At 39.3% G+C, this 144,179-nt stretch overlaps 8 protein-coding genes, 1 long non-coding RNA gene and 5 other non-coding genes across 26 annotated transcripts; 9 read left to right on the top strand and 5 right to left on the bottom strand.

Annotated features, from left to right (window-relative positions):
• Window positions 1–24,658: 24,658 nt before the first annotated feature.
• Window positions 24,659–65,841, bottom strand: LOC116246667 (ATPase family AAA domain-containing protein FIGL1). 7 transcript variants are annotated; one of them, XR_007572610.1, is made up of 16 exons: window positions 58,725–59,052; window positions 57,847–57,985; window positions 57,290–57,763; window positions 56,311–56,576; window positions 53,631–53,758; window positions 53,401–53,519; window positions 53,238–53,330; window positions 36,711–36,812; window positions 36,527–36,629; window positions 35,647–35,730; window positions 35,474–35,569; window positions 35,224–35,351; window positions 29,444–29,546; window positions 26,377–26,518; window positions 25,981–26,249; window positions 24,659–25,166 (listed from the first exon to the last, which is right to left on the bottom strand). XR_007572610.1 is itself a non-coding variant. In XM_031618486.2 (14 exons), exons 2-13 carry the CDS (start codon window positions 57,907–57,909, stop codon window positions 29,445–29,447), a joined length of 1,758 nt encoding a protein of 585 aa, XP_031474346.1. In that variant the 5' UTR covers window positions 57,910–57,985; window positions 65,664–65,841; the 3' UTR covers window positions 24,659–25,166; window position 29,444. The 7 variants fall into 7 exon arrangements, 5 of the variants coding, with proteins under 5 accessions (XP_031474346.1, XP_031474341.1, XP_049932250.1 ...); XR_007572611.1 differs by lacking the exon at window positions 26,377–26,518; XM_031618486.2 differs by lacking the exons at window positions 25,981–26,249; window positions 26,377–26,518; window positions 58,725–59,052 and adding an exon at window positions 65,664–65,841.
• LOC116246669 (cytochrome P450 94B3-like) lies at window positions 26,256–27,790 on the top strand. The gene has a single exon (XM_031618487.2). It carries the CDS (start codon window positions 26,287–26,289, stop codon window positions 27,730–27,732), a length of 1,446 nt encoding a protein of 481 aa, XP_031474347.2. The 5' UTR covers window positions 26,256–26,286; the 3' UTR covers window positions 27,733–27,790.
• On the top strand, window positions 39,947–41,229 carry LOC126409821 (uncharacterized). The gene is made up of 2 exons (XM_050076294.1): window positions 39,947–40,634; window positions 40,931–41,229. The coding sequence occupies exons 1-2, from the start codon at window positions 39,989–39,991 to the stop codon at window positions 40,966–40,968; spliced, it is 684 nt and encodes a 227-aa protein (XP_049932251.1). The 5' UTR covers window positions 39,947–39,988; the 3' UTR covers window positions 40,969–41,229.
• Window positions 65,842–67,304: 1,463 nt separating the features above from the next.
• Window positions 67,305–69,604, top strand: LOC116246686 (uncharacterized). The gene is made up of 3 exons (XR_004170743.1): window positions 67,305–67,517; window positions 69,331–69,401; window positions 69,511–69,604. It is a non-coding gene; the product is annotated as an uncharacterized LOC116246686 (long non-coding RNA).
• A 9,133-nt stretch (window positions 69,605–78,737) lies between these two features.
• LOC116248935 (probable arabinosyltransferase ARAD1) lies at window positions 78,738–84,141 on the bottom strand. The gene is made up of 4 exons (XM_031621974.2): window positions 83,479–84,141; window positions 80,700–80,996; window positions 80,514–80,609; window positions 78,738–79,419 (listed from the first exon to the last, which is right to left on the bottom strand). Exons 1-4 carry the CDS (start codon window positions 83,998–84,000, stop codon window positions 79,000–79,002), a joined length of 1,335 nt encoding a protein of 444 aa, XP_031477834.1. The 5' UTR covers window positions 84,001–84,141; the 3' UTR covers window positions 78,738–78,999.
• A 10,421-nt stretch (window positions 84,142–94,562) lies between these two features.
• TRNAI-AAU (transfer RNA isoleucine (anticodon AAU)) lies at window positions 94,563–94,636 on the bottom strand. Its single transcript has one exon. It is a non-coding gene; the product is annotated as a tRNA-Ile (tRNA).
• A 1,881-nt stretch (window positions 94,637–96,517) lies between these two features.
• On the top strand, window positions 96,518–100,245 carry LOC116248815 (60S ribosomal protein L17). The gene is made up of 7 exons (XM_031621798.2): window positions 96,518–96,605; window positions 96,711–96,747; window positions 96,858–96,898; window positions 98,226–98,456; window positions 98,544–98,646; window positions 98,734–98,801; window positions 100,047–100,245. The coding sequence occupies exons 1-7, from the start codon at window positions 96,603–96,605 to the stop codon at window positions 100,113–100,115; spliced, it is 552 nt and encodes a 183-aa protein (XP_031477658.1). The 5' UTR covers window positions 96,518–96,602; the 3' UTR covers window positions 100,116–100,245.
• On the top strand, window positions 97,514–97,644 carry LOC116249374 (small nucleolar RNA snoR74). The gene has a single exon (XR_004171144.1). It is a non-coding gene; the product is annotated as a small nucleolar RNA snoR74 (small nucleolar RNA).
• On the top strand, window positions 99,168–99,284 carry LOC116249365 (small nucleolar RNA snoR86). Its single transcript, XR_004171135.1, has one exon. It is a non-coding gene; the product is annotated as a small nucleolar RNA snoR86 (small nucleolar RNA).
• LOC116249366 (small nucleolar RNA snoR86) lies at window positions 99,379–99,499 on the top strand. Its single transcript, XR_004171136.1, has one exon. It is a non-coding gene; the product is annotated as a small nucleolar RNA snoR86 (small nucleolar RNA).
• LOC116249364 (small nucleolar RNA snoR86) lies at window positions 99,602–99,722 on the top strand. Its single transcript, XR_004171134.1, has one exon. It is a non-coding gene; the product is annotated as a small nucleolar RNA snoR86 (small nucleolar RNA).
• A 15,886-nt stretch (window positions 100,246–116,131) lies between the features above and the next one.
• On the bottom strand, window positions 116,132–119,209 carry LOC116247130 (F-box/kelch-repeat protein At3g27150). Of its 7 annotated transcripts, none has more exons than XM_031619109.2 (3): window positions 118,918–119,209; window positions 118,699–118,809; window positions 116,132–117,645 (listed from the first exon to the last, which is right to left on the bottom strand). In XM_031619109.2, exons 2-3 carry the CDS (start codon window positions 118,725–118,727, stop codon window positions 116,388–116,390), a joined length of 1,287 nt encoding a protein of 428 aa, XP_031474969.1. In that variant the 5' UTR covers window positions 118,728–118,809; window positions 118,918–119,209; the 3' UTR covers window positions 116,132–116,387. The 7 variants fall into 7 exon arrangements, with proteins under 7 accessions (XP_031474969.1, XP_049931764.1, XP_049931762.1 ...); XM_050075807.1 differs by having other exon boundaries at window positions 118,932–119,209; XM_050075805.1 differs by having other exon boundaries at window positions 116,132–117,756; window positions 118,918–119,207.
• A 6,902-nt stretch (window positions 119,210–126,111) lies between these two features.
• On the bottom strand, window positions 126,112–131,287 carry LOC116247379 (small ribosomal subunit biogenesis GTPase RsgA 1, mitochondrial). Its single transcript, XM_031619552.2, has 5 exons — window positions 130,161–131,287; window positions 129,073–129,279; window positions 127,302–127,496; window positions 126,979–127,172; window positions 126,112–126,568 (listed from the first exon to the last, which is right to left on the bottom strand). Exons 1-5 carry the CDS (start codon window positions 131,028–131,030, stop codon window positions 126,409–126,411), a joined length of 1,626 nt encoding a protein of 541 aa, XP_031475412.1. The 5' UTR covers window positions 131,031–131,287; the 3' UTR covers window positions 126,112–126,408.
• Window positions 131,288–131,364: 77 nt separating this feature from the next.
• On the top strand, window positions 131,365–133,251 carry LOC116247380 (proteasome subunit alpha type-4). The gene is made up of 2 exons (XM_031619554.2): window positions 131,365–131,516; window positions 132,248–133,251. The coding sequence occupies exon 2, from the start codon at window positions 132,260–132,262 to the stop codon at window positions 133,010–133,012; it is 753 nt and encodes a 250-aa protein (XP_031475414.1). The 5' UTR covers window positions 131,365–131,516; window positions 132,248–132,259; the 3' UTR covers window positions 133,013–133,251.
• Window positions 133,252–144,179: the final 10,928 nt, after the last annotated feature.

Below are 144,179 nucleotides of genomic sequence, written 5' to 3'. Positions count from 1 at the left end.
ATGGTGTCATCCTTGGCTTTTTTCTCCTCTAATTTTTCTAAGCTAGATTTAAACTACCTGATAATAAAGTAGCATGTGCCACTCATATTGGTACCTTTCAAATTTCCTATTCATCCATCTTTGTTCATGATTTTCAATTCAATTTATTATCCATTAGTAAAATGCTCAACTCATCCAGTTATGTAGTTAGTTTTTATGCTACAGATTGTTCATTTAGGATTAGATCTCCAAACAATTATTAGAGTGGGTGTGCTCAAGGATGGACTATACTTTCTTTGAAGTCCTTACAGTTTTTCTAATGCTTATGTCATGACCTCTACAAACCTACAAGCTGATGTGTGGCATATGACACATGATCACCCTTCTAGCTTTAGAAATAAGTTGCTTGAATCATATGAGTGCGATATTGAGGATGAATGCCTGTGGCTTGCTTAAAACATGCAAGTTGGATGGGAAATGGTGTTTTCATTGGTGGACGGGTGAGTAATACATAATAGCATGCCCCTGGAAGAGGGACAACAACTGGAAACGGCTGATAATACCTTGTAGGTTAACAAACAAAAGGAGGAATCCGCCCAATGAGGAGCTCAGATTTGATTATCTAGTTGGTGAGACAATAGCTTACTAAGGTGTTGATCAGTAGCTGGTCCAAGCATATGATCAGCCCTACTGGGACTGAGACATGGCTCAAACTCCTACTGGAGGCAGCAATGGAGAATTTTCTGCAATGGACGAAAGCTTGGCGAAACAATGATGTTTGCTTGATGTGCAAGCAAATGTGTTTGCCATTTGAATTGTTTGAAATCTCTTCTCCCCAAACTTTTTAACTGATTCATTCAATTTTTTGGGACCGTATTCCAAATCCAATTTTTCTGAAGCAGATTATTTTTTTATTATAGTTGATGATTTCTCACTACATGGTTATACTTAATGGGACATGAAGATCAAACAAAAGAAATTATAACAATTTTTTGCCTATGCCCAAATTTAATCTATTTTAAAATTCTAAATTGATAATGGAGAAGAGTTTATTTCACACAAGATATCTTGCTAAATCGGGGAATCATTCATGAACATAGTTGTCATCGAACTCTACAACAGAATGGTGTCATAGAGCATAAGCATTGATGCCTTCTCTGTGTTGCTAGGTTTTTGAGATTTCAATTTCATCTTCCACTTAGTTTTTAGGGAGACTATATGTCAACAACATACTTAATAAACGAAATCCCCACTGAACATCATCAAAGTAAATCTCCGTATGAATGTTTATTTAGAAATAGCCCAACTACTCACATCATTGAGTTTTTGGGTGTCTATGTTATGCTTTCAATTTTGAGACTAAACACAAATTTGACAATAAAGACAAGTTTTGTGTGTTTCTTGGATATTCTTATGGTTAAAAGCACATAAATTTTATGATTTGGAAAACCGCTAATTCTTTTCTAGTAGGGATGTCAAATGTTTTGAAGATGTACTTCCAAAAAACAATCATGAAAAAACATCAATTTCAGCCTTTCTATGGCCAATTGTAAACAATATAGTTGAAGACAATGATGTCCTAAGAATTGTGGAGCCAAACGATGTCTCAGACCATTTCAAAACAGAACCAAATTCGCTCTTGAATACAATCAATTCATTATCAACAGTACAATATTGACTAATATTACACACACCCACGTTGCACCCAAATGATTTAGGTGACCCGCAATAAAACGTTGCACCTCAGCCAATTTCAACCTCACAAGAGTCTGAACTGGCAACTGAACCCATGCTTGAACTCAGAAGATCCACTTGGTTGAGGAAATCCTCACTCTTTTTCAAGGATCTCTATTTTGGTGGTAGTCCCTTAATTCTCTCACTTCATTACCATCGGAGACGAAGAGAAGCAGTTGGTATCTTCATCTCAATATGTGTTATTTTCCAAATTTTCCCTCTCACATAAATCTTTTCTCCTAAATATCTCCAGAGAACCAGAACCTACATATTATTTTGAAGCAGAGAAATTTCCTCATTTGCAACAAATTATGGTAGCGAAGTTGGAAGTGTTGGAGCAAAATCAAACATGGTTATTGACACCTCTTCCTCCAAGCATGCAGCTGATAGACTTCAGATGGGTTTTCAGAACTAAATACAGGTCCGATGGTTCAATTAAAAGGCACAATGCATGCCTTCTTGCCAAACATTATAAACAAATAGAGGGTCTAGACTATTACAAGACTTTCACACCAGTAATCAAGCTAGTTATTGTCAGATGTCTGCTTACTCTTGCAACTAAATTCAATCGGTGTTCGCAGCAGATGGATGTGCATAGTGTGTTTACAGCTGAATGCCATTGGTGTATGCAATGTTTTGAGCAGATTTAATGAATAATATATTTGTAATTACCTAACATGTATTTTCCTTTTTACTTTTAGTTAAGACCTCGGCCCTTCATGTCATGGGAACTCCACTTGGTCAGTATGAACTCAAAACTGTTATTAACCTAGTCCTTCCATAAGTTCATCATGAAGCTGCTCAGGGATTCGGGGTCTATCTTGATATGTTCAGTCCATTGTGGTAGACTCTGATATTAAAGAGGTGTTTGGCAATAGGAAACACGGTGTTAATGTCCTATGGATCTGTCCCAATCTTAGGAGTAGATTCATGGGCCACTAGAACACAGTATTTGATGAATCTGCCCCAAAAACATTCATGGAATACTAATGCAGTGTTTCTGTAACCAAATGACCCCCAATTGTCATGGTGCATTCCCAATAGAACTGTACTGACATTGGATAAGAATTAATCGTATTCACATATATATGGTAGCTATGTTGTGGCTGCCATGGCCTCGTTTTCAGGTTTGCACCATATATTTTTGCCATCCACAAATATGCAAGAGTTGGAGTAGTTCTTCTTTCTTGTTTCATTTCCCAATCAGCATTAGAGTGACCCTCTTGACTTCTCCGCCAAAGTCTGGGTCCCAGATTTTTCTTGATATGTCAGCTTGCACATGACATGATGGCCAGATAGGTAATATCTGGCCTCATAGAGTTTAAGCAAATTAATTTTCCGATGATATTTTGATACAGTTTCCATCTCAAGTAGAGCATCTTCATCAGTGCAGTTGAACTTATTGTAGGCTTTGATCGTCCTAAACAAAGACTTCCGATCAAAAGGCAAATTTGAATTTCTCTTCTTCAGTTTCATCATCTACCAACTTTTTCAACTGAAATTGAAGTGATGCTTCATTTTAGATGGTAAAGAATCACAGTAGTTTGGTTGTGTTTCCCAAGAAACTAATTAAATTGTGGCCCAGCGGGAGAGAGAGAGAGAGAGAGAGAGAGAAAGAGAAAGAGAAAGAATGAGAGGTGATTCATCTCTTCTTCCTATGCAATGATGCACGCGGGTATGTGCAGTCTCCTTCATTGAAGCAGTCTACTTCGTTCAAATATGGAGTCTTATCTATAACGAGGAAACTCGAAACTTCAGTGTATTTTGGGATAGAATTCTACATTGACAAGAGCATATTTCCACCACAAGACTCAAACTCACGGCTAGGACTGACAACCTGTTTGATTCCAATTTTCTTTCGATGAATTGGAAAGATTTCGAAAAAGTTTCAAGTCTTATTTTTCTTCTTCCATTCTTCATCTCCTTTTCAGCTTCTTTCAGTATCTTAATAATAGTGCCCGCTTGTATTCTTTCTAAATGGCATACACATGTGTGAGACTCTGTTATCTACTGCAGAGTCTTAAAGATTTAGGAAATATGTTCTCCACCTACCGTATGTTAACATCTGACTCATGAGTTCCAGGCACCAACTTCACTTTTTGTATTCGTAGTTAACTTTACTAAATCATTTCCGTGCAATATCATTGTGAGTTCGGAGAGACCTATGCCTGCTCCTAAATTCTTCCGCCACATGCCAAGATTCCTATCACTGACGTACTTAACCCGGCTTGTTGTATGCCAGCTACAAGTATTCTGTTTATTCATGAAAAGGTGACACCCGCTCATTCTTTCTTTGAATATTTGTCTAGAATAAATTTCTAATGAACATTCTGTAACTTTATATGTAACATCGTGTTATGTCATGCTTCCACGTGATTATGAACCAGAACATGCAGCATTTTTCATGTGATCATTGATTCAAATGAGTGTTTCCCCTTCTAGCTAGGACGTATACGCATGAATTACGCCACTATATATATATATATATATATATATATATATGTATATATATATCGGTAAAACATTATACTCAAGTAGTTGAATTTAGGGTACAGCTGCAACACATGGGGATGTGTTATTGTGAGTTAAGAACTTTAAAGGCGGAGATAACGCCAACAATGTAATATTTCTTGAAAACGCAACTTGTTTTTTAAAGTAACTAGTCCACATTACGCGAACCTAACATGATAGAAACTTTTTGATTGTTATATATGTTGTTGATCGTATGAGTACATGTACTTATTAATTAGGCATCTCATATGTGCATATCCCCAGCTTTGGTGAGCTTCTCCTTTTTTTTCTTGATGAAACCAATAATATTAGAAAACCAAGCAATTTTTCATCAATTTGTGATTATAATTTCGTGGTACTTAACTAGACAATTGGCTAGCTGCTTACAAATTCCCATACATGTCCAGTTACTTAGTCGGGTGCCTAAGATCAGGAAATCCTCGGCTGTGATGAAAAGGATGCTTACCTTTGTGCCTGAACAAGATCCACCATCAGATCTAAAATCAATAGCTTAGCCCTGAATTTGGTGTGAACGAATATCAGTTTCTGGTCATCTGATTGCGACAAGTTGTAAACATTACAAGCCGATTAAATATATACACTGAGTTTGAAGCTTATGATTTTTATCCTTTGCTTCAAGTGGATCGAAACCATGTACTATGCATTGGAGAGGAAGATATTCCAAGGGCTTTGCCAACTAATTAAACCCTGCTAATGTGCAACTAGCGATGGGAACTTTTGCTGGCCTATGCAAAAGGTGGAGAAGTGACAAAATCCAGAAACAAACCCATTTCAAACCAAAAAAAACATTTAAAACATGAATATTTTACAAACAACCTGCTTAAGATTTTTGAAGGAATAACGAGTCCATGTCATCTCTCAATATTGTACATTTTTATAGTTTCTTGAAATCTAGACACAGAAAAAAAGTAGTTAGCCAAAAAAAAATCAACTTCCATGACCGACTTATAGGACATCTTGTAAAATTTTTGAAATATGTATTTTCCTCATAGGTAACTACGTACTTTGACATTAAGATAGAATCACATGAGGTACAAAAAGTCACCGCTCAAACCAAGCACAATTCGGTCTATACAAGTTCAGCCCGAAGCCAGAGGCGGAGGCAAGTGTAGGCACCGTGTGGGTAATTGCCAACACATGCCTATTAAAAAAAAAATCATATTTTCATATTTAATATTTCAATGAAATTTTATTTGTTTACATGGTGGTGCCCTTTAGAAATTTAAAATTTCATTTAGTGCCCCATAGATAAGCCCTACTTCGGCCGTTCAGAACTTCTGGCACGCCTTGTCATAAATTTTTCCAACAAAGAAAATGAAATCTGAAGCTATGAATGATCCACCTAGCTATGAGTTTCATGAAGATGCCGCTTTACTTAAGCATGAAAATTGGGCTGGTTTGTGTCTTACATAGGATCAAAGGAAGATAAACCCTGGAAATATTTCCCTGGCAGGTCACAAATTAAAAATTTTGCAAAATACGACACTCTTCAAAGGGGTAGTGGCTCATCTGGTAGGGTTTCCATATTAACTTCATAAAAACAAAGTAAAACGATGACTTTCTCTTAATGTCAGCATAGTCAAGCTGAGGTTAGGCAGACGCATACATTATTACACAATTAATGGAGATATATAGGGTTGCACTGATGACATGTTTTCAGTTTGATTTTTATGAGTGTTATTCTTTTGGACTGTAAATGATGGTTGTATGATACTTGAGTTGAATGGCGTGCTATAGACTACTCAAGTCCCAAAACAGCCCTATTTGTCTGGGGCTGAAGGAATGGGAAGTGGTCTTGCCTCTTGTGAACTCCTACTCGACCTTTGTTAAATTGAAGATTTAAGTTGAACTCTCTTAGCTAGCCAAGCGGAACGAACTAGTTTTACTGATTTGGAAGGCGTCATAGAAAACACGAACAGGCGTGCGTCCTTAATAATCAATTCTGCAAAGGCAAGTTCAAGTGTGCTCTAATTAACGTCCCTTAAATATTTACTAACCCTACTAATTAAGTGTTTGAAGACGGCCTTACCAGATCGGGCATCTACTGTTTTGAGTTCTCGTGGTACACGTTTTATACAATGCAAAGTTAAGATACAACGTGGGGATCAAGATATAGTCAGCTAAAGATTTTTATGCCAGCAAACGGACCAACCTGGCTGTTGACATGCTCAAAAGGAGGACCAATCTCAAGCTTATAATAAAGAAATTAACTGAGCCAGATTGTTCACATCTGAAACCGTGAGTTTGAATGTCAAGAAGTTGAAGTTTGTTGAGCTCAATATCAAACCGATTATTCACAACAAAACTAGCAAGTTGAGCTGAGAATTACATTCATCGACAGCTCGCTAAACCAATTTATACTTTTATTAGTGCTGTTTGAGCTCTTTTGGAAGAGAGATAGGAGCCCAACCATGGCAACTCGCCTTCATTTCATCTTACTTTCCTGGCAACTGTATGGAAGAGATAAGTATTTGATATCTATGGAATGCTTTACCAAGTCTAACCTAATGATCAGATTTTACATTCAGATTGAAGATCAAACTTCACAGTTGGATAGGATCTTCAAACTTCACAGTTGGATAGAGTTCTTTCAAAACTAAACCCGTATATAACTGGCATCTGATCTGACTTTTACATGTAATTATGTTTTAGTTTTAGTAAGATCTGTGCTTCAACAATTTCATGCCAAGGAAAGACCCGGCACTTTATTAATATGATAATCCTTCTTTTGGTTCTTAAACATGGAGAAGCAAACACCCGTAATCCTGATTTATGTGAGCTAGCACAAACGGGAAAACTGCTAGGTACTGTTTTCTTAAGAAAACTGATCCAGCTCATCCTTCCAGATGACGCATTTTAAAACTAGGGAAGGTGTTATCGCCAAGGCCCCGTTTGTTTCGGCATAAATTAAGTCATGGGTAGATTCTGATTTCAAAGGAAATTTCAATATTTTCCTATATACCGCTGAATGTAGCAAACGTATATGTAAAACCGGGGTAAGAAAACGCGGGGCCCACATTTTCCTTTTCACTTTTACCCACTTTGGAATTCAATCAACTTGTTCTTTGCCTGAAAAGTTGGCAGGTTATAGGACCTAGTGGAGGAAAAATGGATTTCCTAACTCCCACTTAATGAAGCAGACAAGGCTGCTTTTCACAAGAAAGGCAGCAAGCCCACTTGTGTGACAGAGCACAGTCCATAACAGGTGAAGAGTTTTCAAGAGGAAAAAGGAGGTATGATCACACCTTCTGTGCTGCGAACGAGAAGTCGCTCTGGGTCTGTTATTCATCAGAAGAGGAAAAAAAGGTATCCCTTTATACAAAAAAGTTTCCCTCAAATGGCAGCTTTTTTCAAACCCAGAAAAGATCTTATGAGATATCCAAATCAAATCCGCTGGAGGACAGGCCTCCGACCATTTTATTAAGAAAAATAAGAGGTACAAAAATTGCTATACAAAGGAAAGAAGCGCACCCGCTTCAACCATCAAATCTTTCCAAAGAAAGAGCATAGCAACAGTGTTAAGACAGATTGATTCGGGGAAAGAGAATTCTACCACGGACTGCCCACAGATTAAAGATAACCAGCACGGCCTTCCAAAATTCTACGCAACCAACCAAGCCAAAAAAATGTGGTTGGAAGCCAAAAAGATGTTCATTTCAATCTTATCAATAGTCTTGTCAACATAAGGACGTAAGATTTTGTCTATCAGGTCAAAACCAGCTTTACGAGCATCCCTCCAAATCATTCTATCAGTGAAAACAACTTCATCATTACTGCCCTAGCTGTTTAACAGCAAAAACCACCACCGCTAAGAAGAAAAGGCTGGACCAACATCTCCAGCAGCGATATATGCCGGGATGACTTTTGCTAGTAATGAAGTTGGTGGCGTCATATTCGACTATGTCACAGGAGATGAGATTTGAAACGTTAACTCAGTGGATTAGATTGATAATTGCTTTCCAACAAACGCTTGGGCTGGTTAAGTTGGCCATTCTTTTCTAATGACGGCGGGGCTGGTAAATCAGCTGAGCTAGCTGCCGGTAACATTGCTTGAGCATGGTTAGGCCTGTTCCCTATATTTAGTATGAGCAAAGCTAAAACAGGAGTTGATCTTGGCTTGGCCCATATAGAATCTTGTAAGGTATATTACACATGCCATGCCAGTAGCAGAGCTACGTCGTTGCAGGTGTGAGCAATTGCCCACAACTAGGGCTGCACAAGGAGCTGAGCCAACTTGGGCTCGACTCAAACTCACTTGAAAAAACTCGACTCGTGCTCAACTCATTTATAAACAAGTCAAGTTTGAGCTTACAAGATACTCAAAATGATAAACGAGTCAAGTTCGAGTTTTAGGAACTCAACTCGGTTATACTTGACTCGACTCACAAACCGGTACTCTATGTAAGCCAAAACCGGTTCATTGGTTTTAACTTTTAGGGTAAAAATAAATTTTCACAACTTACACGAGTTAAAACGAGTTACATGAGTTAACACTTACTCAAGTTAAAACTTACACGAGTTAATGCCAAACGACTTTAACGCCTAAATGAGTAAAATAAGTTAAACGAGTCGAGTTCGAGCTCGATTTTGTGCAGTCGAGTCGAACTCGCTTTTGCTATAAGGAGCTCGACTTGAGTTCCAGCCGAGTTCGAACTCGAGTTTTTTGAGCCGAGTCGAGCTTGAGCTGGCCAAGCTCGGGCTCGACTCAGCTCGCGTGCAGCCTTACCCACAATGGCATACTAAATTTATATTATTTATATATAAAAAACTTCATTAGTTTTTACTTTTCACATATGAGTACCCTTTAAAATTTAAACTTAAGAGTGTCCCTTAGCCACAAATGTCTCTGACTCCACCACTGTACATGCCCACTTTATGCGGATATTGTATATTATATGTACAGTAGGCCTGCCTTTTAACTACTACCATGAACCGGTAAGCTTTTTTGCAGGAGTCAGAACAAGGACTATTCAGTTGATTTGGCGTACTTCTACATAAACATAAATATTGTTAGTATAAAACAGGGTTTATGTCTAATCATGCATGCAGTGGAAGGAAGCATTTTTCTTTTTGGTGCTTTGTGGTCAAACATATTTTTTGTTCTGCATGTTCCATGAGCAAATTGTGGGGTTGGAAAATTTGGTCTTTTTTTTTTCTGTTTTCTTGTTATATGAAAATCTGTCTAGGTTGTCAAATCATTCTAGAATCTCCATCTCATGATTCCAATAGAAAATCTTCCTCGATTTTGAAGTACTATTCTAAGCAGGCCAGACTCCTAGTATCTTCCTGTGGTTGGGCAATTCGGAACTCTTAATGGATTTACCAAACAAAATGAATTATTGGTTGGTCTGCTAAACTAATTAAACAAACACCGACAGCCCAAGGCTTTTCTGTTTCATATTCCCATCATTGATCATCGATTAATTAGTGCATGTATGAGCTGATAATTGTATTGGCACATCCAGGGCCCATATGAAATCCAATCAAGATCTTACCAGGCTAATTAATGCATAAGATACATTAGCATAGGACAGAACCGCGTCAAAGTCATAGATTTCTGGCCGGGGGACGGTAGTACTTAAATTCTAGATTTTTATGGGACAGCAACATGTAAATGAAGAAAATGGCTATGAGATATTGTGGGTCTGTGCCGGCAGTTGCCGGCACCCGCCTCCGCCCCTGAACATGCATGGCGTGCCTGATCACATATTCCGGCTAATACAGTGGAGTACCTCAACATGCACTGACTACCGCCTCTGCTTATTCCCGAAAGGCAAAATACCAAGTCCCCTACTGACGTTTTCGGAGCAATTAATTCATGGGAGATTAGTTGGTGAAAGTTAATCATCAATATTTACAGCACTAGTATTAGCAGCTAGCTAGCATTTGAGCTGACGCCCGACCAAACAAATTAAGCCTCCACAAATCATGCCTTATGTCAAATCATTCGCAAGTAAATCTCGTTAAGATAATTCCATGATAAAAAGGGCGGGAGCTAAAGAAGCCAAACCGACCATGCCACTGCACAAACAGTTTAACTCTACGTCGGGTTACATGTCGTTTACCGCACAAACCTGGACCCTAAAAGCAAGTGTCTGAGCAGACGTCCCTGGACGTCAATATTCGGTCACCCATTTCAGAAATAATTTACAGACAATTTGTTCCGACGTCCGTCGACATCAGTAAATTACTCTTCTACTGTTGTTCCAATTAAATGTTAAGTTGCCTCATAACGAACCTTCTCTGACTTCAATGTCACCAACGTTTTTCGACTGCCAGTTTCTTAATGTTGGTGAACGTTAACTTTTACTGGCACCTCTAAAAAAACGTCAATGAAATTCAACCTCTACTGACGTGTAGGAAGACACGGTCCAAAGGTATGTTCTTCTGTAGAGCAAGATGGCACCTGTGAGAAGAGGACTGAACTCTTCCTTCTAAGAAAATTTTGGTGTAGGCGACAGCATTTGGCCTAAAGCCAAAACGTAGGCCTCAAATTTTTGGATTTTTCTGTTGCTGCTGCAGCTATCAAAGGAGGCATGGTTTCACTAGTCTTGGAAATGTGGTTAAAAAGCTCAGCTGTGTTGATTGAATGGTAATTAATGAATCAGTAAGACTGGGCATTAGGCCGAGTATCCAACAAGTACTGGGTACTCGTTTGGACTCAATCCCTAGCTCAAGCCCAAAAATTAGGCATAGGGTCGGTTCCCCTAGTTGTCAGGCCAGCCCAGGTTGACCCGACTAGGCCCAATTCGACCCAATACCAGCTTTTAACCTTAGGTTCGGACTTCACAATTATGAAGAAAACATAGTATCTGAGCTTGTATTAAGAAATTTTGAAAGCATTGAGCTAGTTGTTCTAAATCTATAGTTGAGGTATGAAGTAAATGGAAATTTCTCTTTTCTTCTAATTCAAGGTAATCAAGATTATGAAAAATTATAAAAAGGTGTTCAATTTTTTAGCAACAAGTACTGCTCAATTTTTAAAAGTTAGTAAATAAGAACTCCATTTTTCATAGGAATTTCCAAAACCACTGCCTATTAGGAGGTCATATTATAATAAAAAAATAAAAAAATAAAAAACTGAGAAACATAGTACAACAGACTCTCATGATCTGGCTTTCGTTCTTGCATTTTTTGTGGCCATAACATGGAATGCGGCAGGGCGGAAGCTGGCGGCCGCAGGGGCCATGGTCCCCTTCAAATTTTGAGAAACCAAAATTTTATACTTATAATTTAAAAAAAAATCATTTAGCCCTTATAAAATTTTGAAAAAAAGCATTTTGACCCCTGTAAAAAATTGAGAAGATATAAGTTGGCCTCCCCCAAGCAAAATGGAATGAGGCCTCTATTTTTGTCTTCAAGAGATGTAATAAGATAACTCTTCGAGAACTACTTTCAAAATTTGAGCACTTACAATTTACTAACTGTTATAAATTTCAAGCAGTACTGATACCTAATTATTTGATAAAATATTAGATACCTTTTGGTGAGTTTTTGCCAAAAAAATCTTCCCTCGCTGGTCTCTTCTTTTTCAAAACAAAAGGAACAAATTATAAAGCACAACATGGGCTGCTACGAGAAGTCACTAACAAACACGAAGCTAAAACATTATATGACAAGGGGATGTGCTGGAAAGTAAGGATTATGGAACCCAACCATGCACCATGTGCTGAAGAAATGGGTCCTGCTGTCCTTCTCACCATTAAAGAATTATTAAAGACTTCAATAGCTTTTTAAGCATCTGGTCCTTCGTTTTAGAAACTCGAGTCCCACAATTTAAGCTCTTTTGTCGTGATGCTTAGATATTCCTGACACAATGCCACGTTTGTTCAATAAATATTGGGGCCTACCGAGATACCAGGCAAAGGTGCCACCAACGTCCATATCTATATTTCGCAGAGTAGAAATATATATAGTGACGTCACACTCCCCTCTATTTTTGGACGCACGTTAGAGATGAAAGTCATTTTATCAAGCTATTTGCTTAATTACATAACTTAAATGCAGTAACACAAAGTAAAAACTAGAAGAGACAAAAACACAAATTCAAATGACCAAATCATATAGCCCTTAAGAGGGTAGTGCAATTGGGCAGTAAGGCGGCCCACTTAAAAAAGAGGTCTATGTTACAAAACATGTAGTTGTTGTTGCGACTCGATGTGCTACTCTTGTAAGCCACAAAAGGTTTGAGCAATGCTACAGCTTATCCAGAAAAAAAAAAAAAAAAAATGAGTAATTAGAGGAGGCATATATACATATATTTTAGAGAGTCGGTGTCTATAACCAACGACTTAGTGTGAGATGAGCAAATAAGAGAGAGAACTCAAAATAGTAACGTACCCTAAATTAACTATCTTAGGCAGCCTTAAAAATACATCTGCACGTTTTGATCTAGGCAAGCTTGACCACCGAATATTAACACGTATATGCCTGATCAGATGCCTCGGATATACAACTTAGTGCCATAACTTTCGATTAAAAAATTGTAAGACAGAACCTAAAGCCGGATGAAACTAGATTATTAAGTCCTACGAATATATTAATCCTTTCTCTCTGTGAAGAAGATATCAATGTCGGCCTCATACAAGATTCAGTTCAAGATCACTATGCACTTTATTATTTCGTGTTCGTGAGAAAAACCTTTACGTGCATCTTCAAAAAGCGTGCAGGAGGATTCCTCAAGAAAAAAAAAAAATACGTGCGTTTGGAAGCTGCCAAATCAGGATTTCATTGTCAAATGCCAAGAAGTAGGGCCGGGAAACGAGCGGAAACAGTTATGGTTCCTGCTTCTCATTTTATGATAATAAAGATCAAGAGAGAAGAAGAAAAGACAAACTAGACTTGACTTGCATGGTTCAGAGAAAAGACTCCTATGTCCACCAGAGATACCTCACCACACCATGATCATCCTTGGTGAGGGTTCCATTAAAAGAGATTATCATTACACTCAATGGCGAAGACAGGATTTTCTGGCCAAAGGGCACTTGAGTCGTCGTCCAGGAGGCACCAACGTAAGATTTTGATGAGTCATCACTTTAAGTTTTTCAATTAAAATTTTAATGGATCCACACCAGCCCCCATGTAGTTCCGTCATTGTTTACACTCAATTATCATGACATATATTTTATCCTTTATAGCATCAAGATTTCAACGTTCAGGATTTCCTCCCTTACTGGGTGAAATAACAGCTCCTTGGATCCTGCTGAAAGCAAGGGGAGCAGTTGTGGTGGAGTTGGTGCAAACCTTCTTCTTTCGGCATGTTTATCTTATCAAGACTTGCCTTATTCATGATACTGGATATGCTAGATCTGGATCCCATGGATCCTGCTGGATTTGATATGGTAAGACATTTATTTCAAAAAACCAGATCTAACTCATTTCATGGCTCATGTTGAGAAAGCCACAAACTGAACCAAGCCGACTTTCATTAAATCTTTTGCAGCTGGTTTTCCAATTTTATATAGACCAAAAGAGACAAAGTGAATAATACCTATTACCCCATGCCAGACTTATGCCAATCATGTATAATTACAAAAAAAGAAAAGGTGGAATAAGGAAATTATCAAGAGAGGGTGAATCTCATTGTCAATTTCCAAATCATGCTTTTGTCATTCGCCAAATCTTGCTTAGCAGATTTTTCAATGTTTGTTTACAAACACGATGTATCTACTATGCTCCTTCTACTTTATGTTGATTATACCAGCGCGCCTGGGATCTATAAACAATTTTTAGCGTCCTTCTGATAGCAAGTTCACAATGAGTTCATGATCAAACAAGGTTAGGGATCCCATTGTTTTCTTGAAATTCAAGGGCACCTGACTACTTCATGTTCATTTTTTAGCCAACACAGATGACGTTATTGCAACATTATAAAGTCATGGTGATGCCTATGGTGGTAAATGTCAAAACTTCATATATAGCATACAAGCAATTTTCTATTGCTACTCTCTGCCAAAGATTAGTTGGAGCACTATAATATCTAACAATCACTTGGCCAAACATATCATATGTTGTTACTCCGTTCACCAATTTATATATAATCTGACTGTGAAACATTTACAAATGATGAAGTGCATATTTCAATAGTTTCATGGAACAGCAGCATCTAAAACGTACTTCTTCAAGCTTAAATTCACGTGTATATATGCTAGTGCAAATTGGGTAGGATGTGCCTTGATACCAACATATCCATTATTGACCGCTGCACCTGCTTCAGTCCAAATTGTATTTCTTGATGTGCAAAAAAATAAACTTTAGTGCATAATCTTCACACAAAACTGAATATATATATCAAGCCTTAGTAGCTGCCACCACGACATTTCTTATTTGGAGACATTTGAATTTACATTTCAAAGCCACCCCTCTACTTATGTGATAAATTATCATAAGTTCCAACATATAACCCATGGTAGAAACATGCTAAATTACACTTGCATTTCTTGCAATTTCACTTAGAGCTTTTGCATAAATCAGTCAACATCTCTCTAGCCATAACCAGCTTGCAAATCGATTCAGCAAACCATTGTTACAGAACTGATTATTTTTTCCCATGCACAAACTCTGTTGGTGGCTTCCTTCCAACCCTAGCTTGAAGAGGATTGATTAGAATAAAGATCTCACACCACATGATGAGCATGAGATCTCATAATTCAGGAAAAGCTAGCATCTCCTCATACTAATCATGCATGAATTCCACAATAAGTTGTCAAATAAACAAGGTAACACAATATAAAATCACATGCAAATAAGGGTGATAAGCTAGAAGTGGACAATCAATCGGCTCTTGGAGTACTAGATAGAAAAATAAAAATGCAAGACAACATATTATAGAAGATAACTCATGCTAACTAGGAAATCATATTCAAACATGAAATTTGAAAAAATAGAAAGGTAGTAAAAGGTGTTATAACTGAATATCTCTTGTATAAAGTTTCATGAAAGTATAATGGAAACACATTAGTGACCTTTGAGATAAGATACCTTATCTAAACCTCGTAAAACATCCTTCTCCTTAAAAATTTCTTTTTCAAAAAAATGTCCCTTGCCAGTCTTATGATTTCCCCATCTCTCTGTCTCTCTCTCTCTAAATTTTATTTAGGTGGTCATAAGAAGAGGAAAGAAAACACACTTTAGTTTGCGAAAAAGATATATCTACGTCCTCTTTTTGTTTCCATAAACAAATGGCTCATAGTCTTCATGTGCATGCCGAAAATATTTGCATGCCGAAAATATTTAGCATAGATACACACATCTTATCTTTGTTGATATGCATGTGGTTTTAGAAAACTTTGTTGGTTTTTATGTATATCATATATCTCTTGTTTTCATATGATTTTCTTGTTTGATCTTGCAAGTGCTTGTTCCATGAATTGCTTCTTTGATCGCATATTTTGTCATATAATATTGTTTGGGTAAGTTCCTCAAATACATTTGTTGAGGAAACTGGTTGAGGGTTTGAAGTTTTATGTATTTTGAAATTTTAGTATTAGGTAGCTTTCTGAATTTAAATTTTTTGTTGGAATCTTTATGTAAAGGGTTAATCATAACCCTAATCATTGTTTATTCTACAGGAAGGGGAGCAGCCATAATAAGTGAGATTGCTTCTTACTCTCTTTCTTCCTCACGTTCTCTTCTTCTCCTTCTTACCTACCTCTCTAAACAACATAGTATCAGAGCCACAGACCCTGACATCTAGGGTTTCACACTATTTCCCTCATTTCTCGTATCTTCCTCCAAGCTAAGATTTCACGTCTAAAGTTCCTACTGTTTATAAAAAAAAAAAATAGATTGTTTGGTAAAAAGAGGCTAATCACATTTAACATGTAGAAATGTGATTAGCACCCTTGTGTTGCTGTTGAAGTTGTGAAGTTGTTGAAAAACTAGATCTGATGTCATAGTTTAGATCTAAATGTTGGGGTGTATCAGATCTAACTCAATTGCTGTTGTTGAAGAAGTTCAGGCTAGATCATGTCGCTGAGTGGTGGATCAGATCAGAACTCGCTGCAAGATCAAATATGACTTAGTTGCTGATTTTGAAGAAGTTCAGGCCAGAGAACTTCTCATCTGCTAGGGCATTCTGATCTGCTTGGTCGTATGGTGCCTGGTGGATCCTCACAGTTAAAGCATCATTAAAGTTGAATGGAGTAGGCAGGTTTGTGTTAAAGTCTGTTGTCAAACCTGTGCATGTTAGCTGCCTGCTATCTACATCTAGAAATTTTTTTGTGTAATATTGTTGTAGCAGTGGGTCTGTCGTGGAGCTGCAAAAACAAAAACTGTAGGGATATTCTTTCATGTTAGAGATTAGTTTGATACCTTATTAGTCAATATTCAGTCTGCCATGGACTTTCATATTCTCCTGTCTTCGAGGTTTTATCATGGCTGCCAATAAATCTTTACAACATGATAGAACTGAACCTAGAAATCAGTAAAAAGAGGCTGGTGTAGAGTACAAAACTTTCTCAAATCCATTTCCTTTTGGATCTACTATCAAACTAGATGAAGCCAACTATGATGTATGGGCTAGAACTTTCATGTTATCAATCGTTGGACATAGGAAGAAATATATATTGAAAGAAGATGAACCAGTTGAAAGGATTGGTAAATATGCACAGTGGAAGGAAGAAAACAGCATAATCAGTGCTTGGCTCATGAATAGCACACAGCCCCACATTGCTGCAGGGCTATGTTATTATAATACAGCTAAAGATATCTGGAATTCTCTCCAGCAGACGTACTCTCAAGATAAGAACATCAGCAAAATTATACATGTTCAGCAAGAATTATCACAAATGCAGAAAAGTGACATGGATTTAACTGAATACTTTACAAAGTTGAAGTTCACTTATGAAAAAATGAACTCCTGAACCGCCCTATAAGCATTGTCTCAAATCTCACATGGAGCAAATGATTGTTGTTAAATTTCTTGATGGACTGTCATCAGATTATTCTATAGCCAAGAATCAAATGCTTACAGGATCATATTTTCTTTATCTTAATGAGGTCTCCAACAAGCTAAACAGATTGTTTGTTACTCTTCCTTCATCCTCAAACAACTCACAGCCATTTGCCCTTGCCTCATTTGGAGGAGGATGAAGTGGACTATACTCTTCCTGTGGTAGAGGAAAAGGCCGAGGTCCAGAAGGATATGGAAGACTTTAATGCACATATTATGGTTGTCTTGGCCACTTAGAGAATAGGTGTTGGAACAAAGTGGGTAAACCTAACTCATTCGCATCATCGACTATGACATCCTCATCCATTTCTATTCCAAACACACAGTCTATCAATATAATTCCTAAGGTGAATCCCACTACTGCTTCTATAGACGCTACATCTCTTAATTTAAGTTTGATCGAACTTGATTTAATTATGGAGCATTGATCAAATACTACACCTTCTACCTCATCAGCATCTGCTGCTATCACAAATTTAGCATATTCTGCAGGTAGAACTTCTTATAATGGTTGTTGGAAAATTGATTTTGGAGCATCTAAACACTTTTGTGGAGATGCTAGTATTTCAAACCTGCAGAAATTTAATCCCTCACGGCATGTTCGATTGGCGGATGGAAGGCTATCTCTAGTAAAAGAGCATGGAGATGTTCATATATCTCTATCTTTGCATATTCATGATGTGTTATATACTCTCTGAATTCCCAAAGAATTTGTTATCTGTAAGTAAACTAACTAAAGAGATGAATTGCCGAGTTATTTTTTACCCAGATACTTATGTATTTCAGGACCTATCGACTGAGAGGAAGATCGGTGGAGGCCATGAGAGAAATGAAATCTACTTCTTGGATACATTTGTTAAAGAGACATCATTCTTAGGTGATTCATCTTCAAGTGCGTTCTAATAGCATCTCAGACTAGGTCATCTATCCTTTCCTAAACTTTGGTAGCTATGTCCTCAGATTTCTTCCACAACTTCTATCGAGTGTGAAGCTTGTCAACTGGGCAACCATAGTCGTACTTCCTTTCCATTGAGTCAGAGTTAGCAGCCAAAATCTATTTGATTTAGTTCATGTTGATGTTTGGGGGCCTAGTTGGGTTTCGAGTCGATTGTCGTTTCGTTATTATCTGTCCATTGTTGATGATTTCTCTCGTGTCACTTAGGTTTTTTTTATGAAAAGCAGAACTGAAGCTCCTTGTATCTTGAAATCTTTCATATTGAAAATAAAAACTCAATTTAGTTATTGTGTTAAGGTTGTTCGCATTAACAATGCTCTCAAGTTCAAATCTACTTCTCTAATTAAATTCTATAAATCCTATGGTATTGTGTCACATTTTACCTGTCAACACACATCTTAACAAAAAGGTGTAGTTGAAAGAAAACATCACCATTTGTTAGATGTAGCCCGCACGATCATGATTCATTCTCATATGCCTTTCAAATTTAAGGAGATACAACCTTAACTGCATGTTACCTAATAAATAGAACGTTATCCTCTTTCATAGACAACAAGATTCTAATTCAAATTCTCTACCCAAACAGAGTTATTCTCTTTATCTCCACATATATTTGGATGCACATGATTTGTACATAAACATGGACCTAATTGAGATAAACTAGCTGCGCAAGCAAGTAAATGTGTATTTGTGGGATACTCTAGAAATCAAAAAGGGTATCGATGCCTAGATCCTATATCTAATTGAGAGTTTGTCAGTGTCGATGTAACCTTCCTCGAGTCTTCTCCATTCTTTCCTGCAAGCCCCTCATATCCACAGTCTGAAATGTCCCCTTCTGTTCCACTTCCTATTCCTCCTATTCCACTTGAGTACATTCCTTTTTTATCATCATCCACCTGTCCCAATCCCTCCATTCCACAGTTTAAAGACTCTCCTCTCATATATTCAATAAGGAATCCATAATCTAATAACCTTACATTGTCTTGCTCTCGGGAGGTAAGTAGTTCTGAATTACATGACATGCCTGAGTGTTCTCTCGACACTTCTCATCCTCATGAACTACCAATTATACTACGTAAAGGGATCAGCACAATTCATCCTCTTTTTAAATTTGTTAGTACATCTCATTTGGGAGATCATATGTGCAAATCTATTGATGTCTCAGCTACTTCAGTTCCTATTTTACATGAACAAACTATTTTGGACTCTAAATGGTACCAAGCAATGAAGAAGGAGATGGATTCTCTAATATCTCGCCACACTTGGGATCTTGTTGAACCTCCTTCTGAGGCAGATATTGTCAGCTCAAGATAGGTATTTACTATTAAGTATAAACTCAGATGGTATAGTCGAGCAATACAAGGCATGATTGTAGCAAAAGGTTACACACAGACATATGGTATTGACTTCTTTGAAACTTTCTCTCTTGTGGCATGTCTGGGTACTATACGACTCATTATATCTGTTGCAACTCAGTATGGATAGAATATGTACCAACTAGATGTTAAAAATGCTTTTCTGCATGAGGATTTATCTGAAATTGTTTATATGTAGCAACCACTGGGCTTTGAGAAATAAGGGGAGTGTACCAAGGTATGTTTGTTAAAGTAGGCTATATATAGTTTAAAACAGAGTCCCAAAGCATGGTTTCAGAAATCGTGTGATGTTGTATCCAAGTTTAACTTTCATACACCTCATTTAGATCATTCATTGTTCATAAAAAGGACCTCAAGAGGTATGGTTGTTATGGTGATATATGTGAATGACATATTTTAACTGGTGACAAATGACAAGAAATACAAGACACAAAAAAGTGTCTCCAACAAGAAGTAAAGAAGGTTTAATCATTTTTCAAAGAAAATATGTTCTTGATTTGCTACAAGAGACAGGTATGATTGGAACTAAACTACATCTATTTCTATGAATTCTCGTATTCACTTATATGATGATAAAACTTAACCTGTTGATAGCAAATCATATCGGTCTTTGATTGGAAAGCTACTATATGTAATCATTACTAGACTTGCTGTATCCTTTGCTATGAAAAAACTAAGCCAGTTTATGGATAAACCAAGAAAATCCCATTATGATGCAGCTATGTTATTATTAAAATTTCTAAAAGGTTCCCCTGAAAATGGTTTATTATTTAGAAAAAGTTCTTCACTCTAGTTAGAATCATATTCTGATGCAGACTATACAAGCTTTATTGATGACCAAAAGTCTGTTATGGGATTTTTTATCTTTGTCGATGGTAACTTAGTATCTTGGAGAAGTAAAAAGCAAGTTGTTGTTGTTCGGTCTAGTACAGAGTCGGAATATAGAGCCTTGACCCAAACTGCCACTGAAATCACCTGGGTGAGAGGCATCCTAAAAGTTTTTGGAATTTAGATAGAATTGCATATAAAAATGCAATGTGATAATAAAGTGGCTACTTATGTAGCGAATAATTCAGTCTTCCGTGAACAGACCAAGCATATCAAAGTTGTTGTCATTACATTAGGGACTTGGTTCAAGCAAGAATTATTTCTACTGAATATGTTGCTTCAGAAGATCAAACTGTGGATATATTTACCAAAGCTCTCCCTATATCTGATTTCATGAAGTGTTGTAGCAAGCTGAGCATGATAGACATCTATGCCCCAGCTTGAGGGGGAGTGTTGAGGAAACGGGTTGGGGGTTTGAGGTTTTCTATATTTTAGAATTTTAGTATTAAGTAGCTTTCTGAATTTTAATTTTTTGTTGGACTCTTTATGTAAATGGTTAATCACAACCCTAATCATTATTTATTTTAACGAAAGAAGAGCAGTGGTAATAAGTGAGACTACTTCTTACTCTATTTCTTCCTCACGTTCTCTTCTTATCCTTCTTCTCTACCTCTCTAAACAACAGCATCAATGAATAGTGACTCAACATTTTATAATGTATAACAAAAGAGCAAGAAAATAGATGAATTGATATGTAGAGGAGTCTTTCATTATTTATAATCAAGCAATTATACTACTCATCCTTCCATTTGAATTAAGAATTACTTGATTTCACAACATGCTCAGATAACCATACATATGTTTCTCTATCACTTTTATATTGTTTTCCTATTTGCATTTGGAATGTATTATATTATGATGTGGCTATTACTTGTTGATGTGGTTATAAGAGGTTGATAGAGAAACTTTATTATGATTACATGTGAATAGTGTCTTCTAACTAATTATATATAACGATGCACATGTGATTTCTTGATGGATCATATTCATATTTATGATGTCACTCATGGTCAAATATCTGTAAATCAAGCTTGTAAGAATTTAATGCATTTAAGAAGATATGAAGTTTTTTAAACATCATATATAAATGAATGTATTGCCATTAAAGAACTAGTATAAGTTTGTAGAGAGCAGATAATACTAGCTATTCAACACTTTATGGAGCTCTAATAATCAAACGTTTTTTATATGATTTATATTTCTCATCACCGAGGTATGGTCAACGAATTCGAAAATCTTAATATGATTTTCAGCACTATGAATAAACCATTAACAAGCATTTTTATTTTGTATTGAATGCAACAAACATGGATATGTATCGCATTGAAATGATGACATCTTAGCAAAAATTAGAATAGATCTACAAATTTTCAAATTTTTCAAGATAGACATTATGCCTATATTGGTACATTTGTTTGACACTAATAATAATATAAATATTTATCACTAGAATTGATTGAGTGGGTCAAACTATTTTGATGGTTTCTTAACTATTGAAGCTTATTTTGTGATAGTCAATCAGTCTACCCTTTAACCAAGCAAAGTTCTAACACTTTTTTTGTGATTTTTTTTTGTTTGTTTGTATTTCACGTTTCATAACGGGCTTCTTTTCTTGCAATTATGACAAGAGATAGCTGAAATCAACATCAGAATAAAAAAGTCCTTAAACACATAATCTTCTTGTTATAGTAAGGTTCCACGTGTTTTCGCTGCGTACTTTCAAGTTGGGAAGGAAGCAAAATTGATTATAAAGTATTACATAATGCTATAGATGGCATTAATGATCCTCTATATGTATTCCAAAAAAAAGCTCTATATTAACATTGTTGAAGAAGAGATAATTAAAAGCATAATAATTAAAGAGTGTTTTGTATTTTATATAAGCATTATCTTGCACATGCAAGACACGCAAATATCAAGCAGGCTTCCTAACTCCACATAGAAACTCTTATTTGTAAAAATTTAAGATTGTTGAGTCTAAGCCAATTTAAACAAAGAAAAGTTGTACGACTATGAACACTCATTGGTGCACATGAAAGTCGAATGTCTACTTTATTTAAGACCAATTTTGTATTTTTAATGGTCACATGCAATGGCACACAAGTCAAGAAAGTTTAGTATATGTGTACTACATAACTTCATAATGCACCAAACCATAATAACAATGACTAGCACACAAATCAAGAAAGTTTGTTATATGTGTCCTACATAACTTTAGAATGCACCGACCATAATAACAATGACCAAAAAAAAGTCGATAATGTCATCTACGTGAAATAATTGTTAAGTCAAAATTATACTCATTGTTATGCTTTGCTCACATGCACCCCAACTTGAAAGAAAGCCTGCATTATATTATTTTTGAAACTATATTATTGTACTTAATTTTGTACCATATTTTGACACTTCATTTGTCGAGATATATATGTTAACATAATTATTTGACACTAAATCATATATTATATATTCCAAAGTGCCACGAAGATGATGCCTCGATGAAAGTATTTGTTGTCATGGGTACCTTTCTTGCAATCTTACTTTTATTTTTTGTGTGGGTTTGAGGATGTTATGAAAACTTTATTTTTGTTATATTGCCTCATTAGGGTATTCACATGCATATTTTTCAACATTCCATAGTTGAATATAATAAGCATATGAAAAAGCAAGTTAAATTTGTTATTATCAATGATTGTGATTTTGGTTGGGTTTCCAAAATCGATTATGTCTCCTAAATGTCAAAAATATTATGGATGTAAAACGTAAAATAAAATATATGATGTGAATATAAAACAAGTTATGTGATATAAAATGTGAAACATTGCATGATGTTGCACAATGTGAAGGAAGAATAAATAAATCTCAAAAAAGTTGTGTAAATTTTAAACATATTATGAATAAATATAAAACAAACTATAGAATGTAAACAATTATATTTTATATAATACGTAATGTAAAACAGGTCACATGATGTGAATAAAGCATGTTATGAATGAATGTGAAACAGGTTTATGTTTTAAGAATATATTATAAAAAATGTCATTTAAGTTAGTAGGTTATGTACATAGTAGGAACCAAGTTACAATCCAATTTATAACATCTGGACTGCTTAACCAGGCTTAGATATCATTTTACGAAACTGATGCTGGAATATCTTATTCATCTCAACAGCGGCACATAAGGAAGTGCATATATGTATGCAAACAGGTGTAATATACTGCTGGTTAAAATAGACAAGACATTCCAAGGCCAATCTCGGAAACAGGCTATCCATCCTATTTGCTCTCTCATTCAATCAAATGTTAACAGTCATTCGCTCACAAACCATGGAACACCTCTCCCTATTGCGGGAACAAAAGAACAAAACCTTTTGAACTGGTAGGCCCCATCGTTCCAAAGCACAATCTCTTTTCTAATAAGCAATCTTCTGTCATCGAATCTGCCAAGATCAAATGGTCGAAATTGCTAAAATCTTGACAAGCCCATACAAGAAACATGCCTTGTGTTGCATGTTTATGAACACAGAATGAGCCATGTTCGGCTTATTTTCTTATCAAGCCAGAAAAATAAGTTTTGACAAGCTGAACCAGTCCAAACGCAAGGTACTTCTTCCATTTACTAGTCTAATCTGTGAGTCGCCATTACAGTAGTGCTTACTGTCTTGTTCTTTCAAAGGTGGATGCTCAGCATCCCACTTTTATGTAAATATTATTTTTGGTAATAAATGCAGGGAGCCTAGCTCCCAACAATCCTTCACTGGAGAAATCATGCGCTGCGGTAATGCAGAACCTGTACCCCGGCTTCCAAATATTGGTTAATACAGGGCTGATCCAATTATTAAGAACCTGATATAACCAGATGCTTACAAATACATAGTTGCCAAACAGCACTCTCATCAGGCTTCGGGTACGAAGCGGAAACTGATATTTAAAACATTGAGAACCGGCGCTTTATTTGAAAGGACCTATCTTGGCTGTCTTTAAGCATATATAAACAACGACAAGAGTTCATTTCATGACTTAGTTTATAAAAGTCTACTTTCCAAAGAGAAACAAACAGCGGGCGCATGGTCCTGGAACCCTAAGCTTATTTTATTGCTAAAGGAACTGATCACCATCTTGATGGTGGATTTTATTTTAATTACCGAATAAGTGCCTTTCCTTTTACCGTAAATTTTTTGTAAAAAATTGGAAAAAAGTTGCCAACCAAGAACCTTTCGCTTTAGAAAGTGAAGAATAGAACTCATTTGATATCAAGATATGTTATTTTCCTCACTAAGCCAACGCACTTGAACAAGAACCTCTTGGTTATTCAGATGCTTCAACTCACCAAGTTCGAAAGATGAAAGTAAATGGACTTGGAGAAAACAAGATCTCATTAGACCTATAAGCCTATCCACAGTTTTACTTTGGGATATGAAACGCACCAACCTCTAAATTCTAAAGGGGTTATCAGTGCACTCGAGCTGAAAATGGTTTTCTCTTCCGATAGTCAGTTGGGCCGAAATGGCTGTCAAACTGGCCCACACAGTTCATCTCCCACCATCATCACTCCTGGTACAGTTACAGATGTACAACTTAAGGGAGAGATGGTGAAGGAAGTTTGTGAAGCGAGTTAAGGCTAGGACTTTCTAGGTCTAACCATGCCCTCCCTTTCCAAGCTGCTGTGATCATGCCACCAAGAGGCTGTGTAGATAGAAGTCCATCTAGTGCCGGTTTACATCAGCAACGATGAGAAGGTGCAGTAACCCGACCTGCGTTCAGAAGACAATATATTTAAAAAATCTCGCTGCATCCAAATGCATGAACAGATTTACAAGGCCATTTTTACGATGGAAACAACTATCTGTCTAACAGTACATGTTGAGAAGATTAGTAATTATATGGCCATTTCTTCAAGCTGATTCATGGTCACATAAACTGCTTCTCCCTCTCCTAGACATTACTGGTCACATGAGATGAAACCAATGCTTTTTTTACTAGAAATTCACAGGAATTCCGTCGGAGGAATCTAGCACTGGCGATGCTTATCACCACCTAATCACTCCACTGCACCAAAACTCGTTACTTAAATCCGAAGTGAAGTTGAAAAGATGGTTTCCATATCATGTCGGAGGCCGTGAGAAATGATGCTTATCGCCAATATGCATCGCACCGTGTCTGGCGATTTCCTTTTCCTATTTCAACATTAATCACTAAATATTTTAAAATATTAAATACAACAAAATAACCAATTTTCAGACCCTCGTGTCGGGTTAGCATAGTATCTGCGGGGGTATGCCCGTGGCCGGTTCTGAGAGCACTGCTAAGAACAGGCATTCGCTTGCGGTCGGTAGGATATGCCTGTGGCCGGTTCTGACAGCACTGTTGAGAACAGGCAGGCGCTCCAAATAGAATTGAACGGACAAAAACATCAAGGGACATTTGCCAGCTTGCCACGTTACCGTTTTACCAAAGTTTGAGTCAGGGACTTGTGTCAAGGTTGACCATGAAGACACGAGAAGGAAAGGTTGTGGAACATGCAGGCAAGGATGTAAACAGTGGATTTTGTTTTCACATTTTCCCAACCTGAAGTCACAATTCATGCGCATGGCTACGCGAGTTGGGCCCACCAACTGAACCAATACCACCGTTCGGCGGGCCGAATCAAGGACGATGGCGCAAATTACCACCGGCCACCTTCATCCAACTTATATACCTGCTGTGACTTGAGGAATGCACAATCGGAAAACTATAAACGCACGAGCTATGGAAAGAAAGAAGAAGCTTCACCACAGAGCCACAGCGAGAGAGAGAGAGGCTGCCAACTTCAACTTCATCAAGCACACCACCTTTACCTGGACCAGAGAGAGAGAGAGAGAGAGAGAGAGAGAGATGTTAGTCGTGGTGGTTATATTCTTCGCACTTCTGTTATACTTTTCTACCTTACGTCCTAGAAGGTCTGTTTATGGACCACCATCTTACCCCATCGTCGGTTGCTTGATCTCTTTTTACAAGAACCAAAATCGTCTCCTTGATTGGTATACTGAGCTTCTTTCTCGATCACCATCTCAGACAATACTGATAGATCGAGTTGGCTCCACTCCAACTATAATCACAGCTAACCCTGCCAACGTTGAACACATAGTCAAGACACAGTTCCATAACTACCCAAAAGGCAGACCCTTCACTGACACCCTAGGAGATCTCTTGGGCAGAGGAATATTCAATGTTGATGGGGAGTTGTGGCATCAACAGAGGAAGGCAGTGAGCCATGAATTCACGACGAGATCGTTGAGAGACTTGGTGCTAAGAACAATGGAGACAGAAGCTGAACGGCGGCTTTTGCCTCTGCTGCAGACTGCTTGCACAAACAAGAGGAGCATCGACCTGCAAGAGGTGTTGAACAGGTTTGCCTTCGACATTGTCTGCAAGGTCTCCTTTGACATGGATCCACAGTCCCTTCTTCCATCAATGCCGCCTTGCCATCTTGCACGTGCATTTGACATAGCAACAGCGATTAGTGCCAGGAGAGCAGCAGAGCCATTGCAGATGATATGGAAGGCCAAGCGAGCCCTTCGCATAGGTTCTGAGCAGAGGCTCAGAGAAGCAGTCGACTCACTGCACAAGTCAGTTATGGAGATGGTCCAAACAAAGAAAAGTTTGGGTAGTGAGGATCTCCTGTCAAGGTTGTTGTCTATCTACAATAAAGATGAAAACTTGGCTAGGGATATGGTGATAAACTTTCTCCTAGCAGGAAGGGACACAATATCAGCAGCTCTTACATGGTTCTTCTGGCTCCTAACTCATCATCCACATGTACAGAAAACAATAACAGATGAAATTAGCAGACTTCAAATTCTTAGTTTTGACACGTTGCATGAATTGAAATTCCTAAAGGCCAGCCTCTGTGAAAGCATGAGACTTTACCCCCCAATAGTATGGGATTCAAAACATGCAGAAAATGATGACGTCCTCCCAGATGGCACATTTGTCCCCCAAGGAAGTAGAGTAACCTACTTTCCCTATGGGATGGGAAGAATGGAGACTTTGTGGGGAAAAGACTGTTTGGAGTTCCGACCGTGGAGATGGCTCGACCCTTGTTCTGGCAATGAAGAGGAAGTACCAGTATCAACATACAAGTTCCCGATTTTCCATGGCGGGCCAAGGCAGTGCCTAGGGAAGGATATGGCATTCATGGAGATGAAATACATTGTTGCTGTCATACTGAGCAGGTTTGAACTCAAGCCTATAAACACTAGCAAGCCACAGCTCATTCCATTTCTGACCACTCACATGGCCGGTGGCTTCCATGTATTAGTTAAAGGAAAGAAGGTCTAATCTTGACTTTGAAGCTTATTAGTATAACACATTCAAGAGCTTTCCCCATTATTCAGATAATTTCTGCTTCACAACCAGAAAGATATGAGCAGCAAAAAATTAAAATAAAAAAGTGGTTTTCTCAAAAGTCCAACTTGCATGCTTGTACTAGCTGTATTCCATGTGTAAAGAAAACAGGAGATGTAGTCTTTAAGGAAATGGGTGCTCTCAGCTGGACACCTGTTGAGAATACACACTTGATCTCCAGATCAAAATAAAATTTACAGCGTTCCTGACTAAGTTAGAGTTCCTCAAGTCCAAGGCTTATTTATCCCCTCAAGCAACTAATTGATTAATGGACCACACTTGCTGAAAGGAAAGGAATTGCCACACCAATCTCCATCAGCCAGCCGGTACTCCCCAAGAATTCAAGAAAGAAACCTGAGCCATTTTTAGCTTAGATAACTAGCCCAAGCCTATGAATTAAAAGCATCTCAATTTCTGGTTCAAAAATCTAAATCTCAAGACGTAATGCCTTTAACCTTGACAAGTGACAACCACTTCAAAAATGTCCACTTGCTACATGTTGCTCTTATTCAAGTTTGCTATCATCATCATTTGCAAGAACTTTCTCCATGCCCAGCTAATAAAAGATAATTCCTATTATACTGACACGTAATCTATGATATTAGATCTTTTCTTGCCTATCTGTGACCTATGTAACAGAGACAACAAGAAATTAGCTACCATGTTCCCAAAAGATGCAGAAGCCAGAACCCAAAGGTTCAAAACATACAAGCCTCAAAAGATGTAGAAACCTAAGGGGGTGTGTTACTATTCCATGAATCTGCCCCAAAAATGGAGACTCTCTGAGCAGATTCATGGAACACTTTGTTACGTGGTTTCATGTGAATTTGCCACAATTTTTAAAGTAAATTCACGGAACAGTAACAAACCGTTCTCTTTGCCAAATAGCCCCTAAGATTCATAGTGTATTAGGGGTTTCATCATAGTGAGCAGACCACTTCTGTATCTTTTCTCCTCATAGAAACAATTGCTTTACCTTGACAGCCAGTTCAAAATGCAGCATCAGCCATTACGATGCAGTTGCTAAGATGCCACAGTATAATCAGTTGGAACAGTCCCAGAGAGTTAAGATTTCCATTTGTATGCCATCTCCCTCGACCAAATGATCCAATGAATTAACCGACCCTATCACGTCTGATGTACTCAGTCCCTTCACAACATTTTTGCAACTTTGTGGTACTAATAGGTGAAGCAGAATCTGACCCATGAAATGATATCCTTTGCCAACTGGAACATATTGAAGTACAGGTGAGGTGAAGCAGCACACAAGGTGACATCTCTATTTCTACAAAAACAGATTTACCACCGAGCATATACTGTTCCATCTTCACATCCAATTCACAAGCAGCAATAACATGCCAACTGACACACAAAGAAGTGCAGACTCCTGTCGCATGGCTCAAGCTGATTAGTGTCTGCTGTCCATCCTTGGGGAGTGTATATAGCATTTTTCCAGAAGAATTATCATCATAAATGAAAAATCAAAATAATTAAAGTATTATGACCTTCACAAATGTTATTCAGAAGAGGTGCTAAATGGCAGAAAAGACAAAAATCTTCTTGGAAACCCATCTGCAGCAATAAATATAGTATTGAATGCTTCAAAGTTCAAACAAAAAAGAGGGATTTTTGTCCAGAAAGTCACCTTAGATTGAGAGGCTGCCAAACTGTCTGTTCCACTCATCATAACTTCCCAGTTCATTCTGTGAAACAGATGGCCTCACCTCTTGCAGTGCCTTCTCAAAATCCTATCAATAATTGTAGAACAGGGGCTTTAGTGGCTCAAAATAGAACTAAGGAAAGCATTGCAGATAGCCAGCAAATGAGGCCAAGTTAGCTTGATTATCAACTATTTGCCTTGGGACTTGCTCAGACCACTCATAACACCTGACAAAAGTCTATTCAGTTTGCACTAATTGATTGCTCTAGTCTATGACTGAGTAAGAACAACATTGCAAGCCCCATTTTGCTCTTGACAAATTTACAAGACATACAAGTGGCAAGAACAAGATGCAGTTCTGGTTAAATTAGATAAATATGTGCCTTGGACCAGAATGCAGTCTCATATGAGAAAGATACTCAAAACCTGATCAAATTGTCATCCAAGTATGTTGGCCCCCACTACGGAAAATAAAAACAAAAACTTCATGACAATAGAAATGAAGAAACAAACTAATAGGCATCATATATAATTCCACAACTAGATTATGGTGAAACATGTTGAATCAAGATATACTCAAGTCAACCCAACAGTCACATGGCTAATTTTTTTGTTTGAGTGCAGCCTAAGTCTCCCAAACCCGAAGGAGGCTTAGCTTCCTGCTTGCTATATTTAGCAGGGCCCAAATTTTAACCGAACAGCCAAATGCAAGGGCAAGTTAAGCAAAAGCTTGAACGGGCAAGGGACACCACAAAACTGTTTAAAGCTGAAGCCCATGTCCTTACTCAAGTCTGCTACAGCCGGCAGTCTTTTGAGAGAGAAAACTTGTTTATTCACAAACCCTAATCTCCATAATAAAGAGATTAGGGTAGAAAAGGGATTTACAAATTACATCAACCAAAAATAGAGAAATGTTAAAAGAGACCTTGTAACTATTAAATATTACAAAGAACCACCTAGAAACATAAACTCTTTTAATTCAACACTCCCCCTCAAGCTGGAGCATATATATTAAACATGCTAAGCTTGTCACAACATCTAGAGAAATCACCAATAGGAAGAGCTTTAGTGAAGACATCTGCAGCTTGATCTTCTGATGGTACATGAATAGTGGCAATGGTTCCTCCTTGAACGAGATCTCGAATATAATGGCAGTCCACTTCAATATGTTTAGTTCTCTCATGGAAAACTGGATTGTTTGCAATGTACGTGGCTGTTCGATTGTCACAATACATCTTCATGGGAAGTGGAATCGACACACTTAGTCTAGATAGCATGGATTTAGCCCAAGTCATTTCAACGGCAGTTTGAGCCATAGCTCTGTACTCGGATTCTGCACTAGATCTTGATACCACACCTTACTTTTGCTTCTCCAAGATATAAGGTTGTCTCCCACAAATACACAGAATCCTGTAGTAGATTTCATGTCTTCGACTAAGCCATCATAATCAGCATCACTATAGGCTTCCACTTCCAGGGTCTTGCCTTTTGTGAACAAAAGCCCTTTGTCAGGGGACGATTTCAGATATTTGACAACCATTAAAGTTGCATCCCAATGAACTTTCTTGAGTTTTTCCATAAATTGACATAGCTTCCTCACTGCAAAGCTAATGTCTGGTCTTGTCACAGTAACATAGAGGAGCTTTCCAATAAGGGATCTATATGATCGAGAAGCTACTAATTCTAATTGATCACCATGAAGATATATGCGTGGATTCACAGGTAGATTAGCCGGTTTAGCTCCTAGCATCCCGGTGTTCTGCAATAAATCAAGAACATACTTCCGTTGAGAGAAAACTACACCTTCCCTGTTGTGAGCAACTTCTATTCCCAAGAAATATCGTAGTGGACCAAGATCTTTCGTCACAAAGTGTTTTTGAAGAAACAACGTTGTATCAAAAATTTCTTGATCGGAATCACCTATTAGGATAATATCATCAACATAAACCACTAGAATGGTCATAACCCTAGAACTCTTCTTGATAAACAAAGAATGATCAAGAGGGAATCTCGCAAAGCCACACTTTGAGACTACTTCAGAGAACTTGTGAAACCACGCACAAGGGCTCTGTTTGAGTCCATAAATAGCTTTCTTCACTTTGCACACTTTTCCACACTCCTCCTATCGTTCAAACCCTGGTGGTTGTTGCATATAGACAGTCTCATCAAGATCACCGTACAAAAAGGCATTTTTGACATCAAGCTGATACATGTGCCAGTCATTGTGCACAACCACAGGGATGATAAGCCAAATGGCAAGAGAGAAAGTCTCAAAGAAATCAACCCTGTAAGTATGCGTGTAGCCCTTAACAACCAACCGAGCTTTGTATCTTTCCATAGAACCATCAGAATTATATTTCATTATGAATACTCACTTGGAGCCAACAATGTCACAATCAGAAGGAGGATCAACAAGTTCCCAGGTGCCTCGCTGAACTAATGCATCTATCTCATCTTGCATAGCCCGTCTCCACTGAGTATCTAACAAAGTCTGTTGGTGACAAATAGAAACTGCATGGGCAGTTAGAGCTTGAATAAACTATTACATACTTGATTGTGACATTCGCACTGATATACTCTTTTTGAGTCAAGGGATCAAAGCATTTATAGCCTTTATGGTTTCTGGAGTAGCCAATAAAGATATATTTAATGGCTTGGGCCCCTAATTTATCACGTGTGGGTCCAAGTATGTAAACAAAGCATGTGCAACCAAATACTTTGGGAGCTACTGGAAACAAGGGTTTTTGTGGGTGCACAAATTTAATGGGAACCTGGTTGTCAATGGAAGATGAGGGTAAACGGTTGGTCAAGTAACAGGCAGTGAGAATGACATCTCCCCAAAAATATGCAGGTAGATTAGTATGAAGCATAAGGGAACGAGCCACATTTAAAAGTTGGCGATGTTTTCGCTCAGCTACTCCATTTTGCTGGGAGGTATGGGGACAAGTAAACTGAGGAGAAATGCCATTATCAGAGTAAAACTTCATTAAGGTAGATGCCTTGAACTCAAGAGCGTTATCAGTGTGAATGCTTTTAACAAGAATACTAAACCGGGTCTTTATTTCAATAATAAGGTCCTTGAGAGTACATATGACTTCAAACCTTTCTTTCAAAAGGAAAGCCTAAGTGACTCGAGAATAATCATCAACTATGACAAGGAAATAACGAAATCAAGGCCTACTAACAACTCTGCTAGGACCCCACACATCAACATGAAGAAGATCAAATAGTCCACAACTGGACGGACTAAGACTCGATGGGTAACTGTTTCGGGTGTGGTTGCCAAGGTGACAGGCTTCACACTGGAACGACTTTGGTACTGATAGATGAGGAAGCAAGTGACGGAGCTTGGAGACAGATGGATGACCAAGTCTGAGATGCCACTGGAAGGAGGAGGACAATGAAAAAGTCGATGAGGCTGCAATACCCACAGAATCAGACAGGATATAGATTGCCCCTTTTTCATAATCTCCACTAATCGTCTTTTCAGTTTGCAAGTCCTGAAATGAACATAAATCAGATTCAAATGTAACACGACAATGTAAGTCTTTAGTCAATTGTCCAACTGATAAAAGATTAGTGGGAAACTTAGGAGCATATAACACATTAGGAATTGTCATAGACTGGGAAATCTTAATATCTCCATAACCCATAACAAGAGACCATCTGTCATATGCAAGTTTCACATGATGAGTATGAGGTAATGTGTTGAGCAAGGTAGATAATGATGGTCTACGATAAAAGTAGTCTTGATGCTCCTGAATCAATAATCCAAATAGTACATGTATCATGTAGGGCAGTATTGACAGACATAGCATTGTCTATTATAACTGTGGAGGCCGACGGCTGAATAGATCTGTGCCCTAAGAACTGCTCATACTCTGACTTGTTGATATTCACTGTCACAGTCTCAGGATGGGAAGAAGACCAAGACCCCTCTACTACTGATGAAGATGCTTGGACAGATCCAATAGGAGACTGTAATGAATTCTTGTTCTGCTTAGATGCAACACCTCTTTCTACAGATGTAGCGGAAGGACGACCATGTTTATCCCAACATTTGTCTTCCAAATGCCCTATTTTCCCACAGTAGGTGCACTAAAATCTCCCACGAGCTCCTACTAACCCTCGACCTATGCCCCTCCCCTTGGAGAAACTACCACCACGGCCTCCTGAAGCCACCAAGGTAGAGGCAGATGCATCACTAGAAGGCGGATGGCATGTGCAGATTGTTACTATTCTTGTGCATGTAGTTTAGTGTTTGAGTGTGATAATTCTGCTTGCCTATGCTTTGGCCCTCGAAATATGCCTTAATTTATTTTAAAGCAGATTTATGGTTTTGGAATTCATATCTCCTATAATAACACTTTATCTGCATAATGTAGTTTGAAACTTCGAGGTTTCCACTAAGCACTTCCTTTGTACTTACTCCTTGTGTCTTTGAAGTGCTGCTGCCGGGGTAATAACTACTAATGCAGTTCATCTAGTGAAGTATATATGGCAGCCCATTATGTGCCTTTAAGCCCATTTTTATGGCTTTCCGGCTTGGCTTGTCTACCAGTTCTACATGTCTAGGAAAATGTAGTTTTGAACTATCTCTTGCAAACATGTATTGTACGTCTAGCCTCACATTCCTAGGTTTGGATTTATATTTTGAGGGTCCTGTGTCCTAATCTTGGAAGGACATATGCGTTTGATATGAAATTCTAGTTCTCTTTGTTTGTGGTTGCATTTTGTAACTTCTATTTTTTTTACACTTTTGTGATGCTTTCACTGCTCATGTTTTATAAGTACGCGATTTCCAAATTGTATGGTTAGAAAACCATTTGAGGTGTTATTATGGGTCCTCATGCAAAGGCCCTTCTCAGTTTGCTGAAGGCATGATAGGTTCCCACCTTCCACTTCTATAGTTGACCCATCCACAACATGTATGTTAAAGTTGCAGCAATTTGGGGGTAACCTTACATGAACCACTGATACTAGCTGGCCAAACTAGAGAATGATCTTAACCCCATCACCTTTTCTCGCATAGGCCAAACTACCACAATCTAAACCTCTTGACAATACATCATTGTATTCCTTCTTTTTTCATGAAATGGCTTGAAAATGGTGCTTGATCTTCTGTAAAAGATGTACTCAGCTGTCTCCATGAACAGCTTATGTCCAGCTTATGTTCCCTTATTTTCTTGAACACAAGTCGAAGGTGTTTGTAGTGTTTTCCAAAAGACCCATTGTAGCATCAAGTATACAAGAACAAAATCTGATTGTCCGTTAAGGAACAGATGGTTGTTGAGCCATTTGGTAAACCCTAACAAGGTTACGAGGAATTAAACAATCCCATAGCAAGTCCTGCAAGCAGTATCTACTGCCTGTGAAGTGTGAAGGCTGGATAAAGCCAGCCTCAAGCAACTTGCTTAGTTGCCGATGGAGCTCAGCAAAATTCTATCTCCTTACCATATGGAAGCCCTTTGGCTCTAGCACCTCACAATGGGGCTCAGTCCCACTGCCAATGCCAACAGCTGGGAGAGCTATGTCCTCATGCAGGCCTTTGAGTTCCTCTTGGAGGGTCTGCACTGTGCCCAACAATGAGTGTTGGTCGTAGACAAAATTTAGATAGACCGACTATCAATAATTAAGGACTCCAGCATGTCAGCAGCAAAAATAGAAGTTCAATTTGATAAACACAAAAGGTAAAACCATAAACAATATAGAATGCTAGAAACTTGAAAAGGTCAACAAGCTGTTAATAAATTTAATTAATATACCTGAAGAGCAACAGGTCGCATGTCATCTTTTTCTAACTTTGTAATGTCAAGGCCCTCTCTGAGTGCATCCCTAAGCGGACCCATGGAAGCATCCTTGACCAAATTCTTCATATCTGATCCTGAATATCCTGTGAGACGCAGGCAGAAGTCATAAATGAACAGCATCACTTATCAAAAAGGTGACTAAATCTGGTCATTTATGACAAAAAACATAACAAGGAAGATTGAGGATGGACAGCGAATGTGAAACCTTCAGTAAGCCTGCAGACAGAATTGATATCTTCATCTGAGAGGCTAAATAAACCATCCTTCGCTAAAAGATTACGCACTATCCAGGCTCTTGCTTCTTCATGAGCAACATAAACTGTTGTCAAATTCACTTACTCAAATGCATTAAAACTATCAAGAAGGAACAATATACACCTGGGGAAGGAAGAGGGATATAAAGACGTTTAGTGAGACGCCTCCGTGCTGCTTCATCAAGTTCCTGAGGTCTATTTGTTGCTCCTGGTTCACAGTGCCAACATCAAAAAACAAAATGCATATATCTTCTTTGATCATTCACTAAAAGCTACATACAATGTCCAGAGATTTGGCCAGCATTTCTAATCACTTGTGACGGGATTGAGCAACTTGGCAAGTTATATTGTTACAATGAGATGAAAAGAATTGGTCATATCATTACCATAATACCATTTTAACAATGAAAATCAAATTTAGGTTGCATTAACCACATGAAGTAGCATTTTCTTTTCCATCATAAAATTTCTTCATATATTCACTGGGAATCTGCTACATTGAAAAGGAATTTATTTTCCTAAAATTAATAAATATGCAAAAGAAAAAATAACATGCTATATTCAGCAACATCAAACTCAGAATCAGAAATTTCCCAATGAGTCGATAGAAACATTGCTGAAAGCCTGCAACTTTTACTAAGAAAGATTCACCAAAACACAGAAAAAACAAAAAGGAGCAAAAAGATTTGGTCATTCACAATATCACAAACAGAAGGATTGAAATATCACACTCATGCTCCAAATTTTGAAGAAATCAAAAAAATGAAATTGCTGACGTCCAAATGGATAGTAACTAATACACTGTCTTATGATCTTGAGAAAACCAATGTCTCCTAAACTAGCTGAAATACACATACATTTGCATGTTTAGTTTTTAACTGCAGCTACTTGTTCATCCACAAATAGGACACTGACAACCTTCCGATTGAATTGTCAAACATCACTTTCCATGCAGGAATGCACCCAAAGACAAAGGAAAAAGGAATAAAACCGAGGCCAATTACCTATAAGCAAAATTTGTTCACTGCCAGTGTCAAAACCTTCCATCTCTATCAAAAATTGGGTCTTAAGCCTTCTGCTAGATTCATGCTCTCCTTCAGATTTTCTCTAAAATAAGTTGTGCGCAGACAATCATGAGAGAACTTATAGCTGACACTCAATTTTCATGGGGGATGTTGTAAAACATACTTGAGATAGGAGAGAATCAATTTCATCCACAAAAATAACTGCAGGTTGACGACAGCTTGCAACTGCAAATAAAGCCCTGACAAGTTTTTCGCCTTCTCCAATCTAACAGAAATTGTAATCTATTAACAGAAAAACATTATAACAATAAAAGCTGGAGGCTTGTCTAGCCACATCATTAACAAGAATTACAAAAAGAAGAATCATGAATTAATTATTCTTCCAGCTGGAGACTTGTTGCCAGCGACCGATCTTCCTTGCCGCAATTAAGAAACCACAGTCAAGAATAGAAAGACAAAATCAATGAACCAGTATTAAGAAACCAGATTAGTATTCTCTTCTCCCAGGAAGAGAAGACAGACACAATCTTCATGATGAAGAAAATGAGAAACAGCACATACCCTAATACCAAGGTGGCCCTCTTATATGCATACTGTTATATAACAGGTCGTTACTCCTGTAGACCCAAACCAATTGGATAGCCTACAAAGGTTGCTTGCTGTTATTCTCATAATGTATGGAGAAAAACAAACAGACATGGATTTCCCTCCTTAAGAAGACACCTCGTCCTCAAGGTGTGAAGTTGAGAAAATGTTTTTGTATTTCTTCAGCATCTTCCCATGTTGCTTGGAATTTTTAGATTTGGTATGTGCACCTCAATAAAATCCCTGCAAGAAGAACAAACAGAAAGGAGAAAAGAAAGGCCCAAAGATCACATCCTTGAACAACCTGGACGTGACCTAATTCCTTCATTATATAGCTTACGCAATCTTTTAATATATCCATAAACACCCCCACACTTTTTAATATCATACAATAGGGGCCTAGGGCTCATCTTATGACATAATACACACTAGATAGGACTTGGATCTGATTCAGATTGAATATACATCTCCTTAACAAACCAAGTCATAACACCTTCCCTCAATCTGTGCATGGTCTTGAACTATGGAGAACTTAAACATCAAAACTCTTGTTCTATTAAGTTTTTGGCAAAGAGGTCACCAACTTTATGCTCAGTTCAAAGAAACTGTGTTCAAGCTCCTTATCTTCTACTTTTTCGTTTTACAAACTACAAAGTTTTCATCTATTTTAATGTGTTTTGTACCACTATGACCTACAGGACTAGGGGATATACTGATAGCACTTCGATGCTGCACAGCAGAAACAATCTCAAGATCCTTCCCCTCAGCTACGTCAACATATATCTAACTCTTGTCACCTCAACAGTTGAACCAGCTGTAGATATATATTCAGCTTTAATACTCAACTGTGCAACAGCCCTTCGTCTTATACTGCCACAAGACACCAAATTTTCCCCAAGGAATATATAATAACTTGAGATTAGCTTCTGCCGCATCAAGACCACGTGCCCAATTTACATCTGTACAAGTAACCACTACATCTGTGTCTATGCAACATCAATTTCTATTGTAGAGAAGCCCATCTACAAGTGTTTTCTTAAATATCTGAAATTTTGTTTTACAGCATCCATATGACCAAGCCTTGGGTTATGCATAAACTGGGAATTCCTAATTTATAAATAAACAATATCAGGTTTACTAAAAGAAGAAACTAAAGAATGCTTACTATGTTATGATACCATATGGGATCATCATGCAAGTCTCGATAGTTTGGGCTGCTAACTCTAATATTTAACACACTTGAAGTAGATAACGGTTCACAGTCCTTTATTCCTGCCCTGTCCAGTGAGTATACTTATGTCACATTAGTGTGTAAGTGTCATCTTTCCTATCAACTGTAATTCTAAGAAAACATCTTAGATTTCCAAGATGTTTCAGTTTGAACTTTGATTTCAAACAACTTTCACCACCTGAATATGCACTCTGAATCCCCAGCAACAATTATATCATTCACATAGTGTAATCATGTGTTGACTTTAGAAAACAATTAAAGGGTGATCTAATAATCGCCAAAAAATGCCATGCCTTGTGAATTTCTTCTAAAAATTTGTCAAAAGACCAGGAGACTTGTTTTGTTTCAACTCATACACGGCTCTTTCTTATTTGCACACTTCGGTCTTGGAATCCCCTTCAGCATATCCAAGTGACTACTCCATGTATACCTCCTCTTTCAAATGTGTTAAGATGTGTTTATATTCAGTTTTAGGTTTAAGAGGGTACTTTTGTAATAACTTTTCCTTTAGATGTTTCTCTTGTAACTTCTCTCTCTCCTCTAGTCTATATAAAGAGGAGTTAGGGCAGATTTCGAGGTTAATCAAAGATTATTCTTTCTAATCTTATCATGGTATCAGAGCAGCAGCCGTCTCCTCCTCCTTGGCGCGCCGATTGAGCGGCGCCGCCCGCCGCCTGACCGCGCCCATCGCTGCGCTTCCTCCACCCGCTCGTGTCCACCCATCTCCGCCCGTCGCTGACCTCTCCGCCCGACGCCTCCGCCCAGTCGCTGTCCTGACCTCTCCGCCCGACGCCTCCGCCCGTCGCTGACCTCTCCACCCGACGCCTCCGCCCGTCGCTGACCTCTCCGCCTGACGCCTCTGCCCGTTGCTGTCTTCTCCGCCCGACGCCTCCGTCAGCTGTTGCAGTCATCTTCGCCGCTGCCCGCCGTGGCTGTCACCTCCGCCCGCCGCCGCCGTCCGTCGCTGTTGCTTCTCCGCTGCCGCTGAATCGCCGCTGCACGCTGCATCGCCTCTGCTGTCTCCACCACTCTCCTCTGCTCCGCCGCTGCTCTGCACGCTGATTTTCCTCTCAGCGTCTTCGCTGTCGCCTCTGGTAATCTGTCTTCGTTCAGTTCTGTTGTTGCCTCTTCCAGCCGATCAGACTTATGGATTGCTGCCTGTGTTAACTGCTTCATGATCAGCATGTTGTCTTTCGATATGTGATTGTCTTCTTTTTGCCTGCACTTCCTATTCCGTGGCTCGGTTTCCTCCATTGTGTTGAGCGATGTCTGAAATTAGCAGCGGCGCTAATACCTCTTCCTTTGTGTCGTCGGGAGAGATGAAGAGTTCCCCATTTTCCAGCTTTATCACCAAAATGGATGGGGGTAATTACGAGATGTGGGCCATGCAAGTAAAAAGAACCCTGATCGCTCATGAGAAGGAACATCTTATATTGGAGCCCGAGCCCGTACAGAAGGTAGGAAAATATACTACTTGGTTTAAAGATAATTCGTTGGTTATGGTATGGATTGTTGGTACTCTTACTCAAGACATTGCCAATGAAGTCCTGCATAAGGAAAGTGCCAAGGATATGTGGGATTCCCTTGCAGCCACCTATTCACAAGCAAGGAATGAAACAAGAATTATGCAGCTTCATCATGATATTCATCAGATGCGCCAAGATGGTCGCCCTCTACATACTTATTATTCTAGTCTCAAGTCCATGTTTGAGAGACTAAACAGCTACTTTCCTGCATGTAAGTGTGAACAACAGAAGGCATACAGAGATATGCTTATGGTCGGAGTATTTCTGTCTGGATTAGACTCTGTTTATGAATCAGCAAAGAATCAGATGCTCACTAGTCCCTCGATTCCTCCTATTGATGAAGCTTATAGTAGGCTAAGCAGAATTCCAATCCCTTCATCGACTGTTCTTGATACCACTTCTGCTATGCTTGCTACTCGTGGCAGAGGTGGGTCCCTCTTTGCCAGAGGACGAGGATACCGTGGCCGTGGCAATACCCCTTCGCGCCCAGTATGTCAGTTTTGTCATCGCATTGGTCACACTGTGGATAAGTGTTGGCAGAAACATGGTCGTCCAGCTGTTGCCAATCAGACTGTTTTTACTGATTCTCCAGAGCAGCCTAAGACTCAGCATCCTGTTTCCTCCAGTGAGTTACGTGCAGATGATATTATCTCTCAGTTGAGACACTTGATTGGAGATAGACCTCAACAAGCTCCTGATCCGACCACCTCTACTATCACTACTGCTGCCAGTGCATCTTCATCTGGTATGTATTCTGACACTACAGATTGGCTCATTGATTCGGGTGCATCGACACATCTCTGTGGAGACAAGGCACAGTTTACTTCTTATGTCCCTACTCCACCTGGTCGCTCGGTTATTCTAGCAGATGGCAAATATTCTCCAGTTGTTGGACTTGGAGAGGTCCAACTTACTTCATCATTACCATTGCAACATGTTCTTCATGCACCAGAATTCCCACATAGCCTACTATCTATCAGTCAGATTACCAGAGATTTAAACTGTCGTGCGATATTTGACTCCTCTTCTCTTGTGTTTCAGGATATACTGACGGGCAGGGTGATTGGCAGTGGCCGTGAACAGGGAGGTCTTTACAGGCTAGTGCATCCCTTTCCCTTTGCTGGGTCTACCTCTGCAGGGTCGTCCTCATCCTCGGCTTATACTTGGCATTTACGTTTTGGACATCTACCGTTTCAGAAACTGCTGCATGTTCTTCCTCAGCTGTCTCCTAAGTCTTCTTTTCAATGCGAGTCTTGTCAGTTGGGCAAACACCATCGGTCATCCTTTCCTCCGCGGCCCAGTCGAAGTAGCCATTCTGTGTTTGAGTTACTTCATTTTGATGTTTGGGGTCCAAGTCGTACACCTGCTCTTCAAGGTCATCGATATTATCTTGTTGCTATCGATGACTATAGTCGTGTTAGTTGGGTTTTTCTTATGAAGCATAAATCTGAAGTGGGTCATGTAATCAAAAATTTTATCAATGAAATTCTGACTCAGTTTGATACTTGTGTCAAAATTGTGCGCTCTGACAATGCTCTTGAGTTCTGTGCTTCCTCTTTGGAACAATTTTTCAGGGATAAGGGTATCATCCACCAAACTTCTTGTGCCTATACCTCCCAACAAAATGGGGTTGCTGAACGGAAACACCGTCATATTCTTGATGTTGCCAGAACCATTATCATACATAGCCATGTTCCCCATTCTTACTGGGGCGATGCTGTTCTCACAGCCTGCTATCTTATTAATCGTATGCCGTCATCTGTGTTGGGAGACCTTATTCCTATCTCTGTCCTCTTTCCTGACAGAGACTTGTTTTCTGTTCCACCTCGTGTTTTTGGATGTGTTGCCTTTGTTCAGTTGCTTGGTCCTGGGCGAGATAAGTTGTCTCCTCGGGCCATCAAAACGATCTTTGTTGGTTATTCCCGCACTCAAAAGGGATATCGATGTTATGATCCTTCTACTCGTCGGTATTATGTGAGTGCTGATGTTACATTTTTTGAATCAACCTCTTTCTTCTCCCCAAATGGAACTCAATTAAGGGCGCCTGAATTAAATGATGAAGTCCAATTTCCTCTACCTCTCATGAGTTGTCCAAACCCAGTTGATCCACGTTTTGGGGCTGTCTACCAACGTCGTACTAAGCCTGCTGCGCCTGTTCAATGTGCACCTGTGCCTTCACCCAGCACGCCCAAGGTAATTCCTGACACAAACTCAACTGACAATGTTTTATGTAATGATGACATAGGAGTATGTCACGAGCATGTTCCTGCTCCTAATGAACTTGATATGCCCATTGCTCAAAGGAAAGGCAAACGCAGTTGCACTTTGCATCCTATCTCTGGTCATTTATCCATGGATAGACTCACCCCTATGTACCGACAGTTTGTCAAGGGGCTGTCGGCTATTGCTCTTCCACAGAATCCCATGGATGCTCTCTCTGATCCCAAATGGGCAGCAGCTATGCAAGAAGAGATGGATGCTCTTCAGTCTAGAGGCACCTGGACACTTGTTACTCCTTCAGCTGATGCAGCCATTGTTGGTTGCAGATGGGTCTTTACTATCAAATACAGAGCAGATGGCAGTATTGACAGATATAAGGCTCGTCTGGTTGCAAAAGGCTATACCCAAACTTATGGAGTTGATTATTATGATACCTTCTCTCCTGTGGCACGACATGCTTCTTTACGGATTCTCCTTGCTGTGGCTGTCAGCAAGAATTGGTCCCTCTCCCAGCTTGATGTCAAAAATGCCTTTCTCTATGGTGACTTACATGAAGAAGTGTATATGCAGCAACCACCAGGGTTTGTTGCTGAGGGGGAGTGTCAGAAAGTGTGCAGATTGAGAAAGGCGATTTATGGTCTGAAACAGAGTCCTCGAGCTTGGTTTCAGAAATTGTCAGAGAATATTGAGAATGAGGGCTTCAGACGTTCTTCGGCCGACCATTCCCTCTTTGTCAAGAAGACTTCTACAGGTACGGTGATAGTTCTTGTCTATGTTGATGATATCATTGTTACAGGGGATGATGATCAGGGGATTTCCAACATCAAGGATGTCCTTGGACAACACTTTGTCACCAAGGACCTTGGTGAACTACGTTATTTCCTTGGTATTGAGTTTGCCAGAAATCAAAAGGGCCTTATCATGTGCCAGAGGAAATACGTTACTGATGTTTTGCAAGAGACAGGGATGCTTGGGTGTCGGCCTGCATCCACGCCTATGGATATCAATACCCGCTTGTATGATGATGATACTGAAGATGTTGATGCGAGACAGTATAGAGGGATTGTTGGGAAGCTCCTATACATCACTGTTACTCGACCTGACATTGCCTATGCTGTTAGCAGAGTGAGTCAATTTATGGATAAGCCCAAGAAAGTTCATTGGGATGCTGCTATGATGATTCTTAGGTATCTAAAGAATTCACCAGGAACGGGACTCTTCTTTCAGAATGGTACCTCACTCACTATATCTGTGTATGTTGATGCCGACTATGCAGGATGCCCCTCGGACAGAAAATCCACTACTGGATTTTGTGTGTTTATTGGATCCAACTTGGTTACATGGAAGAGTAAGAAGCAAACTGTGGTTGCCAGATCAAGTGCAGAATCTGAGTATAGAGCTATGGCTCAGGGTACTGCTGAAGTTATGTGGGTTAGATCCCTGATGTTGGATCTTACTGTCGAAGTGCCTCTTCCTATGCAACTGTTATGTGATAACAAAGCTGCACTGTTTATTGCTAATAATCCGGCTTTTCATGAAAGAACCAAGCATGTTGAAGTAGATTGTCACTATACTAGAGACATGATTCAAAAGGGGTTTGTAAGTACCTCACACATTTCAACTACAGGGCAAACGGCTGATATCTTTACTAAGGCTCTTGCAAGGGGACCATTCCAAAGCTGCTGTTCCAAGTTGAGCCTATTTGACATATACGCTCCAACTTGAGGGGGAGTGTTAAGATGTGTTTATATTCAGTTTTAGGTTTAAGAGGGTACTTTTGTAATAACTTTTCCTTTAGATGTTTCTCTTGTAACTTCTCTCTCTCCTCTAGTCTATATAAAGAGGAGTTAGGGCAGATTTCGAGGTTAATCAAAGATTATTCTTTCTAATCTTATCAAAATGATAATAAAAGACTAATTTTTCATGTTAATCTAATTCAATGTCCTACCATGTTGAATTACGAAGATGAAAGTAATACAGATTGTCCCATCTTGACCACAAGGCTGACAGCCCCATCATACCCATTCGTATGTATAAACCAAGCTGTTCTCCAAACCTTTCCTTGGTACTGTTTAATGCTTAGAATGAATTTATATTTTATTTTGAATATCCATTTGGAGCCAAAAACTTCTTCGTGAGGTTTAGGAACAAATTCCTATGTTTGACATTCATGTAGGCCATAAGGCCTCCATCTCATCTATTGTTTTGACCACTTGTCTACATTGATGGTTTGCTATGTCACATGGATGAGCCAAAACAGCTGCCACACCCCTGTCGACATTGATGCTAGTACTGGGGATTCCCAGGCATAGCATGTCTGGTGCGGTAAGCCGAACCAGGCCAAAACTGGCCATCTTAAATGTGCATTTGGCTAAACTAGCCCTGATACAAAAAAGTTTATAATGACTTAAATGTAGATATAAAAAAAACTGGAAAAAGATGAAAACGGAACAGAAAAGGACAAACAAAATACAACAATACACCTATGCACATTGTACATCTACTTAGTATATAGTATATAGTATATACTATATACACACAAACATAATCATATACTAAAGAGTGTATGTGCATAGGCAAATAATATGTGATAATACATGAATTAAGTGACATGCATAACATTTCATTCATGGATTTGGACTAAACATCGGCATAAAATATTTATATCCATATGTGTTCGCATGATGGATGCTCTATGAGCACTTCAAGAGCAATTTGATGGTTATTGGAGAAATTCTAAGCAGAAGTAGGCCATGAGATCCAAATATAGGACTATGGAACGCGAATTCACGAGAAGTGTTGACATATGTGGTATTTGGGTCTCCTATATGGGTCTGGATCTGGACCCGATCCAGTGTGTGGTTATGACCCTACCTAACCTATGTAAACCCTAATTTCAGAAAGTTTATGAGAGAGAGTCTGGTCGCTAGTGGGCACCAGTCCTCCTCACCTGTGGTTTTTTCCCTCTAGTTGAAGGGTTTTCCACGTTACAGCCGTGTGTGTTCATCGTTTTACTCGCTTTTACCGTTTCTACATGGTATCAGAGCCAAAGTGGTTCTGAATTTACTGTTCATCTTTGGATTGGATCTCATCGCTGTCAAGATTGCCTGATCTTGGTTCCGATGAGCCCGTGGAACTCTAGTGTTGGCCACCTGCCGTGGGGTTCCCGTGCGTCAACAGTGGAGCGACGTTGCCTGACTCCGCTGCTCTCTGTCGTTGGCTCGAGTGTTGCCAGTACTCCCTGCGTCACCGCCCAGCATCGTCGTCCGACATAGCCTCCCAGCGTCAACGCTCTGCTGCCTCTCCCCTCTTCTGTCTGTCGTGGGACCCTGCTGCTGTCACCTGCTCCGCCCAGCGCCGCCTGACCTACCCACTGTCGCTCATTGTCGCCCAGCTCCAGTGCCGCCAAACACGTCACTCTGCCCTTGACCTCCACCCAACGTCGCCAGTGCCAGCTGGCCGCTCCCTGCTGCCAGCGGGGCTCGTTTGCCCCATTTGTTTCTGCCGCGAAGTTATGGCGTTGCCCAACTCTGTTGTTGTTGCTGTGGGTTCCGGTGGAGGTTCTGCCCTCGAGCGTCTGCCTCTGCCTCACTCTCTGCTGCCCATGCGTCGCTCCCAGCTGCTCGTCGGATGCCTTCTGCCTCGCTCTCTGCTGCCCGTGCATCACTCGACACTTGCTTGCCTGTTGCCCGACCTCTCTGCTGTCGCCCGAGACGTCGCCTGTGACTTCCCTTGCTGTCCTCTCGGTGGTCGACGGATAAAGCGCAGCGGTAGGAAGGTCAGGCGACTGGGCTCAGGATTCCGGTAGTGAGCTCTCCCGTCTCCATCCTTGGTTGGCTTGGGCTGGATTTTGGTCGTGGAGGAGCTCTTACCTGCGTGATCCTGTCTGAGTATTCGTTGGAATGAGATCTACCACAAAGTCTTTCATATTTGAGCTGTAACTTTCGCCCATTTTTGGGTTTTTTCGACAGGTGTGAGAACTCTGCCGTCCGCAGCTCTATCAGGTCGAGACTTGGCGTGAGAACAATTCTTTTTTTGGGTGATTCTACAGCTCATCGCCTGGCTGTGCTTGTTTTGTCACGGAGCTCCCTGTCGGCCGCTACTCTGTCGTCGCCGCTCACTCCACTGTGTTGCTAGCTCCCTGTCCTTGTTCAGCAGTAACTAGCCATTGTTGCGCCTGTTCAGCTGCTCTTTCGCTGCTTTGGTGGACCTCTGTGATGGCGGATTCTCATATGGGAGAGTGGATTATTGACAATGGTGCTACCCACCACATGACTAGCGATCCTAAGGTCTTTCATGGGTATAAGCTTTCACCAAGAAAAGAACGTGTGTCTCTTGCCGATGGTTCCTCTATTTCTGTGGCTGGAAAAGGGAGTCTTTCATTTTTGAACAAGTTTTTAGTTCACAATGCTCTACATGTTCCTCATCTTCCCTTGAACCTCTTGTCGGTTAGCAAGATTACGAAAGAGTTGAATTGCAAACTTATTTTTTCTGCTGATCGATGTGTTTTGCAGGACTTGGTGACAGGGAAGAGCATTGGGATTGGTTTGGTTTCTGAGGGGTTATATTGTTTACCCATACATACTGCTAGAGCTCTCATGACGGCTGCCAGCAAGACAAAGAAGAGTAGAGACTAGAGAGGACTCCCTTCAGTTGGTTATGCGGCATGAGCGCCTTGAACACCTTCCTTTTGGAATTCTTAGACAGTTGTTTCCTGATTTATCTTTCAGGTTAGATATGACTATGGTGTCTTGTGATGTCTGTCACGGGCTTCATACTTTGTTTCTATCCATCGTTCTAATGAGGTGTTTGCCTTGATTCACTCTAATGTGTGGGGGCCTTCGGGAATTCCTTCTTGTCATGGTTTTCAGTATTTTATCACCTTTATAGATGATTGTTCTCGTACCACCGTTGTTTACTTGCTGAAAGACCGTAGTGAAGTCTCTACTGTCATAGAGACTTTCATTGCTTATGTGGAAACTCAATATGAAGCATCTGTTAAGTCCTTTCGGACTGACAATGCTCGTGAATATACATGACAGTCTATTGATAGCTTCTTTCGAAAAAAGAGAATTGTTCATGAGACTTCATGTAGTTATACTCAATGTTGTAAAACGTGTATCGTAAGCCGTATCGGTCAGGCTTTAAGATACGCTGTATCGTAACGTATCATAACCATATCGTAAATTTTAAAAAAATAATAATAATAAATCAGAAAAAATTAAAAAAAAAATAGGAAAATTCATAAAAAAAATCAGAAAAAATTGAAAATAATAAATTCTTCATAGAAAACATGTTTTAGTCTTTTAGATAATGATAGACTTATTATTACTAAATGCTATAAACTTATGTGTTTACGGTTCATCATTCATACTTCATAGACATCAAAATTCATAACAATATCATTCAATTTCAATCAACAAAGCATAAGCCATAAAGTGATAAAACATTCAAGTGTTCAACAACCATAGATTCATAACTCTTAAGTCGTTCGATACATATAATGATTCATCATTCATAATCTACATCATCTCCATCTTCTTCTTCATCTTCATTGTCAAGAATGGGAAGATCCTCACCAACATATTCAGCACTAGCAGTAGCACTAGCAGACTCTCCTTCATCAACAAAGCCTTCTGTTGCTTCAGCTTCAAGGTTGAAGCATTTAAGATCTTTATCATCAAATATAGTAGTTGGTTCTTCCTCAATCCATGGCTCCAGATCGTCATTCTTTGCTACCGCCGTCAGTGATTTGTCCGTCGTTCTCTGCTGACGCCATCAGTGCTCTGCCACCCGACGCTGTTGCTTCCGCTGCGTCTTGCCGCTCCTGTTGCTCACACCGCTTCTGCCGTTGATCCACAACACTCTACCCCGTGGCAGCCGCTTCTGATTTGTGATCATGGCTGACTCGTCTTCCTCTTCAGTCAATACCAACCTACCTGATGTTGTGTCTGCGTGGACTGATCATGTACCGGTTCAAGTTACCACCATCCAACTTACCAAGGAGAATTATTCACGATGGTCTGCAGCAATTACTATGGGGATTGCAGGGCGAGGACGCATTGCCTATGTGAATGGGAGAAAGGTTGAACCTGCTGCAGATAGTATGGCTTGGGATACATGGTTTCTTGAAGACAACCAGGTAAAAACCTAGATTGTTAATTCAGTGTCCCCTGATATCCAACCCCTCATTCTTCGCAAGAAGACTGCAAGGGATATGTGGATTATTTTGGAGCAGATGTATGGTCAAAAGAAACGGAAAGTTCGGGTGTATCAACTTATGAAAGATGTATATTCCCTGCGACAAGGTGCTCTCTCGGTTGCAGACTTTTATGCAGCACTGAAATCGAAGTGGGAGGACCTTGACTATCATTCTGATATTACATGGAGGTGTCCTCATCACCAGATGCAGTATATGACTGATAAATGGGAGAACAGGGTATTCCTTTTCTTATCCGGACTGAATGATGAATTTGAAAATATAAGGAGTCAGATTCTTAACTCTGACGAATCATTTAGTATTGAAGATGTCTATTCCCGAGTTGAAGCTGAAGAACAGAGGAGGCTGCTCTCTAGTGGACGAAAAGGGGAAGAACAGTCTGCCTATGTTAGCCGTGCCCCTGTGGGAACTCCTCGTTCTTCCCGAAAATGTACACATTGCAAAAAACTTGGTCATACTAGGGATTTTTGTTGGGACCTGTATCCAGAGAAGAAGGATAGTAGGGGAGGTCTTCTAGTGGGAAGAAGCCTGTATCGTCTGCAACAAGTCTGAGTGATGGGAAAGGTTCTATTTCTGCATAACAGATTCGTGAGCTAAGAGCATATTTGAGCAAGATTGATGTTGGTCAGGCAGATACACCAGATGAGGTGAAGATCAATCAGGCATTGGTTGTTTCAGGGGGAGAAGGTACTTCTTCTATGGGTGAATGGATTGTTGACAGCGGTGCCACTCATCACATGACTGGCAACCCTAAGCTTTTCCATGACTACAAGCTATCCTCGGGAAAGGAACGTGTGTCCCTTGCCGATGGTTCCTTTACTTCTGTGGCAGGGAAAGGGAGTCTTTCCTTGTTAAATAATTTTTTAGTTCATGATGCCTTGCATGTTCCCCATCTTCCCTTAAATTTGTTATCTGTTAGTAAGATTACCAAGGAACTGAAGTGTGAGCTTATATTTTCTGAAAAACGTTGTGTTTTGCAGGACTTGGTGATAGGGAAGAGGATTGGGATTGGTTTGGTGTCTGATGGGCTGTATCGGCTTCCTATACGCGTTGTCACAGCTCTTATGTCAGCAGTCAGCAGGACAGAGAAGAAGGAGGAAGAGTGTCGTCAGTTATTTTTGTTTTGGCATGAACGCCTTGGTCATCTCCCATTTGGGATTTTGAAACATTTGTTCCCTAAACTATGTTCTAGTTTAAACATTTCCATGTTATCATGTGATGTGTGTCAGTTTGCGAAGCATGTTAGAGCTTCTTATCCAATTTCAAATAGTCGTTCTAATAAAGCTTTCTCCTTGGTTCATTCTGATGTGTGGGGGCCTTCGGGCATTCATTCTCGTGGTGGTTTTCAATACTTTATAACTTTTATAGATGATTATTCAAGGTGTACCTTTGTGTATTTGTTGAAAGATCGTAGTGAGGTGCCTCACATTATTGAAACTTTCATCCTCCTAGTGGAAAACCAGTATGGAAATTCTGTCAAGACTTTTCGGTCTGATAATGCTCGTGAATATATGTGTCTCACTGTTGAAGAATTCTTTCGAAAGAGGGGGATTGTTCATGAGACATCCTGTAGTTATACCCCCCCTCAAAATGGGGTTGCTGAGAGGAAAAATCGTCAGTTGCTCAATGTCACCCGAGCCATATTGTTCCAAAGAAATCTCCCAAAATACTATTGGGGTGATGCAATCCTTACTAGTGTCTACTTGATTAATCGCATGCCTAGTCGTGTGCTAAAGGGTCGTACTCCCAACTCTATGCTTCCAGGGAGAAGTCAACCTTTTCACCTTCCTCCTCGAGTCTTTGGATGTGTGTGTTTCATACATAACCACAGCCCCAATGTGAAAAAACTTGATCCCAAATCTATTAAGGGCATCTTTCTTGGGTATTCTTCCACTAAAAAAGGTTATAAATGTCTAGATCCCACCACTGGTCGTCTTCACATTACCAAAGATGTCACATTCTTGGAACATGTCTCCTATTTTGGTGAAAATACTCTTCAGGGGGAGAAGTTAATGTCTAAGGAAGAGTATTCTCCCACATAGGAAATTCAGTTTACAGACTTTATGGATTACAGGCGTGAAGAGAATCCTGTTGCCAAGGTGCTTGGCAAAGATGAAGTGGGGGTGCTTGGCAAAGATGAAGAGGGGACGACTACTGATGTACATGAACAAGAGAAGGAGGGAGAGCATCCTATGGTGACAGAACAAGAGGGTAATCGTATGTTTGGACAGGTGTATTCCGGGAGAAGAGCTTGTACTAACAAGGTGATTGATGATGAGGAGGTTACACCGAATCCCAATCCTACTTCTTCCTTGGATGATCCAAGTCGTGTTCAGAAGCAAGATGTTGGAAGAGAAATTCAGACTGGAAAAGAAAATGAGGATCTTCCTATTGCCTTGAGAAAGGGTGTCAGGTCATGTACCCAGCACCCTATTGGTAACTTCGTATCTTACTCTAGATTGAGCACTGACTATAAATGTTTTGTATCCTCCTTGGCTGTGGTTGTGATTCCCAGGAATGCTACAGAAGCTCAGGGTGACACTAAGTGGTCTCATGCAATGAAAGAAGAGATGGAAGCTTTAGACAGAAATCAGACATGAGAGGTGGTTGATATTCCTGAAGCAGCCCACTTGGTTGGGTCGAAGTGGGTCTACACTGCAGATGGGAACATTGAGAGGTACAAAGCACGATTGGTGGCCAAGGGGTTCAGTCAGAAATATGGGATCGACTACTTAGAGATGTTTGCTCCAGTTGCAAAGATGAAGACTGTTAGAGTTATTATTTCATTGGCGGTGCTGAAGGGTTGGGAGATGTGCCAACTTGATGTGAAAAATGTCTTTCTCAATGGAGATCTCGAAGAGGAGGTGTACATGTGCATGCCACCAGGTTTTGAGAAGCCTGGAAAATGCTGTAAATTGAATAAAGCTTTGTATGGGCTGAAATAGTCTCCCCGAGCATGGTTTGAACGGCTCAGACTTGTTATGAAAAAACATGGCTACAAACAAGGAAATGGAGATCATACCCTGTTTGTAAAGAGAAGAGAGAGTAAAGTTACTCTACTATTGGTTTATGTTGATGATATGATTGTTACAGGTGATGATAAGGAAGAGATAGCAAGATTAAAGGGTTTACTATCTACTGAATTTGATCTAAAAGATCTTGGTAAGCTGAAGTATTTCCTGGGTATTGAAATTGCTAGATCAAGTACAACTCTTGTACTTAGTCAAAGGAAGTATACCCTGGATCTACTGAAGGAGACAGGAAAACTGGGGTGCAGACCAGCCTCTACTCCTATAGATGTTGGGCATAAACTTGGTAGCAAAGATGGAGAACTGTTGTGTGAAGAAGCTAAAGGGAGATATCAACGTCTAGTTGGCAAACTGATTTATCTCACTCTGACTAGACCTGATATCACATTTGCTGTAAATGTGATGAGCCAGTTCATGCATGCACCTACAGATATGCACTTGAAGGCTGTAGATAGAATTTTGTGCTACTTGAAGAAGAATCCCGGAAAGGGACTTCTATATGTGCAACAAAGATCTATTGAAGTTGAAGGGTATTCTGATGCAGACTGGGCAGGCTATGTTGACACCAGAAGATCTACTTTAGGGTACTGCGTCTACTTGGGGGGAAATTTAGTTGTTTGGAGAAGTAAGAGACAAGATGTGTGTTCCCGCTCGAGTGCAGAGGCTGAATATAGGGCTGCGGCTACTGGGGTATCAGAATTGTTATGGCTGAAGATCTTACTGACAGATATTGGAATAGAGATTGAAGGGCCTATGAGGATGTATTGTGATAACAAATCTGCAATTAACTTGGCTAACAACCCGGTTCTTCATGATCGAACAAAGCATGTGGAGATCGACCGTCACTTCATCAGAGAAAGAATTGATGCTAAGGAATTAACGCTACCATACATGAAGTCTGAAGACCAAACTGCTGATATCCTAACCAAGGCCTTAAGTGTAACTCCATTTGAGAGAAATGTATCCAAGTTGGGCATGTTTGATATGTATGCCCAACTTGAGGGGGAGTGTTGACGGGTTTTGTTGTCCGGGTCCGGATCCTTACCCGATCCGGTTTGTCTTAATTAGGACTACTTATATCTCTGTAAACCCTAATCTTTGAGTTAATGAAGTTTCTAAGAGAGAGAGTGTCTGGCTGCTAGTGGGCGTCAGACCTCCTCACCCGTGGTTTTTCTTCCCTCGTGTTGAGGGTTTTCCACGTTACCTTGGTGTGCTTTCTTCTACTCTCGGGCATGCTTTATTTCTACAATCCCAAACTTCTTGAATACATGTAGATTAAAGTCCTTTTTTGGTTTGATGGAAATATATTGAATAGGGCCCTAACTTAGATGCGTTACAGGAAACAGTTAAAACAGAAGGTTTCTGCTCTCTGTTACAGAGCAGCAATTAGGAAGCGTTGTTTCAAGGGGTTACATTTCCAGTCTGCCTCTAATTTTTGGTTTGGTGAGTAAGGAACAAGAACCAAATTTGGAGACTTTTATTTTTAGATTAGAACTTGAACATACATGGATTCTTGAAGATCTTTGAGATTCTACTCTGCAGAATTCAGAGAGGTCCTGTACCCCAACTTTGGCCTGTGCCTGCCAATTTTTTATTTCCTCTAAAACTAGGTTTTTGCATACTTCTTTTTTTGTTGTTTTCTTTGTTAACTCTAGTTTAGGCTGGTGTTCTTTACTTGATTTCTGAATCCTCTTTTCGCGTTTAAATTCTAGAACCTTCTCTGAAAGGTTTGATACATCAACTGGAATTTACAAGAATTCATCTCTAGTAATGTCGCTGATAAGATGATAGTTTTAGCATTTGAAAGCAAGAAAGGTTGACAAATATGAACTACAACTTGTAGAGAAAGAAGCAGAAATGATAAATAACATGGGCCTACCCATTTGCTTGTCAATGAACTGGCAGATATGTAGAAAAAGGTTGCTTTGGCCTCTCCAGCTATAGCTTTCCCTATCATTGTTTTCCCTGTACCCTAAGAAAAAAGAAGTATATAGTATATAGCTCAAGGATGAAAACGTCAAATGTTTACTAAAAAGACTTACAGGAGGACCAAATAGGAGAAGGCCTCTTCCTGGTGAACGGCAACCCCGAAATATATCAGGACGTAATAAAGGCCATATGACCATCTCAGTCACACACTTTTTTGCGTGCTCTAGGCCAGCTTCATAATGAGAAAACTGTTTAGTACACGATCATAAAAGGATCCAATGGTTCTGAAACAGATAACAGAATAAAAAATTGTTTTGTCAAACAAAACTATGTTATATCTTACCAATATCACTCCAACGAACATTGGGATCCTTATCCATTATTTCGTTGCTAACATGCTCAATAAGCCGTGGTTCTAAATTTCTTAGCTTGTCTGGGAGTTCTCCATCAGGTCCACATAGCATTTCTAAACTGCAATAAGTAAAAATTGGGAAAACAACTAAATGTTAAAGTTTGACTGCCCTGAGCTCATGCCATTCAAACATGTGAACAGAGTTAAAAGTTAAGCCAACTCGTGAGCCAGAAACCAAAAGGGGAAAAGGAAAAGTGCTTTGAGCAACATACAGAACAAAGTTACTGCAAGCAATGTAATCACATGCGGGTATCAAAAGCCTCAGCTAGGCACATCATGATCCACGGTGGAGCCAGAAATTTAAGTCAGGGAGGCAGTAAAGCACTGTAAGAGAACAACTATGATAACATATGTAATTGATAAAAAAAATTAGAATGTAAATAAAAATTAGAACAAAAGAAAAAGAGGAAAACATGAGAAACTATAAAAAAACAAAAATGAATAAAGGGACGTGCAGAAACGAAAAAAACTGGTAATCCTGCAAAAAGATATTCATGGGCAAATAATTTCATATGGAATTTAGAAAAAGATAAATTTATTTTTGAAACATGTTATTAGAAAATAGTAATTTTTCTATTCAAGCTGTAACACTCAGCACCGTTAGCTTCATGTCACTATGATCCACAGCTTTAGTGCAAATGTGAAACAAATGCCAAACAGTCATGGGCAAAAATTGAAGGAGAGAGACTGCATCATGGATTTATGTCAAGAAAAGGGAGAGAGATTTTGGAGATTTTAGGGGTCCAGGTTGAAGGTTTTCTGCTTTGCAAATTTTTGATGCAATTGCATGGATACATATGGTTCAGAAGCGCATCATCCTGATTCAAGATGACAGCCCATAGACTGAGTCAAGAGGACAGCCCATATATTGGATAAGTCCTCTCAGTTGAATTTTAGCAGGCCAGGGTGAGCCAACTGACCTAAATGTGGCTCCGCCACTGTGACATAAGTGCACCTAATATGAGTACTTGATTGCAAATCATACAAAGGTTACACATGGAAAGATTATTGGTAGCATGTAAGGTCAGAGAGCCACATGAAAAAACCAAATGCAAACAACAAAAGGCACAATCAAGCATAGCAAAGTTTGGGGTTAGTTTCCAAGTTTAAAGGAAATATAAGGTGTCAGACCAGAAGCAAAATTGGCATAATAAGAAACTTGATTCAGGTCTAGAAAGCACCTAGATGAGTACTATAAAAGCCAGTTGAGATCACGTAGACGTAGCTATTAAAAGTTTGACACGAAAACTAGTCCAATCAGCAATAGGCATAAGCATGGTAAAAATCCAAATATCTTCAAGTTTCAGCCTCAAATATGCTTGTTAACTGAAGGAAGCAGTATCATGAAGAAAACAGACCAGCAGCTGTGAGAAACTAAAATAGCCGCTTTTGCAGGCCCCACATTTAGCTAAATTTATTTCACTGCCCCACAAATTTCTTCACTGCATGCTGATCCAAAATCTAAATAGATGAAAGGGGCACAATCACTCTAAGTATATTGTCTTAATCACTTCTTATGAGGTTGTTACAAACCTGCTACGCCAGGGCTGCTTCAGGCTGCCCATAGGCCCCTTTTTTTTCCACGGTGAGAGTTCCCACATGCTTTTAAATTGGTTTCCCAAAAGATGCTTTCAGCTTTTAGACATTCTGGAGGACCCATCATTCATAACAAATCCGAAAGTTTAAAAATTATGAAATTTTCCTTGCAAAAGCTTTGGATCCAGAGGTAATAGGATAATATAAAGGAAAGTAATGCGGTAAAAATTAAAACGACCACAGTAAATGGATATATATTTTGAAATAAAAGAAACATTTCGGGCACATAATTCAATTCCTGGAACCACTTGTTTCAATAACAGTAACATTTTTCTTGGAACCCTTATATAAAGTTAGTTTCCACTGACATAAATACAAGATATTAGCTCAATCTATTCATTTTCTTATATTTTTCTCACACAAGAATATTGAAAAAAAAAATCCTATAAAGAGTTAATCTCCACTGTATGTTAACTCATTTGCTTATATTTGTTCATCTCTATATGCTTTTGAAATTACTCCTCCTACTTGCTTAATCTATATCATGGAATGAACTTATAGAATCCATAGCTCATGCCTGATAGGCCCATAGCACGAGGCAATCATTTTTCTTCATGCACAAAGTGATCAAAAGTAGCTCCAGCAGTTTCAAAGCTTGAACCATGTGTTTTTGAGGAATATGAAACTCAATTGGCTCGGAAATTTATTAAAGAAATTTGTGAATCAAGACATAAAGAAAGTGTCAATAATATATACTATTTCCCTGAGTAAAACTAACCACTGGTACAAAGGGGTAGCTTCAGCAAACTAAAACTTGCAACTTGAGAATACTTTATGAACATATGTATATTGTTAATTTTAATTGCATATATATTAGTTGCACCATGATTGATTTAAACTTAAAAGTTGTGATGCCCCCTATTGTAACCATGCATATGTCTAGATAAAAACAGACACACATGGGCATGCACATGCCACATGCTTATGCTGCAATCCTGCGAAAAAATAATCAAAAGATACTATTCACAATCACAAAATAATCCACAATACCAGAATCATATGACAAGGTACAAACCATCTCCTCGTTGAATCATCAAGCGTATCATCATTTTTACAAGGAACCCGTGAACCAGACACACCACTTGCTGTGGTCCCATTAGATCTTACAGGAGGAATAAAATTGCCACGCACACCACGCCGTGGTATCATGGCAGATCTTCCACCATATGGCCGGACATCATTTTTTGTCATGTAATGATTTTCATTTGCAAAATTTGATGGTGAAGAAGAAGAAACACCTGGTGAACATGTCAATGAACCCTTTTGCTTTGAGTCCATCACCTACAAGGTTGAAATCGTTATTGGTAAGTACCAAGAAATAGACAATATAAAACCACGGTGGAATAAACTATAGACCCCTTTCCTAGATTGTACATAGAGTAAGGGTACTCAATCTAGTTTAGGACACAAAGCATCGACCCTCAGCTCAATCACATTTATGTACCACAGAATCAGCATGAGCAGATAAGCTGAAGGATATTGAAAGGTTGCTTATAAGCTTTTCCTTTTCTTTCCAACTAGGTCAAAGGAAAAACCCCTGCCTTCCCCCAAATCCCAGACAACAAGAAACCATTAACCACTCATTGGACGACCTGTGACTGGTAAAACACCTGAAGTATTCCTTGCCACCAGTATACATATAGAAGCTTGAATTGCTCACATGGGCTTCATACCATGGTTGTCCTATGTCAGGTGATGAACAACAGTTACCTATAATGACACGATTTAGAAACAACTACCAATTACATCACAATCAGAAAAGTATGTCAACAAATGATTTAACAATATTTTCCCATATGGCACCATTATTGCCATGGGTAAAAGTCAAAAGTTTATACTTGTTTCTAGTAGTACTAGTAGCTGTTAAGTAGCATTTATGCCAGTGCTGTTTACTATATGTAATAGAAAAAGAAGAGGAAGATAATATTCAATGAGAAAGTAAGCAAACCATGCTAGAAAAAGTAGTAACATCTAGAATTAGAAACGGCTAGTACCAGCTTCATCTTTGCGGTGACAAATCCACCATTACCACAATCAGGGTTCGTACTGCTAATATCTGGTGGAGACCTTGTATTTTCAGGAATAGGTTTTATGACTTCTGTGTGCTGTCGTTTTGTCCCCAACACTTTTCCATTCAACCTGTCTAGATCACCATCTTGCAAAGGTGAAGATGGCCCATTGGCCTTTAGAGAATCTAAATCATTTGAATTTGTCTTCTCCAAATATGTGGGCTCACTTGGACTATTGCAATCAGACTTCACAAGTGTCCTATAAGAAGTGCTGCTTGGCTTAAAGGTTTTGTTGCAATATAGAGATGTCAATTTTGCTTGTGCAAGAACCTTTGTCGCCTTCACAACCTTTTCATTGCTTTGCTTATCTTGATGGCCAGTCTGAAATGATGGTTTCTCCTTTAGAGTACTTGAATAATAAAGGCCACCATAACTTGGCTCCCGCAGTGACTTGGATACCTAAAATGCATCTGAACAAGTAAGATTCTGAATATGATAATGTAACATTTGAACACAAACGTGTCCAAAAGGATAGTTCCTACCTGTGCACTACAAACACTGTTACCAGATCGAAGATAATAAAGTTCAAAATACTTTGATTTCATGATCTTCTCCTTGTCCACTTCACATTTCTTGGAAAAAATAGAACCTTGTTTCCTCCTTGCCTGCTCAAATGCTTGACTACAAACATCACAATAATATGCACTTTAGAAACTGTAAATAAAAGATAGGGGAAAGGAGTAAATCAATTGCCAGTAAGCAGCAAGTCTGCTATTCTCAAAAAGATATAGAACCAAAAACAGCTGAAGGATTAAGCGTCCCAAAAAATTTCAACTTCTAAAGCAAATATTTGCTGCATGCAGGAACTTCAAGAAATTTTTGGTTTGAGGACAAACTCCCGTCCAGAAGGATGGAGCATCTGAGAGTGTCTTCATTAATGGATCCGACGGCCTAATTCAACTGTCCATGTTTATATGTGTGCGTGAGACAGAGAGATAGTGTGTGTTAAAACTACAATTAACCTTTTTAGAAGGCTACTTTTGAAATAATAAGTCATTCAATCATATTAATCGACCCACATTGCTACTCATGATCTCATACTTTCAGGTGTATGCATGCACGGACGACTACGCAGACATGAGCGCACGCGCGCGAACACAAATGATTTTTAAATTGCAACAGGATGACCGAGGTATAGAACCCTAAACTGTAGCTTCGCATATATTGACGAACACATTATGTAACGAATCCCAGAACTCCATAAATCCAACAGAGACATCGATTGAAGCACGGAGCGATACATGCAGCAGCCGAAATCAATCACACACATTCATCAAGAGCGATCCTCATCTAGAAAACCTGGCAGATCACGAAAGAAAACGCCGCAAATTACAGAAGTAAGTACGGAAGTTCATCATACCGATCAGATTGAGGAGCAAGTGATCGGCGGGAGGAGTTGATCCTGGAGAGAACCTCCCTTCGAATGGGATGGATTAACGCGTCATCTGTTGGGGTTTTCGAGTGGGAATCCAAGAAACCAAGAAGACGTAGAGCGAAGATCCGCGCAGTGACGTGATCACCTCGATCGGCGGCGAGATCTGCTCCGAACTGAAGAGAATGAAGGCGGTGGAGTTTCTCGTCGACGTCCTGCCGCCAACAGACCTCCGCCTTCGTGGCGGGCTCCGCGGAACTCTCGGACGCCATTGCCTCTTCAGAAAAGTGCGGGTAAGCGCCTTGCCCTTTAACGGTGAAACTCCCGCGCGAAAAAAAAAATGAATATTTAAAAACTCGAAACGGGTTCATATACGTCTCGGAACGGTCAGAACCGGGTTATAGATGAATTACCAGTTTCCACACTGGATCTGATCCGACAGAACATGCACCTGTGTGCTCATCGATGTTCAATGCCTATGAAACAGTTTCTACTTATTTCTACTTATCCTGACCGGTGTTATCCTGACAGGTGTAGCATGTTGGAGCTTTGCTAGAAATCTAGATAGCGCACAAATGAAAATGCAGAAATTCGAAAGAAGCATTCATGATTCATGTGTTTCAAATAGGGCGGAAATAGAACCTGTAGAGGCGACCGCCGACACTGTGGGAAGAACGGCTACAGTCCCCATAGAGTCGTTCTCCTGCGGAGGTAGCGGCGGCGGCAGCGGCAATGGGTTTCTCTCCTCAGCCATAGCAACCCAGTGATGGGGACAGGCAATTCACGTATGGCTAAGGGGACCGATTACCCAAACGGTAAAAACCTTGACGTGTCTCACACCATCACAAGACACGAGTATTTATACTTAGGGTCCGAAACAGATATAGACCCGTATCGACGTAGGACTATCCAGATGGAGAAATCCCAACAATCTCCCACTAGTCCAAGTCGATATCAAGGGTAAACAAAATGAATGGATTAGCCTTAAAATTCATTCCAAGGTCCCACCTTGTTGTCTTACAAAACTTCTCAACAAACAAATGAGAATACAAAATAAATAGACAACAAACTTAATGAGAATCAACAAACTGTATGTGATCACATTCATAAATGTTTGCATAATAGTGTGTCAAACTCATCCTCTTAACATGTTCAAAGAACATAGCACTTTAGTAAGAGGATCTGCAACCATATTTGTAGTTCCAATGTGTTGAATACACACTAGTTGATTCTTTGTCCTTTCCTTAACAACAAAATACTTAAGTTTCATATGCTTACAAGAAGTAGTACTTTTGTTGTTGTTGGAAAAAGACACTGCAGCTTCATTATCACAGTGAACCTTAAGGTCTATCAATGGATTCCACTATCTTGAGCTGTGAAATGAAGTTCTTTATCCAAATTGTCTGTGATGTAGTCTCATATAATGCAATGAATTCTGCTTCCATGGTGTGAACAGCAGTCACAGTCTGCTTTTTGCTCCCCCATGAGATGGCACCTTCTTATAGAAGGAAAACAAAACCAGTAGTAGACTTTCTACTATCGGTACATCCTCCAAGATCGGCATCAGAATAGTCAATCACTTCTAAATGGTCCACCTTGCGATATGTCAACATGTAATCTTTTGTCCCTTGCAAGTATCGCATGATGACTCTCTTTACGGCCTTCCAAACCAAGCATGCCAACAGCAAAGGAAATGTCAGGCTTAGTACAAATCTGCGCATACTGCAAGCTGCCAACCGCAGATGCATATGGAATGTTGATCATTTGTGCCTTTTCAAATTCGTCCTTTGGACAATAATTTAGGCTCAATTTATCCCCTTTAGCTATGGGTGCCGAAATAGGAGAACAATTCTCCATCCCATATTTTTTAAGAACTTTATTGATGTATGCTGATTGGGAGAGACTTAAAACACATTTAGATCTGTCTCGACGAATCTCAATGCCAAGAACAAATGAAGCCTCACCCATGTCCTTCATCTCAAAATGAGATGCGAGAAAATGTTTGGTTTCTGTTAGCAATTGAAGATCATTTAAAGCAAGTAAAATGTCATCCACATATAAAGTCAAAATTATGAACTTACTCCCACATGTCTTAAGATACACACACGATCAATGATATTTTCTGTAAACCCAAAAGTCGTAATAACTTCGGAAAACTTAATGTACCATTGACGTGAGGCCTGTTTAAGTCCATAAATCGCTTTATTAAGCTTGCAAACCAAATGATCTTTACCACTCTCAGAAAACCCTTGAGGTTGATCCATATATACCTCTTCATCCAAATCACAATTCAAGAAAGCCGTTTTCACATCCATTTGATGTAGCTATAAGTCAAAATGAGGTACAAGTGCAAGGACAATCCTCATTGACTGTTTAGCAGAGACAGGTGAATATGTCTTATTATAGTCAATGCCCTCCATTTGTGTAAATCTTTTAGCAACCAATCTTGCTTTGTATCTCTCTATGTTGCCTTTAGAGTCCCTCTTGGTCTTATAAACTCATTTACATCATACGGGTTTTACTCCTTCAGGCAACGACACAAGGCTCCACGTCTGGTTTTTAGCCATAGAGTCAAGCTCTTCTTTCATGGCATTAATCCAGTGCCTATATTGTTTGCTTTCAACGGCTTCAATGAATGTGAAAGGATCATCATCAACATCTATGAAATCACTAGGCTCTTGTAGGTATACCACATAGTCTGATGATATGGCAGATCTCCTGGCCCTTGTAGATCTACAAACAGGTAATTGATCATTTTCAATTTGTATGTCTATATCCTGTTCGTGTTCATCAGTATGATCTACACTTAATTCATCTGGATCTGATGCATTACCTGTATGATTTGCATTCATGTCATCCTGAGAGACAACATAATCATACACATTTATATTCTCTTTATCAGGTCTACTTTCAGTATCCTGTATTTTATCAAAATTGAGGTTTTGTAATGCATCTAACCCAAATGAGCCATCTTCCAGGAACTTAGCCTTATCTGTTTCCACAATATGTGATGTATGAGATGAACAATAAAACCTATAGTCTTTCGATCTTTCTGGATAACCAATAAAAAAACCACTGGTTGTTCTAGGATCAAAGGCTTTTATGTAGGGGTTATACAATTTAGCTTCAGCAGGACATCCCCATATGTGCATATAAGAAAGAGAATGTTTCCTACCTGTCCATAACTCGTAAGGAGTTGTGGGAACAGCCTTAGTAGGAACTCTATTCTGTATATGCACTGCTGTCCTGAGAGCTTCACCCCACAAGGTTAGAGGGAGAGTAGAGTAATTTAACATAGCTCGAACCATTTCTTTAAGAGTACGATTTCTTCTTTCAGCAACACCATTTTGGTAGGTGCTGCCTGACATAGTGTATTGAGGCACAATGCCTTCTTCCTTTAGAAATCACGCTAATGGTCTCTACCTTTGTCCCATCTTAGTGAACCTACCATAATATTCACCACCTCTATCTGATCTGACTATCTTGATAACCTCACCGGTTTGTTTTTCTACTTCTTTCTTATAGTCTTTGAAAACTTGACACACATCGGATTTTTCAAAGATTAAGTAGATATACAAATTTCGAGAATAGTCATCTATAAAGGTGACAAAATACTTTTCGCCTGTGTAACAAGGAGAAAAAGGTCCACAAACATCTGTGTGAACAATTCCTAATCTTTCAGTACATCGCTCGGCACCTTCTTTATATATGTTAGTTTGCTTTGCCTTTATGCAATCAACACATATGTCGTTATCTGTAAAATCAAGAGATGGTAAGATTCCTTCATTTAAGAGTCTCCTTATTCTCTTTTCAGAGATATGACCCAAACGGCGGTGCCATAGTATGTATGAATCATCCTTTATGGTACTACGCTTATTGTCAATTGTATTATGACTAGAAACCAACGATTCAGGAGATTGGATCTTCACATTCAACTTGTATAAACCATCACACAAAATAGCAGAACCAATTTCAACAAGATCTTTATAAATCAACATTTTTGAATTTTTAAACTTTAAACAGAAATCAAATTTGTCCAGTCTTGATACAGAAATTAAGTTTCTACTATATGATGGAACAAAGAAAACATCATGAAGATCCAAAACAAAGCCAGTATCAAGCCTAATCTGGCATTCTCCTACAGCTTTCACATGTGAGCGCATTTTGTTTCCTGAGAAAATGCTCCTCTCATGTAGTGTTGGTTCCCTTTTGCTCAGAAAGTCCTGTAAATTATTGGCAATATGCACAGTAGCACCAGAGTCAATCCACCAGCTATTAATAGGAACATGTAACATATTACTTTCAAGGGAAACAAATGACATGTTACCTTTCTTCTCTAACCAATTCTTATACTTGATGCAGTCTGACTTCTTATGCCTCTTTTTCTTGCAAAAGAAACACTTTATAGGAGCTAAGTTAGTCTGCGCAGTTTGAGAAGCAGGTTTACTTGATGACTTCTTCTTGGCACTCCTTTTCATTAAACTTTTCTTTATTCCAACTTTACCAGCCTCAGAGTGAGAAACCATATGTGCACTTTGCAACTTCTCACCTTTCATTCTTTCCTCCTCTTCAACACACTTAGACATCAATTCATTGAATGTCCATTTAGTATTATGTGTGTTGTAACTGATCTTAAAAGGAGTATATTCAGCTGGTAAAGAGGTCAAAGTAAAGAATACCAAGAAAGATTCAGAAATAGTCAACTTCATGTCATTCAATTGAGAAGCAATGTTCCTCATTTCTAACATATGCTGGTGAATGTTACCCCCTCCTTGATATTTCATAGATATTAACTTTGACATTAGGGTACTAGCTCTGGCTTTATGAGAGCTGACAAACTGAGCCTCAACTACATCCAAGAACTCTCTCACCGATCTACAAGGTGGGATAGCACCACGTATGTTCTTAGCGACCCTTGATTGCAAAAGCAACAAACTTAGTCGGTTAGAACGCTCCCACTTGTCAAAATACACTATTTCATTATGTGTACTTTTTGGTGTGAGAGGTGGTGGCTCAGGTTGCCTCAAAGTCATGTCCAGATCCATATACCCCAATGTAAATACAACATTTTCTTTCCATTCAGCATAATTCGAATCATCAAGTAAATGGATAGAATTTGAACCATTAAAATAAATAGATCCAGGCACTGCAGACGACAAAAGACATCCATAAGTTGACATGTATTATATGAGACAAACCATATGGAACAGTAAACCAAATAAAAGGCTCTTTATGTCTACTATTTCCAAGACAAATATCAGGGGTCATTAGGATACTACTTTGGTAATATACCTAATACGCACATGTATTCCGTCTTAACTTTATCTAGTAAAACTAAGAAATGTAAATCCAAACTATAGTTAAGCATAACACCTTTGGGTGTAAAATGACAGAACTATGTAAGGGTCTATTTTTCTATTTTACTCTACTTATTCTCTTGAACATAACATACTACCTTTGGGTAATTATGTTACTTCAAATGAGAATAAATACAACATGAAACACTAATGTGCCTTTAAATCATGCGTAGTCACTTTGGTGAAGTATAACATGATTTAACTAATCATAAGCTCCTTACATTAGCGTTATCATACAACTTTATGATCATGCAATAAAAATTAACTTTAGCATAATCCTAAACAAAATAGGATACAAGAATATAATATGTCATAATAACACATTTAAAATGAAACACACGAATCATTTATGCATAATCAACTTAATGGTATCTAAATTATTCATTAAAGCTCCATAAAACATAATGAATCGGTCCCGTATCGATCTAAAATGGTCGAACCAATCCATTAATCACCTTAAATGGGCATAAAAACACATATACCAGCTTCCTCTAGCTTAGAACCGGTCCCGTATCAGTCCTAAATGGACCGAACCGGTGGAAAACTAGATGAACCGGTCCCAAAAGGCAAAGAACCGGTTGAAGAATGGCTAAAACCGTGTTAAAAACAATTGTATCGCTTAAAAAAATGCTCCGAATCGTTTCAGAATGGGAAGAACCGGTCTTGTAATCTGAGAACCAGTTCAGAACCGGTCTGAAAACCAGATGAACCAGTCCGGAACTGGTCGAACCGGTTCTCTGAGACCCCGACTCGGTGCAATTAAAACTGAATCGGTTCTATTTAACAAATCAGGCGGTATGGATCCGGGTCGACAGGACTCGACCCGATCCAAAATGAAGTCGGGCGGGCGGAAGTCGAACGGCAACGATGATTTTTTTTTTAAATCTTTATGGATCTGGGTCGGGTCAGCATGACCCGACCCAGGTCCGACCCACCCGCTCGACCGCGCGAGCGGTTTCGGGGAAGACGAAACCGCCTCCCGCCGTCGCTGCCCTAGCCTAACGGCAGAGGCGATGGGGGCGGCCGAAGATGCTTCAGACGGCCGTCCCACCGGCCGTGGGACATTTCCGGCGGTCGCCTGGCGCCGTCCGGCACCCGGCGACACCGCCGGCCACTCCTAATGGCTGGTGGGCAAGGACGCCCCGCCCCTTTTTCTTGAAGCAATAAACAGAAAACGGAAGGGGAAGGGCGTCGAGCGATCTTCATCTCCGCCTCCCGTCGCCTGAGGTTGGCGGCCGGACGACGCAAGGTGCGGTCGACGCCTGAATGCCCATCCCTCTTTCCCGTTTCCCCCTTTCCCTCTTGTTTTGTCTCTGTGGCTGCGACGAGGCGAGGAGGAACGACCGACCATCGGCCGCGCCTCTCGCACGCCTACGCCTGCAATGGAAGCCCTATTCCTTTTGCGTGAAGACAGAATGCAAAAGGGAGAAATGCGCAGAGGAATCGTGGAGTGGGCCCATAACCCATTGTTGGACCTTTGCTAGAAATCTAGATAGCGAACAAACGAAAATGCAGAAATTCGAAAGAAGCATTCATGATTCATGTGTTTCAAATAGGGTGGAAGTAGAACCTGTAGAGGCGACCGCCGACTGAATGTCGGTGGCTGTGGGAAGAACGGCTACAGTCCCCATAGAGTCGTTTCCCTGCGGAGGTAGCGGCGGTGGCAGCGGCAATGGGTTTCTCTCCTCAGCCATAGCAGCCCAGTGATGGGGACAGGCAATTTACGTATGGCTAAGGGGACCGATTACCCAGACGGTAAAAACCTTGATGTGTCTCACACCATCACAAGACACGAGTATTTATACTTAAGGTCCGAAATGGATATGAACCCATATTGACGCAGGACTATCCAGATGGGGAAATCCCAACATAGCATAGTTGGTCGAGTCGGCAGGTCAGTGAAAATAAAATTTGGTTGTAGTTGTTCCACAACTATGGGTGCTATTTTTTTGAACGAGAAACCATAACAGACGCTGCTCTCAAATTAAAAGGAATATCTCATCTTGATGCAGCTTTAAACTTCAAAAAAATAAAAGGGAAAGGTCTTCACCCTTTCATCCGAGTAGTGGGGTTCTCTACCGCTCACTTGCAAACGAAGTCTACTTGCTAATACATTTTTGTGCCATCAAAAGACACATTTCCGTTTTTATTTCCTTCTTAAGTAATAAGTGAAAAAATACAAGAGTCAGCTTACTTTTCTATAATTTAATTAAACATATGTATGGATAGAAAAATAAAATATTGACAACTACCCATCTTAACGACTGTAGCCTATTGATCTATCTATTCTGACTTTCTTTGATTTTTAAAATTACATCAACTGATGACATGAGATGAGAGAGTTTGACAAACAAAAAGTAAAGTTGTTAAATTGAGTTGATATCGGTTGGATCATAGTTGGCAAAGTTGTTGTCTGACTTGGGAATCGCCCAAATCAGCTCAATCGCCTATAAATCCAGCCAAAAGTCAAAGTTTGGGCTGACTCACTCCTAACTCAGCATGACTCGTCACTACTTAGTCCTCACTCGCCCGAAATCACCTGATTCAGCTGCAATAAATATATTATGGTTAATTGAATACTTGACGAGTTGACAAGTCTACTTGCTAAGTCGACAAATAAGGCTGGACATTGGATCGAGCCGCTACTGGGTACCCTGTCTGACTTGGGCTCGGGCCGGGCTGAAAATTGGGTTTTTTGAGTCTGGCTAGAACGGAGCCAGGTTTTTGAATGTTGGGCTGGTCCAGGTTAACTCATTATCGAGCCGGGCCAGCCCATGCCCAGACTTAATGACAAGTTAACTTGTTGACCCAATAATCAAATCATCTGTTCTCAGTCCTACGTTTGCCAACTATAGCTTGGACAACCGAAACCAACATCTAGTGTTTATGGTTGGCTTTGTAATTTATTTTACAATTTCAGACAAGTGCATGCAACCGAAGGGGGAATTGCACGCTTCATATAAGGGTGTTCAACAAGGCGTGTTTGGGACGACGCTCAAAAACATCATTTGATCCCCAAAACGACATTTCGTCGTTTCCCCTCCTCAACGTCGTTTTGGGGACGTTTGGCTAAGCACGAAACCATGTTTTCATGCAGGTTTTGAATAAGTCGGTGGGGTGGTCTTTTTTCATCCAAACCCCATTTTTTGCGTGATGGGCAGAAGAGGTTCTTCTTTGTCTTCTTGTGTGTTGGGCATGATGGGCAGTTGAGAATAACCTTGTTTGGTTCTAAGATAACCATTTTTGGGCGTGATAGGAAGCCCATAAGACCAAACTCCATCCATTTTTGTTGCTGGTTTTGGCTTCTGTGGACGACAATAGGAGGAGGCCTCGCCTTTTCCGCTTCTGCTAATCTTCTATGTTCCTAAGTATCTCCATATCTCGCCTTTTTCTCTTCTGAACTGTATGCACACTGCTACAAGAGGTAAAGTGGATTGCTTGTTTTCTGTTTGAGTACTTACTGTTTCGTCACTGTTGTGCCTGATTGCAATTCTGTGTTTATGATTAGGCTTTGTACATTCTTCCTTATAGCTCTTATTTGGTATGGATACTACTTGGATTAAGTTTCGTAGTTAATCTGGTTCTGTTTTTACCTTGTTTTGGTTGTTGTATTTAATGCGAGCATGTGGTCTTGATTCTGCTTTTAGTCCTTGATGATACTATGAGGAAAAAGTTTGTCTTGACTCACTGTTTTCAAGAGACCTTTGTTTTCTGCTATATGGAGGTTGCAGATCCTTCCAATTGTCAGGAAAAAAAATCCTGCATGAAAATTTTAATGTTAATTTTATGAAAATTTTGTGAAAATACTTTGTACTAATTTTTCAAGATCTTTATTTTTGGGACCAATCTGATCTGTTGGTTTTGTCAAACTTACATTGCTGCAAGTGCATGGGATATGCAATTCGTTTTAGTGGTCTGAAGTGGCATTACGGTGTGAAATTTGACCAGTGGTAAAGTTAAAATTATAAAAAATGGGAAGGTTCAGGATGGACCATCAGAACAACATTTGAGTTTTGAAAGTTTTTTATGCCAATTTTATTATTATAGATTTTAGAGGTAGTTGTTTTTTGTTTGTAAACTTGTGGTTATATAACTTATATTTGAATTCCATGTTCATGTTTTTAGTTCCAGTCAACCGTCTAATAGCCATAAGTAAGAATAAAAAATTCAGAGTGAAAGAAAGTGCAGCTAAACATGGAAGAATACTTCATAACAATGCAAAATGAGAACATGTCATATCCTATCTTGGCAGCGAGTTGGTGGGGTTGGTAAACTCAGGTTCATTTGTGTTCTAAACTAAAATTAGGAAAAAGATCTCCATCATAAAATTAGTTCTGCTCATAAAGGCAGAAAAGTAGTTGGTAGGAGAAAATCTGTTATTGCTAATTCGTGGTATTTGGGTATTGCTTCTCAAGGTATTAACAGGCCCACTGTTTGAAAAGCAGATAAGTGCAATTCCATTTGGAAGGCCAACTCGAACAAGGATTTGAAACTGGAGATAATTGAATGTGTTTGCATAAACTAGGCCAAATATTAATTTCTTAATGGAACTTAACTCTAGATTTCAATATGACTTATTATTAGTGAATATGACAAACTTGTTTTCATTTTGTTGTTTCTAAATTTTATTTAGTTCAGATGAAGCTTACGCATCACGATTCACTTATAGGTTTGATGTGATAACAGCATGATTAACCAATACCATAGTAATTAGGGGGTCCTCCAAACCATTGAACCTGTGACACGTGAAGTGGCGATGCAAGTTTATCTGCTGACATATAGATATTCTCTTGACCACTTGTTCTTGCTTGACATTAGTAGATCGATCTTATGAACTTACTTGTAATAGTGAAGTTAAGGAGCAGGAAGCTTCATGTTTAATCTTTTACTAGATTTAATGATTCATCTCATAATGTAGTATTCGCCATGAATGAAATTTTGTGCTCGTAAATTCTTTTATGTTTTTTTTCAACTTAGGTTACAGATTGTAGATTGCTATTCAGATCCTCTTTTCTTCAGTCACACTCAAGAGCATGTCAAGGACCATAATAACTTTTCTTTGTAGCTTTTGCACTCACTCCTTTTGTAGCCTTCTGAATAGACAAAAGATACGGATGTAACTCTCTTTGTCACGAGGTTCTGGACAAGCTGTATATTGGTGCCACTTTATGTCATTTGAGAAGGCTGTTTAGACACAAAAACATGCTAATAAATGCTTGATGTTTCTGTTGCTTCAGTGCTTCCTTTGACTCGACCATCAAGCTGTGGGATGTGGAGAGAGGTAGCCTTTTGTACAGCTTGAATGCAGGTAATTACTCCTCTCAAAGCCTTCTTCCTTTTGGTTTTTCGAGTGTGATGACGTGCAAATCTGTGGTTGTTATGTGATGGTTAACTTGGTATTCACTTGCAAATGACAGAGATCCTGTATACTTGCATTTAATCCAAATGGGGGGTATCTAGCCAGTGGATCATAGGATAACAATGTTTACATATCTGGTCAGTAAAAGACGGCATGGTTGTCAAGACGTGCCAAGGGAATGGAGGCATCTTCGAGGTGTGCTGGAACAAGGAAGGTCATAAGGTTGCTGCATGCTTTTCCAACAATACAGTCTCTCTTAGATTTCAAAATGTGAACTCAAAGTTGTTAGATACTATTGATCATAATAAGAATTTAGATAACTGGCTGTTCAAGTTTGGGGGTTCAATGGATGTCTACGACTCTACATGCTTTTGGCAACTGTAGATAAGTCTGACTGTCGCTAATGTTTCCCCATGGCAGCTCATGGCTGGGTTGGGGCTGATGCTCTGAGAAAACATTGGTGCGATTTGCCCCACCATGTGACTTGTTACTAAAAATATTTTATGCTAAGGTTATTTGCTCGTAAGTTGTAATCGTCTTAACAATGTTCTCTATAGTTGGTGCTGTTTGTATTAAAAAGGGAAAAAGCAAAAGAACTTTGATGTTTCACTGTTTAGGATAACTGTTTTTCAAGTACCATTCAGCTGAAAACTCTTTTTCAAAAGAACCTTCAAATCTAATTTTTTGGTCATCTAAACAAAAACCAGGTTTTCATTTTAGAAAACCTGGTTTTTGTCATGACCCAAACAATAGAAGCAGATTTTTCAAAACTCTTTAAACAAATTGGTGTTACAAAACTAGGTTTTGACAATAACCATTTTCTGAAGAGGTATATCTAAACAAGGCCTAAATGTAAACTCAAGTTTGTAAACAAGTCGAGATTGAGTTACATAAACTCGACTCGATTAAACAAGTAGACTTGTGTAACTTCAGCGTTTGGATACTTATCTTAGACTCATATGCCATGAAACCACCAAAAGCACTTATGCAAATTAGCATACACTATCTCTCTCTCTCCCTCTCCCTCTCTCTCAGTTACATGTGATTTGTTTGAACTTTAATGGAACAAGTCAAGCTAGAACTCCAACATATTCTATTGAGTCGAGCTCGAGCTGACATTATACAATACCAGAGTTGTGCTAAGCACAAGCCGGCTCAGCTCAAGCTTGAATTCAAGAAAACAGCTATAGAGGGAAGGATGCACCAGCTGCACGCCCCCACCCCACCCCCCCCACAACTTCTTTATTGCAAAAAAAATCTATAATAAAGTGGAGAAATGGAGGCTGGAAAGCCCGTAGAACAGAAAAGGCTATACAAGCAAATTAAGGGCCAGCCCTCAAGAAGACCATTATTCTGTAAACATTTATGAGCTCTGTAAAAGTCCGTATAAAAAAATTGAAGGCCAGTCCTCAAGAAGACCACCATTCTGTGAACACTTCTGAGCTTTGATCTTAGAAGCAGCTTGAACAGGTCAATGGATGGAGACTTTTTGCTGAATTGGAAGTGATATCTGGAACCAAACTTGAGCTGCGAAGCAGACAACGGGGAATCAACGCGAAGCATGTGGGACAACTCCCTCTGCACGCTATCATTACTCCATTGGATGAGGATGCTTCTATCACTAACCAGAATGAAGAAACAGTAAGCTTCTATGCCAACAGCCACCTAACAACCCGGCTAGAGGCAGTCATGAAGGATTCAGAGAGATGACACCATTGAAACAACCCATGGAGATGACGTCCACTAACATCTGTAATAAGGGAGCAGTAGGAGCAGAACTAGATATTTATGTTAAAATTTAAGGATTAGCTCTAATGTAAGTATACATATATGTTTTTATATTTAACATCATATACCTTAAACTCCTAGTAATTTGATATATGATTTGTATATATAACTATATGTATGTATGCATAAGTCTTTTTGTATTTATTTTCTACTTATTTTTCATGCATTTTTCTAAACTTTTTTTATTTCCTTTTTATTTGCAAAAAGGAAGTGGCTGTTGGTTGCTCCCAACAGCTAGAAATCTAGCCGTTGGAGTTGCTCAACGGCTATTTCTTTTTCTCCTTCTTCCTTTCTTTCTTCTATAAATAAGGGACTTGAGGTTTGTTTTTGTGTATTATTGAGATTAAATATAAGTTCTCACCTCTAGTTTGAGGTTTCTCCTTGTGTGATTTCTTGAAATGGTTGGTATCTTCAAGAGTGTAGTTATTGAAGTGTTTCTATCATTAAGTTCAAACATGATTTACATGGTATCAGAGCCATGGTTTGACTCTTCATTTGTTGATTTTCAAAGTCTTGAAAAATTAGTTCTACCTATTCGTAACTGTGAAGCACACCAATTGTTTGACAAAAAAATTGATTGTTGTTTTGCACAAGAGGAGCTGTCTTCTTGCTGATCTTTTGGTGGCTATTTTTCGTGGATATCTCGCTGACTGTTGTTTTGGCGCTGTCACAAGCTTGTATCTTGCTATTTCATGGTTTATTTGGGTGCTGCTTCAAGTTCTTTTATTACTGTTTTTTGTGGATGTTTTCATCTTAGTGCTACCTCAACATCTCTACATCTATACAAGGTACACGTAAAATAATGGATGAGAAAACTATTTTCCTTCTTCTCCCTAAACTTACTTCATCTAATTATGTTTAATGGGCAAGAACTATAGAACACTTCATTAGAAGTAGAGGATTGTGGGGACTTGTTGAAGGGTAAAAGTGAATCAAAAGTAGTTTTAACCAAAACCATAGATGAAAAAACCCATGAACTAGATAGAATCGAAAAAGATAAGGTTGTGAATGAAGAATGGAAGACAGGACATGATGGGTCTAAAAGTGAGCTACAATTAGTCTTAACCAAATCCATAGATGGAAAAGCCCATGAACTAGATAAAATCGAAAAAGATAAGGTTGTGAATGAAGAATGGAAGACAAAACACCACAATATCATTACATTGATTCTTGCTTGTGTTGATACTACAACCATTAGTCAAATAGCAAAACACAATTTTACTCATGAAACTTCGAAATTCCTCAAAAAAACTTATACTATGAAAGATGTAGCCTACATATGCAATCTTCAAATAAAGATTGCAAGTCTTCAACAAGGAGATAAATATATTAAAGAGTATGTTGGTGAGATGGAACAACTATTGGATGAACTAACCTAATTTGAACTCGAATGGCTTGACCCAAGAGACATAGTGCTAAGAGAAAAATAAATTCAAAGGAAAAAAAATTATAAATTGTATTCTTGGTCTTAGACCAGAATATGATGGGGTCAATACTTATTTACTTCATAGACATAAAGTGTCATCCATAAATGAGATCATAGTAGAATTTCAAATAAAAGAGAATATACTTAACTTTTCTAGAGAGAATAACAAAAGTGTTCTTGCGACCCGGTGCTCATATGATAACCTATAGGCCTCCTCATTTCAATCGAAATTATGAGAATAGCAACAAAAAGATTATATGTTTTCATTACCAAGAAGAAAGACATACTAAACCTACGTGTTCTAAGTTGAGGAAATTTGATAAGAAGACAAGTGTGGCTGGAGTAATGCATGAAGAAAGTAATTATTTCGACCTAGAGAAGCTTGTAAGTGCTCTCCAACCGAATCTCATTAATGCTCTTCAACTGCTTTTCAAAGGAATGCATTCTCCAATTTTCGAAGCAATGGTGACATTTACATCATCAAGTACTCTTGCATACTTGATTTTGGAGCTTCATTTCAGATGACCCTTTGTAGTTCACTACTTACCAAATGCATTAAGAAAAAATCATGCTTTTTTGTTAAAACTGCTGATGGAACTCCTCTTGAAATCAAATGCATTGGAAATATTGATCAAAAATTTAATTTAAAAGTTTTCAAAATACCAGAAGTTAGATTTATTGTCAAACTTAACTTGAATATCTTGTCGATTTCTCAAATAACCAATCATGGACGGTGGCGGAGCCAGAAAAATTGGCTGGAGGGGCACTTGTTTAAACAAACTTAAATATGGTGAAACACTTATATATATATAAGAATAAATATTTAAAATTTCTATTTAAAAATAAAAACTTTGAAGAGGTTGATTTGCCCACACCAACCACAATGTGGCTATGCCACCTATCATGGATGTGATATTGTCTTCTTACAAAATAAATTTTTGATACAGGGTCATCTTTCCAAGAAGACGATTGGGAAAGGTTTTAAGAAAAATTATCTCTACTATGTTGATTATTTGGATCTTTCCAACCCTACTTGCAACGTTGTCAAGAAAAGTGACATTCAAATTTGGCATCAAAGATTTGGATATTCAAGTTTAGGAAAAATGTTTTGTATCCCATTTTAGAAGAGAAATGTAAAGAAATGATTTCTTGTGATGATTGTATTAAAGCTAAAATTAAGGGTTTACCTTTTGGCAATAGAAGTTTTGCTGCAAAAGAACCCTTTGAATTAGTGCATTCGGATATATGGGGACCCACTCCTATCATGTCTAAAGGTCGTTTGTTATATTATGTTATTTTGTGGAACTTTCATCTAACAATATGTTCTTATTGGCTATTCCAAAACTCAAAAATGATATAGATACTATGACATTGGAAAAGATAAAATGTATGTTTCAAGAAATGTGATATTTTTAAAAGAAAAAAATGACTTTGATGCAAATGAACCCAAGAAGATGACTATTTTTTCTTATAGATAAAAGATGATGATGATGTTTTACACTCTTCATACATGATGCTTTGAATGAGATTAATAACATTTTTTTTATAATAGACCACCAAGAAAAGTTATAGTTTATACGAGAAGGTCTTAAAAAAACACCCAAGAGTCTCAACCTACTCTTAGGAGAACTCAAAGAGATAGTAATCCACCTCAAAAATTTGTCTCCTACAAGTCTTTTTCCCCAAAACATAGGGCTTGCATATTAGCTATTCACTCCTTTGATGAATCTTCATCCTATCTTGAAGCCAAGACTAACCCACGTTGGATTGAAGCTAGGAATAATGAACTTAGATCCCTTGAAGCTAATAAAACTTGGGACATTGTTTCTCTTCATATAGGGAAAAAGACAATATGATGTAGATGAGTACATAAAGTTAAGTTAAAACTAAAAGTGATGATCACTGCAAACGTATGAAGCTAGATTAGTTGTTAAAGGGTATGCTCAAGAATATGACATAGATTACGAGGAGATCTTTGCTTCTGTTGCTAGAATGACATCAATTAGGACTCTAATAGCCATTGCCGCCATCAAGCAATGGTCCATATATCAAATGGATGTCAAGAATGCTTTTTTGAATGGTTACTTAAATGAAGAGGTGTACATAGACTCACCCCCTGGCTTGATTTACATGAAGGAAAAGTTCTCCATCTTAGAAAGGCACTATATGACTTGAAATAAGCTCCAAAAGTTTGGTTTGATATGTTTAGCAATGTTATGTTTAAACAATGTTTGAAATCATATTATTCTGATACTACTATGTTTGTTAAAAATACTGTTATAGGTATAATTGTGTTGCTTTTATATGTAGATGATATGATTATTACAAATAATGATGCCAACAGAATTATACAGATAAAAAATTTCTTAATGAATGAATTTAAAATGACTTATTTGGGTAACATAACATATTTTCTTGGTATTGAAGTAACTTATAGTAGAAGAGGATACTTACTCTCACAAATGAAGTTTATCAATAATATTATAAACATATCAAGAATCACTGATGACAAGGTGGTCGACACTCTTGAAGCTTTAAGAGTAAAATGAAGATTGATGATAGAGAAATTTTAGAAAACCCCACACTCTTTCATCAATTAGTTGGATCTCTCACATATCTATCCATCACAAGGCCTAACATATCTTATGTTGTACATGTCATAAGTCAATTTCAACAAAGACCTACTTCTATACACATGGAAGTTGCATTCAGAATTGTATGATATGTCAAACATACTATCACTAAGGGACTTTTTCTATCATCCTCATCTAATTTGAATATGACTGCTTATACTGATGCTGATTGGAGTGGAGATCCTAACAATAAGCATTCTACCATCGGTTTTTGTGTTTTTTAAAGTGACTCTTTTATTTCTTAGAGGTGCAAAAAACAAAATAAAGTCTCTCTATTTTCAATTGAGACAGAGTATCGTGCTATGACTACTACCACTATAGAGATTGTATGGTTAAAAAGTTTATTAAATGACATAGGAATTGACATGACCGAAGCCACTAAGCTCTGCTGCGACAATAAAAGCACCATCTACATTGCTAGCAATCATACTTTTCATGAAATGACAAAACATATTGAAATAGATTATCACTATGTGAGAAAAGAATATCTTAGCTGAATAATTGACATATCTTTTGTTCCTTCAGAATATCAACTTGGAGATTTTTTCACCAAGGCACTTGGTGTAGCAAGATTTTAGTTTCTTCTTAGCAAATTTTCGGTGATCACGTTGTAAGTTTAAGGTAGTGGGGTGTTAGAATTTAAGGATTAGCTCTAATGTAAGTATACATGCATGTTTTTATATTTACTATCGTATATCTTAAACTCTTAGTATGATGTATGATTTGTCTATATAACTATATGTGTGTATGCATAGGTCTTTTTGTATTTATTTTCTTTTCATTGTTCATGCATTTTTCTAAACTTTTTTTTATTTCCCTTTTTATTGAAAGAAAGAAATAGTTGTTGGTTGTTATCAACGGCTAGAAATCTAGTTGTTGGAACCCTTGCTTAGTGTGAGCTTTAAGGCCTCTTTTGTGTATTATTTGAGATTAAATACAAGTTTCTCACCTCTAGTTTGAGGTTTCTCCTTGTGTGATTTTTGGAGTGGTTAGTATTTTGAAGAGTGTGATTCTTGAAGTGTTTCTATCATTAAGTTCAAGCCTGATTTACAATTTATTTGTGCCTATTTGGTCCAATTGCAGACTCCCAAGGGGACCCCAAATCTGAAGCCAAACCTTGATTAGTTGTTCATCCTTGTCCTTCCACTGAAGATGAAGGGTAGGCTCTTTGCATAATTTCCAAGCCTGTGATGAGGGGCACAGTGATAGATTCTGCTCTTCATGCTTAACGGTATTACGTAGCCTCTAGATAAACAAGACGATTATGTGATAACAATCTTTCCAGCATCGCAGCAACTTCTTGTTGCCTAACCTTTTGCGTTGCCACCATTTTGAGGCCAACAACTAAGCCAGACGATGGGATTTTCCTTACTTCAACCCGGTTGAGTATATCCTTCTAGATATTTTTGGCCACACGACATTGAAAGAAAAAGGTGGCATTCATCTTCCGTGTGATTGTTGCAAAGAACACAGCAAGAAGCAATATGGAACCCAAGCTTGATCATCCTAGAATCAAGGAGGAGGTGCCCTTCACAACTGATATACAACGTCCATCTAGCGCAAGGAAGTCCATTCACTTTCCAAATGAGGGAATGCCAATCAGTTTTGAGACCTTTACTTCTGATGGCCTCCCACAAACTCCTGAAAATATTTTGCTCACCATCAAGATCCCACACTAAGACATCAGCACTGGCTTCCAACAGCTCAAGCTTGAATTCACTCATGTACATTCATAACAGAAAAAAAAAAAAACACACGCTCAAATTTGGTCTTTTTTTATCTAACTGTTGAAAGAAATCAAAGCCCAAGCATGTTTTTTGCATTCTATCAAAACTTGAGCATATATTTACAAAATTTTCAACTGGTCCTAACTGTGGCAAAACATTGCCTCCTCCAGAAGAAACATTCAAACCATAATGCCTTTTTGTTTCCTCAGTCAAAAAAAGCGACATACACTGTGAAGCTAACAAATTTCCTCAACCATGTGTAACAAGAAACATAGGTTTGGAAAAGAAATGGAAGCGGCTTTCAGTATGAATTCATGAGTCATGTCAATTTCATGGCAAAATCCATTCTAGCTCCTTCATGTCCCAGGAGTAACTTTTCCTACTGCCCATAGCGGAAAAAATAAAGGCATAAGAGCCACCTAGCACAAGGATGAGAAAGCGCCTTCAAAAGTATGGGACAGCTAGCATTGCCAGTTGGGTGGTCATGCGGGTGAGAGTCTCATCAGTCATCCGCTATTTGATTCCTGTAGGTGCTAAATTTCTTAACTACAGACAATCCCAAGCATAGAAGTCTAGTTGATGAGTGTACTGCAAACCTAACTAAGTCCTAAAATAACACTGGATATTGGGAGCAAGGAAGAGGGGGCTTTGGCCTCTCACTCGGGCCGTAGGTTCCCTCTCTCACCCAACAATCATTCTTCTTTATTGAGAAATGGAGACCGTGTCAAAAGTTTTGGAACAAGGGGCACGCTTTCCGGTGATTCATTGTGCTATCATAAAAATTCTACATGGCGAAATCACATTCATACGGGTCAAAACTGCAAAATGTGATTGTTAAACAAGGGAGACCCTTTAGACTTTTAGACAGTTGAGTTGGTGTCAAAATGTCTTTCATGTCATCACACATATACGGTTAAACACAGAGAGACGCTTATACTTATACTTCTGATATTATTAATCTCTATACAAGGGTGAATGGAGCAAAGTCGTCTTCTATAAATGAAAAAAACTTGAACTTTCACAGTCGTGGAGATTTGAAATCATTGATTGACAGGACCGACGACTTGCACAAAATACTTGCGCATGAGCCGGAATTTCTCAGACGATTGAAATATAGATGTCAAAAAATGACCAATGCCAAAACTAAGGGCATCTGAATAGCACTTCAAAACTAGTTCCCAGTTTTCGAAGTGTTTTAGTGCCACCAAAACTGAATTTGAGGAAAACTCAGTTTTGACAAAAGCCACAAAACCTGATTTTGAACACTCTCAAGTTATTGTTCTAGGTGAGCAGGAGGCTAATCCACAGCCAGAGCGAAAAACCTCCTCCCTTCCTCCCATTCCCCTAGGAGATCTATGCTGCTTTGGGTGGTCTCGGAGTAACAACTCTGCTATGCTTCAACTTGTATATTAATACATCGTTTTTGCAACACAAAGAGATGACACCACAGGAGTTTGAAACAAAAATTGACCACCTACCAGCCCCCCTTCCTGTCCACTGAGCCAAGCCCTTCAAGGATTAAAAAAAAAAAAACAAATTCTGGATAGATCAACCAAACAAATTTATTTTCATGAGCTTTCACAAAACTGGGTTACATAAAAAGTGTCCAAATGCCCCTTAAAACTGGGGAGGACTTTGTTAGGGTCCAGGTACAGCGAGGATGTGGGACTTAGTTTCTCCAGCCTTCCATAAGAAAGAATAAACAAATAAATGAGGGGAAGATTTTAAATGAAGTTCAGATTGCACTTCTCAACTAGGATTACACTAGAAGTTCCAAAAGGCACGGCCAAAAAATGCTCTTAGAATGAACAACAAATGGATTTATTTACTTTACAGCACAAAGATGATGATTATCATCATCAACTTTAAAATGATCTAAATGGGTTATATACCTTATGGTGAGAACAATGATTCACAGCTCAGCCTGTTGAGCATTATAGGACACAGCAACAAAAATGCAAACTGCAAACACATCATCTTCTCCACCAATCTTCTATCTTCAACCTTGCACTACGATGCATTGCAAGCTTGACAGCAGGCACCTTATGCCTTACTTCCTTCCACAACATATTCACAGCATCGTCCTTCTTCAGAGGGTACTGAAACTCAAAATGATGGGAGATTTCCTTCAACTGTCTCCACATCTCAGTCCATCTTTCTTTTGAGATCTTATTGAGCTCCTGCAGCAAGTAATTGGGCTGCAATGCTTCTTTGACGGAGAAAAAAAGCGAGAAGTTTCGGTAATCAAGTACATCTTCATATGGGAGCTCAATCAAGTCGCTGACAATAACAGGGACACAATGGCTAACAATTGCATCAAAAAGGCGACAAGATGAAGGGGTATCACCAGCTGGATGCAGACAGAACTTTGATGACCGCATGCCTTTCGTGGACTGGTATTAAGAACAAAAAGAACGAATGAGTCAGTGTTCATAAATATTAAAACATTACAAAGGGTTTCTAAATTTAACTTTATCAGCACAAAGGCACAGTTTGCATGTGGATACAGACATATATATAGGACCATCCAATTAGAGAGACAACCCATGGTTGTCATTGCCAGCTATTTTTCACAAATCCAACCTCATTAAACTAGGTCAGAATGTTCCAATCTATAAGTTTTGAACATATAGATGGCCAAACTGGAAAAGAGCCATTAAAGATGGACAGAAACATCCACGGACCAACATGCATCATCAGAAGCAGTTAGCAACTTTGCATATAACCAGAACTTTAATTCCCACAGCTAAAAGCAAGATGCAGAAACGAGAAGTAAAGAGTGGAAGAATTTTTCTCAACTACAAATATTCATGAGAAGAATCAAACAATCATGAAGCCATTATCAGCAAATGTCATGTGTATAATGTACAAAAAAATGAAAAACTTACTAGTCAAATTTGAATCAGTACATGATTAAGACAACAATCAAAATGCACCATCCATCTGGTGTCCTGGTACTTGAGGGATTAGGTGTAGCTAAAGACAGAAAGCTTTATACACTGGACTGTCTAGAATATTCACAAATGATTGCATGACTAAGACCCTGCAACCAAGATGCACCATCGATCTGGTGAACTAGTACTAAGGCATCACTAGCGGGATATAGAGTAGAAAAAGATTACAACTTTCTCTGGCTGATTGTCTTCCTGTCACATGGATCCCAATGAACAGTCAGATCACAAATGAGTTACATGAGTAGGGATCTGCAGTCAAGATGCACCACCCATCTGGTGGTGAACGTGAGGCAGCATCAGCCATCAAGAATTACAGCCCAAGCATAGCCAGTTTCCAGCTCTTAGTAGTAGTAAAAAACAAGTGAAAGCAACTCCCATGCTGGCCTATTATTTGCTACAGTAAACAGGAACTGTCAAGGGAGTGCATCCAAGCCAGGTTATGTGCCATTAATAGCATAGACTAACTAAAGCCTAAACTAATGTTTTTGCATGCTGGGTATATAATTGACTCTATATTGCGAAATGTCACTTACTGTTCTTATTCCTTCTTCAGATGCAACACCTTGTTCAAAGTGCACCCCTTCATGGCCAGCTAAAATCTTCACTAATTTTGAGCGAATTCTTCCGCCCTGCCATTTTAAATTATGTGTAATGGATCAAATCAGACTAGCAATGATGTAGACTAAGCAGGCCACTGATAAACAGTTAGATCACCGTACATCTTTTCTAATTGTTCTCCCTCGGAAAAAAAGAAGAGATGGCCGAGAATTAAAAGGATCAGGAGCATCATCGTCAGTGAATGACTCAACGACATGTACATATGGTGCCACTATATCTTTCTGGAGAGAGGACAAGCTTTTGGGATAACGTCCAAAATCTGCAACAATAAGAATAGATGCATTCACCCCATCCCGCAGAAATCGAAAGGCATTTGGATGATGCATGGGGATTACATGGTCACGGCCTCCAGCTTGTTGCCAATATTTGGATTCACTCAAAATCCTTAGCACATCAGCCTGATCTATGCCATAAAAAAGTCCATAAAAAATGAGATTGCATTAAATTTACAAACAGACACTTGATTTACATCCAGAAAGGAAAAGAAAACAAAGAAAATAACTGAGAGATATTTGTCAAAAAACAAAAGAAAAATAACAGTCCAAATATTCATAATGTGGTGCCCATTGAGAATGGTCAATCTAAATAACGGAATTGGATTTAGATCCAGTCAGGCCCTGTTATGTGGTGAAAAAGCATCAAACAACAAAGAAAATCATATAAGCACTAAATTCAAAACCGCATACTGTACAACTGCTAGACACAGATGGCACACCTGCGATAATGTCATTTTTAAATTTTAAATAAAAACACAAAGATGACCATCTGCATATAAACTTCAGGATAATTGACATCAGAGTTTGAGCAATCCAAAAAATATGCCTCCTGCTGTTAGAGTAAATGAGAAACATTGAGATGGTGTCCTACCACTTGGATTGTGGAATGTGAATCTCTTTTACAGCTACCCACAACCCACCATGGAAACTAAAACCCCATATAACCATGCACAAGTAAAGTAACAGCGAAAGACCAAGCCTGTTATTTTGAACTTGTAGCTGCCAAAAAGTTTGGTGCTCTTGCAGTTCCTAACGATAAATATTTACGACTCATTTTCCAAGAAAGCTAATGCTAACCCAACTTTATGGCTTCCAATGATCAAACAGTTAATGATCACCTTTTCTTTCTTTGATCCTAGCCCGTCTATTAGTAAACCAATAGAATATGGTTTACCACTCCCTTTTTTATGAAGCCACCATCCTATTATCAATGTAATAGGTCAGGAATGGATCAGGTTACACCTAATCCTATTGATGCCCCTCTTCAGACCCTTCATCATCTTGAACAATGATGACATAAGGAGAATGGCTTTCTCCCGAGTCCCAAATTAATTCAATACCCCTGAAAACTTATTTCTACAAGGAACAACCATTTATCCTGCTTTAACTCATGAGGAAATTGAAGTTCCATTTAACAAAGGAGGGGAATACATAATGCCAACCATCAATCCCCAGTGTCTGAAATGATGCAATGTTCCCTATCTACTACAAAATGAGTTACTATAAAAAACCTGCCTACCTCAAGCTTATATCAGTCTCGATCTTGTAATAATTAAACAGAAAACCAATGGTCCATAACCATGAAATGATACACATAATAAAGAGGACCAATCACTTATTGCAGCAAAACAGGATACATTCAAGTGATTCATAGAGCCATATGGTAACACAACGCACTGCATTAATCAAATTTGCATAAGGATCAGGTGCCATTGTTCCCCATTTAATGTCTAGACAAGGCAAGCTGAAGTCCTACTTTGGACGAGGTACTATACCAAAAGACATTTATTTTAAAAGCATTAGTAGGAACAGGATCTCAATGCTGTTTGGTATGCTTAAATCCCAAGGCCTAGAAGGTCACCATCGCAACTCTCTAGGACCAATGCCATATCCACAACGTTAGGAACAGTAACACTAGTTAACGTGTACAAAATGCATGGTAGCTTGAGACCGTGTCCTTGGGGTGCATTATCGTATTGTACAAAGCATTACAATTATTAGAGATGAATCAAAACATCATAGGAAAGAAAAACAAGATGACGACAGAACATGAATCTCACATAGAATCATGCGCATCCCAACAGAAACCAGGATCAAGGTATGCTGCTCATGATGGACTGAAAGCAATCTATTGTGACGAATAGGGTAACCTGAAAGACTGAAAGAAGCCTTTGGAGCGGGACAACAAGCTGATGCAAATTATAACCAAAATACCAAGCAAGCACAGTGAACACCATCAAGATAGCTCAACAACTACACAAAAGTAGAAAGAATTGTTGGACGTGGAATACTCTAAGACTTAAAAACTGTGGGACGTGGAAGACACACTGCGAGAACTAACATTTCCTGGGTGCTTCCTTTTCCTCCCGCTATTGCGGCCGGCCTGTGATCATAGGGATAAATTGGATCGGGAAGTCTGACTTGCGACTCATACGTTAATAAGAGTAAAATTTATCAAGATAATTGTTAGTTAATATAATAAACATGTCTCTTTAAATTGAAATGTACCGCCCTCCACCCTAAGCCTTTAATATCAAAGAAATAGAGCCGAAATATGTTTCCAATTATACACGCCTTTCTCGTAAACATTCATCATATTCCTAATTTAGCTAGTGAATCACTAAAATCTTAGCCACTGAACCACTAAGATTGCAGTGCTCTAGATCCAAAGGCACACATTTTAGCCATAAATACGCCATTTGTAATCCTATAATTAGCTAATAATCAGTGAGACGGCTACTGCTTCAATAGTGCACAACAAAGTCATGTTTCCCCGAAGCAACTGCTTCGGGGATTTAACCATATATGTTCAGAATGAACAATTAATTATAAATTTATGTGCCGTTTACCCAGAACATGAAAAATCGGTTAATCAGTCGCTCACCTGTAGCTTCCGATCGACCTCCGTTTCCGGATCAGTCATGTTATGTCCGTGAGTGTTGAAGCTCAGCGACGAGAAGAACGGCACGAAGAACACGTCCGCCGACTCCGGGTCTAATACCCTCGCCGCCGCGGGCTCCTCGTCGGCATCATTGGCGCCGCCCAGGAGAGATGCCATCATCCAGTACTCGACGCTGTGCTGCTTCTTGAGGCCCGAGTTGTGTGGCCAGGGAGGCAAAGTCGGAGACGTCCAGGGGATATCCTGGTCGGGATCGGACCGGCGGATCATCCCGACGTTAAATCTACGGGGAAGATCGTACATGAAGACCCTGAGCGGGCGAGAGGTGCAGGTGGAGAGGCGGAGGGCGGGAACGGCGTCCGGAAAGAACTGCGATCTGAGGTCTATGGTTCCAAGGGCGAGGTAGAGGAAAATCAGCAACAGTGCGGAGAGGAAGAAGAAAATAGTTTTCGCTGCCATCGAGTTCCCTTCCCCCCTCCCCTCCCTCTCTCCTTCTGTCTCCAACATATACGCCCGCACGCGCACACACACACACACACACAACCTCTCTCTGTTTCACTCCATCGCCGTTCCCTCCGCAATAAATGAAGAGGGAGAAGAGAGAAGCGAGGAAGGGCGGGAGGCTATTTATGGTGCCGGGTGAACGGGAGGGTCGCTTGGCGAGCACTCTTCCAACGGCCGGCGAGTGTTTCGATTTAAGTTCTTGGGTATCCGCTGCTTGTCTGACCTTAACCCTTAATAAAGGATAATTTACAGAAATGCAAAGGGCACTCAAGACTTCTCGTTTCATCCACGTTAGGTTCCAAGTCACTAGAATTATTATTACTCAATGAATCTACTTTAATTTTGTTAGTTAGATTCATGAGAAACCACTTTAATTTTGTTAGTTAGATTCATGAGAAACTACTTTAATTTTGTAAGTTAGATTCATGAGAAACTACTTTAATTTTGTTAGTTAGATTCATGAAAAACTTAAGTGTCCCAAATGGCCTTTAAAGATTGTAGAACGAGTCCAGCTCAACTCAAACTCTCTCGATCATGTTTGACTCGAACTCAACTCGTTTGATTTATTTACAGACGAGCCTTGAATTCAACTCGGTTAAACTCAAATAAGCTTGTTGAATTTAGATTACCATTTTTGAAATTTAAAATAAAAAAATGGATCAAATTGAAAGTTGTTGGCAAACGAGCTTAAACGAGTTGAATTCAAACCGAAACTCGGATTATCAAGTCAAGTTCAAGCTGACCTTATCACAGCTTGAACGGAACATATGAGTCGAGTCGAGTTGAGCCGAACTGATTGAGCTGAACTGGTGTACAGTCCTATAAATAAAGAATCTGCACTGTGATTGAGTTACAATATAGATCATCTATTTAGAGCTCCATCCGTAGTTCAAATCAACCAGAATGGGCTGGTTTGTCCTTAATAAATAAACGGGCATACATTTAATGGAAAGGTTCCTTGAAAAAAAAAACACATATTAACATTAATGTTATGAAACTGATGTTATTAATAAACACATTTAAGCTTTTAAATATGTAACTGCCACTCCATCTTAAGAATTCAATATCTCCCTCTCTCTTTCTCTCTCTCTCTCTCTCTCTCTCTCTATATATATATATATATATATATATATATATATATATATATATATATATATATATATATATATATATATATATATATATATATATATCTGTGTGTTTATTTGACTTGTATAAACTATGTTATAATGAGATAACTTTTGTCTATACAAATCATTATTACACAATGATGGCACGAATGCAACGACTCTGCAAAAAAAATGCATCGTGAATTTAGGTGGTGAAGGCACGTTCGATCGAAAATCTACAAAATTAAAATATTATATATTATGTCAAGTTGGAACGTTAAATTAAATGGGATGAGGTATAGTCGGGAAAGTCTACGATTTACCAAAAAAAAAACAAACATTAAAACTGGTCTCCATGGACATTATTTACAAATTTCTATTATGAGGCTAGGGGTTGGATTGAAATCAAATTTGGCCTCTTATAAAAAATAAAAGGAGCTTATCTTTTTTTGGAGTTGCAGGCATCCGGTTTATGCAAAACTTTGAAGACTCATTTTAAAGCGTGGAAAAGCTTTTTTTTTACCTTTTTTTTTCTAAAAAAAAAAAAGCCCAACAGGTTGCTTTCATCTTTCCCTTTCTTTATGTGTCTCCCTCCTTTAGCCATCCAGACCCCACCAGCACAACTGCACGTGGAGTTTCGGCTCCATGCCTTTCATTATCTGCCTAATTGGCAAACTCAAGAATCATTATCAGACTCACATTGGATTTGGTCGTCTGCTTCATACCAGACCCGAATCAGTTCAAAACAAGAGCCATTACGGACTGCTATAACTTGTGAGAAGGTTTAAGGGTCCTTAGCTCCGAAGTTATTATTGGAGAGGCCATCTAAATTGCAGCGGATTTGAAGGATTATCACTCAAACCAGTGGAAGAGCAAAAAATTTTTTTATTAAGAAGCATTATTTTTGAAATTTTCATCGTTTGACAGCAAGAACAGTTCATTAGACGTTGCTCGAGTGCTCATTCTACCAAACGATCCCTAGAAAGTAAAAGTGTACAAAAAAAAAAAAAAAAAAAAAACAGACATTTGAAGCACATATACAAAATAAACAAAAAATACCCACACCAGAAATATATGTCTCCACACTGGTTCCAACCTGAGAAGGATCCACGAACAGTGACCAAACAGACAAGACCAAGTAGTTGCTTGGACGGCAAACCTTGCAGTCGTACTGCTCCCAATGTGGGTTTGGTATTTCTTCCTCGCCACGTAAAGACATTCCAAATGCACTTGCTTAGAAACAATACATTGATTAACGTCCACGCTTAGTATCGGAACAATCTAATGGATCATGTGATTTTAAAAATTTCGGATTTGATATAGGAATCATTCTTCTTGATCCCTTGAGATCTCGACGAATTTTCAGTTCCACCCTAACTTGTTGGTTGTATTATTTTAACCAGGCAACTTGGTTCCCCTGAGATCTCCTCCTCCTTTGTGTATCCAGTTTTCAATTACAATTTCTTTTTGACCTTTTTTTCTGTCTAAAGTTGTTTTGAGACCTGGTAGTTATATTGTATGTCTTTTAACTCATGCCACTGTTTATGGTCTAGAAAAGTAGTACCTATAAAAATTATGGTTGTAGACGATGTCCCCCTCAATGGCCTTCTAAACTTCTTGACTATCAAGTATTCAGGCAGAAGCTTTTTTTCATTGTTGGTTCGGCCAGCCACCAGCACATATTTGCGATTGTTGTAATTATCAAAGAAAGTTGAAGAAAAGAAGGTGGACATGAGTTCAACTAATACATGATGTGGCGACAAGTGACGTAGCACTTGTGAGTGTAGATGAACTCGAGCCCCGGCTTGGTCAGCTTGAGCTCCACTCGAACTCGAGCTCAGCTCGAACTCCTTATAGCAAGCTCGAGCTCGACTCGACTACACAAAATCGAGCTCGAACTCGACTTGTTTAACTCGTGTAATTGGTGGTGTAGATCTCCTAAATTTTTTCATGGGACCAAGATGCCCTTACCCATGATTTTTGATACATGTTAATTGTCATTGTGTTTACCAGTAGAAACGCTTTCTTTCAAATTCCTTAAATTATAGACTTTTTCTATGTTTTTGTTCTGCTTTTTTTTTTTTTTGCATGTTAGAAGCAAGATGGTTTGCTGATATCGTGTCATTGGATAAATGTTTTAAATAAAAGTCAAGTGAAAATTGTAAATTAAATTAATAATAACCATCTCTCGTTAGATATTGAACGGGTTCGATCTGCTCAGTGAACAAGATTCATAATCCAAGCTTTCAAACACAACTCATTCATGTTTATTTGCCTTCAAAGAAAGAAAGATACAGAAACATTAGCACCCAATGACTTCTGACAAAGCAAAAATGAATAATGGTAGCAATACAAACCAAGTAGTAAGCAATGACCATATGTCTTAGTCTAGACTGAGTAAAGGAAAATAAGCTCCTGATCAATTGGTGTTTATAGTTCTCCGTTAGGTTATGTTGGTTCGAACCCTCTTGCGATCTCTCCTTCGTAATCATGAGCTGCAACGTGTCCTCCTTGTAATAAATTGAAACAAAGAAAAAAGACACGTGCAATGGAAGAAGAAAATAAAATAACAAAATAACAATGAAAGAATCAAATTAATTCTATAGTTATCATAGTTAATTAATGTACTCTAACACCGTATATGTAACACCACAAAAGTTTAGCCCTGTATTAGAAATTATGAGAGATCTTAAGAGACTTATAAAGAGTGTCAGTTAAAGTAGTTGGTTGTCTTGGTTTCTAACCTTTTTCGAGTTGAAACTGAAATTACTGAGAGATGGATTGAAATCCACCATACTAGGGGTATGAGCCCAGGAGTGGATCGGGCTTCGACTACGATGGGTTGAGATATCAAAGAACCTTAGATACTCTGTTGGAGTTGAAGGTTAACCAATAAAGAGATGAAGGGGAAGAGGGAGCGAGTTTTGGATGGTTGAAATTGAGAGGAAGAGCCATTGGAGGAATACATCTGACATCTTCCATGGACACCACTTGCTTCCCAATCTTGGGCAAGCATAGTGGATCAAAGAGGAGATTGATGTCAAGAAATGGTAGAAAGTTGGATCATAAACGACTTCTTGGTAGACGATAAAAAAATAATGATATTAGAGAATGAGAGGAGTCTGTTGAAAAAGAGAGGACCAGATTGCAAGCAAAATATAAGATAAGGTGAAAAACAATATCTCTAAACAGATATGTGTATGTGATATCAAGACTATGAACAAAGAAATGAGCCGGCAGATAGAAAAATAGAAAAAACAGTCACACAAAAAACACACTAATTTACGTGGTTCGGATAGGCTGTTTGCCTTCCTACATCCACGGGAAGAACTCAGCAAGATTCTCTATTAGAAGGAACATCAAGTACAGTGAGATCAAATAAACTGAAACAAACCAATACCCATACAAACAACGCTGCTACGCAGTGACCTTCTGCCCCAAATCTGTCTCTGTCTTCTCTCTTCACAAAAATACTGAAAATCAGTAGAAAATAACTGCCCCAACTTGTTACCAACCTGCCGTTCTTCTGAAAGGATGAAGATCACATCGTTTTCTCTCTCCACCATTTGAATGTATGGAGAAACTACAACAGCTTGCGTGGAGGCTCTATTTTTTCAGCCACGACTTGAGGACTCTCCACCAAAAACGCAGCTCACAACAAAAAAGGGGAAAAACTGAAAAAAAAGAACCAACTCGAACCCTTACATAAAGTAAAAAGAACTATTTGAATAATGACACAAATGCCCACTGTTTGACTTGTATATGACCAGGTCAAAAACAAAACAACAAAACTCCACCTTTTTGGCTTGGTCATAATCCACAAAACAAAAATAAGATCAATCCTGTTCAGTATAAATGTCCCTTCTCCCTAGGACTCCAAACATGTTAACATGCACAAATCTAAGCCAAGCTCAGACAATGGTGAAATTTAGTTGTAGTGAGAGGTCTTGTCAACATGTCTGCCACATTATGTTGCGACTCTACATTTTTTAGTTGAATTTCACCATTTGCTACAAACTCCCTGATTTTATGGTATCTAACATCTATATGTTTAGTTCTTGAATGATAAACTAAATCTTTAGCTAAAAAAATTGCACTTTGACTATTACAATGTAATTTGACACCTTCCTGCATAATACCCAGTTCATTAACAAGTCCTCTTAACCAAACTGCTTCTTTGGCAGCTTCTACTGCAGCAATATACTCTGATTCAGTTGTTGATAAAGCAACAATATCCTATAATGTAACTTTCCAACTGATTGGGCGTCCACCTAGAGTAAATATGTACCTTGTTGTTGATCTTCTTTTGTCCACCAAGTCACTTGCGTAATCTAAATCAACATAGCCAATAAAAGCATCAGAAATATTTGTACCTGCCTGAAATAGTAAACCAAAATATGATGAGCCCTTCAAATATCGCAAAATCCATTTTACTGCCTACCAATGTCTTTGACATATATTTGCCATATATCTGCTGACAACACTTACTGCATGAGATAAATCAGGCCTAGTGCAAATCATGACATATATAAGACATCCAACTGCATTAGCATATGATATTTTACTCATAACGTTGCTCTCTTTTTCAGATTGAGGACAATCTTTCAAAAATAACTTAAAGTGTTGAGTAAGTAGAGTATATGCTAATTTTGCATTCTTCATATTGAATTTATCCAACACTTTATTAACATACTCCTTTTGTGTCAACTACAATTTCTTCTTCTCTCAATCTCTACGAATTTCAATACCTAGAATTCTTTTGGCTACCCTCAAATCTTTCATTTCAAATTCATTTTTAATTTCATATTTTAACTTAGCAATTTCTAGTATGTATTTGCATGCTATAAGCATGTCATCCATATAAAGCATCAAAATAATAATAGAACTATCATTCAAAAAATGAAAGTAAACACAACTGTCATACCTGCTCCTATTGTAGCCTTGTGCCAACATAAATGTGTCAAATCTTTTGTACCACTGTCGTGGTGTTTGCTTCAAGCCATAGAGTGACCTTTTCAATTTGCACACTAGCTCTTCATTTTTTGCTTGAATAAATCCTTCTAGCTGCTGCATATATATTTCTTCTTTTAGGCTACCATGTAAAAATGCAGTTTTAACATCTAGTTGTTCTAGTTCCAAATCATCAATAGCTACCATGACTAACAAAACTCTAATTGAGCAATGTTTCAAAACTGGAGACAAATTTTTGAAAAATCGACTCATTTTTTCTGAGCATAGCCCTTGGCCACGAGCCTGGCTTTGTACTTTGGTGGTTCTTTTGCACTTGAGGATTCTTTTATTCTAAACATCCATTTGCAGCCAATAACTTTCTTTTTTTCTGGAAGACTTACCAGTTCTCATGTCTGATTCTTTTAAAGAGACTTCATTTCATTTTCCATAACAGCCATCCATCTTTTACTATCATCGCTTTCTGAAAAGTCAATGATTCAGTAGACATAACTGGAAATGCATATGTTACTGTATCTTGAAATTTTAAAGGTAATCTAACTTCCCTCTTTCTCTACCCTTCGCAATAGAATAAGGTACTTTAAGTGGTTGTTCATCTTCCTCACTATCTTGTGATGGTTCTTCTAAAATTTGGTTGATCTTGTCATTACTCCACTCTAGCTGAATTGGATTGCTTGTTTTTTCAATGCCTTTATCACAATATTGAATTTTCTTTAACAATGAAGCTTCATTAAAGACTATGTTTCTGCTGATCTCCACTTTCTGTGTGTTGGGGTTCCATACTTTATACCATTTCATGCCTGATTTGTATCCAAGAAAGATACATTTCTTTGATTTAGCATCAAGTTTTCTTCTTTCTCATTCCTGCAATAACACATAAATATGACAACAAAAAATATGTATGTCAGAGTAATCAACTGGCTTACCGTATCATACTTCCTTTAACGTTGTAGAAGGAGATCTATTTACTAAAAAAAATGTTGTATTAACAGCTTCTGCCCAAAACTGTTTTGGTAAATCTACAAACAACCTCATGCAACGAGCCCTCTTAATCAAAATTCTATTCATTCTCTCTGCCACGCCATTTTGTTGTGGTGTACCTGAAATAGTGAAATGTTGAGTAATCCCTTCAACTTTGCAAAAATTTTCAAACTGAGATGACGTATATGCACCACCATTGTCACTTCTTAACACCTTTAACTTTTTACCTGTTTGATTTTCTACTCTCGCTTTCCATTCTTTAAATGTCTCAAATACTTCAGATTTATACTTGAGAAAATATATCCAAACTTTTCGAGACTAGTCATCAATGAACGTAACAAAAAAATCTAGCTCTGCCTTTAGGTAACTGGTGCAGACCCTCGTACATATGAATGGATATATTCAAGAATGTCCTTACTTCTTTTTGTAGAGGTTGAGAATTTGATTTGCATTGTTTACCAAGAACACAACATTTACAAAATTCAAATTTGCATGATTTGATGCCCTTGAGAAGCTTTCTATTATACAACTTTTGAATCTCTCTTTCACTCATGTGGCCTAATCTAGCATGCCATAAATATGCAATATCATCATCAGAAAGGGATGAGAAAGATGAAATGGCAGCTGTCCCTGTTACAATTTCTCCAATCAACCTCTATAGAGATCCAACTTTCTCTCCTTTCATGACAACTAAAGCTCCTCGCTTCACTTTCAATATGTCATTAGAACCACTAAATGTAAAACCATTAATGTACCAATAGAAATAAGACTTTTTCTTAAATCTGGAACGTGTCTAACTTCTGTTAAAGTTGTAATGACACCATCAAACATTTTTATTTGTATGGATCCAATTCCAACTGATTTACATTCTGTATTATTTTCCATCAACACTTTTCCAGTATCACATGATGTATAATAATCGAACCATGACTCATGAGGACACATATGGTATGAACATCCAGAACCTAAAATCCATACATCAGGTTGGATATTATTACCTGAAGAAATGGCCAGCACATCTCCATCGACGTCTGATACTACACTTGCTTGCAGCTGCTTTCTTTTTCTGTTCATATTTTTCTTTAAAGCTTTGAACAATCAACTTTCTAATTACCCTCTTCTTTGCAATTCCTGTATCTGATGTCTATACCTTTTGACTTGGATCGAGATCTGAATTTCTTGCTGAATTTATGCTTTTGACGACCGCTATCATGACCATGTTCTTTCACCATCAAATTTTCTCAATGATTTGGCTTATGTCTGGCTTCATTTGAAAGCAAAGTAGTTCTAACTTCTTCAAGTTTTAAAGTGTCTTTTCCATAAAGAATAGTAGTCACAAGATGGTCATACACTTTAAGCATAGATGAAAGAAGAAGAAGGGTCTGGTCTTCTTCATCTACCTTAACACCAACACTGCGAAGTTGAGTAATTAACCTATTAAAGACATTTAAATGTTCAAACAAATTTGTCCCATCAGTCATACGTAAACTATAGAGCTGCTTTTTCAAATACAACTTATTTGTGAGAGACTTCGACATATATAATTTTTCTAATTTAACCCACAAATCAGTCGTAGTATCTACATCTGCAACATTATACATTACCTCATTAGCTAGACAAAGCTGAATTGTACTGATTGCCTTCAGGTCTAACTCATCCCAATCATCATCTTTAATCCCTGATTTCTCTTTTCCAAGCAAGGCTTTATGCAAGTTGTTCTGAACCAAAATGGCTTTTACATGTTTTTGCCATAGACCAAAATTAATATTGCCGTCAAACTTAGTCATTGACATATTTGACGTCACAGTCCTTAAAACCAACTACCACAAACACAAATATTGCAACTTGGCTCTGATTCTAGATGTTGAAAAAAAGGAGAACAGATTGCAAGCAAAATACAGGGTAAGGTGAAAAACAACATCTCTAAATAGATATGTGTATGTGATATCAAGACAGTGAACAAAGAAATGAGCCGGCAGATAGAAAAACAAAGAAACCAGTCACACAGAAAGTACACTAATTTACGTGGTTCGGATAAACTGTTTGCCTTCCTACATCCACAGGGAGAACTCAACAGGATTCTCTATTATAGGGAACATCAAGTACACTGAGATCAAATAAACTGAAACAAACAAATCCCCTTACAAACAACGCTGCTACGCAGTGACCTTTCGCCCCAAATTTGTCTCTGTCTTCTCTCTTCACAAAATACTGAAAATCAGCAGAAAATGACTGCCCAAACTTGTTACCAACCTGTCGTTCTTCTGAAAAGATGAAGATCACATCGTTTTTTCTCTCTACCATTTGTTTGTATGGAGAAAACTGCAGCAGCTTGCATGGAGGCTCCATTTTTTCAACCACAACTTGAGGACTCTCCACCAAAAATGTAGCCCACAACAAAAAAGGGGGAAAACTGGAAAAAGGGAACCAACTCAAACCCTTACAAAAAGTAAAAAGAACTATTTGAATAATGATACAAATGCCCACTGTTTGACTTGTATATGACCATGTCAAAAACAAACAACAGGAGTCGCCTCCACGGGGTTCTTTGGGAAGACACTTCTAGAGCTCTATGCGCAATTCAATGAAAGATGAATCTTTCAAGCAATGCCCTTGTCAACTAGAGCTCAGGCACCATATCATTTCTTCTTTCCGAAGATGTTAAAGTTGGAGGCTGAAATGCCCAAATCTTAGAACTTTCAAAGATATTAATAATACTTTGCTGTCAGTGAATTATGACAAGTGTGAAGGGGACTTTCGGTTTGGAAGAGGGAAGTGGAGGTGCGGGTTTCAACTTCATGTAATGATATGAATGGTGCAGAGGCAGAAAGAATTTGTAGGAAAAAGGGTGTAAGTTGTTGCTAACCAGAAGCCCTTTGTTAGAATTTCCTTTTTCCTGTTCGTAGTGATGAAAGTTTTTACCCGAAACATTAGAGGACTAGTTCATATACAAATAAGTTTCTTTCCTTTTTTTTTTTTTTTTTCTGGCATTTGCGGATCCGACAGTGGGTCGTGCTCAAGAGGAATACCATAAACTTAAGTTTAATTAGAGACGCTGAAGCAAACAGGTTTCAGAATGCTTCCAGGAATGCAAACACAATTTCAATTTGTTTTTCCTTTACGGTGGTTGCATGGTTTTGACATCAGCGAGCAATGCAAGCCGCCATTTCAAATTCTCACAATATTTCGACGGTATTCCCAAAAATAACTCTTTCTTTTTTCAGGAAAACAGCCCTTGCAAAAAAGGGGAAATGCGACCATTCACTGCAAAATTTTTGATGATTCAAAATGTTTCGAAATCGTTTAATTCAATATTCAATGGTAGTATTTAAATTTTTTATGATCCAAAATATCGAAATGGCTTAATTAATATCCAATGAAAGTATTTGCTGCAAGATTGTCGCTTCAACAGTAAAATAGGTTAATCTTGATTCATGACAGTTGCAAGATATAATCGAAACTTCACGAAGCGGTTAAAAAAAAAATTAGAAGCGCTCAAAGTATAAATGGCCCATGCAGGTCTCGAACCTGCGACCTTCGCGTTATTAGCACGACGCTCTAACCAACTGAGCTAATAGGCCAGCGTTGATGATTGTCCTTCACAAAATTTTCTTGAAGGCACTATAAACCCGAACGTCTCCGTTCAAGACAACGCATCTCGTTTATGACTTGTCGATGAATGGAGCAATTCCCCTTCAGTTTCGGCAATTAGTCACCGCGTGATCAAAAAAAGTGAGAGCCTCGGCCTTCATTTCCAAAGATGGAACTTTGAGGAACAAGTAATATGAAAAAGTTATCTTATGAACTTTTTTTCATGTCTCGAAAGACTCTGCAATTGCACGCGGTGCTTACTCAATGTCATCGGCCAAATGGATCAATGGATAGGAAATATGTAGTTTCGGATCAGTGTAGTCGGTTCTGGAAAACACATCACATCCCATTAATGATCGGATTCAAACCTTGATATGCAATTTCCTAGCTGAAATATGAATTCATGTCTTCATACTTTTATTGGGATTCAATAAATATCTGACATCATTATACACAGATGTTGGATATTATCCTAGTGAGATTTGAGTCTCGTTTTAAAATTTAGGGTATGAATCCTAATGCAGATTCATTTACATGAAATCCAATTAAGTAACTAACATTTGCCAAATGATGGATCCTACCTGAATATACATTATTGCACAAACCCATAAGGGATAGCCCTGCTATTCTACATTCACCTGTAACAACTTTTTTTACAATGTTAATAATAAATTAATCAATAACTTGTACCTGAAAGTTTACAGCTTTACTTAAGTCTTATAAGAAAATGAGAAAGTATGATTCAGTAATAGTATCCTTTGGAAGGTAGAGTTTGATAGGTGAGACAATGTTTTCCCTCTATAGAAAGAAAATAAATATTTATGCTCTATCAATCGTACTAGGACTAAGTAATAATAATAAGATAACAAGTTAGACTAACCTAAAGGAGTATAGCGTAGCCGGTCATGAAAAGGACTTGTAAAATGTAGGATTTTAGTTTGAGTCTTATAAGGGTAAAGATCATCTTGCCCTTGTAGTACCCTTGGAACACAAAGCCATGTTTAAATAATTGGGATATATTTGGAGGGGATCTAAAATCCACGCTTTATGAAATCAATTTCTATACAAACGATGAATCTTCCTATCATATAAAAAGGGGAATTTCAAATCCAAGTTTTAGTGCCAGCTAAGATTTTGGATCTTAGGTCTAATGCAGTGATAGGATACATAATAAGAAAGTCGAGCTCGAATGCGACTCCATTTACATATTGTTTGGCTCGATAAACCATGGCTGAGCTCGACTTGATAAACTGAGTCTGAACTCAACTCGTCTCAGTTTGTCACTTGATCTGAAAACCATGAAAAGGACATTCAAAGTCATCAAACTTACCAACATGCCCATGAAGATTAACAAACATAGAAGACATGAGCTAAGTCGAGTTTGAACGAATCGAACTTGGGTAATTCAAACTTCATTTAGAATTGGAGTTTGAACTCAAGCTCAAAATCAACTCGTTTATTAAACAAGTGGAGATTGAGACTTGAGTTGAGCTCATATGGGCGAGTTCGAGTTGAGCCCAACTGCCCAAGTTAGCTTGACTGGCCGTACATCTCTAAATAGGGAGAGCAGGGTAAGCTCAGGTCCTTCGTCGAGTAAAGTCAGGATCCGTGTCTTAGCTCGACAACGTTGACCTGGTCCGGGTCAAACTTGTTGCCTAAACAGCGTTCATCCAAGACCCAATGAAATGTGAATTCTGGTATTTTTCCTGAAATATGGATTTTAGTAGCTAAAGCGGATCTGGTTCGGACCCGATCTGTTGTCGAATGGGGACAGGAAAAGGAAAACGAAGAAATCAAGGGGTATAACCGTATCAAGGGAAATGCCCTAAGTTCTCAAAGGGCAAAGCCGGAATTTCCTCCCTTATAAGTGCGAAAAACCCTAGCGGGGTTTGCTTCCTTCTCTAAGCAGCACGAGACGACGTCGCTCTTGCAGGGGGAGCTCGATCTGTGGTGGAGATGGTGAATCTCTCTCTCTCTCTCTCTCTCTCTGTGTGTGTGTGTGTGTGTGTGTGTGTGTCGATTTCGTCTGAGTCCTGCTTTTCTCATTCGCATTTTTTTGTTCAGGTGAAGTACTCCAGGGAACCCGATAATCCTACTAAAGGCGAGCTTCCTGACTCTTATATGGTCTATATCTGTGGCTTTTACGTTACAAATGCTTGGATTCGACGGTTGATTGGTTTGATCTGACAAAAATGTTTGGTATTGTTTCAGCCTGCAAGGCTAGGGGTTCGGATCTTAGGGTTCACTTCAAGGTATTGCCGTTTTATTTATATAATCGGGTCTTTTAATTCTTGCGAAGCATATTAGCTTTTCTCTCGAGTGTTTGTGGCCTTTTCATGGTGTGAATTTTGGTCCGGTGTTGTTGAATGCCTTATGTTTGGTGAAATGTATGGGTTTGGGTGTCATTAGTTGGTTCATGGTTTGATTTCGAGTTCTGGTTTTTTGCTTTTCTGACGGGTTGCTTCTGGGTAAGCTTGAGGGCTTCTGGGGATTTACTGGGCGAGCTTAGAAGGGGTTTTCTAGTATTCATTTCCACGGTTTCAGTGGGATCCCCCCTTCGATACGTCACCGAATCCCATGGCCGGTCCTGGTGTTATATTTTATAAGCATTCACATCCTCGCTTTCATTTCTCGTATCCTTTTCATTTAGTGGTAACTATAAGTGATATCCACTTCGACCACGAACTTGATCGGTGTCTCATTGGCCGTTTTGTGGATTTGTTTCCTTTGACGTGACTATTATGTTAAAATATTAAGGAACGGATTTTGTTTCTTGCGTGTAAAAAAGTGTCCATCTTGTTTTTTTGATGTTGTTTTCTCCTTTTGCCCACGCTCGATTTGATAGGAATTGGTGCGATACCTGAAGAAAAAAAGCAGGGACTTGTTGTCTCAATGAACTGGTCTCTCGTAAGCTTCAGGAACATAGATTGCATTGTTATTGGGTGAACCGTTGTAGGCTTGGCCTCTGACAAAAGGTTCAAAAAATAATGTTACATAGCGCTTCTCCATCATTTGAACAGGGTATACCGGGTGGTTATCTGCTCAGGTGTTGGCGGCTATTGTTTTGTGTAGTTAACTATAGTTCACACTTTTGTTGATACGTTCTTGGTTGGATCAGTACAAAATCCTTTTAACTTTTCTCAATGGATGATGAGTTTGTTATATATATATATATCTGTGTGTGTATGTATATATGTTTTAGTTTCTCCATGGATCCATTTGCAATATTTTTTTCTTAAGTCTGGAGTTGATCTGAGGTATCATCTTCTCTTTGGGATTCTGCTTGCTATTGGCTAAATTTACTCCTTTAGAAAACTGAAAGACTAAGAAGAATGAAGTTCCATTTCCATACTAATATAAAGCCTTCGATTGACAGAGTATGTTTTTTGGTCTTGTAACTCTTGTTGTTTGTTGCTGAAAGCAAGCGGTTTTGTTATCTCTGAGGTGCACATTTTGTGATGATATCTGTGTATGAAATTATGTGGAAGTATTGTCTGTATATATATTTTTTTTCAGTGTTCTGTTAATGCCATAATACCCTTAATAAGTATGTTAAGCAATGTTTTTTTTCTTACATAGAATACCAGGGAGACAGCTTTTGCAATAAGAAAACTGCCATTAGCTAAGGCTAAGAGGTACCTTGAGGATGTTATTGCTCATAAGCAAGCCATTCCCTTCAGGCGTTTTTGTGGAGGGGTTGGGCGAACAGCTCAAGCGAAGATTCGTCATTCAAATGGACAGGGTCGCTGGCCTGAAAAATCTGCCAAATTTATCTTGAACCTGCTGAAAAGTGCTGAGAGTAATGCTGATGTATGGCTTCTTATTTTTCCAGATTTTGCTTTGGACTACTTTTTTTTTAATATTCTGCAAATAATGGTAGTATCAATATCTGTTCAGGTGAAAGGCTTGGATGTAGATACACTCTATATATCCCACATTCAAGTCAACCAGGCCCAGAAGCAAAGAAGACGAACTTACCGAGCACATGGGCGAATCAACCGTAAGTTTCCTGTTTATTGTTCTTGTATCTACTGCCTTCTATCACATAAGGGATTAGTTGTGATAACAATATGTTACTCAATTGCAGCTTACATGTCTTCACCTTGCCATATTGAGTTGATTTTGTCAGAGAAGGAGGCACCTGTTAAAAAGGAGGTGTGTAACTTTGTTTTCTAATATTCTCCTTGAACTTTGAAAATTCGTCATGTCTGTCAACTATATCTTCTTTGTTTTTTTTCTGTTCCCAGCAACTTTTATACGTTCATGTCTCTTGCTGTACATGTAGATGTGTATAATGTATATGGCTAGTCTGATATGCACTATAAATTGGTTTTCTTGTGCATGGCTGTGCATTGTGGTATCTGGTATAACTGTCTCATCATGTGTGCTTATATGTCTTCTTGGATGTTCTTATTTGCACCAAAAAATTCAATTATGTTCTGTTTGTGGATAAATAGCTTTGCTGATGCTATTTTTGGCTTTCTTTATGTGGCTGTCACAAACCCTTAAAGCCAGTTTGCAGAGCAAAATTGTTAAACCGATGGCAAATATTGTTTTGAAGGCTGGCAATAGCATGATTCTGCAATTCTCCGTGCCAATGTGATCCTTCATAGCCGGCCTCGAACAAGTTGCTACATTCTTTTAGAAGAAAACTATTTATTTATTTTTATTTCATTTGGAACTGTGCTACCTTTCCTTTCACCGTTGGTCTTGACTCTTAAGCCAGTTAGCAGAGCAAAACCATCTTGAAAACATGGCGTGTATTTGCCTTGAAGGCTGGCAATAGCATAACCTATGCAGTTCTCCGTGCCTCCCTGATCCTTCATGGCGGGCCTCGAACAAATTGCAACATTGTTTTAGAAAAAAATCTTCTTGTTTCTTTTCAATTGATTGTTCTACTTGCCTTTTGGCTGTTCGTATTGTTACCATCGGTCTTGACTCTAAGCCAGTTAGCAGAGCAAAACTGTCTTGAAAACATGGCGTGTATTTGCCTTGAAGGCTGGCAATAGCATAACCTATGCAGTTCTCCGTGCCTCTCTGATCCTTCATGGCTGGCCTCGAACAAATTGCAACATTGTTTTATAAAACAATCTTCTGATTGCTTTTCAATTAGTAGTTCCACTTGCCTTTTGGCTGTTTACGTTAAACCTGACCCGATTGATGGAAATGTTTGTATTTTAAATTTGGTTCCTCTTTCTCTGATTGTCGTGCCTTATTGAAGATGTTTGTCATTCTTTTAACTAGCCCGTCCCTTCGACAAGTTATCAATTGAGAATGTTATCAACATGGTTGTTTTGATCTGGAAGTCTGTTTCTATTGTGGTATTTTGATACAGCGTTCAAGGTTTATGTCTGTTTCACTGGAGGAGGTTTTATTTAGTTGCATGTGGTTTTGCTGCAGGTGGATACGCAGGTTGCTCCTAGGAGGACCAAGAAAAGTCAAGTAATTCGAAGCGGGGCGTCCTCTTGAGAGAGAGAGAGGGAGAGGGTGCTTTTAGGCTTCTGGACTTCTTGTCCCTTGTTGAATATTGGGTTTATAGTTCTTTTGTCTCTTGAGTTCTTAAATGAATTTTGGGTTTATATTCCTTTTGTCTCTTCAATGACGTCTCTTGCCTGGATGTCTGCCAACTTAATTTTTGGGTAACGTGTTTTATTAGGATCTGGGGTGCATGTTTGGATGGGTTCTTTCCGGTAGACGCTGCTCCGTCTATTTATTTTGGTAGCCGTGTTCTGTGGGAGATGGTGTTATGAAGCCTGCCTTCTTGGGTTTGTGAACCTAGGTCACCCTCACCGGCGACATTCTTCTCATGAGACCCTGTTTAGTTGCATAATGCCGTCGTATCTAAACTGGCATCGGAAAATTCGATTTCTAGTTGGACAAGCAGGAAGTAACTTAAAGCTAATCTGACTGAAATTTTTTGCCTTGGCCCTCCCTGTGGACAACATCGTCATGTATGGGCGATTTAATTAATGCGTGCGCCAAATATTTTTTGGTGGTATGAGAAAATAAATACGTTCAAGGGTCAGCTCTAAATTGATGACGCGAGTGACTAGATGGTGTGCTTTGTATTTGGAATACACTTTGGGCCTGATTAATAAGGGCTGAAACTATCAGTGGATTCTAAAGCCTGGTTGATCCTGTTCGTGTCTCATGAAAGGGATAAGTCTGAGTAGAAAATCTCGGGCCGCCAGTTAGATGGAGTGTTTGTGTGGGCTAACATCAAGTTTTGGCCAGTCTAGTGTGAGGGGAGCTGCCTTTACCTGGAGGTCTCGGGGGAAGACTGAAGAGTTGTACGGTGGCTGAGATGATCAATATTCTGGCTTCATCTCATATTCCCAATTCTCTGCTTGATGGTGCGCCAGAATCGTTACTTGATCGCTGCTGACCAATCATCCTGATGTGCTTAGGCTGAATGTGTACAGCGTCACCTTCAACGATTTATGGGCAACCATTCGCTCGAGCCGACCTGAGGAGCCATGGAGGCAGCGCATATGGAACAAGGACTGTCACCCTAGAGCACGTTGGTTCACTTATATGGCGGTTAATGACCGCCTTCCATCCCTGTATTTCTTTAGTATATAGAAATATAATATTTAAATGAACTTCCCTTCTTTCATAACTTGAGTTCTTAGAAGTACGAGATACTCTATTTCTTTCCGCCACGCCAAATTGCGTTGTGAGAATGGAACTTTCTTTTTTGCTTCTCAGAAAGAATTAATACATACATAAGAAATTAGTAATATTATCGGCCAACTGATTGAGCAATATAATAGAGAAGTAAGACTGTGAACATTCGTCTTGTACTTCAGGCGCGCAGCTGCCAAAGGTATCTAATGTATCCAGCAGTAGATCTTTTAGATTCAACGTCGACTATGGTCCAACCTTAGATGGTATCATTGGCATAAGAGTTGACAACACTTCTAGTCTATTTGTTTCTATTTTTATACATGGAAAGTTAAAAAATTATCATATAATAATCAGTGTGATACCACTTTGTCAGATACTACTCTGCTTCATAAGAACAACGTGTCTACTGATTTTCGAATTAACATATTCAGTCCATAACCCATTATAACTTTGACGGACAGTTCCCTTTTTTATATCAGATTTGAACAGTAAAACTTGACCTGTCTAACCGTTTGCTTTTCCAGTTATACAAACATATCAAAGTAGTTGTCACTCCATCAGACCATAATGAAAATGCAATTTCTTTTTTTTTTTTTTTTCTAAGCGAATACGATGTTGAGATCTTTTACTGAGAGGGATTGGTTTCTAAGATCACTTGAGGACCTAGGTTTTTTACTAGTTAGTTTTTTTTTGGCAGCATGGTGGAGTTGGAAGGCGGGGGAACTGCAAATCCTGTGTCCCCATTTCAAATCTGGGTGTCGCTTGAACAACACAACAGATGGTTTAGAATCCTGCTTCGCTGATATAACTGGCCTGATTCTTGCCCCGTGGACAAAAAGGACTATTGATGCTTTATTTATCTTCAGAATCCACTTCAAAATACTCAGCTTCTATGAAAGAAGAGCTATAAATCTTTGCTCCGAGGATCAAGGGGGGTTGACTTATAGGAAAGAAGACTATAACTATCAACCTTTCCTAATTACCAGACCCTACGAATGCTCACTGTATTGGCTTCTGATTCAGTCGTGAATTAGTCGATTATGTCTCAGGCATATACCTTTAATGAAAAAGAAAAAAAAGAAAAGTCTCCTTTTTCTCATTGGACTTCCAAATCGAATTTATCATAACACTCCTGCCAATCGAATTTATGAAGGTCCCATTAAATTCCGGAAGCTCGTAGTCCTAATAAAACTCAATTTATAGCTTCCTCTCCCCCAATAAAACCTACCCCTTCAACTGATATTTTAAATGTATACATAGAGAATGAATGCTGTGTCCAATGAAAAATGCAAGCACGGCTTGGGGAGGGATCCTTTTTTCCTATTGGGAAACAAGGATATCTACTCCATCCGACTAGTCCCGGGCAACTCACTACCATACAGTAATGGATAATTTTATTCAATTCAATCACACTAATCCATCTACCATACGGTATAGAAATCAATATCCAACACTTCTATATCTCTTGAGAATTATACATTTTTAATATGAATCCTTGTTGGATCAAATTATAAGAAAAAATAATGAATGATGTGAATAAACGAACGACGGGAATTGAACCCGCGAATGGTGGATTCACAATCCACTACCTTAATCCACTTGGCTACATCCGCCCCTACTCTGACTCGAGTCATGTCATATTTCGTTTCATCTTCAGGAATCCATGGAAAAATGAATTGGGATCAGAAAATGAAATAGAGGGATGCAGATGAATGGAAGGATGAGAGAAAGGAAGAAGGGGAAAAGAAATGATATATTATTCCAATATGCATGGTCTAAGAATCACCTTAGAAAGGGCAGTACGATACGGCATTATATACTATAATAGAATTCAATTCATGTATAATTTAGATAGATTTCATAGGAAAAAAAAATAAAGAGCATTGAGTCGATAGAGACTGAGGAGATTGACTGAAGCTCCATTGCAGAATTCAAACCTCAACATTAATGGAGGATAAGCTATGGGAACGACGGAACCTGTGAGTGCAGAGGATTCAATTGAAAAGAATGCGCCTGGAGAGGACTGATTTCTTTGAAGAGGTAGCTCAACACATGTACTCTTTACCTGCTTGTGCATATGCATTTATAGCAAAAGACTTTACTACTCAAGCTGCCTTATATACTCATCATGAATACATAGCATGGGTTCATCATGACAAGAGCCTTTGCCCAACGTTAAGCAGGAATTCATGCTGTGGATGTCAAGCAGTTTCCGTCGAGGTTGGTTAAACAATGGCCGGCCGGAAGATTCTTTTTCCCCAAGTCATATGGGGAGGAATGGCTGCCTGATGGGAGCAGGGGTGTAGTGAAAGAGGGACCCACATGCCTTGGTTTCACCTCATTTTTTTTAATTACATGTAAATTTTAGAAAATTTTACTTACTCTTTATAAAATTTTTGAAAACAGATATTTTGGCTCCTGTCAAAATTTAGAAACATTAATCCGTCTCCCCTCATAAAAAAATTCTGGCTCTTCCCTTGGATGGAAGAAATTTTGAACTATGAAACCTGTTCAATCATAAGCTGAAAGCATATGGATAAAATGTGTGGAATGTTTTTTAACTATCCTTAACGATCCAAAAGATAAAATATTTTAATCAAAGTTAGTAGAAATCGTGCACCAATTATAGTCAACCAACTTCTGCAATAGTGTCAAGTCGAGTCATAGAGCGTGATCCAAGGAAGGAGATCCAAATTTATAATTTGAAAACAAATCACTGATTCATTGAAACACTATAAGACTCGAACAAAATGCTTATAAATTTAAAGCAACAAGGTCTCTAACAGGGGCGAAGTGGCTAAGAGCCTAAGAGACACTAGTTAGAAAATTTTAATCTTCTTTAAGAGCACCAATATAGAAACTAAAATCTTTTCCTTGAAGAATTTTCAGTTGGTCCTGTCCAGACAATTGCCCCCCAGTGGCCACACCTGCCTCCACCGCTGGTCTTTAAGAGTTCTTCAAGGCCAAAGGAGGCATGCCCATCTAGGACACTAGGACGGATCTTCATGGAACCAATACATAATAAAAACAACACTAGAAAAATATTCTAAGAAAAACAAGTAAATGTAAACATACACTTAATACACCAACTTATAGAAAATGAAACAATTAAACTTTATACACCTACGAGACAGCAATTACACTCTGCTAGAAAAATAAGAAAAATAAGGAAAAAAAGAGCAAACAAATGAAAACCCTAAGTACTCTTATACGATGCAAAAATAAGCAACCAGAATACTTTATTCAAATTTGTAAGTTACGAGAGGGCGAATGGCATCAAACTTTCATGAAATTAGATCCATTCTGTTTCGGACATTCGAGAAACCAACCCTTTCTACAAAACTCAAAAAAAAAAAAAATCTGGATCTTAAGATATAAGCTCTTCAAATTTGATACTATTTATGTCTAGAGACAACCAGGGGTGAAGCGAGATTTTTTTTTAGGGGCAGGTCAAACGGTCCAACGAACTTATCTGGGTAGGGCTGAACTAAAGCCGAATCTAAAAAATGCACTACGCAACTAAAAATTTTCAATTTACTTAATATAAATTTTTCTTTTCCAATTAGCTTGGGTGGGGCCACGGCCTGGACGGCCCCCCCTTCCCTCCGCCCCTGAGATAACCCCCAAATTTTGAAATGTCCTTGAAAACCTGACCAAAATAACTCTAAATAGCTGAAACTTGGCTTATGCTTGGAAGAAATGTGGATCTATGTACAGTACAGTACCAGAATTTGAACTTAAGATTTCCAAAAAAAGAAAGAAAGAAAAAATCTACATAAAACAATGAGTTGACTAACTGAAGGCTGCTATCCTTAATCGTGATTAATCTTAACGAATACTTAATTGATAATTAAATAGAGTATTTCTAACCTAAACCCTAACACATTGAGACTCTTAAACATGCTCTAAACCTACTCAAATCAGCACACACACGTAATCAACAATAAGAAAATCAAATCAAATATCAACATGAACTGACTAGACAATTACTAGAGACACGACAATCCTATGTAGGCTAAGCTTCATTCATGGGCTCATGCATGATATGCAAACTCTAGTTCTACTATATGACATGACATGCATCTAAATTATATGCATAAAAGAATTAATGCACGAAATAAACCTAACGAATATGCATTTGATGTTATTAAGGATGTACTAAATTAAGAAGAAGAAGAAGAAGAAGAAGAAGAAGAAGAAGAAGGGGGTTGGGGGTTGGAGAGAGAGAGAGAGTCTAATGCATGCATATCTAAGAGGGAAGGGCCCCATACAATATACAGCCATTAAAATCAGATAAAGATCATATAATGCATACCTATATCTATCAAATAAATGCTGTAAAATTCCAGATGACTTGGGCCTTAAACTCCTAAAAACTGAAGAGAAGTGTAAAGGGAAAACAGTGCCTTGTATCTAGAGGAGCCAGAAACTTTTCGCTGAGGTGCAATTACTCAAAAAAGTTTAGATCCTCTATTAAAAAGTAAATGACTAAGGGGCACTACCATAGAAAATATACAAATTAGTAGGTCAACTAATATGCAAACAAGTAATTTTGTGGGCATGTATAGGCAACTGCCCACACAAGCCCACATGACATGAGGCTTCGGCCTCCCCTGTATCCCTCCGAGGAAGGAGATAGAGAATTATGGTCTTCCACTACGTGGAAGGCTCCAAACACGAGCAAGAACTCCTTCAAACTCCGCCAGTCCTTGAAAAACCAAAAAACAAAAAAGTAATTAGGAAAGCGACTTCAAAGAAGACGATAAGAAAAGTAAGGGTGCAAGAGGAAGAGAACATGCTCTAGGGTGGATAAAATAGGCACAATGAAAGAGGTGTTAGACTGAAGGAAGTAAACGAAGACCTCCACCACGGCCGTTTTTGTTGAGTTCTTATTGCTCATGATTCTCAAAAATTACAAAACCATGGTTGGAACTCCTCAATTTTCTAAAATGACACTCAAAATGTCCCCTTAATTCACTCAATAGGGCTGACATGATAGGAACTCGCTGCTGAGGCGCTAACGCTACCCAAGATCACGCTAACCCGGGCGAATCGATCTCAACTTTGTGATCTGCCACCGCTTCTCCTTCTATCACAGGAACCGGGGAGGCAGATGTTCGTCGTCGGTGGTTGGTCGTGCTGCTACTTTGGAAGTCGAACACCATATCAACTAGCGTACTCCTTCGTTGCAGCCTTCCCGTGAGTTTCAACCGGCCTCTAACCTCCCTTTGTGGTTAAGGAAAGTTGCACCGTGGATCACCTAGCTTACTGGCTGGGGAAACGTCGTGACTTGGAGAAGATGGAGAGGTCGCCGGCAGCAACGTCTGTCATCTTCAAATCGTCATCCAATCGGCCATGGAAGGGGTGACTTTAGGAGAAGAAGAGAGATAAGAAATAGAGGAGGCTGCTGGTTGTAGGGTAGATCTCCAGCCACGCCGGTTGAGGTCGGACTAGAATCCGGCCACCACCATTGACAAAGCTCGGGAGGAAAAAGGGAAGGGAGAAAACGATGCCCAAAGGGAATCAAATCTTCATTCAAGCGTAATCCAAAAATACCTAATTACAAGGTTATATACATGAGAAGCGTCTCGGTTCACTTAGCTCCTAACCCGAGACGGTACAAATAACTTAAAGTAAAACGATTTTAACACGTCTCAAATCGAGACAGTACAAAAGAGTAAATAAACACAAGCAAAAAGGGTGTCTGAAATGGATCTGGTTGCGCCCGCTCTCTCTATAGATCTGAAGCCTGTCACACCTTTTTCGACCTTAGCTGCTCTGTCCGCTCCTCCCACTACAGCCATATAAGTAATGCCCAAAGGGTTCTATAAGTGTCGAACCCTGAACCATGCCAAGGTGTCGTGTGGTCTAACTCACTCGTGTGCACTTGGCCCTATGCACATAGGTGCTAGTGTCAGACCTTGCAGGTCGCTCCTTAGGCTTGCGCCCATCCTCGACCGCGCGTAATGCTGCGGCCTACTTCTCTTGACGCTCCCCGTTGAGACTAACCTCACAAGGCAACGAGGACAAAAGCCTATCAGGTGGTAATCGACGTGCCCAGTTGCTACTCACGCCGCTGGTCGGCTCCGCACTAGCGCTCTTGGCTAGGCCTTCGGCCGTCCTCGATGGTGCCAAAATTAGGCACGTATCAGATCCACCCTCCTTAAACCGAGCTTGACCTCAAGCTCGTATGAGGTTATCTTCTTGGATAATCTGACTATGCCCATTTTGTAATCCCATGCTGCTATGTTTTGGCCCTCCCTTTCAAGGCGTTGGAACAAGTTCCTTCTTTGTACAGTCTGGAATCTCTTCGGCCTGCTCTCCTTGGTCACTTATCAAACTCGTGACCATCTCCCGCGTTGCTGCCCTTTGTAGACTGTTCAACAAGCTCTCCGAAGTACCACTACCACCCTCCTTAAGCTTGATCATGCAATGAGGGGTGAAGGACCGTGGCAACAATGGCCCTCTCATGGTTGTGGTGTCGTTCTCAACGATTTCATCTTGCTTCCATTTTGCTTGCAGTTTGTCGATGGCTTCAATGATTTTCTCACAAAGCTGCTGCGTTGCTCGTGCCGCCGAACCTTCTGCGTGCGGCTCTTGGTGCTTGCTGTCATGGCTCCTTCTTCTTGGCCAGAGACCAAAGGAATCACTTTCAGCTTGAAACTCTGGCTGAAGTCTCCTACCTTGAGGATCTCGCCTGGGTAGAACTACTCGGTTCATTGGGGTCTTATCACAATCTCTGCTACACTTAATTTTCTCGTAAGCGTCAAGTTTGTCACCCAAACTCGCCGGCTCACCTTGTCGACCTTGAGTTCAAAGTGGAACCCGTGGATGCTATGGTGTTGGAACACCAAGTAGCAATTAGGGTTTCTTCCTGCCATTCAGACCTCTATCCTCGGTTCTTGGTTGATTTCCGAACCCAGAATCAGCACTATATCTTGTAGGTGTTTGTCCCTCGCGTAGACGCCAAGAATTAAGTCCATTGCACTTATATTCTCTTTTAGCCGCTCCAGGGACTTTTGCTTCTTCAAAAATCGATATCTTCTCGTAGGGCGGTCCAAAATTCACGAAACTTGGACAAAAAAATATAAGACATCTGTAGGAATCCAACATCTCCAAGATCGCTGTCACTATCATCACCTATCAAAATTCGTTGAGGCCCAAAGTCATGCATTTTCTATTCAACTGCAACTTCTACTCAGTTCTAGAAATCAGCTCAAAGTAGTTGGCACTTAAACATTCACTGCGCCCTTATGTTAGCTCCAAAAAATTTGAAATTTGGTGGGCAGACAGAAGAGATGTAGACGATTCAAACTGATATCTGCTCGACTAAATCCGTGGCCGGAGTTAACAGTGCCGAGAATCTGAAGTGCCGCCTGATTCTGTTGAAAATTAACTTCAGCACAGTCGCAGGACGCCCTTCAAAACAGTCTTCATTCAAAAATGTACTGCACCCGATTGTCTTCATCAAAAAATCTGAAAATTTGTGAGAATATAGCCAAGACGAAGATGATTCCAATGCATGTTTGCTCGTCCCAAACGGAGGTCGGAGCTGAAAACGCAGGCGATTTGAAGTTGATGTAGATTCGAGTTTTTCAGGCTACTGAGAAGACGTCTTCAGGCTGAATTCGGGTGGTGTCCAGGCCGGACACGTGCTAAGAATGACAGGGACATGCTGACATGATATCGCCCCCCTTTTAGAACTGCCCGACTCGTGTGGAGCGGGACTCGGTCTGCTTGCGAGATAGTGTAACGCGACAAGAGGCGGGATTCGTCGAGTTTAGCCGACACGGTTGCGTGAAACACATCGGGACTCGCGAATCATGGTGACTAGAGGCAACAATGGACACGGAAACATGCGACACCGCCGAGGACCGAAGAACACGGCGCCGGAATTTGTCGGGTTCACCGGATTTGTGTTTCGTTGTCGAAAAACCGATAGAGCTTGCCAGTAATCTTCAAATAGCTATATCTTCCTCATTTATGAACGGAATTCGATGATCTTGGGCTCGATGGATGCAGAAATTCGTTAAGAATCCTCCTAGATGATCATCCACACATTTTGAATCAGAGATATGCCGGAATGCTCGGTGGTCACCGAAATTGGGAAAAACACCGCCTCAGAAATCGTGCCTCTTCAAAAATCGATTTCTTGCCAACCACAGCCTCAAAAATTCTAAAAATTTGCTGGAAGATGCTTGAGACATAGGCGAATCGAATGGTCTACTGCTCGATAGACGAATCTTTCTAGAGAATCAGCGCCAATGATTTTTGTCTCTGTGTTTTCTGTATAACTTGAGAAAGCCAATGTATGTCGTCTGCATCTTCGATTCGCCGCCGTGAGCGTCCGCTCTGATACCAAATTGATAGGACCTCGCTGCCGATGCGCTATCGCTACCCAGGATCACGCTCAGCAGGGCAAATCGATCTCAACTTTGTGATCTGCCACCGCTTCTCCTTCTATCGCAGGAATCGGGGAGGCAGATGTTCGATCGTCGGTGGTTGGTCGTGTTGCTACTTTGGAAGTTGAACACCATATCAACTGGCGTACTCCTTCACTGCAGCCTTCCCGTGAGTTTCAACCGGCCACTAACCTCCCTTTGTGGTTAAGGAAAGTTGCACCGTGGATCACCTAGCTTACTGGTCGGGAAAACGTCGTGACTTGGAGAAGATGGAGAGGTCGTCGGCAGCAACGTCCGTCATCTTCAAATCGTCATCCAATCGGCCATGGAAGGGGTGACTTTAGGAGAAGAAGAGAGATCAGAAATAGAGGAGGCTGTTGGCTGTAGGGTAGAACTCTGGCCATGCCAGTTGAGGTCGGACTAGAATCCGACCACCACCATTGACAAAGCTCAGGAGGAAAAGGGGAAGAGAGAAAGCGACACCCAAATGGAATCAAATCTTCATTCAAGCGCAATCCAAAACAACCTAATTACAAGGTTGTATACATGAGAAGCGTCTCGGTTCACTTAGCTCCTAACCCGAGACGATACAAAGAACTTAAAATAAAACGATTTTAACACGTCTCAAATCGAGACAGTACAAAAGAGTAAATAAACATAAGCAAAAAGGGCGCCTGGAATGGATCTGGTTGCGCTCGCTCTCTCTATAGATCCGAAGCCTGTCTCACCTTTTTCGACCTTAGCTGCTCCGCCTACTCCTCCCACTGCAGCCATATAAGTAATGCCCAAGGGTTCTATAAGTGTCGAACCCTGAACCATGCCAAGGTGTCAAGTGGTCTAACTCACTCGCGTGCACTTGGCCCTATAAACATAGGTGCTAGTGTCAGACCTTGCAGGTCACTCCTTGGGCTTGCGCCCATCCTCGGCCGCGCGCAATGCTGCGGCCTGCTTCTCTCGACGCTCCCCGCCGAGGCTAACCTCATAAGACAACGAGGACATAAGCCTGTCAGGTGGTAATCGGCGTGCCCAGCTGCTACTCATGCCGCTGGTCGGCTCCGCTCTAGCGCTCTCGGCCAGGCCTCCTCGAAGGTGCCAAAATTAGGCACATATCATGACACAACCTCTTAGGGATTTTTAGAACTCTTCACATTTTTTTTTTGGACAACGGGTTTTAGGTTTGCATTTAGCATGAGATCTACTCCATGGTTCATTTGGTTGATCTATCACTCATTTTCTCCTTTTCTGACTTTTTCATTTAACTTGGAAATTTCTACATCTTTATACATAAGACTTTCATGTGCTAAGAGGGGACCTGAACTGTGTTCAAGTTAAGAGGAAGGCCTCTCAAGAACTTTTCTACAATATTTTAATCATAAATTACCCGTGAAGGACCTCAATTTAGTTTATAAAAGTCTAAGAAAATGAGTTGCATAGATTCGAGATGTTTCATAAAGAATATTTCAAGATCCTGGCACAAAGTGGTACTATGATGCTTCTCTTGCTTTAAAAATTATAACATATTTAAAAGTTAAAGCGAGCAATATAAATGAAACGAGTGCACCTTAATACAATGTCAAAAAATAAAATAAAGAAAAAAGTTAAGTTTGAAAAATGGAAAGCAGGTTTAAAACCACAACTTAGATCGCCACCGAGGTTCTTCGTCCTCTATTGAACAGCTTCCTGAGGAACACTTAGCCAGAAATATCTAAGATTGCAAATTAGATGTACTAGATATTGATATACTAGCTCAGATTGCTAATAGAAGCTAGTAAACAAGGATTAACCAACTTGTAGGAGCAAAGAAGAAAAAAGCAGCTACCTGAGTGGTGGAGACTGTAAAAAGAAAGTGAGGACTGAGTGGGTAGATACTCTGAAGATGCCAAAGCTCCTCATCCTTATCAGGGTTTGAGGCCACTTCGAGACCTGGGTGAGGAGTAGGGATGTCAATGGATCGAATATATCCTTAATTATATCCGTTTTTTTCGGATATTCACATATTCAGATTTGAATTCGAATAAAAAAAAGTCATATCCGAATCTGAATCCAAATTTTGAACAGGATTTTGCCAATTTTCAAAATTTAATAGCATTAGATACATGATATTTGTCTAAAAATGAATCCGATCCGAATCCATATCCGAATTCGATTGAATATTTATGTAAATCTGAATCCAAATCCGATTGGATGCCATTTATTAAATCTGAATCCGATCCGATTTCTTAATCGGATATTATTTTTTTTATATCCGATTTTTTCAGATCTGATCGATCGAATATCCGATTCAAATAAGATATATTGATATATTTAGTGAGAAACACTATACCCATCAACTAGAGTGTCACATATCTATTGTTTATAGTCCAAAGGAGTAGCGCCAATGAGAATCGAACTGACGAGTAAATTTTTATTAGCTTGTCAATCCGACCAGTTACGTTACGCCCTTTGAAGCATTCAAAAAACAATGAAGGAAATATGACATCATAAAAAGAGTTCTACTACATTGTGTAAGTTGCTAAGCATATAAGCATGTAACTCACCTTTTTTTCCAAATAAATGGTCAAGTCCATCTATGCCAAGGAAGGTGAACAATTGACATTGTTTGTATCATTTTGGTAGACATCATTCGATACTATCTTTTATGTATTCACCTGTGCTTCTCCTTGTAATGTTTGAGATACGTGTTAATCCATCAGCCTTGTTAAAAAAAGAAATTGTAGTAGTGTCGAGAATCTCCAGTATAAATATATCTTAATTAATTTATTGAATAAATTGCATACACACGCATCAGTTTATAAGTCTGTATGCACATGATTCTCACTAAAACACTATTAAGATCGTATCTATATGGTTAGATTATGCAAATAAATATTTTAGCAATCGGTTTTTAATGGTATGGTTTTTGCCCATGAACTATATATATATAATGTATGCAAGGACATCAAATCTGCGCCATCCATCTGAAATCGGCTGGTCCAGATCTTTTCCCTCCTTTCCTCTCATCCTTCTTCTTTTTCTCTCTCTCAAAGAAGCCACTGACACTTGCCGTCGCCGGCGTGCCAACGGGACGGCGTCGGTGCTGCCGGCCCTACCGACAACGACAAGAGGAGGCTCCCCTTTCCTGTACCCATGATGGGTAGAGGCATGGGGGAGCCCCAGCGGCTCGCCCTGCTGTCGCCGGCGAGGGGGAACCGCCGGAGCTCCCCCATGCCTGGAGCTCCCCCATGCCTCTAGCCACCGTGGGTAATGGAAGGGAGAAGCCATGTTAGCTCCTCCCCTGGAGTCACCGGTGGACCCACCCCATTGTTGTGAACAAAAGCTTAATTGTAAAGCCTCAAAGGCTTTCACTAAAATCGTTTTGGGTCCTCAACGTTGGCGTCTTCAGATTGAAAAAGCATTGCATCAGTTTTGCAGAGAGGGCATGGGCATTCGCTGCTTTGAAAATAGCACCGTCAGTCTTAGTGTTGGATTGTAACCTTTCATTGGAAACCATAGTGTTGTGGGACAGGGAAGATTCGGCAGCTGAATGCGGCGCTAAAGGGCAACACTTCAAAGGCTTTTGCGATGCAGGGAGTTAGGCTCCCACCTTTTATTCAAAATAGTGAATTGAATGGCTACACAAAATAACAAAATAGAGCACATCCTGTGAACAAAATTAAGTATAAGAAATATGAACAGTTTTGAAGATGGATTTTTTTCTTTTTAATATCCGATTAAGAAATCGGACTGCATTCGTAATTAAGAATTGACATCCGATTCAGATATACATAAACATTGGATTCGTATGGACTCAGATTTTACAATCAGAATTCGGATTTGAATATGACTTTTCTTTGTTTACATGCAAACAATATCCGAAAAGGCTCAACGTATATCCGATTAGAATCGATCTATTGACATCCATACGATTCCAGCCCAGAATGACAAGGGACCTTGACTCTCAGCAGGTTAATAGTCACAAAATCAGGGTTACAGGGTAAAGCAAAAACATTAACACAGCCATCAGTCAGTATATTGAAGCCAAAACCATGTCTGCCATTCTCCCTGCAGAACCAGAGAAAGGATTTTCTCTGCTTTGTTTGGCCACCTGCAGGTGTACCGCACCATTCAGATCTAGTGAACGACGCAGCAAATAGTTGAAGAAGTCATCAAATTCCCAACGAGCTCCGCCTTTCTCTTGTAGGACCATGCAAAAACAGTAATTTTTTTACTCCATGGAGCATTACAGAAAATGGAGGACAGGACGTTCCGTAGTTCTGTCACCACCTGGCCCATGAAGTGGACTCTGCAGACATGAAAATTCCATTCCTGTACTTCCATATTCTCCAAAGCACAACAAGGAAAGTAGTCAACCCACAATGCCCAAGCCACTTGAATTTGAAAGTTTGGGAATTCCACCAACTCCAAGACTCTCAGACCGACGCTTTTAAGCTTGACCTATTCATCAAATCAACCTATCATATATTGCCAAAATTTGGACGCCAAATTATATGTACAGTTTGGGTATCTATTGTCCAACTGAATGCCCATTTTTTGGAGTCGATGCAAAGTAAGAAGTCGTTCCTCCCTGTGTAGTGCAGAGCTATAACAGACTGCGACAAACAACCAGTCTACATTACCATGAGGTCTGATCTTGTGATATATACGAGATCTGTTAATTTTCGCTAGATCAGAACCGGACGACAATAGTTTGTCCTCTCCATCCCTCAAGGAGGTGATAGGGATTATGCTTCAACCAAGGAGAATGAAGCCTCCTTAAAAGCGTATGCTTATGCTGCATCAAAATCTGATCTAGGTAATATATATATATATATATATATATATATATATATGAAGGAAATATATATGAAGGAAATTACTTCCACTGGGCAGAGAGAGAGAGAGAGAGAGAGAGAGAAACACACACATAAGGGCCTGTGTGTGGCATGTGCAAATATCTTTAAAGGTTCACGGACGTGGACATAGGTTATGGCTCGAAACCTCACATCTATACAGATGGAAAGGTGAGGGCACCCACAAACTCCCACTTTTTATTATTCAGTAGGTGAAACAGCCGAAGTTTTGAGGACCAACTTTCGTTTTCAAACTCAAAACATCCTGCAAAAGAGGAAAACGGGGAGCACATGGTGGCCGACGTATCAGAAAAGGTGGACGGAAAGTGCGAAAACCCTTGTCCTGAAGATCATAGATTCACAATTTCTTTCGACTTTACATTTTATTCCTTTTGAAAATCCACAGTTTCACAGGTTACTATCGGCTAATTTATTTGGGTTTCCTCTTAAGAGAGGAAACAGAAGGCTAGCCGTGGGAAGCTGCTCCTTAACTAGGAATTCCAGAGACGGGGCGTGTGGTTGGATCTGGATCAAAAGTTTATTGGTGGGATTTGGCACAAAAGAATAATATTTGAATTCAGATTCCGTGCCAGCGCATGTAAATTTGGAACCAAGACTAGATCAAGACTATTAGATTATCTGACCTGAATAGATAAAATTCTTAGGGATTATTTTTTTCCTTTCATTACATCCAAGTTTATATCCGTAGAGCATTAAATCTGATTGGGTGGTATTCATTAGTGCCGTTGGATCGATTTAGCTGGAGTAAATGGTTGGCCTGAAGGGCTTTGCACGGGGGTACCAACGATTCAGTTTGAAGGGAAGGAGTTTGCAAAATTTGGCTGTTCGAGTTTAGTTGCAATCAGCTCTATTTGCATCTGTGGCTTTAGGAAGTGCAACATAGATCTGTCCACATCAATATGGCATCACCATATTCGGCACTCCCAACCGCCGTATAAACTAGTTGGCCCAATGTTGGTCGTTGCAATTCTCAGTATTTTCAGAGTTGGTAGAATGTGACCACCGCCATGTCAGGCTGCCAGTACCATCAAAAGGATTATTCATTTAAATGTTTCTTTATTGTCAATGTTTTCCTCTCTGTCCTTCAAGTCGTTTTCCGCTTCATGTAAAATCAGTTTTACTAACTTTGAAATTTAAACGAATTTTTGTTGCATAATTTTATGAGCATGGAATGCTAAATACGCCTCACGTAGAGTATGAAAGAATTGTTTAGATTATCCTTATGTTGGCAGTTCATGTACACGCATGTGTAAAAATTGCTATCACTGAAACCCACTTGTTTTCTAATCTACTTCTGCTTACAGTGTTGCACTATTCAGTATAAGGTATGATGTTGATTCGTTCAAGCTACAATGCAGGCCTGTCAAGGAGATGCTTTGATAAAAGCATGCAAACGTGACTAGATAGAAAAAAAATGTCCTCAACAACCAGTTCCTTTAGGCAAAGAATCATTAAGCGGCGAGCACCTCTGCAGTCTCTCATTCTCGATATTATATGTAAACTCTCTCTCCTTAGTGCCAACAATGTTCAATGAGTAAAAGTATGCATGGCAGGAAAGCGCTTCAGTGGAGAAGGAAGAACGAAAAGATAAGCTGAAGAGAAAGAGTAGTTCAACCGAAGAATCTTGGTCATCAGAAGTATTTGACTTTGAAATAGAATATAGGATCCAAAGAAATTGCAAGGTTTTATGAACAGAATGTAACTTTCAACTACAGCACAAACTAACAGATCATCAAATTTCTGCACGATATGATTCCCCATAGCAATAGGCTTTCTTTTCAATTCGCACAATTTCCACGTATATAGAACACCAAGCTTTTATTCAGACAGGAAACAGAAGCTTCAACACCAAATGGCCAGAACTACACAGCCATGATAGAACAGTTGAACACAAAGGGGCCCATGAAGTTACCTGTCCTCCCAAGAAAAAACCAGTGAGCATCTCTTGCATTGGGATCAGGCTGGCAAGAAAAAATTGATATGCCTTGGCTGTGATGATCCACAGCATTCCAAGCTGCACCAATGACAAGAAGCCTATCACCCAGAGATTTGAAAGCAACGCCCCATCCCCTGCTGTGATTTGCTCTCACAGGGACCATGCCTAGGTCCTTCCATGAATTGCTCTGCTTCAAGTAAACTTTCAGCTTGTTTGTAGTTGTTTCAAGGGAATACAGCTCATTGTTCACAACAGCAACAAGGGGAGGAGACTGACAATCAGAACTAGACAAGTCATTGATCATGCCAGGAATCAGATGCCATGTTTTTTTCTCTCTATCAAAGAATTCACCAGAGGTTAGTTTGCCTTCTTCATTGACACCACCAACTACATAAAATTTGTTGTCCATAAAACACCCTGAACAAAGTTTTCTTCGCTGTTTCATGCTGGGCATGGGTTCCCAGGATTTAGTTCTAGGATTGTATTGCTCAGCTGAATTCAAGATTGTTCGGTTTTTGGTCCCACCAGCAACACGGGCAACATCTCCACAATTTGCTGATGCAAATAAGCATCTCGGAGTCGCCATTGATGGACCCTTGTGCCAACTGTTTGTGAGCAATTCGTATCTCCAAACCGACATGCCATTGCTCTCAAGGCCAGATATCAGCAGCTGAGTATCAACACATAGGGATTCCCTGTCTGCAAGATGAAACGATGGTTCAGATGGCAAATCTGGGAGCTTTCTCCAAAGCCCAGAGCTTGGAGAGTGTTCCCACCAATGATGCTCTCCACTGGCGAAGATTATAACCAATGGTTCAGTAACTCCGATCTCCCTTCGTATCTTAGACAGTTCCCCATTCTTCACCAGAGCCATGTATCGCTTGTTTATGCAACAAAGCTTTGGATGTTCTGACCTAGGGATCCTAGCAAGGATCAAAAGTGCAAGCTCATCACTGAGCAAGGGAATGTATGAGTAATCTGCATCCTGAGGTTCACCATTAGAGTCTATGGTATCTTCCTCCATATTAGGATTAACTGGCCGCAGGCCTAAAGGTTCGTCAGATCCGACATTATTTGTGATAACACGTCTCCGTCTGGTTCTTGATGAAAATGAATGAACAAGGGCCTCAGATCCTCGCTCAGAGTCTGCGTCGCTAGACACTCCATTACTCCTTAGATTGTATCTGCGCCCAGGAAGATCAATGCCAGAACACATTATAGAGTTCACCTTCTACCCCTCCTCTGACTCCCACCCACGTTTGTATACTCCAAATTTTACAAAGACCATGTTTAAACTGAAACCATCATAGTTGTAACATCCAATGCAACATCATCAGAAATATTGCTCTCAAGTCTCAAGAAATAAGATTTTATTCAATGGCTCATGAAATAGAATAGAACAGTATCCACAAAATAAAGACCATCAGCAAACCACCTAAACATACAAATAGACGACCAAGATCCTAATTTTCTTCGCCAAGGAATCAAACAAAAAACCAGTCCTTAATCTCAACGGGACAGCAACATCCAAGACCTAAGAGCATGCGAAAATGGCGTGGCCAACAAAGAAAACCACGGACTGAAGGAGAAAAGCAAAAAAATACGCATCAAACATTTGATCAAATGCCATAACTAACGCCTAAACCAACAATCTAGATAACCATCATAAACCAACACGGTCACCAACAACCCCACCTAATACACGCTAAACATAAACACATCAGAACCATTGTCGTTTATACGGCCACAGTACAAATATCAAGAGCTATTACTCGAGACAAAAAGAGAAACTCAACTAGCAGTTCACCATCCAAAACGAACGAGAAGAAATGGAAACAGGGCAGATGAAAAAAAACATACAGGAGTAAGTTACAGCGCCATTCAAGCTATCCCCATCAAGCATGCTGCACATAAAGCCCCTCTTGCCAAGTTACCATGCATATGACAGAGAGGGGGAGAGAGAGAGAGCGAGGGAGAGAGGAGAGAGAGACCGACCATTACAAATGCGATTCTTTATTTTCTCCTTAAAATAAAAGAGCAAAAACGGGTTTTCCTTTTCTGGCCGCGTATCATACATAATCTGATGTGGGTATGCAATTAAAATATAAAACACACTATCTATCGGTCACCTTATATATGCATCTAAAGTAACGATGGTGAGAATGACTGTATGGACAAATTGGGAAAACCCAAAAAAGTGGAGAGAGAGAGGAGATAAAGCCTGATTGCAGACTCACAGAAATGGAGCAGTTCCGTTGGAGTTCATCTCCTCGCCCAAATCCTCTAAAATGGTGCCCAATATCCACCATTTTTAGTATCCATACTGACACCATTCAGTTTTAACGTTCCTGCGCGGGTAAGAGAGAGAAACGGTCAGGTGCCACACGGACACAGAAAGGAAAGAATCTAAAAATGCAATTTCTGTGAGAAGGCGCGAGTTGGTTCGAGAAGGGTACGCCGGGGCTTGTACGTGGAGAGGCTCAGGCGGCCGCCGGTGCCGGCACCGCGACCACCACCACCGGCCACCGCCACCAACGCAAGCAAGTGGAAAAACCATAAGGAGCTGCGCCGGCGCGGCTAAGGGTGACGGCTAGTGACAAAAGCGAAGTTTTAGGGGTTGTGGGTCGTCACACCGGTGTGAGTCCAACTCTAACGGCCGGGCCCACCGGAAAAGAGGGTCCAACGGGACAGAGAGCGAACTCTGGGAGGGCTGGCCCCCCGGATTCCATTCAACCGATTCCCTCAAACCAGTGTCTCCACCGCACCTCAAGACACACACACTCTCTTCTCTCTCTAGCATGCTTAGAGGGGAGAGAAAGGAAAATAACATTAACTAACATAAGCCCAGCAAAAAATTGAACATAAAAAAGAGATTACATATAAAAATAAATTCTTAATTCTTGTAAGCATTGGAAGGTACCACCATTTTTTTTATAGATTATAGAAAATTAATCAAACATCATACAAAATGAAGGATGTTATGCATTGAACTGTGATAGTTTCATTTATATAAATAATATCGTTTCCACAGTTTCAAATGACCCACTAACAAGTAAAAAGCTAAATAATTTTTTAAATGATATGTCATTTCTTTGAAATTTTCATTTTAACTGGTTGATGGATGAAGTCTCGAATTGTAAATATGTTTGTAAAGCATGCTTAGAAGGGGAGGTGATCCAAAGGTTCCTTGGCATAATTTAGTGAATCAGTTGAATATAACTCATTAATTGAAACTTAACTTGTTTATAAATGAATCAAGTTTGAGTTGATGTTTGAAATGTTTTAAATGAGTTGAGTTTAAATTGTAAGAACTTGACTCAGCTCTACTATAAAATGAATGAATAGAAAATAAACGATTTAAATGAGTTAAAATATACAAAAATAGGGACAACAAAAGCAAGTTAAACAAGTGGAGCCCAAACTCAACGCTGTATTGTCGAGTTTAACGTGAGCCTTTTTATGAAGCTTGGCTCCAATTCAAACTCGAATTTTTTGAATCAAGCAGCGCTGGAACTGGCCCAGCTTGCGTGGGCTCGTCTGCAATCCTGGCCTCATAATAATTTTTTTAACATATATCTCACCAAACTTAGCTTAGTATCAGGTTGTGTTGTGCTTACATACGTGTGCATGAAAGTAGATTGGCTTGTAGTCTTTTGAACTGATATAACGTTAGGTCGGCCGGAAATCTTTTTAAATTGAGTTGGGTAGACATGCATTTAATATGAAAAAATACATAAATATTGTCCACACATAGACGTGTAAGATATGTGGGATTTAAATCTGCCAGGTGTCGAATGCCACTTGGTGGTTAAACGATAGTTATTGAAAGCACCAAGTATCATAAACTTTGTTGTATCATAAACTATTGCTAATTCAATTAGAAAATTATATATATATATATATATATAATTCATCGATTTAAACGCGATGGTAAATCGACCCAACATGATCATTTCATGTCGACCGTCGATCTCTTGCCAAATCCAACCCCAAGATGATGAGTTTAGTGGAGTGAACACGCCAGACTGGTGAAAACCTATTTGGAGTCACTAGGCCTCTTCATAAAGGTTGTTTGATCGAGAAAAAAAAAGTGAAAAAGGAATGGATATTTTCATTATTTATAGTTCACGACACTTTTTTTTTCTTTCACAAATTTTTGTTTTTCATTTTTTTTCCAACCGTTCATCAAAATCGACTAAACAATTGTTTTGAATGAGCTGGATGACTTTAGATAGCTTGAATCACATTAGAAGACTACCCATGAGAACTGTCCAATAAAAAAATCATACATGTGGCAATCTCCATCCTCCCTTTCCTCCATGCAATAGTGCCCATTAAAAATAAAATTCCTATAAAAAATGGGACAAGCCATAAGGCCATTTGCTCCAAAAGGTCGGACAGCTCTTGTGGACAGTGCCCCGTTGGTCACTCCATTTATAATCACCATTTAGGCACTATATATATATATATATATATATATAACACGAGAAGACATCAAACCTGAGTCGTCCGATCAGCATCGGATGGATGGCTATGTCTTTTCTCTCATATTAGTAAACCTTAGATTTTTGAAAAACTACTTAGAATCTTAGGTCTTAAACTAAACATTTCCAATGTAAGTCACATATATGTGTGTGTGTGTGAGTGAGAGAAAGATAGAGTAATTAGAATAATAAGAACAATTTTTTTGTTATCATATAGTATAATTTCAAGTCCTTTCAAAGAATCGGCCCACACCAGCCCCCACAGGTATTCATGCCATTTCAACCAAGTGGTGAGTGGCGACCCTTTTGCAAGTTTCCTACTAAGCACACAGTTGGCTTCTATTATTGTGATTATCGTGCCTGTTCAGTTACCGATGGCTTTTCGCCTATAAATTAATGATCGTGCACCTTCTTGGCACGCATTTCATTATATATATATATAATTTCCTATAGTTCATATCGTGTTAAAGGCAATAAAGCATTTAGCCACCCATTCACCCACTACAAGATTTAGCCCTTGGTGACTAATATTTTACCAATATTGCTAGAAACTTGACCACACACAGCTATCGTGTAGTTATAAGAAAACTGTGGATAAAAGAAGGCCACTTCTAGTTCTACATCCATTTGTGTAGTTATTTATGCATAAGAAGGTCCTCTATTTTATTGCATCCACTAAACGTCCTTTACAAGTGTACCATGCATGCAAAGTTTAATATGCATTCACTGATTAGGATACAAATTATTCCTACTGGGGAACAATGGTTTTAGAAATAGATTCGAATCAAAGGTATTTCTAATCACATCTCCGATTTATTGGATATCCATATATTTGGATTTGAATTCGATTCTGAATTAAAAGTTTGTGTGTGTGTCTGAGATCGGGAACTTTGGGTTTTGAATTAAAAGTTTTTGTTTTCTATGGTCAGCAGGCAGCTTCAAGAACTGGATGAAAAGTGATACACTCATCAACTACGGTGTTGCATATCAATCCTTTGCAATCCGAAAAATGGTGCTCATAACTGACAACTAGACTTTTACCAACCTGTCAATCATCTATGCTACACCCTTTTGGGCGGCCCTCATTTCACAGGAAACCACAAAGGAATGAAGTTGAAGCAGAAGTTAGGGCCAGCAGGTTTATCCTCGTACATATTGTTAGGGGAACAACTCTATTTTTTTACTATCATTTTAAGTGCAGTTTGACAACAGTAACAAACTGTTACTATTCTATGAAGTTGCTTCAAAAGCTAGGATAGATTCACGAAATACTGTTGTTATATAAACTCTCTTATGAATCTGTCCCATTTTTGGAGGCAGATGCATGGGACATTTATAGTGTGTTACATAAGAGTCGTCAACAAAAAAAACAGATGAAATTTAAAAACCAAGAAGAACACAAAGTCATAACAGATTTAGAGAAAACCTTCCCCAGAAAATAGTTGGTACCAGTTTCTTTTTTCAGAAACAAGTTATACAAGAACAAGAACAGGTTTCCTTTTTATATTGAAGAACCCTATTACATAACTCATGGATGTGTATCCATGCAGATAGGAATATGCATAAAGAAGTAGGGTCCAGATATCTATGCCTATTCATTTGTAGAAAGTTAAAGAACGCTCTTTGTCAACATTTCTGATCGAACTACCTTTTTCGTAGTTTTCTCCATTATTATCAAATATTAGGCTGAACCAACCAACGTATGCTGTAACTTCTCAACCCAAAACTGGCTCAAGCATTGAGCAGGATGAATTCCAAACCGCTCAATAGCTGGATTTGGTTCACAATATGTTGAAAAGCTATGGATACTAGTTAATACAAAATATAAATATATAGGCTCTTCAAAGTTTTTCTAAATCTCAAATATATAGTTATTGTCAAGTATGTTTTCACATAAGTTGTTGCAGTCCACCCAAGAAACCAATGGTCACCTTCATATATTAGATTCCAAGTATGAAGTTTGAACTTAGTTTTGAGACTATTTGTTATAATGCGACTCAAAATTGACCCAAATGTCCAGCGCACCAGATTTCGACCCACTGATCCTTGGCTTCAGTTTATGCCAGGATCGGGGCACATATATAAGCCTGATTGCCAAATTTTTTTTTTTTAAAAATCTTCATTATTAGAACTATTCTGGAATCCTTCATCATGCACGGAGTGTATGCATATCAGGCTATGTGCTCGCCAAAATCAGAGAGGTTGACATGAATCTTCATATTTTGCCTTTTACTTTCAACATTTGAAACGCTTTTTTTTTTAATGTCATAATAACAAACAGGTAAACAAATTCATCATCATTCAGTTTAGTTGGTTGAAAAAACCAAAGGCTTAACACAATTGGAGAAGGTCCTGGCCAATGAATAGTTAGTCATAAGTTTAGACTCCAAGGAGACTTCATCTTTGAGTTTTATATTACTAGGAAAGTAAGAAGGTATAGCAGGTTAAATCAAACGTAGTCTACGGCCTTAAGAATGAATGGTTTCTCTATGAGCAGGCAAAAATATACAGTTCCTATTTTCATTTTGTACAAAGATTCCTCCCAATGCTAACATTGACAACGTTGGTTTTCTCAAGCACTTGTTGATTATTTCAATTTAAAGGGATTTGTACCTCTGAGTGGCCAGAAATGAGAGACAAAAGAGCAGTCTTGAAGCATAGAGGAGAGTTCTATAGGAAACGACAAAGAGCGACCAACAAAGAGAAGGCCACCAAGGGGATAACAGTTGTAAGGGGAAGTTTTAGTTGACAGATGCACCGCTCCCCAGCCAGATCTTAAAGCAGCTAGACCTGCACACGAACCGAGTCGAGCCCTAGATTGGCCAGCTCGAGCTTGACTCTGCTCACAAAACTCAAGCTCGGCTCGAACTCGAGTCGATCTCCTTATAGCAAGCTCAAGCTCGACTCGACTACACAAAATGGAGCTCGAACTCGACTCATTTAACCCATTTTACTTATTTATGTATTAACTCATTTAGCACTAACTCGTGTCAGCGTTAGCTCGTGTAACTTGTGAAAATTTGTTTTTGCCTTAAAAGTTAAAACCAAAGATTTGGTGAATCGGTTTTGGCAATATTATATAGAATACTGATTTGTGAGTCGACTCAAGTATAAACGAGTCGAGTACTTGAAACTCGAACTCGACTCGTTTATCATTTCAAGTATTTTTGTAAGCTCAAACTCGGCTCGTTTATAAACAAGCCAAGTTTTTTTGAGCGAGTTCGACTTGAGCCCGAGTTGGCTCAGCTCATTATACAGCCCTAAAAGCAGCCCTTGGTTCCAGGGGGGACATGGAGAAAGAAGAAAGGGCTTCGGCCTCTTTAGGGACTAAGGTATTCTTTCTTTCATGGTAGGGGCCACAAAAAAATAGAGTTTCCACGATAGTTTTCACCCACCAAAGAAGAAGCATTATTTTTCATGCAAAATTCCACGATTTTTTTTTTAAAAAAGAGTCCTTAATTAGCGAAGAAGTTTTTGACAGTTTTCTTACATCGAACAACCCATCAGAGTCTTCTATTAATTAAATCTCCAAGTTCTTGGTGTTCTTGTTGGTCCATGTCTTACATCGCAGATGCCGAATTATACTTCTTGGACTTAATCTCCAATGCAGGACGAAGCAATAGCAAGGGAGAAAAAGAAATGCCCTTTGGTTAGAGTGACCCGACATTGCCCTCTCGTAGGCCTCCCAGCAGAGATTAATTTTCATTGGACTCGTAGATATAAGACAAAGTACACCTAAAAAATAGGAGACGGGGGGGAAGACTGTGCTTCCTCATTAGAAAACCAAGAAGGCCTTTCTGAACCTAAAGCATTAGAAAGTGCTCTTGGATCACAATCCTCGGAACTTGTTTCATCCCTTTCTCATGCTCTTGTCCATGTACAACCAAGTTTCCTTGGGAGCCTCAAGTAGTTAAACGGTCGACTTAGCGATCCCGGCACCCTTAGAATTAAGTGAGTCACAATTAGCCTCAAAAACAGCAACCCTCAATCCAGATCAACACTCCTCTATACCATCAGTATAGTAGTTCTTTTTGTTATTGAAAACTTTTAACATTTTTTTTTAAATTTATTTTGGTTTCAAGTGTCTTTTAGGTCTGTTTCTTTTTTTTCATAATTTTTTTTTCTCATAAAATGTGGGGATGAGCATAGTCAGGAGCCGTGGAGGCGTTTTGCCAATTACCAGCACATCAGCGCTTAAATTGATGGAACTTTTATTCTTGTTTCCGTTATCTACAAGTATTAGCTCATTCCTACCATTAATTTAAAACCTTGCTTTGAGAAATGGTGTTTGAAGCACATCTATTGAAAAGGTGGAAAAGCTGACAACGTCGAGATGTTCATGGTCTTTTGGGGTGTAAGAGCAGTAAACTGAGACAGAGAATGGAGATGGAATAAAATGAGAGAAAAAATTAGAGGATTTCTTAACAATAATCTAAATATCATGCAGTCGAAATTCATCTTCACTGTTGCCACCAATTCTCATTTCCCAAACCATCATTTTAGATAGCCAGAAAAGATAATGCGGTAAGTGAAAGACATAAGCAATATTGTTAATCTCCATTGACTCATTATTTCGGCCACAATCTTGAACAAAGGCCACACCATTCCAACACGAAGTTCAACATTACGTTTATTACATCACGTATGCAGGGGAGAATGAAACGGGTGAAGGAAATTATGTAAAAGTAGGTAACCATGGTTTTTGCATCAAGGGGTCCTCAGACCTATCACTCAGATAAGAGGAGGCGAACTTTTTTCACGAGTATTCTTGTGTTAAACCTATAGAAGAAACAAAGGGCTATAGAAGAAACAAAGGGAATAGAAGGTAATGAAACCCCTTTATTCTCAAATCGAAACAGAGCGCCTGAACCGTTATCTGTAGCAGACACAAATTCACTCACATATCCCAGTTAGAATCAGGTCTGATTTCTGTACAACGTTATAGGTCCCTAGCGAGGGAGGGAACTGAATATTCAGATATTAACCATGGTATGCCATCAGAATGTCATTGGAAGACCTCACCAATCTGGAAGACTAAGTTTGTTCACTTCCCAGGAGTCCCGTCTCCAATATCATCAACTGTCTAAAATGTCATGATGGTTCTGGTAGTTTATCAGCTTATCTAAATTGGCAGAGTGTTCTCACTGCTAGCACTGTTGACATATCTGAGAACTCAAACTTTATCAACATACAAAGCCGTTGCAGCACGTTAAAAATCTGTGAAGGTAGACAAACAAATGGAGGCTTTTACACATTACTCATCTAAAACAGGGATTCTTCCGTACATATCCCTTTTTTAGATGGCAAAAGAACAAGATATGCTCTTCTTCGAAAGACTGCTAAGGTAAGACTACAAGTCTACATTAACCAGTGTGCAAACGACTTCGACTATATACAACAGCATGAATCAACTGATCTTTATGTATAAATGCCTCCCCGTAGGCTCACTGACTATGCTTGTGCTTATCGAGTGCCTCCAAGATCAACTAATCCTTCATCTTCATCAAGATCATCCAAATCATCCAGAAGTGACTGATTCAACCGTTTACGGGACTGTCGTCTATGTTTCTTCAATTCCAGGCGTGGCTCAGCTTGTTTGACTCCCATGCCACCCATCTTGTACCTGCACATTTTGTGAATGCCACAAGATGACTTAGAGGAGAAAGGGAAAATCGAGTAGAAAAGCCACACAAGCTGACAAAACCAAATCTATAATTAGTGGATACCAAAAAATAAAAATAAAGAAAAGAAAAAACCAACTGGTCAGCTAAAATTTGCACATCTTAGATTTATAAATGGTGTGGACCAGGTGAACAAGAAAGGGTTCTCCTTATGACTCTAAAATGAACATTGATAATGCTGTTCCCATTTTTTGCCCAATGAAACCATTTAAACGTCCTCATTTTATAAAGCAAGTCATAAATCATCCCATACTATTATTATTTATCAAAGGCAGGTCGTGTAAATAATTAAGTGGCTGGGATTCCAATGACTGCACTATAACACACTCTCTCCTGGAAATTTGAAGATTACCTCACATCACCTTCTCTTTTTGTCCCCAGTGTACGCAGCTGGAATTCTTCTCTGACTTTGATCTCATCAAGCAGCTGAAGATAGTAAGGGTATCTTTCCCAGTCCCCTTTCACAATACATCCTGGTTCACCAATATGTAAGCAATCACTGAATGAGCATTTTTCGGGCTCACTTGATCTAAGCATTTGTCTGACCTGAAAGATTTTGAAAGTGAATGAGAAAGGGGGATACAAAGACTGCTTATGCCTACACAGCAATTCGTTCTTTTAAAAAGAGGTTGTGTTTCAATATATGACCAAAACTGAGGATTTTTGGGGACAAACCTCTGGAAACATTTCTGCAAGAGATCTTGCTGTGACTTTCAATAGACTGGGCTGGTTAAACCCAGGAGTATCGGCAAGATATCCTCCTCCTGCAAGAGGAAGCAATGAAACATGTCTTGTAGTGTGTTTTCCTCTGCCACTTCTTGAGGACACTTCCCCAACACGCTGATCTTCGAACCATTTACTGATTGCATTCTGGAATTCGTTTACAAGTATAGTAAGAGACAATAACTAGAACAAGGCAAGAGTTTAATCCATCATAGTTCAATTACCACCCTGCAAGGCTGTAATATTGAAAAGGAAAATTTTCTTTGTCTGTTCAAGGTGAAAGAGAATGAAGCTGCTAGACATGCATACTAAGTGACATTAACCTAAGGTCTTAGTAGGTGGAGAATAGGTGGTAAAGCAGAACCATAAGGCTTCTTGATGTGAAGATCCTGAATCAGGTTCCAACTCCCAGCCTAAGTCACACGGGTGCACCAACTATGGTGGCGCACCCGCACCCGCATCAGTGCAGGTGCTGGTGCGGCCTGACACGGCGTCACATGAGTTTTGGCCGTTCTGAAAAATGTTTTGGCTGAGTTTTCATTGATATATTGATTCAAGGTAACCTTGATAAAAAAAATTTAAAAATATAGACAAATAGAATTACTTATATAAAAAATAACATATATATGTATATATATATATATATATGCTCTCACCGCACCCACTCCCATGTGACATAGCCCAGCCATGTCATACACACCATGTTGACTTCAGGACATGGATGCAGCCCTGGACACAGTTGAACATGGTTGAAGCCATGTCAGCTGCAGTCTACACACTTTATGCCATTTCTATGTAGTGTTAGACTTATCAACTTTGACCAAGTCAAATTTTACTTTTTCAACAGAAAAATAGGCAGGATCAGTCAACTGGTCCATCCAGTCACACATTTACTTACTTCCAAAGGAACTATTACATAGATATGTTCTTCATGCCTAAGACTAGCAAAATCAACATATCGTAGACATACCAGAGGAGTTCTATTAGCCAAAAAAAAGAATCTTACTGTTGATCTTTAAATTTTTACAAAAAAAAACTAGAAACACTAAAAAAGTCATTTTTGTATGGATTCATGGTGTTTTGGTTATGAAGATCACATCCATATGGTTGATTTTTCACAAAAAATGAATCAAATATGAAAACAAGTAGTGGCTGGTTTTCCAGTTAAAATGGTACTCATTTTATTTTCTAAAGCATTTAGACTCTTTATAGTCTTTTGATTTGGTCAGCTGTATTATCTCTTATTTTTCAAAATCTTTTGACTATGTGACAATCTTATTCTATCTATCTATCTACCTACCTACCTACCTATACATATACACACACACATATATATCCCCTCAATCAAGTTCTTTTAAATTGCTTTGCACCTAGACGTGCACCAGTCTTCACACCTATGTGATATAGGTCCCAACTACCAATTCTACCATTCTATAGCTTCAGCATTTTCATGGTGATGTCTTCAATAAACCATGGTGGTGGCGGCTCGCCCGAGAGCTACCCTCAGGGGCAGGCCCATTAAGAGTTCAGATCCTTGGAGGTTTCCTCATGTTTAAAGAGAAAGAAGAAGATATCCTACCAGGACACATTGAATAACGATGCTGTTTCGAGTTTCAACTAACAGACACCACTTGTCAGAAGGGAAAACACAAATAATCAACACTCCAAATCAAGCACAAATTAAATGCTGTTGGTGAGTAACATCAAGTCATATGGAAAGAACCTGGTCGCCCAAGGGGTCAGAAATGTGCCCGCTGCTTCTTAATGCATTTATCAGGCTCGATTTCCCAACACCACTTGGTCCCACGATTACTGTAGTTTGTTCTTTCAAGATGAAAGCAAGATTCGCCAAACCATGGTTGGTATTGACGCTGCAGAAGATTGGTTCATAACCCCAAGAACGCAGCCTCCTTTTCCATGATGATATCACCTGCTCTAAGACAAGCAATATGATAAGAAGCGGACCTTTTAGGCTACACATAATAGTTGAGAACCTCACTTGAGGCAAAGCACGAGGCAAAGGTTGCAGATGTTTAAGCAAACAAAAATAGAACATCTGATCAAGTGTACATGATAATGCTAGGGGAACTCAGACAAAATAGGATTATTCAAGATGGAAGCAGGTGCTATAAATGTATGCATGGAACAGAGAGGATTGGATACTTAGATACTATTCAATGCAAGACCTCCATGTGCCTTAGATGATTCACAATGATAGATATTCTTCATAGGAAGATGAATTTGAAAAAAAAAAAGAAGAAAATGACCACCAAAATGGATGGAATCAACCAGAATTTCTATAATTTGATGAAACCTACATGCCTGTGATACTATACACATCCATATCTGCAACGACACAAAGCACTATTATTTGCACATGCATCCATAGTTTCTTGATTAGCAGCCTCAGTAAGCATAAAAAGACCGTGAAATTTCAGGCGTGATACATAAAGAACTAATAAAGTACGTCAGCAAAGCGTAATACAGATATTGAATATGCCTTGAACTCCATTCAATTAAAAATTATCTTATAAATAGTCCCTCAATAGATGCTGAAAACGTAGAAACATGCTAAACTCAGACATTCATTCAGTGTTCTTGACTACGATTTGATCGAACTAAAAGTCTATTCAAGCATTTGCTTATCGAATAGAAGAAATCAAAGGGGGTTAAGAGTAACAACTAATACTTAGACAACGAATGAGCTGTATATTGATCATTTCACTATTTTCTTGAGGCACTGATTCATGGTCTCAAAGGAACGAAAGGATCAGAAAGGAGATATTTATCACATCCGAATAAGAAAACAACCGCTCCATCGACGAGCTCCAACTTGTTCAAGGCCAATGTGACTGGAATCCCGGTTGATTCCGCCTCCACCAAGAACCTAGTAAGCGCGAAGGGCTCCAGTTTCGGCTGCTCCATGGAGAAAAGTACCAGCAAATGGTCCACGTTCGACACTGGAGGATCGATAATCACGGATTTCCTTTCAAACACGTTCTCTATCATCCCTCTCCGATCAACCCAATCAATGGAACCAACCAAAACCTTGTCCCCCACCAAAACCCTCCTCTTAATCTTCTTTAGCACTGCCCGCACCACGCAGAGGAGCTCAATGCCGACCTTCTCCTCCCCAATCTCGCCGGGACTCGAGCCCTCCGGGTGACCACCATCCTCAATTTTTGAAGAAAACTCGGTCGGGTCCAAAAATCCACCTATTTCATCCGATTCCGGCAGTGAAGACAGTTTCCCGGCGCTTCTCGACGAATCCGCCGCTGCCACCCCCACTCGTTCGACTAAAACCCTCATGAAATTCGCCTGCGCGGCCGCCACCAACCCGATGGCGTGGCTGGAGCGGCCAGGGGAACAAGGGTCGAGCAATGGAGTGGAGGCGTCGGTCGAGGAGACGAGCTTCTCCTTGATGTAGTCCTTTGCCTTGAGAGCGTGCCTGTCAGGTTGCAGCCTTCTGGGGAGGTGGGTGTCGCTCTTGGCCGCGAGGGGCACGAAGTTATCGTCGTCGCCGCCTGACGGTGGGCTGAAAGTGGAGAGGCCGCGGAAGAGACGGAGGCGATTGGGGTGAGCGGAGGAGGTGTGAATGGTGGGTAGGGATTTGGGGGTGGGTGAGGATGATAGGGAAAACATGGCAGTAAGAATGGTGGTGTAGATTGAATTGGTTCGCATTGCTATGTGTGTGCGTGTAAAGAGAGAGGGAGACAGAGAGGATTACATGCTATAAGCAGTACAGAAACAACCCGAATATTTCAGAAACACCTCCACAGCGAGGATCGCGAGCTTTTGAGAGATAGAGGGAGAAGCAAATTGAGAGAGCAAGAGAGAGAGAGTTGGGGAAGACGATGGGAACAGAGTCTGTGTAGAAGAGGAGTGCGTCAAACCGGTTACATTCCCGTCCCCGGGTGTTTCTGTACGTCACAGATCACCAGGTGCAGCTCTCACACTCCCGGGTGGTAAACGAAGTTTATACTAATTACTGACCACAACGACTTGGCACCATATTGGCATACTTATCAAAAGGCGAGGTTCAAAGTGAAAATGTTCCTTACAGGACCAAGGAGCACGATATATACGAGCGAGGAGCGTCCGGAGACTGCGAAGGGAGAAACCGAACGCCCAAGTTTTCTTCCCACCGCTGCAACTGCTTGAGAACTCGTAAGCGACCTCTCTCTCTCTCGCTCGCTTGGTATCGTTGATCTATTTTCGTATGTCAGATGCATTTTTAGGAGATCTGTTTTCATTGATTTCTTGATACTCTACGTTTTTCATCCTCTTTTGCTGTCAATTATTGCAGTTTTCTCTACTCTATCACGAGGTTCTATGATCTATTGTGCTATGTTAATATTCTATTAGCGGTTTCTCCTCTTCCAATTTCTCTATTCATGTCTTGCGGGGATGAATGGTACTCTTTCATGATCTGTCTGTAGATTTTATTGCGGAGTGATGGTTGGGTTTATCAAGATTGGCGCGATTATTTTTTTTGGTTTGTTTTTCGACCTGAGTTTGTCTTCTCTATAACCAAATTTCCCTTTTTTGTAGGCTTAACTTTTGAAAAGTCCTACTTGAATTTGTTGAACCGGTAATAGGCGTTATCTGTTTGGAGGTTTCGTGTTCTCTTCTGAGTTCGCAGTATAATTTTTGGTTTGTGAATTGGAGCCTAGGAGGTTATTTATGCCGATTTTTTGGTTTACTTGGTTCTGGCAAACGGGAATCAAATGGTGGGATAAGCATGCATCTGTTTACAGGGCTTATGCATGTGCATGATTTCTTGGGTCCTGTTTTTTTAGTGTTTATCTCCTTTTTATAAATAGTACATGTGCTTGCATATCAGCATATTCTAAGAATTTTTCTCCATTTGAGAATGGCACGACATTTCTTTTCTGCAGTAAGTAAGCAAGATGTCTAGGCGCTATGACAGTCGAACGACCATCTTTTCTCCTGAAGGCCGACTTTACCAAGTTGAGTATGCAATGGAGGCTATAGGAAATGCTGGAACCGCTATTGGGGTCCTGGCCAAGGATGGAGTTGTGCTGGTTGGGGAGAAAAAGGTTACATCAAAGCTGCTGCAGGCATCAAAGTCCACGGAGAAAATGTATAAGATCGATGACCATTTGGCATGTGCTGTGGCAGGGATCATGTCTGATGCTAACATCCTAATTAACACTGCTCGAATTCAAGCTCAACGTTATGCTTATGCTTACCAGGAACCCATGCCTGTTGAACAACTGGTGCAATCTTTGTGTGATACGAAGCAGGGATACACACAATTTGGTGGGCTTCGTCCATTTGGTGTGTCATTCTTGTTTGCTGGTTGGGACAAAAATTTTGGGTTTCAATTGTACATGAGCGATCCGAGTGGAAACTATGGAGGATGGAAGGCTGCTGCGATAGGAGCAAATAATCCGGCTGCACAGTCCATGCTTAAGCAAGAATACAAGGATGATATCACAAGAGAAGAAGCAGTACAGTTGGTATTGAAAGTGCTGAGCAAGACTATGGACAGCACAAGCTTAACCTCTGACAAGCTTGAACTGGCTGAGATCCTTTTAGCCCCTACAGGCGAGGTCAAATACCAAGTGTGTTCACCAGACTCAGTTAACAAGTTATTGGTAAAATTTGGAGTCACCCAGCAAACTCCTGAGACCTCTTGAACCTTAAGTTCCTTTATACTTTGGGGGTCTATTAGACAGTGGCCATTTTCATCATGTTGATGTGCATCTTTTTACCATTTAGGCTCAATGCCTATTAAGCGCTCTTCCCTGTTTTACTCAATGTATTGTTGAAGATCATTTGAGCTTAGTTGCTGTAGCTCTCTATTTTGTCTGTGATTTTCAGTAGTTTTTTATTCACCAATAGTTTATCGTGGACTTTTTTTTGTTCTTGTTTTTAATCTGTAGTTATCTTCTGGCAGGCTTCTACCTATAACAACGTTTGATATCTTGTTCTACTTATGAACTCATTAACAAGGGAGAATGCATTTTTGAAGCTGCAAATTCAGATGCTCCCTATAGAAAACATATGTTTAACATGTAAATATATGCAACATATATTCTACCTGCGGGTTTCCGGCAGTAAGTGCTGTATCTAGCTAATTTAGGGATATGTGGTCGCGGTGTCTCGGTTCTACTTGAAAAGTTTCACTGCATTTTATTGGTTACATTTTCAAGTGGCAACTTCAAATGATGTCTGCTTTCTATATCAAGGGCACTAGTTCTGATTTCCCTACTATTTTAACTCCTTGCTATGCTAAATTCTGTGCATGTTTTGATCTTTCTTATAGCCTGCAATATATCACTTTGTTTATCATAGTGTTAGTGCTAATTGGTGGCCACTACTACAAAAAATTGATGTTGATATCTTACTATGATGAAGATTTATAGTAATAACGATTTGAATATGAAATCGATGGGAAGTTGTTGAAGGTGCTGAAATATAGAATTTCATGACCATGCTGATGAATGTTATAGTCAACCTCTCTAGAATAGCTATGCATTATGTTACATGCTGCGGTAAATAGGCTGCTGCATCTTCGTTGGGTGCAGTGTGCACGCACAGTGCCGTGGCTGCAGCATTTGATGGTTATGATACTTTCTTTAAACTGCATACTGAAGTCTGAAACACACATTTGCTACATCCTCGCCCAAGTTTTCTTGAGAAATAGGTCACCCATCCTCGTGTAATGTAGACCACGAAGAACTGATGATTAAGCCGATAATAGCCTGTCACTGAATGCATTTCTAAACCCTCTTGATTAATGTTCAATCTATTGGTTGGTTTGTCTTGCTGGTTGATGTTGATTATGGTGGTAGCTAGGCTAGGTGTCTGGGTGCGTTAAACATCGGTACCATATCATCAATGATGCTGATAAAGTGTTATGTAAGTGCATAATCTTTTGGTTAAGGGGATGATAGCTATAATGAGAAGGCGGTATCTCATGCTTATGTTCGTCTTATCTTATAGGCGTTAACTTTTCATCCCGGCAATCACAACGCGTGGGAGAGAGCACATCAGAGCGCATGTACACAAGTCTGTTCTGTCTCTTTCGTCTGTCTGGGAGGCGTTTGACTATTGGAACACGAGTTCTGCCGACACAAACATGGTATCCGCACCCACATTTTTTGGCGTTTCGGGGTAGACACAGAGGAACGACCTCCCTAGGTTGTTTGGAGTGTCTGTTCCGTGCCTAATCAAATGCATCTCTGCCGTGGACGTTGGTCTTTCTTGTTGTTGGGATGCCAGGAACTAGATGTTCCGTTCTGTTCCTGGCATCCTGCAGAACACGAATCAGGTACCTGTCAAAGGGGCTCACCAACTAGGGCACAAGGTAGCGATTAGTTGAACCCATTTATGTATCATCATAATTACTTAAGAAATAGGAGAGAATATTCTCAAGTCATTCAAACGCATCTCCTATTGATGAGTATCCATAAAGTGGGGTGTCTCATGAGCACAAAAAAGAAAGAGTCAGGGTGTACTCAATGGGTGAAAATTTTCATTTACTTGTGCACCCTGAAAACAATGTAGGTAAAACGGTTGGCCTTGGAAAGGGACTCAGTGTTTTGACAGCACCTTTTTCTTTTGTAATGCCTCAACATGTTTCATGACATCAAACACCTCCCAAGGAACATGCATCATCATGTGTTGGATTTGAAGGCTGTTAGAATGACTGATACCATTCGCAGTGACGTATCTCAAGAATTGCTCGAGCATTCAATCTAGTTTATTCCAGCCAACCTCGTACTATTTCTCTGTTTGGTGCTTGAAATGTTTATGAACCATAATTCAAGGTGATAGTTAAGCGCCTCATAATCCCGTGAATACATCAGCTTTAGAAACTCTTAGGTTTATCCTATCTTATTAAGAAACACATTGTTAACATTATTAGGGTTATACTGTTCAGATATTTTGTTGTGTAAATGTGAATATGTCTGTTCTATTGTGCTTGTCTTTTAGGGATACGGAATAACTCGAAATGAATATTTTTAGTTTCAGTAAGGGATCAATGGACAGCCACTGCCCACTGGCCTAATTTACTCTCTGTTCTAGCTGTGTATGTCGATGAATGATCATCTGCCAAGTGTGGTAAGAGTTGTCCTGGCCTTTCAGGTTTGCTCAAGACACTCGGTTTATAACAATGTTATCACAATTGGTTTTTGAATCGAATTGGACAGCCAAAAGGTGTGGATTGGCAAATGGAATTGGAATGGAATGGTTTGTGAACGAGGTTGATTAAACAATGTGTTTTAAATAAAAATTAAAAAATTAGAAAATCAGAAGAAAGAAGAAAAAGTTTTTTAAATAACATCAAAGATTAAACAACTTTAAGGAAGAAAGATAAAATATTAAAAACATAAATAACCCAATAACACTGCAGAATTTGTAGAGAAATTAGAAGAAGAAAGGGAGCTTCTCTCTCATGGATTTCTGCACCATTTGGATGGGCAACATTCTCTTTTACTTTCACATTTACTACCAGTTAAGGTCTAATAAATGAATTCAGGGCACAGAGAGCTTATTGTAATAACCATTTCGTAAAACGAGAAAATATGATTTGTCCTTTTGGTAAATAGTGAAGCTCTTGTCATGGAGATTGAGTTGTGTGCAAAAGGGTGTGCACACATAAATATACACCAAAGGTACAATTTAGACTTTTAACCTTTTCATAACCCCTTGTCTTTCTAAAAAGTTTTTTTTAACTTACACAAGGATATTTTGGTCATTATATACCCATGTGCATAATTTTTCATGCACGGGGAAGTGCACATAACTGGTTTTGCTTGCCATGCATTTCTTAAAACACCTTAAAGAAAAAAAAAATGGTTATACTTATCTGCATCTATTTTGGTGATAGAAGCTGGAAGAATATGCTCGAATGGTGGGCCTCTACGAAATTACCCTAAATGGACGATTCAAGTTAAAATGCCAGAATTTTACCTATTTGAGTGATTTGTAGGAAAATTGCCGATTTTTTAATCAGATCTTAAAATGAACCGGTGTAGGAACGATTCAATTTGAATAGGATGAATTAGGCCTATTCACATTAGCATTTGAGCCAGGATTTTTTTGACTGAAGGGCACACGAGTTACCAGCCTAGATCTGATATGGGCACCCTATGTAATTTTTAAGTCACCGTAAAATAATTTTGAGTTCTTGTAATGGAACTTTTGATGGGCTTGTCCATGTATCTCCGCCACCGATGCACACAAATTGCAATAACACTAGTTCTTAGTCTTAGCCTGCAGGCCTCTTTATCGTTCAAATTTAGCCGTAGATAATCAGTAGCCTTTCTCTCTCTCTCTAATAGTCAGAGGCAATAAAGTTCTTCTGGAAGTAAAGGAAATGGTGATTTGTCAAATCTGCAACAAATCAAACATCTTAGCTTCCCAAGTGCTTCTTATTGCAACCATGGCCAACAGTCAAGATAATGAATGGTTATTGGATACAAGACCTTTAGTTCCATACTTCTTGATTCAGGCAAATTAAGAGCCATTTGAAGGCCTTATTGAGTTTAGGACGTTCTTTTAGTTGGAACTGGAAAAAAATTGTAGAGTTCGCACATTGGGGATGCTAAAACAGAAATCTCACTAGACATTGTTTTACAAAATGTCTTATGTACACCAACTACTATAAAGTTAAATTTAATTTTAGTTAGTGAACAATTAATCCTTATATTTTGCAGGAGCAGATACATGGGGCGTATACCCCATGGAGCACACTCTAAAACCTTACTTTAGCGGTTGGACCTGGGTCTAGTTATATGGAGTAGCCCCACGAGATCCAGTTTGCTGCTCCATGAGGTACCATTTAACTATAAATCTAGTGCTCCATGGAGAAGAATTTCTAGCTCCACCCTTGATATTATGGAATTCTCATCTTAAGGACCAGAATGTGAGTGGAAAAAGAACTAGATACAAAGACATATACTACCTTGGGAATTCCAAAACCCATGTTTCTTATTTTTCAAATAGGCTTACAAATGTCGGTCTAGAATTTTGGCATCAAAGGCTCAGACATCCCATGACATTGTTAAGTTATTGAATAAGAATATATTTAATATACATTTTGTTTATTCCAGCTTTCAGTATGAAACACCATGTAGGTTGTTGTTTGCTGTTGAAGCAAATGCATGTTTTGTGTCTTGGGCTCACTGTCTTTAGCCCATGCAGCCCAGCGGGCGCTCGTCTGCGGTAAGCTTAAAGGAGCAGAAGTGTGTGCGGATAACTTGAAAAAATAACGAGTGCGCGTGAAAATCAAAGATTGCAAGGAAATGAAGGGATACTCTTGCAATAGGCATAAATCGCATTCATCACAAGAGCAATGTAAGCAAAGAGGTTTCAAAAGAAATCTCAAATTTATTCACATAGGATGGCTGGGGCCTCTTACAAAGATTCAAATGTCGACCACCCTAAACACAGAATCCTCAACATGCACGGGGACCGATGGGAGGGTGCTCATTTACAAGTAAATAAAAGCATAAATCAAAGACATCATAAGCGAAAAAGAAAGTAAGCAATACAGATTCAGACATAGGTTCTCCCTTTCAAATCATGCAGCAGTCCTTGACGCTAACTGCTGTATGGTAAGCCAAGTCTTCCTCTAGGTGTCGTTTCTTTATCCGAAAGGCATACTCTCACGTTGGCTGCTCATCGCCCACCCACATCACCAAGTACTTCTTCGGCTGTTCAAGATAGTTAATTTTGTGCTGAAGAATCTACTCCATCTAATGGTCTGCCACATGCTTATTTGACGAAGGCACTCTTTGTAGGATTAGCTCCCACTACGGCGTGTTCCTTCTCGGTCTTCATCATCAACATGAAAAGGCTTTAGGTTACAAATATGGAACACTGGATGTACTTTGAAATCTGGTGGTAGATGTAGCTTGTATGCCAGCTTTCCGGTCTTCTTGACTCTTGTGAAGGGTCTTCCATACTTTCATATCGGCACAATGTCTCTGACGAAAGCTTTCTGTCCGGTTTTAGTACAGCTTCACAAGGACTTGGTCTCCAATTCTGAACTTTGTGGGTCGCCGCTTGTTGTCAGCACACTTCTTCATCTTCTGGGCTGTTTTGTGCAAGAATGCTTTAACTAACTCCTTCTGCTCCTGCTAGTCTCTGATAAACTGCTAGGCAAAGGTTGGCCTTCCCTTCTCTTGGGCAGCAAGGGTATGTGGCATCAACGGCTACTGTCCAGTAGCTATCCCGAACGGACTATGCCCTAAAGGCTCTCTCTTGTGTAAGTTGTAGCAGAATTAAGCTACATTTAGCATTTCACCTAATTTTTCTCATTTTATGCTCACAAAGTGCCTTGTATTGCTCCAATAATGTGTTGATATACTCAGTCTAGCCGTCTATCTGTAGATGAAAACTTATTGAACACAACAAGTTTGGGCCTAGCAATCAAAACACTTCACGCTAATTGCCTGAGAAGTGGACATCACGATCACTTACAATGCTTTTTTGTACGCCCCAATACTTCACTATATTCTTTACAAATATCTCCGCCATTTTTTCTGCAGGACACTCCTTTGAGGTTGGGATGAAAGTAGTATACTTAGAAAATCGATCCACAACCACAACCATGGAGTAGAGTCCATCTACTTTTAGGAGGCTCACAATAAAGTCCATGGATAGACTTTCCTATGGACGCTTTGGAATAAGAAGAGGTTCCAAGAGGCCGGCAGTTTTTTACTTCACTCCCTTGCCTTGTTGGTAGATATAACACGTCTTTACATATATCTTCTCCACATCATCCCACATTTTTGGCCAATAGTAGCCACGTTCAAGGAGGGTTAGGGTTTACTCCTGGCCAAGATGGCCTGCTCACAAAGTGTCATAGCACTCATTCAATAGCTCCCACTGAAGATTACCCCATCTCGACATGAAACGTGTCCACCTCTGGTGAGAAGAAGTCCATCGCGCAGCCAAAATCTCCTAGTCTTGCCTATCTCAGCTAGGGCTATTAGGTGCTTCGCCGTGGAATGCTGTTGCATGCCTTCACAAACACATTCAAGGAGATCACCATCTAAGTGTGCTTCAGAGGTCCCTGCCCATGTGGTCGCAAGCTCCGCCTTGCGACTAAGTGCATCTGCCATGACATTGGTTCTTCTTGCCTTGTACTCCAACACAAAATCAAACTCGGCTAGGAATTCTTGCCATCGGGTTTGTTTTGGGGTCAACTTCTTCTGTGTATGGAAAGAACTTGTAGATATATTGTTAGTCTTTACAACAAACTGAGCTCCAGTAGATAATGTCTCCATATGCGAAGGCAGTGCATCATGATTATAGTAATTTCTTGTTCATGTAAAGTATAGTGCCTTTCTACTTTCTTCAACTTTTGGCTTTCATAGGCGATCAGATGACCCTCTTGTATCAATACTCTGCCAATAGTAAAGTTGGAAGTGTCAATGTGGACCTTAAATAACTTAAACACAGGCTCTTTCATAAGAGCTCTTTTCAATCCTTCAAAAGAAACTTCGATGGGCTGTGTCCAGACCCTGGCTGTGTGCTTCTTGAGAAAGTCGGTGAGGGGAGATGACAGACATGCTCCTCCATGCTGCCACTAAACACCACAGACTTGTCAATGTATGTGTAGAAGATATTGTTCATCATTGTTGAGAAGGTCGTTGGGGCATTGGTCAACCTGAATGGCATAACTAGGATAGCGAGTGACACAAGTGGTCTTTGTTTCATCTCCTTTTACTATCATAACTTGCTAGTAACTCGATCAAATGTCCAATTTCAAAAAGATTCATGCATTGCCCAACTGATCAAATATGTTAGCAATGAGTGACAATGAATATTTGTTCTTAATCGTTACCTTTTTCAATTCATGGTAGTCTATGCATAGACGCTTTGAGCCATCATGTTTCAATTGAAACAACACAGGTGCTCCATAACGAGCCTTAGAGGGCCAAATGATCCCTCCCGCCAGCATTTCATCTAGCTGATGTTGAAGTTCTTTCAACTCCGCAAGACCCATCCGGTAAGGCACCATGGCAAGTGGTTTTGTGCTATGGACCAATTCGATGGTAAAAGAGGGACGAGAAAGGAAAAGAGAGTAAAAGAGGGATGAGAAAGGAAGAGAGTGACAACTCAATAAAGTGACAGTCTCTTGCATTGACATAGCAAGAGTATTTCATAGTTTATTTATAGTGTTACAAGGCTGGAGCCGTATGGTAGCAGTTCAACGTTACAAGCCTGATGATTATGGTAACAACAATATGTTACAAGGTCCAAAGTTATAAGGCTGATCAATATGGCAACACTAATATGTTGCAAGGCTGGAGACATGTGGTAACAGTCCAGCATTACAAGGCTGGAGACGTGTGGTAACAGTCTAGCGTTACAAGGCTGGAACCAACATGATAACAATTCAACCAAGGAGTTACAAATAAAAATTGAAATTTGAAAAATCTTTCCTTAATAGAGTCAAGCCTTCACGTGATAATCTTTTCTTGCTATGTTGGTGCCGTTGATTTCTTCTTCTTAACATTTCTTACCTTAACATGCTCCCTCAAGCTGAACATTGGTTCAACCACGTTAAGCTTGTCACGAAACATGTTGAACGAACTAGTGCTGAGAGCTTTTGTCATTCCATCAGCCAATTGTTCAGCAGATCGTATGAATCTAACTTGAATATTTCCTTGATTGACGTGATCTTGAACAAAGTAAAAACCCACTTCCACATGTTTAGTTCGAGCATGAAAAACTAGATTAGCTGCGAGATATAATGCTCCAATGTTATCACACCAAAGAATGGGCGAAGATGAGAAATTTATTCTCAATTCTTTAAGAAGTGATTTTTACCAAAGAAGTTCTGCAGCAACACGTGCCAAGGATTTGTATTCAGCTTCAGTGCTGGATCAAGCTACAGCTCTTTGTTTTCTAGATGCCCAAGATATGATATTGTCTCCTAAGAATACAACGAAACCACTTGTAGATTTTCTATTTTCTGGACCTCCTGCCCAATCGGCATCTTCAAAGGCCCATAGTTGCAATGCTGACGATGTTTTGAGGTGTAATGCATATTGACTGGTTCCACTCAAATATCGCAGAATTCGTTTAACCATTACCCAATGATTCATTGTAGGAGAGTGCATGAATTGGCAAGTTCGGTTGACAGCAAATGCTATGTCTGGTCGATTGAGGGTGGTGTATTGTAATGCCCCCACCACACTTCGATAGAGTGAAGAATTATCAAAGGGTGTCTGAGATGACTCATAGCCTTTATTAGTACTCATCGGTGAAACAATAGGCATTGCCATGGCCATATTAGCTTGTTTGACGATACTTTTGATATAATATTGTTGACATAGATACAACGATTGAGCTATCTGTGTGACTTTGATCCCAAGAAAATAGGATAGGAGTCCAAGATCTTTCACTAAAAATGTATCATGTAGTTGACGAATAACCCAATCAGCCAAAGATGGGGATGACCCAGTAATGATTATATCATCAACATAGACAAAAGTTTGTCATTGCCTTTGGAATAGATAAACACATCAGATTGTGAGATGAAGAAACCAAGTTGTTGAAGATGACAACTGAGCCAATGGTACCAAGCTCGGGGAGCTTGTTTGAGGCTATAAATGACTTTTTCCAGTTTGCATACATAAGCAAGATGTTGTTGATCTTCAAACCCTTCTGGTTGAGTTATATAGACATATTCATCAAGATAGCCATTAAGAAAGACATTGTCAAAATCAAGTTGTCGAAGTGACCACCCATATTGCACGACTAAGGGAAGTAAAACCCTAATAGTAGTGGGTTTTACTGTTGGGCTGAATGTTTCCAAGTAATTGATGCCTTCCTCTTGTAAGAAACCACGAGCAACAAGCCGTGTATCAGTGGCACACCACATGGCCCATGATTGATATTCTTGGGCCTAGCCCAGGCCAGCACTCCATGCCAAGCCTAGCCACACAACAAGGCCAAGTTGACCATAGGTGGACCCATAGCCGAAGAGACAAATGGAATCATGACCCAGTTTGAGGTTCACCCAAGGGACTGCCCTTAAGCTCGGATCATGATTGCCAAGCTTAGAGCCTTGCTCAGTCGTGACAGCCTAGGACCCACGGTCCAAGGTGCTCTCATCTCCTATTTCTCTACCTACTTCATTATTGCATGGTTTGAACGTGTTGAATGCACACACCCATATGGAGAGCTTGCATTGTTATGGGAATTAGATACTGGGAGGTGCAACTTAAGAGACATTTGCTTTGAGGATTGTCAGTGGGACATATTGTACATAATTCAGATTGACGCCGAGTGCAACTAGGAATCTTAGGGATAGGTCGCACCACCATTTGACAAGACAACTAGAGTTTTCAATCAAATGAGGGGAATAGTGACAAAATTTGAAGTACATCAATGATCTTACCATAAAATGGCCGACCCAAAGACCTCATATTAATGCATACATCAAAACATTATAGAGTTGGGACTTACAATTCTAATGTTCCTAAACCATTATAGGAATTAATCAAAGGGCTGAATACAATAGAGTATGGTAGAGTTTACACAGATTTAAGTTTAACATAGTGAACACAAAAAAGAAATACCTAGTGGGAAATGGCCTGAGTCTTGATGTCAACTTTATCCATTGTTTAATCAATTTGGTTAGAACGCTAGTACAGATAATTTGGAGTTCAAATGTAGTGAAGAAGATAAAGGCAGGGGATGTCTACTTTCCATGGACTCAAAGAAGATGATGGAGAGGCCAAATCAAAGAGCTTGTTGGTATGTGTTCATAGCCAGACCCAACAAGCTTCCCACTTCAGATTGTACTATTAGAATGGGTATACATATGGCAAATAGGTGCACCTTGTGTGGTCTAGCTGAAAAATCCAATTTTCATGCATTGATTCAGTGTAATGTAGCTATTGGAGTTTGAAGAAATGTGGTTTGAAATATTTTAATAGAAAGGGCATTTCATGATTGAGGATTATGTCAGAATTTCAAGTGCAAGATAAAGTAATGGATAAGTACATGTTGGAAATTAGTATTTCCAGTTGTCTATGGAGGTTATGGTTGGGCAAAAGCAAGAATTAAACTCCAACAACATGGTAAGGATGTTGATAGTAGATAGGTCATCCATATGGTCTGCTATACATGTCAAGTGTCGATTAGAAGGGCACATGTGAAAGAGATATTGTTAGTGCGTAGCTTTGATTTGTAAGAAAAACTTGAATGAAGATGGAAATGGTCAAGTTTAATTCATGTAACTTTGAAGTTTAATAGATTAATTAAGACTAACATATGTTGTTCTATGGGAAAAAAATAGAAACTAGTCGGAATTACAATGCCCACAAGAGCAACATAGGGTAGGGATCCAATGGAATTCTACATGCAGGAATTAGGTATTTCTCGGGCAATCAATGAAGAACATTTGACAATTATAATGAACAACTACAATTGAAAAAGAAGACTGAAAAGAGTATTGGAAGGAAGAAGGGAATTGACAAGTTGATGGCTAAGATTAGAACAATGGTTTCCTCCATGTTCAAAGATCATTGATTTCAATATTGACAGTGGGCCAACTTATTTTGCAATATAGAAAGGTAGACAATAGGTACACGAATAGCTAAAGGTTTCAGTAGAGGTTTTGTATTTCAATGAGGTGGGACTTTTGGTTATGCAAAGCTAATGGATGGAGTACCAAAGGTTATGCTACTGGTTTTTGATGTACTGTTTTACACTAGGCATACCTAATTTTGGCTTTCGTTCATCTTGGTTTTGCAATCAATTCAAATTCAACCCAATTTCTGACCCTATGTTTCCTTGAGGTATAGAGTTCAATATAAATTAAATGATGAC

The sequence above is a fragment of the Nymphaea colorata genome, chromosome 2 (genome assembly GCF_008831285.2).
Source record: "Nymphaea colorata isolate Beijing-Zhang1983 chromosome 2, ASM883128v2, whole genome shotgun sequence".
Taxonomy (NCBI): domain Eukaryota; kingdom Viridiplantae; phylum Streptophyta; class Magnoliopsida; order Nymphaeales; family Nymphaeaceae; genus Nymphaea; species Nymphaea colorata.
This window is presented reverse-complemented; position numbering and strand designations above follow the sequence as displayed.

Excerpts from the sequence above, each read along its gene's own strand:
- LOC116246669 (XM_031618487.2), top strand. The coding sequence starts at position 26,287 with ATGTTAGTCGTGGTGGTTATATTCTTCGCACTTCTGTTATACTTTTCT.
- LOC126409821 (XM_050076294.1), top strand. The coding sequence starts at position 39,989 with ATGCAGCTTCATCATGATATTCATCAGATGCGCCAAGATGGTCGCCCT. Across the intron at positions 40,635-40,930 it reads TGCCAGTGCATCTTCATCTG|GATATACTGACGGGCAGGGT; the intron begins GTATGTATTCTG and ends CTTGTGTTTCAG.
- LOC116246667 (XM_050076292.1), bottom strand. The coding sequence starts at position 59,008 with ATGGCGTCCGAGAGTTCCGCGGAGCCCGCCACGAAGGCGGAGGTCTGT. Across the intron at positions 53,520-53,630 it reads TGTTCGTTGGAGTGATATTG|CTGGCCTAGAGCACGCAAAA; the intron begins GTAAGATATAAC and ends CTCATTATGAAG. Across the intron at positions 35,731-36,526 it reads TGAACAAATTTTGCTTATAG|GAGCAACAAATAGACCTCAG; the intron begins GTAATTGGCCTC and ends ACTGTGAACCAG.
- LOC116248935 (XM_031621974.2), bottom strand. The coding sequence starts at position 84,000 with ATGTTGGAGACAGAAGGAGAGAGGGAGGGGAGGGGGGAAGGGAACTCG. Across the intron at positions 80,610-80,699 it reads GGAGAACAATTAGAAAAGAT|GGCGGAAGAATTCGCTCAAA; the intron begins GTACGGTGATCT and ends TTAAAATGGCAG. Across the intron at positions 79,420-80,513 it reads CTGAAGAAGGAATAAGAACA|TCCACGAAAGGCATGCGGTC; the intron begins GTAAGTGACATT and ends TCTTAATACCAG.
- LOC116248815 (XM_031621798.2), top strand. Across the intron at positions 96,748-96,857 it reads ACCCGATAATCCTACTAAAG|CCTGCAAGGCTAGGGGTTCG; the intron begins GCGAGCTTCCTG and ends GTATTGTTTCAG. Across the intron at positions 98,647-98,733 it reads AGCACATGGGCGAATCAACC|CTTACATGTCTTCACCTTGC; the intron begins GTAAGTTTCCTG and ends ACTCAATTGCAG.
- LOC116247130 (XM_050075805.1), bottom strand. The coding sequence starts at position 117,677 with ATGTGTTCTGGCATTGATCTTCCTGGGCGCAGATACAATCTAAGGAGT.
- LOC116247379 (XM_031619552.2), bottom strand. The coding sequence starts at position 131,030 with ATGCGAACCAATTCAATCTACACCACCATTCTTACTGCCATGTTTTCC. Across the intron at positions 129,280-130,160 it reads TGGAGCTCGTCGATGGAGCG|GTGATATCATCATGGAAAAG; the intron begins GTTGTTTTCTTA and ends GTCTTAGAGCAG. Across the intron at positions 127,173-127,301 it reads TTGCAGAAATGTTTCCAGAG|GTCAGACAAATGCTTAGATC; the intron begins GTTTGTCCCCAA and ends AAAATCTTTCAG.
- LOC116247380 (XM_031619554.2), top strand. The coding sequence starts at position 132,260 with ATGTCTAGGCGCTATGACAGTCGAACGACCATCTTTTCTCCTGAAGGC.